This window comes from Saccostrea echinata, unplaced genomic scaffold (genome assembly GCF_033153115.1).
Source record: "Saccostrea echinata isolate AGI-Se365-2 ecotype Australia unplaced genomic scaffold, CSIRO_AGI_Sech_v1 ptg000054l, whole genome shotgun sequence".
NCBI lineage: Eukaryota > Metazoa > Mollusca > Bivalvia > Ostreida > Ostreidae > Saccostrea > Saccostrea echinata.
The window spans coordinates 46,275,839-46,402,198 of NW_026889803.1; the positions used below are offsets into that span (position 1 = coordinate 46,275,839).

The window sequence follows — 126,360 nt, forward strand, 5'->3', positions numbered from 1 at the left end:
TACATCTCACCTTGATGAAATTTGAAATTGTTAAATGCTACTTTTAATACTAAGTTAATAAACATCGGGCTCGAAGACATCGAAGTGGGTCTGAAATTTTGAGGGTAGAATACTAGTGGTCATTTACCACTTCTAGGGAAAAAAATGATGATGGTACATGTACCTCTCTAGTTTCCCCGACCCGCCCCCTCAAGTTTTTATGCTACTTTATAATACTTAATATAATACTTAAGTGAATAAACATCGGGCTAGAAAATATCGAAGTCCTCTATCATGGGGTCTGATTTCAGGGTGGGGCACATGTTGTCAGATACAACCCCTCAAGTTTTTATACCTTCTTATATTTAGTGAACATCGAAGTCCCCTGCCACAAGGTCTGTAATTTTGAGACTAGGATACTAGTGGTCATTTACCACTTCTGTGAAAAAAATATGATGGTACATGTATCTTTCTATGGAATTCCATATACGACAGCCAACTGCTTACTGCCTACTGCTTAGTGCCAACTGCTCACTGCTTACTGCCAACTGCCACTGCAACTGCCACTGCTTATAGATGATATTGTTATCTTATAGCTTTAATACGCATGCTTGAACAAATCATATCATAGCAAGAAAAGAACTGCAAATGATAGCAATTTAAAAAAAGGCGTATTAACGCTTGTTTTTCGCGTCGCATTGCAGGAAAAAAAATTAAAAGCTTTTTTGACGGGGGGGGGGGGGGTATTAAAACGTATATAGAATATAGAATAGAATAGAATATAGAATATTTATTCAACCAATTTGGGCACACAGTGGAGCATAAAGATGAACAATGTCCGAAATCATAGTCATAAATAACAATAAACAGAACAAAACAAACAATTGTATATTGAACAGAGAGTTAGCTGTCAACTTTTAGGATGCATAAAATGTATACCAATAGTACATGTATAATAACTTTAATATGCCTACATTGTACTATGTTGTTTTCTCATACTAATTTTTCATTTAAATGTTGGCATTATAAAACAACAAACTGAGAATCTTCATGGATTATATATATATATATATATATATATATATATATATATATATATATATATATATATATATATATATATATATATATATATATATATATAACGTCAGATAAAAGGGGTGGGGCAAACTTTGAGTAGAATCTTTGGGTAACATTTCTTATATATTTCTTTATACGAGAAATATTACTGAAAATCATAATAAAAGGCATTTTACTCTGTTCAAAAATAGTAGATCCTAGGCAAGGAAGCAATTTCAGTGCGGGGGTGGAGTGGGGAGGGGGGAGGGGGGAGGGGCAACCCAAAAAAATCCCTTGACAAGTAATTAAAATGGTCACAGGCGTCATTAGTGAGAGAACATAACAGTACAATATATGCTGGCGATTCATTGCGAATACCTTAGCGCCCCTCCCTCCACAACCATCACCACCAATGCTTCTACAGACCTGACGTTATCCATTAATTCGATTTAAATACGACCTAAATACATGTACTTTTCATATAGGGTAAAAAGAAACACTAAAAGATTTTACATGTACTAATTGTTTTACCCTAGGCAAAAATTATGTATTAATATTATGAATTTTATCAATAGTTCTAGTATAAATACATAAACCAACAAATGTTACCCAAGACCCTACTTAAAGTTTGTTCTTTTGTCGTATGTGAACCCCCCACCCCCATCCCCCACCCCCCGTCAAAAAAATCGAATCATCTGTCTACAAGAAAATGTGAGATTTAGATTTTTTTTATGAGGAAATACTCCTTCTTCCGATATACTCCATCATCGTCTTCACAATTTAAAAATTCCTGAATCTGCAGATTCTTGTTATTATTGTAAGAACTATGCACACTAACTTTCGATTCTCGCCTACAGTTTACACCCATTTAATTCAACAATATTAATGGCAGTTTGGCCATTAAAACTTGCTTGAATGCAAAGAAGAGTTTATTAGTAATGGATTAATAATTTTAAAACCAGTGTCAAAAAGTTACTTGCTCTTCTCATAAGGGGGGGGGGGGGTTAGAAAATTTTATCAATTGTAATCGGGTTTTAAAACATAGCCAGATTTTCAAATACTTATGGAAATAGGTAAATAACCTTCAAATCTCTCCGTATGTTAAACTTATGTAAAAGTCAACATATATAGATTGATAAAGTGCATTTTTTTTTAAATTTGTGAACTCGTTAAAAGTGGCAAGAAAATGTCTATTTTTGCTGCTTTTAGTCTGTAAACACATGTTATGTTCAACAACACCCCCCCCCCCTCAACACTCCACTCCCCTGAAACAAGAAAAGCATTGGTTTGGATTTGTGAAATAATTCATAATACCTGTAAAAAGGTTGTTTCACAGGGGGGGGGGGGGATAAAAAATATTTTCCGTTTTGCCTTGAAAAATCACAATTTTTACAAAATTTATGGACTTATCTCTCTTTTTTCAAATAAGGTATGTTTTATGATGAAAATTCACATAAATTTCTATATAAATATAAAAAAAATCATTCAAATACATTAACTTTTTAAATTTAGGCGGCAGAATCTAACTATCGCTTGCTATCATATGATTTATTCAAGCATGCGTATTAAAGCTATTAAGATAACAAAATAGGCAATAACATCTACAAGCAGTATCAGTTGGCAGTAAGCAGTTGGCTGTCGTATATGGAATTTCATATCTTTCTAGTTTTCGAGATCCACCCCTCAAGATTGTTATGCCTACTTTATAATACTAAGTGAATTAACATCGGGTTCGCAGACATCGAGGTCCCCTGTCCCGGAGTCTGAAAATTTGAGGGTAGGGTACTAGTGGCCAGTTACCACTTCTTTGAAAAAATGGTAATGGTACCATCTCTAGTTTCCGAGATCTCAAGTTTCCCTCATGTTTCTATGCCTACTTTATAATATTAAGTAAATAAACATCGGACTTCCTTGCCCCTGGGCCTGAAATTTTGAGGGTAGGGTACTAGTGGTCAGTTACCACTTCTGTGAAAAAATGGTGATGATTCCCTTTTAAGTTTCTTAGATCTGTGTCTTATTTTTGGTATAATTTGGTAATTATATCTTTATATCCCGTCAGTCCGTCTGTCTTTAAACTTTTCTCATTTTTGTCATCTTTACCACCAGAATTACAAAGGTATCGTGGGATACAATAAAATCTAATAGCAGAAATATGCAGTACTGAAGGAACGCTTATCGTTGCCCCTGGGGTAAGGTTTACATCAAAATATATGTATATCATAAAGGATTTTGCTTTGAATTCTTTTCAAGAATCAATGGACCAGAAGAGATGAAACTTATGTAAGCTTCCTAACATGGTGTAGGTTCTAAATTGGTCCAATCATGGCCACCAGGGGTTAAGTGGGTCATAATAGGGAATCAAAATTTTACATTGGAATGAGTTGAATTTTTAAAAATAATATTCTAACGAAATACAGGACAACAAGAAAAAGTAAACTTAGGCAAAAGCTTCTTGAAATAATGTAGATTCTGAATTCTTCAAATCATGGCCCCTGGGGATAGGGTGGGGCCACAATAGGATATCAAACTTTAACAAGGGAATATATAAGAAAAAGTCTTTTAAAAATCTACTTCTCTACGACCAGAACAGATGAATCATATATGAAAGCACAAAATATTTAAATCATGACCCCCGGAGTTAGGATGGGTTCACGATAGCGGATGAGTTTTACATTGAAATACATGTATATTGGAATAATGAAATCTTCCCAAGAACAATTCGACCAGAACAGATGAAACATAATATATAACACAGGCTCTTGTTTCATATAGGGTGCACCCCGTACTTATTTTTACCACAAGGTACCTAACTCAATTTAAGGCACCCCCGCTTCAAGCTCGTATTTTGTTAATATATCAATCATTAACCTACTTTAAAATGACATCGTTCGCTTTGAAAGACTTTTTTTCTTGTCAAATTAATCAATTCAGACGTCTCTGGTCGAGCATCTTTATTGTAAACCACTCATTTATTCCTCGAAAATTACCTCGATTCATAATAAGACTTTCAATGGGATACAAAAGCTTCCGGTTGGGGTTATTAATGTAGGATAAAATCAGAGACTTCCAAGTATTCCATTTCGAAGTCTCTGGTTTTATCATTCATTAATTTGCAGACATTCCCAAGTTGTATGGACTTCTTTTTTTATGGACCCTGGGTTAGAGTTGGCTGAAAATCAAATTTTAAATTTCCTTCACATACATGTAGGAAAAGAATTTTCTTCTCCATAACTTCGTTGTAGTCACATTGATATTTAAGCATGCCTATGTTGTGTAGATTCAGAGACCCCTCAGAGTTATGATGGGGCCATAATAATCATTGGATCATAATTTTTTCATAGAAATATAGGAAGAAAATTCTTTTTTAAAAAATTCTTCTGAGGACAACAGGGCTAAAGTTTCCCAGTTTGCTTTCTGGCCAAGGGCCTCTTTTTTATGTATTAGGAATTATATGGAGTTAATAAACTTAGGGCTTGATAACTTCGAAGACTTGTACAATGGAAATAAAATTTAAGTGTTGAATACTATGATATATATTCGTTATCTATTGGATATGGATATTATTGTCGAAAATTCCTTATGAAAACCATGGTGTTGACGTCGTATTTTGAGTCTTTAAACGATCTGCCACTCGATTGACTCGAATCTTGATCCTTTATAGCTATGATACGGATTTTTAAACATCAGGCCCAGAAATATTAAAGACCCCTAACCTTAGTAAGGGGACTGAAAGATTTAGTGGAGATCTAGCCGTCAAATAACAACAACCACTTTCGGAAAGATGTCTGGAAAAATGAACTGATTTCAACATGAAGTAAACGCGATAAATTGAACCCCCCTCCCGGAACAAATAAAAAGTACGATAAAAAAGTAAGTGTTAAAGCTGTTTTTAACACTAACTTTGTCTCATACTTTTTAGAATTGAGAATATTTGGAATGTCTCCCTCTCTGTAATACCAACTCAAAGCACAGGAAAAAAATACGATATACACGTCATATATTTATATTTAAGGTATTTTCAACCTCTTTTGACGTCATAGGTTTTGAGCTTCGTGCCCAATAAAAATAATTCTATTAGAAGAATTGTTTTCTTTAGGTGTAGTAAAAAAAAAAAACATTGTAAAGATATTTTGAAATAAAATTTTCTATACTTTATCAATTATTTATTGTAAAAACATAAATGGTGGCAAAGGCAATAACTATTACTTTTTAAAGTTTTTTTTATTCATGTTCTTAGTTAAACTTCTATTGGAAAATGGTTTTCCTAATATTTGATTTATACATGGTTTCCCTAATATTTAGTTTATACATATTCATAAAATAACACTATTCAGTTAGAATTAGATTTTGTAATTTGAAGCAGTTTTAAGCAATTTTAATAAGGTTGTATACCAAAAAAAGTTTGATATTTACATGTGCATATATATGCTTTTGTTTATTTTTTGTCTGACATCTTTAAAAAAAGTTACAACCTATACATAAATTTAAGTTGAAGTTAAAGCAGTTTTTCTACTTTGAACAGAAACGGTATATGAAGGCCAAGGTACAGAGTGATTCACCTGACATGTCCCGACTTTGCAGTTTCAAAAAAAAGTTAAATTTTGCAAGAGTGTAAAGAACATATGCATGATACATTTTGTTATATTACAATTTAAAAGCTGGATTATTAATCTTAAAACAGTCATTTTTGGACCTCAGAGGCAGTTTTCAATTGAACGTCATTTTATAATGTATTCCAAATGAATGCTGTGTTTCTCAATCATAAGCAGTCTAGTTTTGTTTGTGAAGTCCCATATTGCTCAAATTTCGTAACAAATCAAACATCTTTTTTCTAGGAAGATGCTTCTCATCTGGGAATTTCTTTTTCAAAATCCTATTCACTATAGTATTGGCGATTTTCCGTTTGCATAGTACAGTTTAACAATGTCAAGATATCTTTTTTTTACCATCCATTAGAAAAATGACTTGATATTATCAGAACTTAAAAAAAAACATATATTAACAATATTTATATTGTTTTTATATTATAATATATATTGTTGAAATAATACATCATAAATACAGTTGTTGTTTTGCAAAAGTATAGGCATTCAAAGTTGGGATATGTTTGTTGAAACACCCTATAGCGTTGTGTTGTCTCCCTTATAAGTAAATAAATACTAGAAATCTGACCAGTCAGCAAGGGCCCCGACGAGGGGTAGAAATACATGTACATGTATAAGGGTGCAGATTAGGGGATGAGAATTTTACTTGATTACAAAAATTTAAAAATATATAAAGAAAAATAAGCAACTACTAAATATCCAACAACCTGTAAATATTATCCTTGTATTTACAAAAGGCAGTAAAAAAAAAATAAATAAATCAATTAAATGTATATTTAAAGAAGAAAGAAGCACGTGTTTTCTAAAACGTTAGCCTTCAGTGAATGCAAATATCACCCAAGCTTGACCTTAACTTCAAAACAAACATCAGCTGCAGACAAAGATGTTAATTAATCTTAAAATGACAGAAAGATAACCCTCTAAAATGTTTTGGAAGCAGGAAGATAATCAATCCCAGGGGATTAGTTATACTGCTCTCTCAACCTTTTCTTCTACGTTTACAATAAGAACTTTTTCAACAATGATAGAATAAGGTTATTATCTGAATACCTGTTAAAAAAATAGAATTCTTGAATTTACATAAGGCAGAAAAAAAGAAAGAAAAAATAAAAAAATACAATAATAATAAAGAACATATCTTTATCTATATCTTATTTTTAGAATTCAATAAAATCATAACTCATTGTGTATTTTACCAAAATAAAGTATGAACATTATTTAAATCCACATTTCAGAGAATGTACACATCAATCAGAATTGACCTTCAAAACAAACTTCATTTGCAGACAGAGGTGTTATTTAATCTCAATGTGACAGATAAAGATAAATGCTTTGGATTTTCTTCAAGACGAAAGTTAATAATTAATCCAAGAGACTCATTGCAGCCTTTCATAGTTTACAATAGGAACATTCTCAGAAGTTATCTCTCTTTGCCCATTCACTCTTATATAAAGTTGAGGAGTCTACCCTACCACCCCAGCTCCAAACCGGATGACACAGACAACCAAATTTAGCATCAAAATATGTCTTACTTCCTATTCAGCCAACATACCAAATCTGAACTTAATTGGTCAACCCTAAAAAAAAGCAAACTTCAAACTTCACGGAAAAGTTTAATTCTATTATTCACCAATGCATACCTGAAAAAACTGTAACCATAAGGCCAAATGATAAACCATGGATGGATTCTCTTCTAAAGAAAACTTTGCGTATTCGCAATAGGCTAAGAAAAATAGCACAAAAAACAAAAAGAGAATCCGATATGGAAATTTTTCGGAAGGTAGGGAATAAGTTTAATAACATGAAAAAATATGCTATCAAAAACTATTATGACAATATAGATTCTCATCTCAAGGATGCTAGTCTGAACAATCAAAAACTATACTGGAAGTTACTGAAAGACACTTTTCACATTAAACCAACAAATGAAATTCCACCTATTCAGTTTACAGCCAACAATGGCACTGAAAATTTTGCATTTTCAGACATAGATAAAATTGAACTATTGAACAAATATTTCACATCAATTACAGTCTTAGATGACAGTAATCAGGAGCTCCCAAATATAGTGTCTAGATGTAAGGATAATTTTCCGGATATAAAAATACAAGAACAGGAAATTATTGATATAATTTCTATTATTCCTGTTAATAAAGCAGTAGGTCCTGATTGCATCAGCCATAAAATGTTAAAATCTTGCAAAGACACTATCTCAAAACCTTTGTGTATACTATTCAACAAATCCCTAACACTAAAAACTTTTCCAGACTGCTGGAAACTAGCACATGTTCTTCCACTATTTAAGAAAGATGACCCTTCCATCACTACAAATTATAGACCAGTTTCTCTGCTGAGTTGTATAAGCAAAATTTTTGAAAGAATCATTTTTAAACATGTATACAATTTCTTGTATTCACATAATATATTTTATAAATATCAAGCAGGTTTTTTACCAGGTCATTCCACAGTATATCAACTTTTAGAAACATACCACTCTATAGTAAAAAGTATTGATGAAGGTAAATTCTGTTGTATGGTGTTTTGTGATTTATCCAAGGCATTTGATAGAGTCTGGCATAAAGGCTTAATTTACAAACTAAAAATGTATGGAATCAATGGTGATATGCTAGATTGGTTTGATAGTTATTTAAGCAATAGAACACAACAAGTCATGTATAGAAATCAATTTTCCTCTGTAGGACATGTAAAAGCTGGAGTTCCTCAGGGCTCAGTACTTGGTCCTTTGTTATTTTTACTGTATGTAAATGATGTGGCTGAAAATATGATATCTGTTTGTAGATTATATGCTGATGATAATTCCTTACAACAATGTTCAGATAATATTAATCATATTGAACAAAATCTTAACCATGATCTTAGAATACTAGATGAATGGTCAAAGAAATGGTTATTGAAATTTAACCCACAGAAAACCAAAGCCGTATTTTTTAATTCAAAAAATATGCAGCAGTTTCCTAAATTATATTTTGACAATTGCCAATTGGAATATGTTACAGAACACAAACATCTTGGGATACTTCTGTCGTCCAACTTAGGATGGTCTGATCATATTGATATCATTATAAAGAAAGCATACAAAAAACTGGGGCTTCTTAAAAAACTAAAATTTACTGTGTTAAGAGATATTCTATCCCAGATGTATATATCTTTTATTAGACCACAACTTGAATATGCTGTTGAAGTTTGGTCTGGATGCACAAAAACAGACATTGAGAATCTTGAAAAAGTACAATTATTTGCTGCAAGAATAGTTACTGGGCTTACAATTATTGCTTCAAGAAATTCATTATATTTGGAAACAGGTTGGGAACCATTGGAATACAGAAGAAACAGAGCAAAATTAATAACAATGTATAAAATGCACAATAATTTAGTACCTAATTATTTACAAAATTTAGTACCTGATACAAGAGGCAATATTTCAGGATACACTACCAGGAACTTCTTAAATTATTCTTTGCCAAAATACAGATTAGAACTATATAATAAATCATTTATTCCTGATACAGTTAGAAAGTGGAATTCCCTTAGTCTTAAAACAAGGGAGGCAACTTCTATCAAAATTTTTAAAAACTATCTGCACAACAGTATTGCAAAACCTCAGAAATATTTTTCATATGGAAAAAGGTTTTTGAACATAATTCATACAAGATTAAGACATATTTGTATTTTAAAGTCTGACTTATATCGCTGTAACCTAATAACCAGTCCTAATTGTTCTTGTGGACTACTAGAAGATGCATATCATTTGTTTTTTGCTTGTAAATATTATGTAAAAGCAAGGAATTCCTTAATGAATAAGCTTTTATCATTTAATTATTTATATGTTATAGATGTACATTTAATGTTATGGGGAGATGATTCTCTTACTATTGAACAAAATGTTGAACTTTTCAAAACCATTCAAACTTTCTTAAATGAATGTGGTCGTTTTTCAAAATAAGCTTACTTTTTTAAAAAATTTTCTTCTTACCAATTCAAGTTATACTTGTACACTTAAAACTTTTTTTTTCTTTCTATAACTACGTATATGTAGTAGACCATATGTATATATGTTTTTTATTTTGGCAATTTTAACAAAATGTTGTATTAGGAGAAGACTATCTAAGTTTCTGAACTTGTGTCCGATCCTTTTGACTTTGTCAATAAAATATGTTCAATTCAAAAAAAAGTTATTAGAAAAAAACAGAAAATTTGTGGACGGAAGAATGACAGACGGACAGACAGACAGACAGAATGATTACTATAGGGCACCCGCAAATCCTTGCGGGGCCCTAATAAAGTAATTCTTATTTATTAAGCAAATGTTACTGGTACACATACAAAATTGTTAATCGATACAAAGGTTTCCTTAAATATTGCTCTCAAAAGGGAATGAGAATTCATTCATAATTCTCCTGAGGCAAGCTATTGACAAACAAGTTGATGAAACAAGGATATCAACAGTCTCGTTTAAAGTCATCATTTCGCAAGTTCTTTGCTTGATACAATGATCTTGATATCAAATACAATATAAATATTATCATTAAGTCGATTGCTGACTAACGTTTTTTCATACTAATTGTTAGGCCAATATTTAAACACTGAATTGTACGGATTTTTCCGTTTGCCCAATAATGACAATGTGCACATAGCAGGTGTGACCGGTCGACAGGGGATGCTTACTCCTCCACGGCACCTGATCCACATCTCTGATGTTTTAGGTCCGTGTTTGTTCTGCTCGAGATTTATATTGTTTCAATTAACTTTGGAGCTTGATTATTATTAGTTATGTTATATTTCACTTGAACTAAAATTTGCCAATCCTCTTTCTTGTGGTGTCATAAGTAAGAATGCTTTTTATTAATTGATGAAATTTTGAATTAAAAAATAAACACTATTTATTGCAAGTTGTAAGTTTCTGGTTAGATTTAGAAATTAGATACGTGCGTGTCGAGCCAAAAAAAAATTTCTATCCTATGAACATCATGACAAATAACTTGATAAACGTTATATTGGCGCTTTTAAATGCATGCACACATTCAACAGGTGTTACCTATAAACAATTACTGTTTCAAAGTGTGGGAAATATTATGACGTCATAGTAAACAATACCTGCAAAATTTCAGGATACTTTTATCGGATATTTTACCGGACAAGACACATATCGACAATTCATACAAGTAGGATTTCAAAACAAAATCATTCATAGGCTTTCAAATGGTCATGGCTATATGTCAACATTTGGCAAATCTTAAATTCTTTTCATTGGGTTTTGTTATCAAGAAACCAGTCTGTTGCCTTTCTGTAAAAGAAAATCCACATTCAGGGCCAACTGGCCAGCTTCAATGAAACTAAATTAAGCAGCCAGGGATTACAGGATATAGTATTGTCGAACTCCAAAAGGGACAGGCCAAGAGGGGAACAATAGAAGTCTAAACTGTACCAATATTGATACCCGGCCCCTCCGTCTGTCTGTCCCTCAGACTATATACGCAGTAGCCAAAATATGATTGGTGGTGTCCTGTCGATGTGCAATATTTTTCATTTCCATCTTTGGGCCAAAAATTGAAAACTCTCCTTTTTTATTACATAAAAACGTTCCTTCTAGGGCTCCCTTTAATCAGAAATTATGCTGAATCAAATTCTTTTAATTTCAGACTGATAAAAAATACTAATTTAGAGGCCTAGGCCTACATGTATGAACCACATGCTCCATTTATATTATAATCATCACTAAACCTAATGTAATAAGAATCCTACTAAATACAATTGAAATACACTGTATATTTGATAAAAATAATTTTATTGAAAAACATTTGGATCTTTCTGACAATCTATAATTTAACAATAAACAAGTAATACCAATCTTTACAGATTAATATATTGTATACAAGCACTTACTTTAAATAGTAATCCTCCATTTCAAGTAATAATCAATGGAGAAAATGACTTTGTCTTCATTAGTCATAAATACATTTATATCATTTAAACACTTGTATTTATGTATCAATACATAAATTATAGTGGCATAAATCTGCCCCCTACATGCATGATAATTATGTCAACATGCAAAAAAATATGTTCACATGCAAGTTACCAATCTTTTTGGAGAATCTAATTTCAATGTTGGTAAACTTCCTTACTAACGCCAGTATACGACATCATACAAGCAAGCTGCAACAGAATTATGTTGGTCAACATGTGACTTATTTATGTTAACATGCAAGATAATTATGTTAAAATGCAAGGTATTTATGCCAACATCCAACTTATATACTGTATGTGTACACCAGTTTATGTACACGTACAGTATGTTAACATGCATAATTATGTAGACATGCGACTTATTTATGTCAACATGCAAGATAATTATGTTAACATTCCACTTATTTATGTCATTATGCAACTTATTTAAGTCAACATACAACTTATTTACGTCAACATGCGACTTATTTATGTCAGTATGCAAGTTATAGTTTAACATGTAAGATATATTTATGTCAACATGCAAGAAAATAAGTTTCATGTTATCATACATTTCTCGCATGTTGACATAATTAACTCGCATGTCTACAAAATTATCTTGCATGTTAACATAAATTAGTCGCATGTCAACGTAATCCTGTTGAATCTTGCTTGTATGATGTCATATATGATGGCGTTAAACCATCATTTTGGATCCACTCCTCTCATTAGTTGAAAAAATCTTGACTATTGAAGATCCCTGCTTTTGAAACTAACCCTTAAAATTTCCAAAAAAAAACAAAAAAAAAAACACTGTCTTCATGGCCAGGTAAAGTACATGATCAAAGATATTTTACTACCCCCAGTCTATTAAAAACTTGCAACATAATGAATCTACAAAAGCACAAGCATCTGATAACATTGCTAAACAGAAACAACAGATCATCAAGTTTTAATTAAGAAAAAAAAAATGCTGTAAAGACAACAATCACACAACAGTCCTTTGAGATTTTCAAACAAAAATAGACCTACAAGAAAGCTATAAAAGATCTAACCAGAAACACAAATCTATGTCTCCGAGCTATGAATCAATCTAAAGTGAAAATGGGCTTTGGATAAGCTGAAAATGTAAAATGTTATTAAGCTATCTTTATTTTTCTTCTCCTGACTCTCAGTTTAATTCTTAAATACAATATAAAATGATGAATATTTATCCTGTAACTTATCTCCTTTAAACAGGAAACACTCTGGCATGACAAGTCATCATCTCAACAAACTTGAAAATATCCTTAACAAATTAAAAAGGTCAACTAACATTCCAAAGCATATAGCAATGAAAAAAGGTAAATATACATATATATATATATATATATATATATATATATATTTCAGTTGATCTATGGCACCTGCATCTCAAACATCCATATCTCATATACCTTGGATATATAGAAGTGAGTTTGGAAGTCCCGGTTATCATGAGCAATACTCTTTTTCTATATATGTATTTTGATCTCAATATCTTTAATCCTTGAATATCTCACACTTTTAATCTTGGTCCTATAGATTTCAAGATGACAAAGTTTGACTCTGTGTATGTGTGCATTGAACAATATTCCAGATTTTATGAGCAGAAAAAAAGAATATTTTTCCTGATTGACAACAATTCCTTGAGTATGCTGCAATAGACACTTCATATCTTATCCTAATCACATCAAATACACTCAAAAAACATGCCACAATGAAACATAATCCCTTCTATATCATCTTGAACTTAATGTTTCAAAAATTTGAAAGTTCCTGAATCTGTACATGTAAATACCTCATAATAACATATGCATAGTTTCTTTAAATTTGTATTGAATCATCTTTTCTCTCTCTCTTTTTATATATATGTACAATGTATATATTTGGAAATAAAGGTATGATGAATGATATACATTTAAACCTCAGTATCTTGAGCATCAATATCTCATTATTGTACACCATAAATATGTCAAAATGACACTTTTTCTTTGTGTATTTTAATTTCAATTTCTTGAAGCCTCATATATTTCAATTTTTATTTCTCTCTGCCCCATTAAGTTCAAGACAAGGGAGTTTGACTGGGAAATAAATATACAATAAATCTTAACAATTCTTAAAAAGTTAATAGAACAGAATGAACTTGATAAAATATCATACATGTATATTAATGGACATGTGTGTATATACACTGACTAGATGCTGATAAAATATAACATCAACAAGATATTCTCATTTTCTAATATAATAAACTGTCACAGCATATCAAATCTAATGTCTTAACAAATATATAAGCACCTTAATAAAATCTTAAGGTTAACACTGCAATGCAATGCATTTTTGTGTGCAAAACCTTTAAAACAACCAGCACATAATAGCAATATCTAATGAGCTAATGGCCCTGGACGAATTCAGTGTCATAATGCACTTTCTAGTATTTAGTACGACCTAATTTACACATGGATGTGATTACAGAAATTGCAATATGTTCTTCATAGTTCTCTAAGCCAAACATTATTTGTGACAATGTTTATTCGTGAGTGGTCATTTGAAATGAAATCCATCTACATCTACAAATTTTTATAACTATGGAACAATGCATAAGTTAATTAAAGTCATTTATGGCGTATTTTTGATAAGTTCAGACTAATTAAAATTACAAAAATCTTTCCATTTGTTTTATTACTTCAGGCACGGATCCAGGAATTGAAGTGTGTGTGTGGGGGTGGGGGGGGGGTGCAAGAAGTAGGCAGGGGATTTGGGGGCTGCCTTGAGGCCCCAAGTGGGTCCAGGGTGAAGCCCTGGGGGCTGGGGGGGGGCAAAGCCCCCGAAAGCTCCTGGATTCTAGAGATTTTGTAGGATAAAAATGAGGTCTACCGAGTAGACATTTTTACATTTTCTCGACGAAACTATGATTTACGCTAACTTTGACAATTTTAGGGGGAAGCGCGCACCGGGTGCACCCCCCTTAAACGCACCACTGCATTTCAAATAAAGATAGGACTTTCCTGTAAATTACACAATTTAAATCAATCGCATTTCATAGATATTAGAAATTTAAAACAATACCCAATTTATTTACTGACTCTTCATTTAAATATCAGACACAGTTTAAAATCAATTTAACTATAGAAACGTGGGATTATTCAAGTTCAAAATTGGTGAAAATTTTAATTTGAACGATAATAACAAATATCATGTTCATCTACACTCAATCTCGTATTTTTATTTTTTAAGCTCAGATACGCCATATATAGCTTTGAAAAGTTAAATTAATGGTTTAAGGTGAGAAATATTCAAGAGCATAAAAAAAGTCTTGAAAGTCACAGATATTTCTCACACACAAATAAAATCTGAGGCATCTTCAACAGAGTGAACGTTCGCAAGCGCTCGCCAAAATCCCTTATCCCTCCAACAGAAATGTTCCTGAGCACTTGATCTGTTGAACAGGCCTCTGGTTTACAGTAAATCTTTACAGGTACAGAGAGTACTCAATTATTACAACAAATGACAGTTACAGTTAATTAAAATCAATATTCTTTAAATTGATTAATATCACTTTTACACTGACCAATATTTACCATTTTTTCCAAGTCATATTAACTATTTTTCCTTAAAGTAATCAACTTTTACCATGAATATTTACTATTTTCTCTTGGGTCACATTAACTTTATAAATTCTTTTAAAAAATAATATCACTTTTACACTGAGCAATGTCTTATCACCAATATTTATTCCTACTGCTATACTGCACAATGCATCTAAGGACACATACACTCCACACACCTGACAAGTCAAATTGTTCCATTCTTTTGTTTTACGTCTCCGTCTTCTTCCATTTCTTTGGTTGCATCAGCTTCACTATCACTTCCTTTCTCAGTCACAGGCTGGTAAGACAACCCTTTCACCTCTGAATTTTCAGCATTTGCCACTTTATCTAAACCTCCCATTTTCTCACTGTTTGGAGGCTTCTTTGTGCAACACCTTTTCTTTATTTCATATGATATAATGGCAATTGCCATTGGGATAGGGGTGAAAACAGAACATATAATCGGAGCCACAATTCCTATATCAGAGTCTGGAAGAGGCAGTGATAACTGAAGCATGACGATGGAAATACCCGTATTTTGGATACCTGTCTCAATGGCAATAGTGAGAATTTTCTGTCTATCGTGTCGCGTAAGGAAAGCAACAACAGCACCAAAGAAAAACCCACAATATGGAACAAGGGCACCTGCCAGTAGTGTCACAGGCGTAAGTAGTTTAAACACATAAAGATTAGCATACACCCCTACAGTAAATACCAAAATTACAAAAATAACGGTGATTGGTCGAACTAACTTCTCAATGAACTTGGCCCACTTCGGTCTCTTTGTCTGTATCAGAATTCCAATGCCAACAGGAATGATCAGGCCTATCAGAGAGATGATGATGTTGGTGAATGGAATGGAGATTTCTATATCCTTGTAGATCACATTTACCCCTACACTGTAAATCCAGGCAGGAATCAGGGCTAAAATCAAAAGTACATTTACCTCATGAGCAAACATTTCAATTACAATGAACAAAGATGTTCGTATTATCTTGGTTTGTGCAGTCTTAAACTTTTCTGCAGATTATTATGTGTTAATATTTGTTTTTTAAGAGCATTTACCAATAGTAACTTAATTTACATGTAACTGTCTTTTCAAATCTAAGTTATAAATAGAATAAAATTTAGACATTATATCTTTATTAAATAAATGAATTTTTTCACAAAAAAAAAGATATTGTTCATGTCAAACATACTGACCTAAAGATGATAAAGTACTGATGAATGTCATGGTAACACTCAAAGACACATCCCCATCCAACAGATAACAGTATATGTTACTAGCAGCTCCACCTGGTGAGGAACCCATAGCAAAGAATCCAAACCACAAGGCTGCATTTAGTCCAAGCAAGTAACCAACTCCTAAAGATATCTACAATATTTTATGAACATAGGTTGATTTCATAAATATAATGATACATTATACCTGAAAGATATTTTTCCAGTCTCAGAAATGTTATTAGTAAAAGTGCTTCAATGCATTTTAAATACTTGCATGCCCACCTACATCATGGCTACATGACCAATGCAATATTACTGCCAATATACTGTATAGGATTTCAAATTTCCTAACATATAATTTTACATATTTTTCCATGTTTGAATAATGCTATTACAAACTTTGCCTTCATTTCAATAGTGTGTATAAATTTTACAAAATTTACATCATTAAAACATGTATTAGTATACATGTACATTGACGCTGATGATCATAAATTAACGTATAGCCAGTTAATTAATTTTTAGATTACATTAGATGTGCATTATTACAATTAATGTATCATGATTAATATTTTTTAGAAAGTACAAATTTCAATTTCTGTTGTGAAATAATGTTTAAATTATAATGTACTTTAAATGTGTTAAAATGTCTTCCAGGGCTCTTGATTGGTCAATAAAATATCTTGTATCCCCCCCCCCCCCCTGGAGAATATTCCCTTTCTTTTAATTTTTCCCCCAGCTTCCCCTCCCTCCAATTAATATTCAAAATTGATGCTACATGCCTGGCTTAATTTATACATGTTATTACAGGGTGCATCCAGCATACTTGTATTCTCAATGTTTTTATCCTTTCAAGTTTGCACAATGAGGATAAAAAGTTAGGAATATAATATATATATTTTTTAGCATCTAATATAACCCTACCAACAAGCTGGATAATACTTCAATACACTGTCTGAATATTAAGTGGCTCGATCGGGAATTAAAGCTACATGTAAGCTTACAAAATTAAACCCAGCTTTTGTTTGAATTACTAGGTCATTGACTATGTTGATTTGTTTCTAAACTCAGTTACGCTTGCACTCAATATGTTTTGTTTGATGTACTTTGACCAACCCTTCAAAGTCGACCCTACCCAATACTTTTTTTCAGTACATTAAATTTTAATTTTTTTTTTTTTTTTGGTTTCCAGGGAGATAGACATTGTTTCATTTTAAAGATTTATAATTTCTTGAAGAAGCTTTTTCAATTAATTTTATAGCGATAAATATTAAATCTGTCTTGTCCAGTGAATTATGAAAACATCAATAAATTTCTAAGTCTACAGGTTTTTTTGTGTGACAAATAATCAATCTGTCAGATACTGAAAAAAAAAAGCTTCAATCCAACCAACCCACCTTGAAAAATGTAGGTCGGAGTACATCAAACCAAAAAAATTTTAATGATGGCCTCAAAAATTGAGTTTTTATTTTGTTAAGTCCATGTGCTTATGTAAATACCACTGTGAATCGAAAGTAAATGAACAAAAGATTAATTAGTGCTTTAATGTATAGTCATAAAGAGTGGCATTTGAATATCCCCCAGTTACCCAGAAAACTGACATTCAGATGTAATGCATGTATATATCAATCATGAATACTATGTAACACAGCATTCAAATTTCAGAACCTTTTTGATTTTCCAAATGTCTTAAGAAATTCCAGATGTTAATTTAAGTACGGTATCTAAAGGAACATCTGTGTACATTATATCAGGCCTTTCAAAATCTGCTGGTACCCAGTACTAATACCCTGCTGAAATTATGAGTGTACCGACCAAAGTGTATTCTTTGGAGAAAAATTTGGTAACATATTCAATGAAAACGTACTTCCACAAGCTACATGTACCTCCTACTTTTGTAAAACTACCACCTAGCTGTTTATGGTCCAAAATGAAGTCTACAAGGTCTCAATTTCGACATATTCTTTCTTTTTTATATCTTTTTTTCTTGCGATCGAGATACAAAGTAGGCTTATCTTTGTAAACAAATCACACTATAGTAGACTTTTCATTGTATCACCTGTGTGTCGATCTCTCCTACATGTATGATGAACTCCTCCTATATAAAATTTGAATTTGTTATGATCAAAACTGTATGTTATCATGTCATGATAAATATATATACATACCAACAGGCAGAGTTATATGTCAATTTAACCCAAATTTATTAGGAATCTTTTGCTTATTGTCAAGTATTTCTGTACAAAATTTTAAAATGTTACAGACAAAACTGTTTGAATTATCGCTTACAACAAATTTGTACTGTTAAATGGACAGAAGGATGGATAGAAAATGCAATTACTATAGCTGTAATAGGGCTGTAATAGGGCTTCCATAAGTCATGCAGGGCACTAATAGTAAATGCATGTATCTAACTTTATAACTGGATCCAGGGTTAGAAACTCCCTAAAATTACAACTCGCAAATAATTGCGAGTACCAAGAAAGTGAACTCGCAATTTTACAAGACTACTCGCAATTTTCATATAAAGTTGAATTTATGTAAATTAAATACATGTAACTTAAGGAAAAAGTAACTACTGTACAATACACAAAATACAACTACAGTGTGGCTTTTATTTTTAAAAAAATCAACTCGCAAGTTTTTTGCAAGTTACCTAATTTTTAACTTGCAATTTGGGAATTTTAACTCGCATTTTGCGAGTTGTATATAGTGAATTTCAAACCCTGGGATCAGCTGGTTCAATGGTTTTAAGGATATCTGCTCCTCAGCTAAGAACCATAACTCTTAAAATTATTATTTAACAAGAGGCCCATGGGCCACATCGCTCACCTGAGCACATTGGCTGGGCAAAAGCACAAATCAGTTCAGTATTGAAAAGATTACCGGGAAGGGGGGGGGGGGGGGCTTGAATTTTAAACTACCTGATGATGCTTCCATGTCAATATAACAAATGGCTTTGTTGTACTTGAGAAGATTTTAAAAAAAATTCCCATATATTCCTTTGTAAAAATTTGATCCCCCATTGTGGCTCCTCCCTATCCCAGGGGTCATCATTTGAACTTGAATCTACACTACCTGAGGATGCTTCCATATCAGTATGACTAAACATAGCTTTCCTGTTCTTGGGAAGAAATATTTTTTCTATATGTTTCCATAACAAAATGACTAATCATGGTTTGCAGTTCTTCAGAAGATATTTTCCTTTACATTTCTATTTAAAACTTTGATCCTCCATTGTGGCCCAATCCTACCCATGGGGGCCATGATTTGAATAAAATAGAATCTACACTACCTGAGGATGCTTCCACATAATAATACATCAATCAGGGCTTTGCTGTTCCTGAGAAGAAGATTTTTAAAATTTTTCCTATATATTTCTATGTAAAACTTTGATCCTCCATTGTGGCCCTGCCCTACCCCCGGGGGTCATGATTTGAATAAACTTGAATCTACACTACCTGAGGATGCTTCCATATAAATATGACTCATCATGACTTTGCTGTTCTTGAGAAGAAGATTTTTAAAGATTTTTCCTATATATTTCTATGTAAAACTTTGATCCTCCATTGTGGCCCCGCCCTACCCCCGGGGGTCATGATTTGAACAAACTTGAATCTACACTACCTGAGGATGCTTCCATATAAATATGACTCATCATGACTTTGTTGTTCTTGAGAAGAAGATTTTTAAAGATTTTTCCTATATATTTTTATGTAAAACTTTGATCCTCCATTGTGGCCCTGCCCTACCCCCGGGGGTCATGATTTGAATAAACTTGAATCTACACTACCTGAGGATGCTTCCATATAAATATGACTCATCGTGACTTTGTTGTTCTTGAGAAGAAGATTTTTAAAGATTTTTCCTATATATTTCTATGTAAAACTTTGATCCTCCATTGTGGCCCCGCCCTACCCCCAGGGGTCATGGTTTGAACAAACTTGAATCTACACTACCTGAGGATGCTTCCATATAAATATGGCTCATCATGGCTTTGCTGTTCTTGAGAAGAAGATTTTTAAAGATTTTTCCTATATATTTCTATGTAAAACTTTGATCCTCCATTGTGGCCCCGCCCTACCCCCGGGGGTCATGATTTGAACAAACTTGAATCTACACTACCTGAGGATGCTTCCATATAAATATGACTCATCATGGCTTTGCTGTTCTTGACAAGAAGATTTTTAAAGATTTTTCCTATATATTTCTATGTAAAACTTTGATTCTCCATTGTGGCCCTGCCCTACCCCCGGGGGTCATGATTTGAACAAACTTGAATCTACACTACCTGAGGATGCTTCCACATGAGTTTCATCTTTCCTGGCCCTACGGTTCTTGAGAAGAAGATTTTTAAATGATGCCATTATTTTTTCACTAAACCCTAATTATCTCCCCTTGAAAGAGGGTGTGGCCCTTCATTTGAACAAACTTGAATCCCCTTTACCCAAGGATACTTTGTGGCAAGTTTGGTAGAAATTGGCCCAGTGGTTCTTGAGAAGAAGTCGAAAATGTGAAAAGTTTACAGACAGACAGACGGACAGACAGACAGACGGACAGACAGACGGACGCCGGACAAAATGTGATCAGAAAAGCTCACTTGAGCTTTCAGCTCAGGTGAGCTAAAAATGAAGCTTAATTGAAATCTTTTCATGCAGCAATTTTCATTTTATGCATCGATATAAATATGATTCGATCAATATATTAAATTATAAATATGATTCAAATTGAATATATGATTGTAGTATTTTATCATGACATCAACATGTCAGATCAAGATATTTCTCCTTACTAATCAATGAATTATGGAGAGCTGTAATACAAAAATTTAGAAGTACATGTAACTTACTGTTTTCTTTAAATTAACTTAAAACATAGGCATATGAGATGGAATGCGGGTGGTTTCACCCCGATCACCTGTTCGTTCCGAGTGGTTTCGTGCTGCTTCCCTGTTCGCCCCGAGTTCATGGTTTCGCCCCCCGAGTGGTTTTCTTCAAACATACTGTGTGCTTCAAGTTTATTTAAACAAAAGTCATTTGATTAATGAGTGTTTAGATTAATATAATTATTGAGCACTTTAATTAAATTCAGTTATCATGGATATGAGTTGCCGATCAATACTAATAATTATTTCCAGTCCGATTTTCACGACAGATCTATGATACAAACCTTTCTTTAAAAAATCACGAACACAGGGGAAAAAAAACTTAATTCATCTGTGTTAAAATATGTAAAATATATGTTTAGTTTAAACATTTCAATTTTATTCCAACAATGTCCATCTTTTTTACAAAGTTTGATCTATGTAGATTTACTTCATTAAAAACCTAATCAATTAGGTGTGCCTTGCAGATCAACTAGATCGCTTTAAATATATACAATAAAAACATTTTCCATAGCACATACACAAAAACCACAAACATAAACATTGAAGATTTGTCATAACAAACTGCCAAAATACACATGTGGAAAAATTTGACACCTTTTAATTACAGGTAACAGATATAATCGAGGCGAAACCACTCACTGCGAAACCACTCAGAGTGAACTTGTAATCGGGGCAAATGCACCCGTTACCATGAGATGCATTGCTTGTAAAAAGCTATGCATATTTTTAAGTTTCATATAAATTTAGGTAAAAATTGGGTGATACAGGAAATATGCCTTTTATTTACCAAATTTATATGAGGTTGAAACACAAATCCTATGTTGAAACATCTTCGCTAGCCAAGGGTTTCTGTTACGCTACTCTCCTCATAAGCCCTTGGCATACGGTGTTAAAAAATGTTGGGATTTTTTTCTCAAGTTGTGATTGGAATTGATCGACATCGTTCGACCAATCAGCAATTGTTTTTTGTAAATGACGATATTTGCGTTCGGGATATATCTTGACTCTTTAATATCGTGAATGAAAAACGCAAGCAAACAACGATCCGGAAGATAACATGCCATTCTATGAATTGCTATATGGTGTCATCCAATATCTTAAGCTACGTGCAAAATATGTGATTAAGAATCTATACTGAAGATGTAGATTTGCATTTTAACATGTTTAAATAACAAATTAACATAACTCAATACCTTCTTGTTAATTATTCTTCAAAAACATTATTCTTTTAAATACGCTTTTTATTTCTGTCGATGATGCAATCTGTGCATACCTGGTAAGAATCGTGATCACATGATGAAAACAATCCCGTCTTTTGTCATCACGATATGCCAAGGGTCTGTGAGGAGAGTAGCGTATCAGAAACCCTTGGCTAGCGAAGATGATGTTGAAAATGATAATGTGGATTATAAATGTTCTAGAATGATCTCATTGCTGTAGTACATCAGAAACCTAGGAAACTGTCGATGATTGAATGTAGTACATGTAGTTATGTACTGAGCTTCATATAAAGTCTCAGTCAGATAGTGTGCATTTACATGTAATTATAATAATTATAATAAAATTTAACACAGTGTATATCATGTATATTGCTGATAAATCTACAATAATAACATAATACTACCAGTGGCATGAGGATGAATTGTGAAAGTAGCCCTGTAACAGGTGCGACAGGTCTCCTCATGGTTTTCCTCACTTCCTTCAGCTCAGTCTTACAGCCCATGGCAATGTTTGCTAAGCATACCAATATGATCACAATGGAAGTGAAAACCGTGTTCAGTGGACTGTCAGCTCGCTTAACTACAATGTCGACAGAATCATCAACTTTGTACCAGGTTTCGTTTACAGCACGTTCGCTTATTGCTTCGCTCGGTTGCGTCCCTTGGAAATATTTGTTTACATACAAATGCAACTCGGCACGTCCTAAAAATTCACCGTGAATTTGAGTAGAAAAATTCCCATATTGTCCATCAGTAATATTATGATGAGTGCCTGCAATAACTGTGAAAATTTCAGTATTTGAACTCTGGATAAATACTTTGACAGGCCTATCCGTTTCGGTGAAATTGAAAGTCAAAAGCTTGACCTCATTTTCCGTCAACTCCATTCGTTGTCCATTTATCGACACGATTGGTGAAGTTTCCACAAGGCAGAATAAATACAAAAAATAAACTAATTCCGTACAAAAACTCATGTTGACTATTACTGGTTACTGTATCTCTGAACACTGAGTGCTGAAAGCAAATAAAATCATTTTAAAGTTGGGTACTTCCATGACTTCGCCATGCCATGCTGATGTATTGAAGTATGCTCGGAATCCCTCTAAGTATTTCATAGGTCAGTAAGTTAGTCGGGGACACGTAGGAGCGGATTTAAAAATTTGCGACAAATACAAAATTTTTGATCAGTTTTAGCAAAGGGTCATTTGACTTCACATTTAAGAGTCACTGTGTTTATCCGTGCTAGCTTGAAGTGCGTCGTGTCACCGCGTGTATCGTTGATTTTGGTATGAATTCGAACTTGGAGGATATATTTTTTATTTTATTTATAAAGACTTCTCCCGATAAATTATGACTATATATTTACATTTGCAAACGTTTTCTTTTATATAACACTATTAAAAGCAACGCGTATCTATATCCGTATAAACACGGGTTCCTCGCGTCATAAACGTTCGACGTAATTTCTCAGTGACGTCATAAAGGGTCTACGCGCAATCAATGGATCAAATACGTGCCGTTGAGTTTGAAAAATAAAACATTACACGCGTTAAAGATTATAATCAGGAAAACATAAAATATGAATAAGTCATAAATGTAAATATAAGTAATAATGTATCATTTTTAAACATCTATCATGATAAATACGGGTTGGTACGAGATCAAAATTAATTTACCATAAAGCCCTTCGGGCTTTATGGAATTTGATCTCGTGACCAACCCGTATTTATATCCCGATAGATGTTTAAAAATGATACATTATTTCTTAAATAAAACGTTTATTATATTATTATGCAATACTTCCCATCCTATATGATTTTTACAGTGTTATCTGCCTCCTATATCAATAATGGAAACCATTAATATTTCTATCACCTGTTAATCTGTATTTAAATTTATTTTTCTATGTCAGTAAAAATAAGAAATTAAAAATAAATATAAAACAATAAATAAAAAAAATCAGTATCAATTTAAATAAGGAGTAAACTTGCTCTAGACATAATGCACGTGATGGAGCTCTCTTCAAACATTTACACATACATGTGCATGCAAAAGAAGCCTGTCTATCATATGCTCTGATATTTACAGATAGCGATCAGAAAAATTCAAGACAGGGTACCGATAAAATGAGATCAAATGACCTGGCACCTGTCCCATTTTCTATATTATACTCTGCCATTATTTGAACAATGAAACCGTTTATGACTTTAAAATATTAATGTAGTCACCGAGTGTAACAGTCTCAGCTTTGTTTATAAACAATCTTTCGTCTCTGCAGAAATCAACCTGACTAAGATTTATAAATTTCGAGAGTTGCCTTACAGCGATAAATGTGTTGAAACGTACAGATGGGCGAACCAGGAGGGCCATAAAAGCCTTATGTTTCATTCAAAAACAGCTTTCTACCCGACAGTGAATACATATAGATGATGTAGAGGAAACACTGACTATAGTGAGTAAATTATTCTGTGAAATATGTTTCTTTCAAGTGAACATAATTTTGGACATTTTTTCTCAATACCAGGTAAAAGGAAATAACAATATTCTCGATTGGTTTATATAATTTTGAAATTGGAGAGAGAGGGGAGATTTCTGTTGTATTCCGAACGTACATTCCATTAATTTTATAGTTAAGTTTTTTTTTTTTTTTTTTTTTTTTTTTTTTTTTTTTGTAGAAGCTAGAATTTATCTTGCCAAATGAAATATATGGAGATAACGAACAGTATTTAAGCTCAAAAGTCCATTAATCAATACAAATTAGGAGCAGAGCAAACACGGACCTCCAAACATCAGAGGTGGGATCAGGTGCCATGGAGGAGTGAGCATCCCCTGCCGACCGGTCACACCCGCCGTGTCCTCCTTGTCATGATCGGGAAATAACGGAAAAATCCGCTGACAATTCACTGTGTAAATAATGGCCTAACAATTAGTGTGAAAAACGTCAGTCAGCATTTGACTCAAAACATCTTGTTAGCTTATTATTCATACTTGCAAATAAGTGCACTTTCAGGCGGTAAAAAGGAAAAAAGCTTGTGCTCCAATGTTTTAACCTAAGAACTATTCACTTATAAGGAATGTTTGAATAGAACCCTTTTTTGGAGTTAGGATGTCAGTCAGCCTATCTTGCCATGTATTTGCATATATTAGATATACGAGATATACAAGAGACAAGATTGTCAGAGAAAAATGAGCTTTATCATATGTGTTTTCACATTAAAAAAATACACATATCTTGGTTTTGCTGTAAGGAGGGGATCATTATTTGATTTAGGTATTGCTTAAGCTCGTTTTTTTTTTCATTTTCTAAATAAATTTATTTGATATTTTTTTAAAAAAAAATTATTAAAACAGAAAAAAAAATCAAGAAGCTCGAGGGCCTTACGATAACCTGAGTATAATGTAACACTGTAGAGGATCCATAGAATGAATTTAAAATTAAACAAAGTAAGCTGATAAATGAAGCTATGTTGCCCAAAAGAAGGGGAAATAAGATGATCAGGGATCAGCAAAATAATTAATTTAACGTTCAGTATCAAATTTTAAAGTTGATCTATGTACTTGCCTGCAGTTGCCCCCATTTGTCACTACCCAATGCAGACTAAACAAAACAATAGTTCTTAAGCACTATTAGTAAACCCATCTCAAACCCTCTCACACTGGCCACTCTTAGTCTTTGAATAACATTTAAAGTACAAAGATAAGGGGTTTTTTTTGTCCCACTTTTATTTGTATATTATTTACAAGTCTACCTGCATGACCAATAAAAAACTATGAAAGTACTTTTTGTACTAAATATTATAAAAAAATTTGTGTAATTTTGTTATTCAATTGATCTTTCAATTACATTTTTTACAGTGATGAATTATCATAGGTGAATAGCAAAGGGGAACAACTTCTTTCAGGGAATACAAATTAATAAATTAACCAAGTGTGCAGAATTTCAAAAATCTGGTAAAAATACCTTGTTTAGTACAACATTATATACCCTGTTTGCCTCCTAGATGCCCAGGAACAGAAAAGATTTTCAAAGAAATAATGCATTTTCACAATAGATTCAACATAACCCCACACTTACACATGAACCTCTTATCCGGGGCAAGAAATTCATAATTCTGGAAGAGGCACCCTTGCTCGTCATAACCATGTACTTAGTATGTTTGCTAAATACCCATGGGCAGAGAAGATTTTCAAAGAAATAATGCATTTTTAATATTTATTCAAAAAAGCCCCACCCTAACATCAAAATTCCTTACCCTGGGGCCACAAATTTCACAATTTTGGAAGAGAAACTCTTGCTCATCATGACCATGTACTTAGTTTATCTGCTACCTGTAAATGCCCAGAAGCAGAGAAGATTTCAAAGAAATAGTGCAATTTTACTATTTTATCAACAGAGCCCCATCCTAACACCAGAACACCTTACCCGGGGGCTATGAAATTTACAATTTTGGAAGAGGCACCCTTGCTCATCATAAATATGCACTTAGTCTGATTTGGTTAATACCCACTAGCAGAGAAGATTTTCAAAGAAATATGCACTTTCACTATATAATCAATAAAACCCCCTCCCGAACCTTTGACTTTGGGGCCACACTCTTCACAATTTTGGAGGAGGCATTCTTGATCACCGAAACCGTGCACTTAGTTTATCTGCTAAATACTCAGGGGCATAGAAGAAGCTTTTCAAAGAATTTAATGCATTTTTACTTTATAATCGATAGTCTCAGCCCTATCTTTACACCAATACCCAGAGGCCAAGAAATTCACAATTTTGGAAGAGGCACCGTTGCTTATCATAACTATGCACTTGGTTTGTTTGTTTAAAATCCAGAAGTAGAGAAGATTTTCATAGAAATATTGTACTTTTACTATATAATCATATAATCAATGGAGCCCCCCTCCCCCGAGAACCCTGACCCTGCGGTCTCAAATATCACAATTTTGGAAGAGGCAGTCTTGATCATCTTAACAATGCAACTAGTTTATCTGCTAAATACATTTCAAAGAATTAATGCATTTTCACCACATAATCAATAGAGACCTGCCCTAACAGAAGAATCACTGACCCAGGAGCCATAATTTTGGAAGAAGAATTTTTGCTCATCATTACTATATATTTGGTTTGTTTGATTAATATATAGGAGCAGAGAAGATTTTCGAAGAAATAATGTACTCTCACTATATAATCAATAGAGCCCCCCTCCTGCAGAACCCCTCACCCTGGGGCCACAAATTTCACAATTTTGGAATAGGCACCCTTGATCATCATAACCATGCACCTATAGTTTATCTGCTTTATACACACACCCTCTCTCTCCCTCTCTCTCTCACACACACACACCCTCACATACACACACACACACACACACACACACACAGAGAGAGAGAGAGAGAGAGAGAGAGATTAAAAATATGCATTTTCACTATATCATCATTAGAGCCTCACCCTAACTCCGGAACTCCTAATCCTGGGGTCATGAATTTCACAATTTTGTTAGAGGGCGAAATTGTTATTACAATCATGCCAACAGTTTGACTTCTTGATGTGCAGGAGTAAACAAGAAGATGTTTAAAAATGGCACTAATTTTAATGGTTTTAGCCCCAACCCTAAGGCCCCGGGGGAACAGCTAGGGAACATGAAATACGCAATTTTTGTTCCCCTTTACTCATAAATTTTCTATGCCAAAATTGATTGAAATTGAAATTGGTACAGCGGTTCCAGAGAAGAAGCTGAAAATGTTCAAATGTTAACGCACGACGCACGTACGTCGTATGACGAAGGACGAAAACAGATAGCAATAGGTCACCTGAGTAACTCAGGTGACATAAAACAAATATTTATTTTCTATAAACTAAACGAAAATGAATTCAATTCAACTTCCTTTGCTCGAATTTTAATTCTGTAAATAAAATTGAAAGGACATTGTTGTCTGCATTATATTTAAAAAAAAATCGTAAAAACATATTTTAAGCTTTCATGACATTTTGAAAGATGTTACATAGATACCTGAGATACTTTTAATTTCAATGGATTGTCGAATTAATTGTCGGCGGTAAGTGCTCTCCGAGTGCCCGTTAATGTACACGTATAACTTTCTTCTAAATGAAGAACAACAATCTTTTTTTCCATTGTTAAACAATATATGAAGTTGAAAAGTTCTACCCCATGGTAATTGACTGAAAATTTACTAAAAAGAAATAGACTTCTTTATCCAAATTAAGTATTTCTGCAGACTACATGTATACGCCATTACGTCAAAGGTAAATGTTACTCTTAAAAAAATGAAGATTTTGATTTCATTGAAGGTATGGGTTTTGACGTGGAACGCTTCTTGGGGATTGTGAACGAAGGCCTTCTTTGTTGTATTTGTCGTGACGTGTTGGAGGTCCCAGTACAAGCACCTTGTGAGCATGCGTACTGTCGCCAGTGCATTGAGGGATGGTTAGTGCACGAAAATCGATGTCCAGAGGACAGGAAACAGTTGTCGCAGTCAAACCTGAAGCCATTGTTTCGTTATATGAAGAACGATTTAGACAAGCTACAGCTTCGATGCATCAATGCAAACCTTGGCTGTAACCATATTAGTTCACTGGAATTTATCGAAGGTCATGAATCTGAATGTCCACTTAGCTCTGTTCCATGCTCCAATGACAACTGTAATGCTATAGTACTGAGAAAGGATCTAGCAAACCATATGGCTTCCTGTGAATTCCGTGCCCGAGAATGTCCGAACGGCTGTGGCCTGCTTATGGTGCTAAGACAAGACAAAGAGCATAATTGTATCCATGAGCTTAAAACAGCCATGGACGTGCTGCGTTCGGAAATGTCATGCAAGATCGACGAACAGAAAAGAGAAATGGAACTTAGACTGAACACACAGAGATGTCACATGGTCCAGAAGGAATCCTCCATGCAAACTCAGATGGATGAACTCAAGTCTGAAGTTTCAAGACTTTCACAAAAGATTAAGCTTCTAATGGAATTAGAAGTCAAGCGTAGACAGGACACTGAAAGACTAGAATTGGAAAAACGCGAGCTAATGGAACTCCTTCGCCGAAACCGAAACGAGACAGACCGCTCTCCCGGACAAAAAGTAAATAAACGTCCATTTACAGGAAGAGTCACAGCAATCTGATTGTATGGAGAGCTGAACCTTCATATTACAAATACTGTAAGAAACAAACACAAAATAAATTTTTAAACTATTGTAAAACTCAAGCCAGGGTCAAAACTTGGAGAAGAGGTGAAAGACAAACAGCATTTGCTACAAGAGCATATAATTGTACATACACATTTTTAAAAAAGTATGTCAACAACAATGTTTTGTAACAAAATTAAAAGTATAACACTTAACGTTTTGAAATTTTGTTTTTATTTGAAAGGTCAGTGGAAACAGAAATGGCATTGTTTAATTTGCTTTTTCAGGGTTTTAATGATTTTTTTCTCTATATATTGAAACGAAGCACGTACATGTAAAAGCTTGATTCCATGTTTTATATATTATGTTATATCGGAGATTCATTCATTTACTTCTATCAGTAATGTAAGTAGACATAATCCTTGTACTTTGTTTCACTCTTTAAATTCAGTAATTAAGGATTTGATTCTTACGTCGTGGTATCGAATCCCACTGCGGGACGTGGAAACCGGTCCTTCAGTATAAACAGAGGTCCCGTGTCGCAGATTTGAAGAACCCATGTAGACGTTGGCACGAAAAAGATCACTGTTCAATAGTCATAAGTGCTAAGCACATTTACAGTATATGCTGCCTTCGATCGGCAATTGGCGGCGTCCCAATATCAGTGAAATATTCAGAAAGAGACGTAATGCAAAAAATAAAAAAAATATAACAACGGACTCCAGCGTTTACGTGCCTTATAAGAAAGTTCTTTAGCATTATTGTTTTGATAAGTCTTTCTACAATGGTGTTTTCTAAACTGTAGGAGTATCAATAAGCATGCGCAATATCAGTATCAAGGTTGGCAATGACTATTTATTCCAGGGAGAGAACGTCTATACCGGAGGTTATAGGAGTTCTGAAATCAGGAAGGATTTGCCATTAGACATCTCAGGGTGAGAATCTCTCTAGTCCTCTTATTTCTTCCACCAAACGTCGTCACGGTAGCTCAGTCGGTAGAGCGCTCGCTCCGTGATCGGAAGGTCGTATGTTCGAATTACGGCCGCGACTGACCTAAGTCGATAAAAATAGGTAGCAGCTGTTCTTTCACCAAGCGCTCGGCTCTTTGAAGTGAAAATTGTGGGTCTTCTGATAAGACCTTAAAAACCGCGGCCCCCTGTCACGGTAGGCGTTGGCACGATAAAGACTGAAGCCAAATACGTAGGAGGATCAGAGCTATGCATGAGGGAGATAATCCTTAATTTGGAAATAAATTTTAGTAATTTTACCACAGCAATTAGATATATATTTGTATTTTTAAACTACATGTATTACCGAAGTACTTGTACTTAGCTACTGGGCTATAGAGACCCTCGGGGACTAACAGTCCACCAGCAGAGGCCTCGACCCAGGGGTCATAATGTAAATCTTATACGGTACCAATTTTGATGCACCAGCATTTCGACAAATTATGTCTCTTCAGTGATGCTCATGCCGAAACGTTGGAAATCCGAAATATTTAAACTATATACTTGTATTTTAATGTAAAACATTTATTTCATATTGTTGGAACAACTTACCTCCGAAGGCCATAATTTGAACAATGTAGAATCTTCATTACCTCAGGAAGCTTCCACATAAGTTTCAGATTTTCTGGTCCAGTTGTTCTTGAGAACAAGATTTTTAAAGATTTTTTCTATATATAACTATGTTAAACTGTTCATTCCCTCTTGTGGACCCACCATTACTCCAAGAGCCATGATTTGAACAACTTAGAAATCTACACTACCTCAGGAAGCTCCCATATACATTTTAGCTAGTACAGTGGTTCTTGAGAAAAGGATTTGTAAATATTTTTTCCTATACATTTCAAAGTAAAACTTTGATTCCGTATAGTGGCCCCACCCTACCCCGGGGGCTATTATTTGAAGAATTTAGAATCTACACTATCTCAGAAAGCTTCCACGTAAGTTTCAGCTTTTCTGGTAAAGTGGTTCTTGAGAAGATTTTTTAATGACCCCACCCTATTTTTGCCTGTTCTTGATTATCTCCCGTCGAAAAGGGGCTTGGCCTTTCATTTTAAAAATTTAAATTCCATTCACCCAGGAATATTTTGTACCAATTTTGGTTAAAATTGGCCCAGGGGTTCTTGAGAAGAAGTTGAAAATGTGAAAAGTTTACAGGCGGATGGACAGACAGACAGACAGACGGACGGACGCCGAACAACGGATGATCAGAAAAGCTCAATTGAGCTTTCAAACCTTGAAAATCTAATCCAATTTATAACATATATTTACATCTGGAAGTAATCAAGAATTCTTAATACTACTGATTTAGGAAAAAACGGAGTTTTTGATATTGTAAGAAAACTTGAATTTTCATAAGAAGTATCCATCAATCTGTTAAGGTCAATTAATTGATAATGCTGGGTTTTCTTAATTGACTATAACTTTTTTTTATGTTTAATAAAATATGGCAAATTTAGTATTGTTTTTGTTGTAATAGCATGTACTTTTTAAATCTAAAATGATACTAATGAGTAATGCCAAAAAATTGCATCACCTGTAATGGTAATGTAATATATTACTTTCTCAAATCCAGAGTAATGCTGGCATAACATAGCATTACAAAGCATTATTTTGTATATACCTATTTTAAAAAAATTAAAATGGACATGGAAATTATTATGTTAAATTTTTTTTTTCAAATTATACAAATGAATGAAAAACATTAGCCTATTTAATTAACTCTTTATATCTATTTAAATACACTTTATTCTGTTGAAAGTATTAGTACCACACATTAAAACTTCCGTGCTTATTTCAGATCAGTTTTAATTTCAAAGAATATTTTAAAGTTTCTTTTTTTTAAATATCCTTTAAAAATAATTCTGGTATGAGGTACAGTAATTAATGTACATTGAAAACTGATAATTGCCACCTTTTGAATAGAGTGTTATCGAAACACACAACGCCTGTTTTGAACAATTAAAACAATATATTGTTTTGAGAAGTGCTCCAAAAACTAATCCCTTTCCTCTGACTGTCTATATGAAACAATAATTGAGCTGGTCTAGTTTTAGCTGGGTACCCCTTTAACTCACCATAACAAAACCGTTGTACCAAAAGGAATAGAAGAAATGTACATACTGTCCAACCTTCTGACATGTTTTTTCAATGGATTTAGTTTTTGTCATAATTTAAGGCGCTAGATCCAAATAACCTTTATATATCTTATTAAGTTTAGTTTTACTATTTGGGAGGGAGTAAATTGCCCCAAAAGTTAAATTGCTTTATGGCATCAATAGTTACACAAAAAGTGCATATTATCTGAAGTTTGAATAATAAAAAAATATCTAAATTATTTACAGTGTAATAAATACAAGTACTTGAAATCAAATTTGAATTACCATTCACTATGTTTAGTTTTGAAGGGGTGGGATGCATGCTTATGAAAATAGTTGCAAGGTTTTGAATTTTTATTTTTGAAAACCTCCAAAAGTAATGGTAATGCATTACTTTGCTAAAGTAATGGTAATGTAATTCATTACTTTAAGAAAGTAGAGTAATGGTAATTTAATGCTCAAAGTTACAAGCCTGATACACATATAGTCAAAAACACGTGTAAGATGTAGTATGCTTTACATGATAATTTGCATTATTTGTAACGTCCCGATGAAAAACAATGAGGTCAATCTAGTTGACTGGGCCAAAATGGATTCATAGTTCCATATTTAGTCCAGGGAACGACTGAAATTACGCAAAAACGTGATATCCCTTTCCAAAATATATACTGAACTACATAAAGTTTATGGAGATATAAAAAAAAATACTTGCTTAAAGTTCAAAAAGTAAGTGGATGAAACGTTTTAGTGAGGGAAGGAAATGGTTAAAGGTGATGCTCGTTCTGGTGCACGGTGCAGGCGCGGATCCAGGAATTTTTTTCAGGGGGTGGGGGTCACTCCCAGTCAAAACATTTTCCAACCCGGAAATTTCTTGACAAGCAATTTTTCGTGGTGGTGGTTGTGGGGTTCACGATTTCTATGGGGGGGGGGGTATGGGGTCCAAAGTCATTTGTTATATACTTCAGTATATACTTTTAATAACTCTGCAAATTCCAAAGGGGGTTAGGACCCACCCAACCACCCCCAACACCGCCTCTAGATCCGCGCATGCAGTGAGCGTTAATACGGAAAGGAATGTGTCTCAAGTTGAGCATTTTGTAATGAAAGATTGCCGAGTCACAATGAAATAAACAGCTAATGAGCATAACGTGTCTTATGGAACTGTTCAAGAGATTTTGACCTGTTCTGCGTGAACAGTATGCTACGGAGCGTGTCACGTGACGGCGTCGACCATATGTTTTGGGCATGGGCAGATCAGTAGCAGAAGTGCATCAAAGCAGTAGGGGACTAGTTTGAAAAAAGAAAATTAAAATTGAAATATAAAACCCACTTTGATTTGTTTTATGTAAGCTCTTTAATTTAGGACTTCTGTTGAACATAAAATGGACACTGTGTGATAAAATATCATATAATATATCTATTAATATATTTGTTTGTCTCCTGTATGTCTAAGCGTATTTAACCTTCAGAGAAATATAAAGACTCAATCAGACAAAGGCAAGAGTGTGGAAATTTTCAATTTGGTCAGTTCTTGTACCTTGGACATCATACTCAGATGTGCTTTCTCATACGAGTCAGATTGTCAAAACATCAGGTTGGCAATTGAAACTTTACTAAATCCATTGTCATCAAAGTAAAAGTATAGAAATATTTTCTATTGGTTCATGTTTTTAAGAGATCTTGAAATTGATTGTTTTTAGTATTTGGACAATTAAAAAACTACATAGTATTTCAGTGAAGAATATTTTTTTTTATAAACCTTTTTCCTTAGTCGAGACAGCATTCCCTACATCCAAGCTGTGCACGATATTGCTGTAGAATGGACACGTAGAAATAGGTAAAGTTGAGAATTAGGCTAAGATTCCAGCGAAAAGTATATTTACAATATATCTACTACGTAATACTTGAAATATTGATAATTGTATCGTTCATTTGTAGTTCTCCATGGCTTTATACAGATTTTATATATTATTTGACGAAAGGGGGAAAGAAATTTCAAGAAAATTGTAATTTTGTGCACAGCGTAGCAGAGGACGTTATTGATAAACGTCGTCAAGGTCTGGTTAGTGACTTTTTTTCTTGATAAAAAATATTGTCAAAATTTAAAATGAAATAAAATATCAAAAATATATATCATTCTTCAGAAAAATGAAGAAGTTTCATCAAAGAGATACCTGGATTTTCTAGACATTTTACTGACTGCTAGAGACGAAGATGGTAATTGTATGTCAAAGGGAGATATACGTAGTGAGGTGGATACATTTCTGTTTGAAGGTTTGTTAATCATGAGTTTTTTTCCTGAAATAATTAAATATCAGGGAGTATCATTGTCTAAGAGAACCTTTACACACGTTTTGTACAAAATATATATGATTCACTCCTAATGATGACTACGTGACATTGTATTTCTATGAAATACTTTGAAAATAAACATCTAGAAAATCTTTTGACGTATGGAGTTTGCAAAATGCATATGTCAATAACTGAATCTGGCTGTAATTTGTGGTATCATATAGAAAATAGGCATTAAAATACAACTTAAATCTTAGGTAGTGAAAATGGCATATTCGTTTACATTTCAGAAAATATGATAGAAGCACGTGCACTCTAATTAGTATTTTCATTTAATTACTTTTTACTGTCTTTTTGTACAGTGTAGTATGCTGGAATTAATCTTCAACCAAACACTGTATAATGAAATATTAATTAGATTAGCAACATAAAAAAATATAATATAGGTCATGACACCACAGCTAGCGCCATTTCTTGGATCCTGTATTCTCTGGCTGAGCACCAATATCATCAGAAGAAATGCCAGGAAGAAATTGACAGGGTTATCAGTGAAACCAAATCTGGAGAACTTGAATGGTATTAATACAAATGACAGCTTCTTTCTTGGTCTTACTTGATCTAAACAAGAGAGAGAGAATGTTGAATATGCCGTATGCCAAGCTTATAATATATGTTTATCATAATTTTTCTTGATGTTCCACTGGAAGCAGATACAGGTAATTGATATGTAAATTTAAAATCAATGTATATTGTATGCCTTTGAATCTAAATATTTATCAATTTAGGAAAGATCTAGAGAGATTGGAGTACCTTACACAGTGCATCAAAGAAGGAATGCGGCTACACTCTCCTGTCCCAGCGATAATGAGAATCAACCAGTCTCCGATCACAGCTAATAATCATGTTATCCCAGCTGGAAGTGACGTTATCATTAGTATTTACAGTCTACACCACAATGTCGAAGTCTGGGGAGAAGACCATATGCAATTTAAACCAGACAGATTCACAAAAGAAAATATTGAAAAGAGAGACTCATTCGCATTTTGTCCATTTTCCGCTGGTCCAAGGTAAAATGAGTAAAAAGCGTTATTCTTTCTACATTCTGTTTTGTCATGAAAGGCCTGCATAGTACATGGGAGATTTGAATTTTTATTCTTATTACAGAAATTGTATAGGGCAAAATTTTGCCATGAACGAGGAAAAGATGGTTTTAGCAACTCTTCTTCAAAGGTAATTATTTAACCAAATTAGCTGAGGGAAATTTTGCGAGCTTATTTAGTTTTGTTAATAAATTTTTTGAGTGTTCGTGTTTTCTTTTCTTTTCTCTAAGGTAAATGCATTATTCAGTTATATATGCTAAAGTAAATATCATTTAAAGCATTATGTTGAAACTTAAAATTTGGAGTAATGTTTTATTTTTTCTATTCGTACACCATCACAAAGGTTTACCTTTACTTTGGACAAAACTCACATCGTAGAGAAACAGTTGGCGGCGGTAATGCGGGCTAAGAATGGCATTAAATTGTTTGTTGTCTCAAGGTGAATTCTTTATCTACTGTCAAGCTCCAAACTGAGGGACATTGGTCTGATGAATATTCAGAGAGTCTTTTATCACAGCATGATAGTCATGGTTTATATTTTCCGTGGATGAAACGTACGTCATTGAGAGGCAGTTTGCAGTTGTAATGCAGGCTAAGAATGACATTTAGCTATTGGTTGTCCCAAGGTGAACTATATGTTTACTGTCAATCTTCAATAAGGGGAATTAGCAAGATTCCTCTCACAAAATGATCATCTTTGAACTATCTGTGCTTAGGGAACCAGAATGTTATACAATTTAACTATATCTTGAAAACAATAATAAAATAAAACATGATCAAATCTTGTCCAAGTTGTTCTTTTATTTTTCAGGTATTCAAATGTAAAGGAAAATATTAATATTTCAAGAAGTAAAGGTCCTTAACGTACCATAACTTTTCCCATCATAATGTCAGTCATTCTAAAAAGTATGCTTGGCGATTCACCTTGCAACTTGCAGATATTTAAATGAAAAAATGAGCTTTAATAAGGAAATACAATGGTTAGTATTTCATGACTACTTCATATTTTCTATCAAGTGCATCCTTGAAGCAAAAATTTCTGGTTCTGAATAATTGATCAAACATTTTTAATAGGAAAATATCCCCATTATATATATAAAAAAAATAAAATATGGATATATTTCTATTCTGTATATGAATTAGAGTGTATTATTACATTTGTATATTACATGAATAACAAATAAATGCAAAGTTAGGCTTATCAATTTTCTTTTATTCCTTGAAATTGATTTATACATCTCACCAAAAATAAAGTAATACTAAAATAATTTCAATGAATCAAAATTTATTTGCCAAAATTATTATTAAGTGTCTCTGTTGGTTTGTATTTCTCTCAAACTAACAGGTGTTTAAAGTTCCCTGATGCTGTTCCGAGCTTCGACGAAAAAGATTTTTAAGATCCCAATATTTAATGTTACTGTGATCTATATTCAAGGCACGTGGTCATGGTTGGCCTATTCAAAGGTTACAGGGTAGATCCAGTTTTATAAATACAATTGGCAGTAAACAGGAAACAGGAAATTGCTTTAATCTGTTTCTTTTGTGTTTCGAGACCTTTTCACAGAATTTGAAGATTTAAAAAAGGTGTACTTGGCTTTAAAATGTCATAATACTTAATATTCGATTTTGGGATAATTTTCGGCAAAGGTTGGAGCTCAATAGTGAATACTTTTCCTCCGCAAGCCTTTGGGTTGTTAAAGAAATGCGTCTGATGACTTTTTTTGATTTTGTTTGGTAGTGCAACCCAAACTGGAAATGGTTGTGCCCATCCCACAACTGAAATTGCTTCCTAAATACTAGCAGTTAAACAGTTTGATTGATAAATTGTTCATTACACAATTCAGATTTTGCGTCTTATAGAACCTGATACCAAATTGGATTCGGCATGTAAACAAAGTTCTGTTCAAAATTTTTTTTGTATTCTAAATACCGTTCGGTCGGTATATGACCGTTGATAGGGAATGTTTACTCCTCCATGGCACCTGATCGCACCTATGCTGTTTTAGAGGTCAGTGTTTGCTCTGCTCCAAAGTATTGTTTCAATGGACTTTGGAGCTTGATTACTGTTCGTTATCTCCATATTTTATACATGTAACTAGAGCCGGTCGCATCGGCAAAAAGTACACTTTTCTCCCTTTAAACAGTGCAAAGTCACAGAAACTGTATCTGTAGTTCGTTATTTATTGATTGCTTATCTTGCATTTGCCAATCCATTTGCCAATAAAATTGTGAATAAATTATGCCAGATTAATTGTACAAATATTTCTTTAAAAAGTACAAGAACAGAAAGTCTTCAGTCTTTTTGTCTCCTACATTGCACAACATTCTCGAATTAAATCCCCTGATCCTATGACGTTAAAAACCAACCACGTTATACCATAACAAAAATACTTTTTTTGTAAATATCAAAATATATTTATTTTTCTGTCTATGTTTATAGCCATACTAATGTCTATACTTTTACACCAAAAAATTTATATTTCTATTACCTTAGTTTACAATGTAAAAAATATTTTAAAAAATTTATCTACATTGAACATAAAATTACAAATTGTAGATTTTTTATTTTAGTCGTAAGATTTTTTGTGAAAAGGTACACATTCTTATTCATGTAGGCTCTCGACAATTAACTTAAAATATTGTCAAGTTCTAATCCCTATGTAAAGTGAAAACAAAAATTAAAAATTTTGTATAAGCTGAAATATAAAATTTCTGTTCATGTATCGACATAAACATTGCATCATGCATAGCAAAGCTGAAAATCAATCCATAATCATTGTTATATCATTAAATCTTTTAATACACATACATCAATTAAAACTAGTTGGTCAACTATAGATCCGGGCACGTAGCATCAGCGGGGCAAATTTTTTCCAAACATAAAATTTACTATAGAAAATATTCATTGAAAGGCCGGTTTCCCCATCCCAGTTTTTGTTGCAGTATAGTCAAATAAGGGTAATTTAGGAGTGTTCATGAGTAAAATTTGGTACTGAAAGAAGTGCCCCCCCCCCCCCATCCCCAAGAAATAGGATTTTCGAGTTTGGAAAATTATCTGGTTTTTTTTTGCTTGTCAAGTTTTTTTCAGGTAAGTTTTTTTTTCTGGGTGCTTTCCCAACTATAAAAAACGACGCTAGGTCCCTGAGATCATGAAATTCATAGAACTATCTACAACTAGCTTTCTGAAATGCAGCACTATCTGAAATCTCGTATCCCTCTTATATAAAACAAAACAAAAAAACCGCTCTACCACTAGGCTAACGTGATCTTTAAATTTATTTAAAGAATTTCATGTAACTAGTGTTGTAACCAGTAAAAATTCGGATTTAGAATTAGTTAATTGATTTTAAATCTGTTTCTCTGTCCATTGACATATTGCGTTTTACTTTAGTAGGATTTTTCTTATCCATCTGAACCATGACTTTTAAGACATAAAAGACCTAGTAAACTTTAGGTCTTACGAAGTAATCTTAATGGTCCTTTGCCAGATGACTTCTATACTTTATTAACAGGAATTCAACTGTTGGGAATATCAAATACATGTAGTACATTTTTTTTCTTATTATTTACAGACAGTTTACATTTTTCTTTAAGAAGAACTTAAAGTCTATCCCTGATTTCTTACTATGAGAATAGGACGCTTTGTCATAGTTTTCTTTCTATCTTTAAGAATTTAAGCAGATTCATGTATAATAATGTAACTCTGTAACAGAACATTTCATCGAAGAATGGAAACGATGAAATACGTCTTCAGGAGCACAAATTCGACAAAAATGCAACTTTGTAGAATTTTTTAATGCTGACCAGTATATGTACTTTTTATTCCCAGAAAATACTTGATAAAACTGCATTAAGCATCTTGGCATTGAATGGAAGAGATGAAGACAACAAACAAGTGTTTTTTCACATAAATCGAATAAACAATACAAACGGAAAACGGTACAAAAACATGAGTCATGGAAAGCTGGACTCAGGTACACAGGACAAATAAACATTCACAGTCGCTAGTCATACATGCCGTAAAAGATGCGAATCAGAAAGTTAGCACGAAATGATATAAGTTACAGATAAATTAACAACCTTCTTAGACGATTTACCGATATTACAAATACTAGTATATCAACTCGTTCGCGAAATATTTGAAACGTTACTTTTAAAGCAAGAAATAATTTCAAACTCATAATGAACAATATGCAGAAGAACATTGCTCGTCTTGGAAGCCAGTCGACCTTGTTCCATCTAGTTCAAACATATCAAGAATCAAGTGAAATAACTATCCCAGCAGAATTTAAGTAATAGTTATTGTATATTTATTATGGTGTATCCTGATTTATTTGAACGAAGGGCGGTGACGAGTGCGAAGCACGAATCTCCGCCCCTTCGTCCAAATAAATCAGGATACACCATAATAAATATTCAATAACTTTCTTGTATCATGGCCAATCAAAACGTCAATAATTGTTATGTCCCAAATTTTTAAGCATGATTTTAAATTACACCAATAAAAAATATAGTTTTTGTCAGATGGCCGCATGGATATTCTCTCCTTCCCGCCAGCATTTTTTAATTCGCACATGTGTGTGTTCATGAGAAAGGACGTGGGATTGCAGCTCTCCAACTTAATATAAAAACGGATAGTTAATGAAATTCGTAAGAAAACCTTTGGATATCAAAGATGAAAAATTCAAAGTTGAAGAAGGGAAATTCAGGTGTTAATAGAAAATCAAGAAAAAAAGATACCCGTTGATCATTTGACATATTCGAGATCTGTGAATGGTATGAATAAAAACACTGTGTTAATAACTCTTCATCTAAGGATGCTGTACAGATGAACTTAATTCTAGTTGAGCAAAGAATACAGCAAAGATGGTATATCCTTCTAAAAGGCTCTATTACAATAGGTGTGATATTTTAAGATATTTATTTGTGGAATTCATGTCAAGAACTTGATTCCTCGATGCGGTGGATCGATTATTTGCAGAGTTCCGTAAAAACTTTTCGTATTTTGGGATACATGTGCACTGTAATTTATGTGAAATACCTTTATTTCATTGGCAGAAATTTTGTCTTTGTATATAACAAAGTCCATTTAATTCTGTAATTCTTCAATATACATGTAATTTAAAATGTTGAAATCGCCTTGGTGTTCAATAATTTATTTACACGGCACAGTTTTTGCTGACTCCGCCCATCGGTGTATCTCCTGTTATTGTACACCTGACTTCAAAGGAAAAACACCACAGCCATGATACAAAAAAAAAAAAAACTTCAAAATGACACCCACACTTAACTTTCCTTTGTGCATGATCGCCATTACTTCGGCTTTTTATTTTAAAACTTAGCAGTTAGAAGACTTTTGAACCTTTGGACTCGGGTTGCAGTAGTACTACTGTACAAAGATACAGAGGCGTTACTGCTGTTGTGTTCTAGTTTTTATTTTACCTTGATATTGTAAATGCAGACATAAAAAATAGCTGATACTAATCTTTGTATTTACATTCACAAGGCCTAAAATTAGAACAGCTTTGAAACCTGGTTGTGTGGAACGCTAAATAAACATGTATTCAAATATTTGAACATATCTTCAAATAATTTTAACTAGCTTTAATTTACTTAGAAATAGGTACCATTGATTTGAAGATAGGTATAAAAGAATCGAAGATAGGTACAAATCCCATGCATTTAATATAGGCATAATTGATTTAAAGATGGGTGCAATTGAATAAAACTAAATTTAGCTGTTTACCTGTCTGACTAAATAATTGTAGTGAAAGATTTTTACAATAACAATAAAATTCACTCAGTAAACAATATATTTATCTGAAGTTTTTAATTATAGACGGAGATTGAATAACAAATTAAAGAAAAAAATAACATATTGTTACATTCACCAACATTTACTTGTGAACATATCCTCTACTCGATTTATCGATAACTGATTCATGCAATTGCTTTTATCTCCACAAAACCATCTTGATTAGTTAAATGCAATGATAAAATATGTTGCTCAGTATTATCTCTATGTTCTTAATATTTCTAGGTGCAATGGCAACCTTAAAAAAATCAACCCATCACGTGTCCTATATTTATTAACGGTGGTTATATATGTACATATTAGTGTTTTGGAGGAATCAATCATGGCTGCGATCCTTGCGATAGCTCTCGTTACTTTTGTGGTCGTCATAACAACACAGATATTTATCAAGTTCATCAAGTTAAAGTATGCTTACAGAGGATTCCCCGAACCTGCTTACGACAAATATTGGCTACTGGGACATTTACCGCATGTATGTATAATTAAAATCCGCTTATGACGTTCTTCGTTTGTTTTAACGCTCCATTATTTTTCGGGATGGAGACATTTTTTTAATTATGATCAAATTCTTCCCCCCGTACCTCCTGATGCTAAGATTGTTATGGTTAAGAAAATGTTTTAAGCTACTTTATCATAAGAAAAAATGTAGCAATGCTGGGTGTCGAACACGGTACCCTCACCATGCAAGTCGGGTAAGCTATCAAGATCGTTGTCGAAATGATATATAAATTATTTCACAGCTGTTCCTTTGCCGTACTATTTAATACTACAAAATATTTAAATCTATATTTATCTAATTAGACATGTCTGTATCAAATATAAACAACAATAATTACGAGTATTTATGGTATTGGATTTTAAGTCAATCAATATCCTCTTCTTTCTCCTTCCCTAAAAAGGAGTGGGCTTCGCCCTAACAAAAAATACTACAGTAAACTATAGTTTACTATAGTTAACTATAGTAAATCAAGTTTTTACTATAGTAAATCAAAGTTCCAAAGTTTTCACTATAGTAAATCAAAGTTCCAAAGTTTTTACTTCAGTAAATCAAGGTTCCAAAGTTTTCACTGTAGTAAATCAAAGTTAGATAAGTTCCAAAGTTTTTACTATAGTAAATCAAAGTTCCAAAGTTTTTACTATAGTAAATCAAAGTTCCAAAGTTTTTACTATAGTAAATCAAAGTTCCAAAGTTTTTACTTTGGTACTATAGTTAACTATAGTTACTATAGTTAACTATAGTAAACAATAGTTAACTATAGTTTTCTATAGTATTTTTTGTTAGGGCGGCTCCATTTCTTATAAGGAATGGAGAGATACTCAAACATTAACCTATACGTAATGTTATTTTAGGGTACACAATTCCAAAATCTTATTAGCAAAAGTTTCAGACAGTTATATCTATGTCAAGATTTAAAATTTAGTTCATAAAGAGCCCAAGGTCGGAAAGTTTATCAGGTATTTATCTTCTAGAAGCTACTGTAGTTGTTTTCTTTACGTTCTTGCGAGAATTTTTTACTCATGTTGGGTTGCCACATTCGCCGATTTATACATTAAAAAGCGATTATTATAAAGCGACATGCAGTAAGGCATCTTTTTCGTGTCAGTATCTACTGCGACGCAGAACCTCTGTTTATATTGTTTTTTTTCCAAATGATACGTTCAGCAGTGGGATTTGAATTCGCGACGTATGAAGCTAGTATGGATGAACATAATAAAAACTACTAGCTAAGAGGTTAAATGAAAGTTTGTCAACTTATTCTTATTTATTATCTTCATAAATCGAAATCGAAATCCTACAAGGACCTGCAAAGCTTCGATATTTAAAATTCATGTCACATAAGTTCAAGTCGTCCTTGTGGCGCAGTAGTGTGAGTGTTCGCTTTTAAGTCGTGGAGAAAAGAGTTGATCCTTATGTTGCGGGTTCGAATCCAATGTATGACATGGAGACCGGTCCTGCGGACGAGACCATATAAAGTGAGGCCCCTTGTCGCAGTATATATTGGCACAAAAAGATCCCTTATTACTCAAAGGCCGTAAGTGCCGAGTAAAGGTTTAAATGCATCCTTCCATCGGCAAGTGGTGGCGTCTCAATATAAGTAAAAATTTTTGAGTTGAAGTTAAATAGCAAATAAACACTCAAGACAAAACCATTATACTCAGGTGACTGTCAAGGTCCTTTTGCTCTTTAAAACTTAGATTCGTTGTTATACTTTTAAACCTGTTTTATTTCTTTGATTTCTTTCAGTTTCAAGGAGGAGTTTTAGACCAGTATATATTGGATAAGCTGAGTGAATGGATGGGAAAACATCGCTCCCTATATATCCTGTGGGCGGGACCAACCGTTGTATGGGTGATGTTCCATCACCCTGAGTCTGTGAAAAAGATACTGATCACAGCAGGTATCGAAATGCTCTTCCCAATATCAGAATTCGATCATTGATCATTGATCAATTAACCTTCCAAAATGCAAATGGACGGAAACAGAATTTTAACATTTGAAATCGATCGACGTTTACTAGGTTTTGAATGTTGAAGGTAGAGTAAACACCGTTGAAATTTCGAAGACACCATGGACAAATTTAAACAAATGCTCTGAAATAACTGAAGTTGACAGAAATGTCGAGTCCGACTACAAAATATGTGTCTTTAATGATGCTCGATTAATTTCATCAAAATGATACAGAGTAGTTTTGTTAGATGTCAAAAGATTTTAAGGAAGTAAATTAAATGATAATTGAGTTTAATGGGGGTAATTACAAGCCGAAAATAACAACGATGAGCAAATCTGTTCTGGATGTTTGACGAGAGTTCATAGAGAGGTACCTTGTCCATGATGCATAAACCTCATAATGAATATCTTGGTCTATTATTTTTATTTTGTCTTTTATCGACGTTATAATTTTGGTGCATATATCAGCATCCTACAAAACTTTAAGTTTCAGGCTGAAAAAAAGAAGAGAAAATTAAGGAAAGATCCATTAATTTTAGGATTTTAGAGTAAAAAATATTTTAACAGAGCCCAAGGCAGTTGGATATGGTCAGGTATATAGACATGGTATTCCGTGGCTTGGAGAGGGACTTCTGATTGCAGGGGGTGCCAAATGGAAGCGTTCAAGACGTCTGCTCACCCCTGCCTTTCATTTTGATATCCTGAAACCATATCTCAAGATCTACAAGTCGTGTGCAAATCTCTTAGTGGTATGCAGTTTCATATATTAATTGTTTGATATTTCTAAGTAGATGCAAATGCAATCTTTTTTTTACTTTATAAAGTTACAAGTGTAGTACATGTATATGATTCTTACATAAGCTGCAAGAGTAAAAATGTTTTTGGTCATGCAACCTGCCACGACTTGAAAAGGTTAAGAGATATATAACCTTTAAGATTTTTGATCAGAATAATTAGTTGAAAACATCAGAGTGAGAAGCATTGTAGTGGGTAGTGATACAGTAGAAATTGTGGTGGATATTGATAATACATTGTAGTGAGTAATGATAATGCAGCATTGTTGTGTGTAGTAATAATACATTGTTGTGTGTAGTAATTATACATTACAGTGGGTAGTGATGATACATTATAGTAGGTAATCATAATACATTGTAGTGGGTAGTGATAATACATTGTAGTGAATAGTGATAACATATTGTAGTGGTTAGTGACAATACATTGTAGTGGTTAGTTACAATACATGGTAGTGGTTAGTGACAATACATTGTAGTGGGTAGTGATAACATATTGTAGTGGGTAGTGATAATACATTGTAGTGGATAGTGATAAAGCATTAATATTGTAGTGCGTAGTGATAACATATTGCAGTGGGGAGTGAGAATACATTAGTTGGTAATGATATTACAATGCAATGGGAAGTGAGAGCAAAAAAATCCTGACTGCCGTAGGAACCTAATGCAGTTGTAATTTAGAATATATCATTTTGAAAACTATTCATTGTATGCAATTATTCAAATATTTTTCATAAAATCGATTACATGTTTAACATTTTCTTATGTTTGTTTTAACTATACTACATATATTGCCTCTTGTGTATCTAAACAATCTAATATGTACACGCTTAAATATCAAACTTTATACACGTCGTTGTTTAAACTCTTGTGCTCTAATTCATAATTGCGCCAATCAGTTAAAGAAAAACTATTGCGCTAAATTCTGAGTGTGCTTATTCATGTATGTTTACATTATATACAAATTACCATTCAGAAAAATATAAAGACTCTGTCAAATAAAGGCAAGAGTGTGGAGATTTTCAGCTTGGTCAGTTCTTGTACCTTAGACATCATACTCAGATGTGCATTCTCATACGAGTCAGATTGTCAAAACATCAGGTTTGAAATTAAAACTTGACTTAATCAATTTCATAAAAATTCTAAGTGTTTCATATTTTTATATACATCTCGATATATAATGTTTTCAGTATAACAATCTAGACTAATTCGACAAAACAATTATTTTCTAATTAATGTTTTCCTTAAGTCAAGATAGGAATCCGTACATCCAAGCTGTGTATGATCTGACTTTGGAATGGACACGTAGAAGCAGGTAATGTTGAAAAACAAGCTTACATTGCGGCAAAAGATATATAATCTATCTTTACCATGTATACTTTCTTTAAATATTGGTAATTATATCGTTCATTTGTAGTTCTCCATGGCTTTATACAGATTTTATATATTATCTGACGAAAGGGGGAAAGAAATTTAGAGAAAATTGTGATTTTGTGCACAAAGTAGCGGATAACGTTATAGAAAAACGTCGCCGAGCTCTGGTAAGTGACATTTTTTTCTGATGGAAAAAAGTGTCGTCAAAATTTAAAATGAAATAAAATATTCAAAAATACATTTCGTTCTTCAGAAAAATGAGGAAGTTTCATCAAAGAGATACCTGGATTTTCTAGACATTTTACTGACTGCTAGAGACGAAGATGGTAATTGTATGTCAAAGGAGGATATACGTAGTGAGGTGGATACATTCCTGTTTGAAGGTTTGCTCTCAACGAGTCTATTCCTTGAATAAATTATAATCAGAGAGTGTCAACATCTAAGGGTGATTTTATGCATGCATTATACAAAAGAAAACCTAAAATATTTAATATGTCACGATTTCCTTCAGTTTTACATTGAAATACTTTAAAAGAAAAAAATCTAAAGTTGATGATTTTGTGCGATGTGAAATTTGCAAATGCGTTTTTTTAATGACTGAACCAAGACATAATATATGATACGATATGGGCAAAACAAATACATTTTTTATGGAAAAGATAAGTGACGTTCACGTTAGTACAATTCTCTTTTCTGCTTGAACTTTCAGTAAGGCGTGACATTCTCGGCTGTACATAATTAGCGTCTCTCAAATAGTGACCTAGATTCTCATTGGTTGCCGAATAGGTCATCATTACTAAAATTTACACAGCTTTTCATTCACGGGTGAAATACACATGGGATAAAAATGAGTCAGACGTCAACGAGTGACGCAAGGAACCAATTATATCGTTTCTTACAGTAAAGAGGTGTGGTTTATGTCATATCATCGTTTGTTAACAAAAATCTAAAGTTGCTTATGTTATGAATTTCTTAACCAATTAGAATCTAGGTCACCATTTGAGAGACGCTAATTATGTATCGCCGAGAATATCACGCCTTACTGAAAGTTTAAGCAGAAAAGAGAATTGTACTAACATTTCAATATTTTGAAATAATGAAAAAGGATACTATAAATAGTTTTTTTTAAAATCCCTTTACAATCTATTTTCCGTTTTGGATTTAGTATGCTTAAATTAACATTAAAGCATCATCCTTAAATTTATAAATTAGCAAAAATATTAAATAGAATTTTAATGTACCTATACAGGTCATGACACCACAGCAAGCGCCATCTCTTGGATCCTGTATTCATTAGCTGAGCACCCATATCATCAGAGAAAATGCCAGGAGGAAATTGACAGGGTTGCCAGTGAAACCAAATCTAAAGAATTCGAATGGTATGAATACGAATACAAACAACACCTTCTTTCCTGGCCTAGAGAGAGAGAGAGAGAGAGAGAGAGAATGAGAGAGAGAGAGAGAGAGTCTAGAATACATGTATACAATTGTGTTTTGTGCTTATCATAATCGTTCGTGATGGACGTTCCGTCGAATACGGATATAAGTAATTGATATATCAATTTAAAACAAATTCGATTCTTAACATTTATCGATTTCAGGAAAGATCTAGAGAGACTGGAGTACCTTACACAGTGCATCAAAGAAGGAATGCGGCTACATTCACCTGTTCCTGGGATTCTTAGAAATAACCAGTGTTCAATCACTGTTAATAATCACGTTATCCCAGTTGGAAGTATCATACTCATTAATATTTACAGTTTACACCATAATGCTGAAGTTTGGGGAGAAGACCATATGAAATTTAAACCAGAAAGATTCACGAAAGAAAATATTGAAAAGAGGGACTCGTTTGCATTCTGTCCATTTTCCGCTGGTCCAAGGTAAACTGAATATACCTAGTAATAGCTGTGTTCATTCCTCATTTTGTGTGGTCAAGAATGACAAATTAAAATGATACATGAAAGATTTCAAGTTTTATCAAAATTACAGAAACTGTATAGGACAAAATTTTGCCATGAGCGAGGAAAAGATTATTTTAGCAACTCTTCTTCAAAGGTAACCTTTTTAAACAACTATAAAAGCTGAAAGATAATTTTTCTTTTAATGCTTGCACAAATACAATTATTTGCATTTTGTGTGTTTACTGATTTTTTTTTCATGCAATGTTAATTTATAGTTCGATTTATAATGATGGAAGTTGAAACTAGAAATTGGAAGTAATCTTGTATTAATATTCATATACTGTCTAAAAGGTTTACGTTTACCGTGGATGAAACACACATCGTTGAGAAACAGGTGACAGTGGTAATGCGGGCTAAGAATGGCATTAAGCTGTTTGCTATCCCAAGATGAACTATATATTTACTTTCAAGCTCAAAGCTGGTCAATTGGTCAGATGGAATTTAGAGAATTTCTTGTTTTAAAATGAACCTCATCTTTCAGCAATAAATGTGCAAGAGAAACAAACACCAACCATAATGTCATACATATCTTGAAAACAATAAAAAGTATGATCAGAACTTGTCAAGATAAACTTGTTCTTATTTTTAAGATCTTCACAACAACACAAATAAGGGGTAATTAACAATCAAGCAAATTTATTGAAATGGTAGCGGAAGTTTTTCACAAATACGTGTATCTATACAAATTGTCATTAGTAAAATAGTCAGACAACATGAAATTGATTAATGCATTTTTATGAACACTAAACATTTAATCCATCATAGAGTCTATTCTTTTACCCTCACTTTTCATTGTATCAGTTGTTGGACGTTCTTATAATAGCACTTTTCAAAAGAATAAGTTTTACCGATTCAATTTCTACTCAATTTATTCTCACACTGCATAATAATAAACACAGAGAAAATATAAACGTAATGACAAACAAAATACAGAAAGGAAGTGTGTACAATAAGTTGTCTTAGATATGCCGATGCTATATCTGTATCCTCCTGGAGGGCCCCTTATTCATTCTGCATAATTACTTTGCATTGGCGAGTAGCTGTTAGGGGAAGAAGCCCTTACTCCAAACAGGAAGACTACAGTTATTTCAACTTCCCTTATTTATGAAGTAATATTCCAAAATCACCTGCCTATGGTATTTATGTTTCCCAGCTGATCCGATATGCAAGAGCATGCTTTGAGTAGGATCACTTTTTTAAACCAAGGCAAGCTGCTTACAAATAAGTTGATGTAACATGGATTTCAACAGCCTCGTCTTTTTTTTAAATTGTACTGTCGTCATAACGATCTTGTTTACAAAAAGATCCTTTTGTTGGTCCGTATTTTATCTGACATGTTTCATATCAATTATTAAGTCACTGTTTTTATACAAAATTAGACTACGGATTACCCCGTCTACTTGATCAATACATAGGGCTCACGGCAGGTGTGACCGATCTTCCGGGGATTTCCTTCTCCTAGGCACGTGATCCAGTATCTGGTGTTTCCAAAAGTCTGTGTTTTTGTCCTGATTACGATTCGTATTCTTAACTGGATTAATGAACTTGATCATCACTTTTTACATCCTCCTAGGGACCTGATCTTACCTTAAGTGTTCCCGGGGGGGGGGGGGGGGGTCCGTAATGTTTCCCTGTTCTGAATATTTTTCAAACAGAATTCACAATATCATTCATTGTTTGTATGGTACGTTTCGTAGCTTTTTACTTATGTGAAATAACGTGTGAGTCTCTTAGTTCTGTTTGTTGATCAGAGGAATAAAGAAAACGTGAGGAAGTGCAAATAATTTTATCATCAAATGAATAAAGTAAAGAAAACTCCTGTCCTGCTTTCCCAAACTGAATCAATAAAAAAAAAAAGCGGGAGAATATCTTCAATAGAATACCTTTCTAGGTCAAATGCTGGAGAATATCTTTCTATGTCAAATGCTGACTGACATTTTTCATACTAATTGTTAGGCCATTATTTACTCATTGAATTGTCTACGGATTTTTCCGTTTTTTCCCGATCATGACAAGGAGCACACGGTGGATGTGACAGGGGATGGTCACTCTTCCATGGAACCTAATCCCACCTCTAATGTTTTGTAGGTCCGTGTTTGCTCTGCTCCCGATTTGTATTGTCGAAATGGACTTTGAGCTTTTATACTTTTCGTTATCTCCATATTTCATTCTAAAACTAGTAACGATAATGAAATCATTAAAAAAGTATCAATTTATACTGAAAATGTATACTTTAAAATGCACACTTAATACAATAAAGATGAAAATAAATGTATACAAAATCATTTATTAATTAATAACTATTCCCAAATATGGGTCTGGCATCAGCTCCCATAAATTAAAGTTAAGAATTGACCACTAGTTAAGAGTGCAGTTTTTAATTGAAATGCTTCAAAGAGTGATTGCAGGTATTACATAAGAATTATACAAGACCCCAGATAGGATTTTTATTTCCCACAATGGGTCTCAATTACTTAATCGTTTTATAATAGTTCAATCTCGGTCGAGGAATTTCAGGTTTTAAACAAGAAATTGACGGATATTCCCATTTCAAAACACAATCTAATAATCATGAATCAAATACATGTATGTGTCTAATCCCTTTTATATTTTCAGGGATGCTTTTTCATGTGATAAAACGAAGCAGCAATTTAGCCCACAAGGCCTTGTCATGAAATTAAAATATTTACTATTCATAACTGTATTCCAAACAAATTACCTTTACCCTTGTTCTGAAAATACAGCTTTTATTATTATTATTCTATTAAAATAGAAGATTACAATTAAAAAAGAATTATTAAAACGGAAGTTCAGAAACATCCCAATTTGAAACATAACGGTTGTATTTTCACTGTTTCACCTCAGGTCACCGATGGGATACCTAATTCGTTGACGTCGCATATCACATTGGCTACCACAACGAACTTTTAATCTAGTGGATTACTCACTCTTACGTTTCACTGTATTTTTAGCCTTCAACAGGCAAGGACAAACAAAAATAAGTTGTAAAGAATTTGGATTTTATAACATGTCGGGTTTTCTTCTAACAGCAATTATTGCGTTTGTGATAATTATTATAACCCAACAGTTTACTAAGTTTATGAAGCTGAAATATGCTTTTCGTGGATTCCCTGAGCCCCTCGAAGATAAACATTGGCTGCTCGGTCATCTTCCACTAGTATGTATTATTCTTCCTTAAATCAATAATTACAGTACTTAGATTTAAATATATAGTAAAGTATATATCTTGACTTATATCTTTGTCACTTCTAATTCAAACCTGTAAGTGTAACAATGCATTTCTTCAGAGAGCCTCGTTTTACTTTCTAACCTTTTCACTCTGGTTTCTTAAAATAAATCGTAATACTTTCTGACCTTTAATCAACATTTGACATCTTGATATGGTGGGCAGAATGGACCTTGCAATAATTCAGTGGTCACTTTGCATTAAAACTGTATTATATCCCTTATATATGTATTACTCTTACATTTCTTATCTTTCTTGTCTTTGAAAAATAATCCTAACGTCTTTGTTAAATAATGAAAAAGGTAAAGATAATGAACAGTGATCAAACTCATCAATCCTGTAAAGAACAGGGCAAAACACAAGCCCACTGGAAATCCCTGTGTGGTCAGGTGCCTAGGAGGAGTAATTATTCCTTGTCGAACAGTTGCATCTGCCATGAGTCCTCTGTATTGATCAAGTAAACGGAGTAATCTGAAGTCAAAATGGCCTAACAATTGATGGGAAACATATCAGTCAAAATACAACCCAACGATAGGTTGTATGTGCAAACAAGGCCAACGATCGTAGAATTTGCCAAATGCTGGTTTAAAACAAGATGGTTTAAAACCTTGTAACATCAGCTTATTTGTCAGTAGCCTGACTCGGTTAAAAATAAATTGTACACAGAACATGTTTTTGCGTTTCAAATAACTATTGTTAATAATAATAAAACGTCGTTAATATGAATTGATAGCCCTGGTGGTATATTTGCTCCGAATGTATTCTATAATTTTGATAATTTATATGGTAGTCAGAACATGCTTTGACAAAAAAAAAACTTACTATGGGCAGTTTATTTATTTTTAAGTGCTTTTGTTTTTCGTTTTTCATCAGTAATAAGGTATTGACAAATTGCTATATACAAGTATTGGTTAATTAGTAATGCTAGTAATTTGTCAATTTACTTCACTCTATTTACTTTTTTTCATGTAAATTAAAGTTTACAGCAAAGACATTCAATAAGTCCATAATAGACAGGGTGTTGGAATGGACGGTCAAGTACCCAAGAATGTATGTCAACTGGATTGGTCCTTTCAATGCACGGGTTGTGCTGAATCACCCAGAAACTATCAAGAAGGTCTTAGTAACCGCAGGTAACACTTTACTTTAGAATGATGCTTTAATATAATCTAAAAATGACAGAACATGCATGATTGCAAAGTTTACGTTACTTAACTTATGACAGACTTACAAATAATGTATGTTTTATTTTCCATATAGATCCTAAACCTGTGGGTTATGGTCAGGGATACAGACATGGTATTCCATGGTTAGGGGAGGGTCTACTTATTGCTGGGGGCGCAAAATGGAAACGCTCTAGACGCCTCCTCACTCCTGCCTTCCATTTTGACATTCTGAAGCCTTACGTCAAGATCTACAAGTCATGCGCAGATGTTCTTGTGGTATTTTATTGAACTAGTTTAATGGTAGTTTTAAATATGGATTATCTGTAAATTAGAGAAAAACCCACAATTTTCCACCTCTTCTAATTTTTATGATTAGGTGTCAACATTGAATTATCGCACTCAATATTTTAGGCATATTCACAGATATTTTTACGCATTGAAACATCTCTTTTATATGTTTGTATTTGACTGTCCTTATCAATAAATCTAGATCCATCCCTTGCTGAATAAAGAAGTGGCATAGGTCCGTGTTTGCTCTGCTCCTGATTTGTATTGTTTGAATGGACCTTTGAGCTCGATCGAATATACTGTTCATTATCTCCATATTTCACAATCAACAAGAGAATGTTCCTTTATAGCGTTAAATATTTGAGTGAAGTGAGACTCTGTTACACCTTTAATTTTACTTTAGTAGAAAGATTAATAGTACATGTTTAATGATCATTCTATTTTTATGAATGATTAGTTCAAACATAACTGATAGATTAAATCAATTAATATCACCAAACTGTTCTTTAGGTAAAATGCCCGCCGAAGACATAAATTTCGCACATTAAAAAATATTTGCTTTTTTCATTCAATGATGTTAAATAAATTGGGTTTTGAATTATTAACAAACAGATACAGAAATTGTGGATAAATATATCCTTAAATATATTCCAGCTCCCAGTGTCTAAATAGCTTTTGACTCTGTTATATTTTGCTATATGATATCATGTTTTAAAAAAAAAAATGAAATGCTTGTTCTTTATTAACTTAGTATACCAGTATCACAAATATCAGGCCACCGACAATGTGACATTTATGTTTATTCTTTTGACAGAAAAATATGATGACATTAGCGGAGAAGAAAACAAGCATGGAGATTTTTGGCCTGGTCAGTTCCTGTACATTCGATATCATACTCAGATGTGCTTTCTCCTACGAAACAGATTGTCAAAATTCGAGGTCTGACAAAATACATCATATATCTCATATAAAATATATATCATTTGATAATATCAAAGATATTATTCCTATTGAATTTCTTATAATTTCAATATCAATTGCTTTTGTACTCTTGCGTATTGTACATGCTAACAGATTCATAAATAAAATTCTCTCTCTCTCTCTCTCTCTCTCTCTCAAAACTGACATAACAATCAAATTTTTATGCTACTTTTGCTGAATTTGATTAATAAATCTGCTTTAATGAACAATTTATACAATAGTGGAACTGTACATCCATACATCAAAGCTGTGAATGAAATATCGTCAGTATGGACCCGCAGAAATAGGTAAAACGCCCGTTATATTATTTCTTACAGCGCAATGTTTAGATATGCGGTCGCGAAAGATGCATTAGGGAAATATCAATCTTTCACTCGTGATATTTTTGTCCTATTGAAATGCACAATACGTTCTGGATGGATTGAGAGACGTTCCCAATAACAAATAATTATGGGGATTTGACTCTGCACATACATTATAAATACAGTGAACATATATACTATATATTTGTATGCTTTTTTTTTTTTGCAGGATGCCATGGCTTCATCCTGATTTTATATTTTATCGAACATTGGACGGTAAAAGGTTTAAAGAAAATTGTGATTATGTTCACAAGGTAGCAGAAGATGTTATTGACAAAAGAAGAGAGGATCTGGTTAGTTTTTAAATTATTACTGTGCGGTAAAATTTGAATTTGCTGGGTGGATTAAATGCAAAATTTACATTAAGTATTGTGAATAATCTAATTGTTTAATACATTTGTAAAAAGATGCTTGAGACTAGCTTTTATTTCTTCAACAGAAATCAATGGACCTTTCCTCAAAGAAATATTTGGATTTTCTGGATATACTTCTGACAGCCAAGGATGACGATGGCAACATAATGTCAAGAGAAGACATACGCAGTGAAGTAGACACATTTATGTTTGAAGGTTAGATTGTCTTAAAAATGTTGATACAGTGTATAAAATTTTAATATGGTCAATACCAAAGTCATTTTTGATACCAAAAAATTCAGTGAATGAAATTTCAAATGAATGAGATATTGTTAGATATTGAATGAGATATTAAAGCGAACAACGAATAAAACCAAATCTTCTTGAATTTCTTTAATCATGTTTCATTATACCGTGATTTAAATAACAAAAATAAATTATTTTAAAGATATGCATATATATTATTTTCATATGGAGACTAATGTCCTTCTTTGTTGATATTGATGTTAGGGGACAGCTCGTCATGAAAGTAAGTATATAAAAAGTGTTAGATGATTGCAGGTCATGATACTACAGCTAGTGCCATATCATGGATCCTGTTTTCATTAGCTGAACACCCTGATTGTCAGAAGAAATGCCAGGAAGAAATTGAAAGAGTCGTCAGTGAGACCAAATCAGGAGAACTTGAGTGGTATGTATTGTCTGATCCTGTATTGCTTACAGCAGTTTTTCTTCTCTAACTTATATATTTTATTTTTAAAGTAAGTAGATCGTAAACATTCTTGGTTAATAATATTTGAATTATGTAAGTCACTATGGAATCCTCTCTACATATTTAATTCGTTATGTTTCTATGTTTTAAGGAAAGACCTTAATAGACTGGAATATCTTGCAATGTGTATTAAAGAAGGAATGCGGCTTCATTCGCCAGTACCTGGAATCATTAGAGAAAACCAAGCTCCAATTAAAATTGATAACTTTGAAATTCCTGCAAAAACGTCCATTATAATCAGCATCAACAGCGTGCATCATAATCCTACAGTATGGGGAGACGACCACATGAAATTCAAACCCGAGAGGTTTACCCGCGAAAACATCGAAAAGAGAGACTCGTTTGCGTTTTGTCCATTTTCTGCTGGTCCTAGGTAGGAAATTAATGTGTCTGAAATATTTTTGAAAGCTTTATTGGACATTAATGAATTTTAAATCATAAACAGCACTAATTTTATTGTTACAGAAATTGTATTGGACAGAATTTTGCCATGAGCGAAGAGAAGATTGTTCTTTCAACACTCCTGCAAAAGTAAATATAAAATCCTGTGGTGTCAAATACATGGTTATATATGATAAATGTACATGTAAAATAATATCATATTTTAATTTTTAAAAAACCCTTTGATTTTATTACAGATTTCATTTTTCTGTGGACAAAACACACAATGTCGAAAAGCAAATAGCTGCTGTTATGCGAGCTAAAGAAGGCATAAAGCTGTTTGCACACCCCAGATGAAGAGTTGTACTTGAAGCTATTATTTTATTACATTTTCATGTGATGAATGATAATTGATTGGCTATGAGTCATTATTTGTCAAATAAAAACAATTTTAGCATATTGCTGTGATGTTTCAATGCAGTTCCAATAGGAAGAGAATAATCAATAAATATGGAATAAAAGCCACGTGACTTTTTCGTTTTTCTTATTCAATACTGATTTACTTCAAAATATTTCCTTCTGCAAAACCACGTGTCCATTTATGTCCATAAAGATCTAATGCCAAACTTATACAGTCAGGGTAATATAAAAAAGGAAATTGAGGCAGTCATATTCGTGAATACAATTATGCACATTGTATATTGAATTGGATTATTATTATAATATCATTTTATAAATGTTAGTATTTCATGTTTTCATGAAAAAATGAGGCAGATTTGCAGTTTGGGACGTAGCTCATTGCATGTCTGATGCTCTCAATTTTTTATTTAAAAAAATTATACATCATTAACAAAGAAATCGGTTTACAATGAAATTGTACTCTAACGACACGCCATACTTTATAATAGACAAGTTATTCTAGAGATGGAGCTGTTACAAGCACATGATTTAATAAGCGGAAAATGGACAAGTTTTCTACTTGTATTGGTATTAACCTATATAACCATTGTTATAACTAAATACATAAAAGGTCTTGTCTATCTCTGGAGTTCATTTAGGCGATTCCCAGAACCGGTGAAGGAAAGACATTGGTTATTTGGTCATATATTGATAGTAAGTTTTTTTAATCATTTTATTGTGTTTAATATTTGTCGTAATTTATCTAGGAAGCATGCAAACATTGATTTCCTTGTTATTTAAGCAATATTTCTGTGGACTTAAAATGTTTGATGCCATGCATTTTCATCACCCTTGGCCCTGAACTAATTTTTTCTTTATCTCGATTTAATTACATGTTGATTTTGGAAAATTTTAATCACATTGAGGTTGTTCAAATGTTTACTCGTACATGGAAATGTCAATCTAAAAATAATAAAATTTGTATCATAAAAAAGTCTTTTTACTTGAATGGAGGCAAAATAAAACACGTGTGTATTTTGAACCCTCTACCTGTCCCACTTAGCGACTTTATGATTGTGTCAACAATAGCTAGAGCTCTATATGCACTTTATCCACTGTTTTGTATTTCATCATACTTGTAAAAATAAGATTTTACCTGCTTGAAATCAAGATAGCATGATATTAAAATAAAGGTCTAATTTTTAATGCATGTTATTATGCACATAATTTAACATCCATATTGATTATGATGAAGTGACACTATAATTGAATGATTCATTCAGCAAGTATGCACCATTGTTGTTATAATTAAATCTTATTAAATTAATTTTCTATTTTAATTTAATTATCAGTGGCTTCAGGGACCTATATATTATAGTATACATGCTGGTATCTGGTGGTTTTCGTAGTTATATTGATATTTTTAAGCAAATTGGAATATAAATGAAGATGGTTGCTACAGAATTGTGTTTAGTTTGCAGGCAAAACCTCTAGATTGGACAAAATTTTGGAATGGACTGCACAGTTTCCCAAAATGTTCATCACCTGGATTGGGCCAACGAGGGTTCGAGTTATTCTACATCACCCAGAAACTGTCAAAAAAGTCCTCGTCACTTCAGGTACCTGAAACATACTACACAAATCGAATAAATCAGATTCATTCAGAATTCGTTTGCCTTAGACATCGAATACTTGAATAATGTACATTACAGATCCTAAACCTGTCGGGTTCGGTGAACCATACAGACACGGTCTACCCTGGCTTGGAGAAGGCCTTCTGATTTCCAGTGGCAGAAAATGGCGGCGATCAAGACGTATGCTAACGCCTGCCTTTCATTTTGACATTTTGAGACCTTACGTGAAAATCTATAAAATTTGTGCAGAGTTATTGATGGTAATGTACAAAAAAATGAAACTGAGAAATACATATCTGGGTTAAACATTGCTTTTTTTTCTTAAACGTCCATATAATTGCGTTGATGAAATATGTTGAAAAAAGATTATGTTTTAAGATCTAATAGCATCTAACAGTTTCTTACCCAAATACATGTACATGCTCTGGTATACTTAAACAAAAATATATGGCATGAATTTGAGCAGGATACTGTTTACAGAAATAAACCGGAAACAACTTCTTGAATTGTAACACGAAATTGGGGTCATTTAACAATTCTTACTTGTTCATAGATACGATGGATATTTCTAATACATATATTAGATAAAGTCAACAGACTTTTTCAATGTGATTCTTTAAAGCTCTCTATTTTGCATTTTAAAGAAACATGCCACAAACAAATTTTCTTATCTCCCACACAAAAGCGTTACATTGCTAATTTTCAATATTTCTTTGAATAGATACTTAATTAGGAAATTTCAGTTGTGTAAAATGGAAACATAGACATTTGAAAATGTTCCCAGAAACACAGCAAAACTTCATATTTTTCTTTTCATTAAACTCTCCGGTTTGGCTAAATATAAATTATTGTAACTAGACAGACTTCATTTCTTTACTGAGAGAGAAGAACCTATTTAAGCAAAAATTTTTGTTATTCATCCTTAAAAAGAAGCTTATGAGAACAGTCACTCTTATGATATTTAAGACACAAATTCAAACTAGCTTCGATAATTCGTTACCAGTATGAATTAAGCCTTAATTGCATGATTTTTTTCTTCATTAAGAAGTATTTTAGAATTTCATTTACATCCCGAATATATTTACTGAAGAATAACCCAAGTTACTTTATGATATCATTTTTATTTGATTATAAAATATATATTGTAGCACTTTCAAAATCTTTGCTAGAACAAATAAAATGATATTTTCTGTCCGATAGAGAAACCTCATGCTACATACTGATACCGGAAACAGTGTTGAAATTTACAACCATGTAAGTTCCTGTACATTGGACATCATACTCAGATGCGCCTTTTCTTACAAAACAGACTGTCAGGAAATAAGGTGTCTTGAAGATCTATCATTTATTGCATATTTTTCATAAAAATGATTTTCGAGATTAACAGTTTTGGCCTGAGATATTCACATTCTGAGATTTGTTTTGCGATTCTCATCGAAACCACGCTCTTTTCTATCATTATAAAATTAATATATGAAGCAGCAAAGATATATCGTTGAGGCAAGGTAACTGCTAAACTTATCTTTTAAAATGGTCTTAGCTCACAGCACGACTATCAAAAAATATAAGGAAGAGAACGTATTAAATTTTAATTTGCTAATAATAAGAAAGACTAATCATTCTTCAAGTTAAATTAAAAAACCACCGTACCTATATACATTTGTACAGAAGAAGTCTTTTTTGTAGAAGAAAATCCTAAATAGACGTGTCATATAATCTGGTTTTGTTTTCGCAGGGAAAGCACACATCCTTACGTAACTGCAGTTCAGGAGATAGCCATACAGTGGCTTCTAAGAAATAAGCAAGTTTTCTTTCATAATTACATTAAAGCATTCTTGACTACTTCTATTCATCAACTGTGTGTGTTATTCATTTGTACATATACTGCTTCTGTTCAGCTAACAGTCAGTGTATCTGAGGCCAGCTGCTTGTGTTTATCCATATGTATCACTCTGTACAGCTTCTAAACAACTTACAATGAATATCTTTTATTTCCAAACCAATCCTGATATTCCTGCTCTAAATGTTTTTCAGCCATGTTTTATTACATTAACACTTACACATTCATGTCTTTTAACATTGTATTTTTGCTAAAATATCATGAAATATTTGGATTGATAAAAGCTAAAACAATAATTGATCATTTTCAGGTCGCCATGGCTGCATCCAGATTTCATATTCTACAGAACAAAACAAGGACGAAAGTTCAAGGAAAACTGTGACTATGTTCATAAGGTGGCAGAGGATATAATAGATAAGCGACGTCGAGAAATAGTATGTCAGCATGAATGTTTTCAATTACATCTAGAACTGTAAAAAGTAATAGGTCCTTTGACTGCTTTGAGCCACTTGAATGAACTTTATTTAAGACTTTTTTCTAATGTTAGATCTTTCCATATAGTTTGGAATATTTATGACTTCAACAAAACTTTTCTCAAATCACCATTTGGTTAGAAGTCATATCTTAAGTCATATCCCTTTTGAACAGGAGCGGAGTTCAGTTTGATCTTTCTGACCTACAAGGACAGAAATGAAACCAAAATTTCCGATAAAGTTGTTTTTATTTAAAAATTTCAGTTTGGTAAAAAAGTTTAACGCTTTTGGATTTTGGATTGTTTACAAAGAGGATTGAAAATTTTACATAATGAAATCATGCGCTTGAAAACTTGCTCTGAATTTTCACCTACAAATATACAAGAATCTTCAAATTCGTCTGTGAATCTATTCATGGTCCATATGTCTACAGTAGGGAAAATGTTTAAAGAGAAATTCTCTATAAAGACAAGGTTATAAACGCCCATATTGGATATTTGAGGAGGGGTGAACTTCGATAACGTCGGCAACTGTTCATTTTTAGAATTTTGGGGCTTGGTTTAGTATTGAAGAAACTAAATAAACGGAATCAATCACATAGATAAGTAGGTATGATTTTGAAAAATCAATAGAACAATTCTGCATAATATTTATTCCTAATTATGAGATTTGCATTGCACCGGTCTAATCCAGTACTAAATTGATTATATTATACAACAAAAAATATCCATACTTTAATAAGCTTAAATAGCATTTGGTACTAGGGACGTTTACGTCATCACAAACGTCTGATATGCTGACAATACCGCTGTCTCATATACAGGTTTGAATTTAAGTATTGCGGATCATGATCATATAATTATATTGAATAGAGCAATGTAAAACTAAAGACAAAAGCAAGATATTGACTAACGGATCCTTCTAAACGATGACTCCCTAACCATAGGACCTTCTTTTAACTGTGATCCATTTTTGATTTTATGCTGATTATATATATATATATATATATATATATATATATATATATATATATATATATATATATATATATATATATATATATATATATATATATATATATAAGAGATCTGAAACGTTTCAAAAATACGTATATACTATCTAAAGAGTAAACATACTATATTGTAGTTAAAGTTTTTCTGTAAACTCTTTATTTTTTCATAAACATTGTCTATAAAGAATTTTAACTTCTTAATAGGAAAATGCGGACTTGTCCTCTAAAAAGTATCTGGACTTTCTTGATATACTTTTAACGGCAAAGGATGAAAATGTAGAGGGGTTAACAAAATCAGACATCCGTAACGAAGTGGACACGTTCTTATTTGAAGGTGATATTTATACATTTCTCTCAGTTGGGACTGTTCCTATACAGGTATATAATATTTGACACATTATATTAACAGGTCATGATACTACAGCTAGTGCTATATCATGGATTTTATATTCATTGGCTGAGCATCCCGAGCATCAAAAACGATGTCAGGAGGAAATTGACAGGGTCGTTAGTGAAACTAAGTCTGGAGAACTCGAATGGTAATAAAGTCGTTCGTTTAAATTTCGAGCTCTTTCTCTAAATGTTTGTAATTTCATTGCATTGATTAAAAAAAATTGATATACCTATTTACATGCATAGATTTATAATTTTGATCCTTTCTGTGAATTGCAGGAAAGGTGCTTGTGCAATAAAGCACACGAAAATAAAAGATTTTTCACTCATTTTATACAGAAATAAGATACAATCTTCAATTAGATTATATTTCATTACAAATTTTCCGAAAGTTAAAAGTACGTGTCCTCTTTATATTTATATATATATTTTTTATGTAATAAAATATACCAATCAAAAGAACATTATATCTTAGTGTAATCTGAGTGAATTAAAATCAGATCCCCAAAGTGTTGAAATTTATGAGAATTTTCTTGAGAAAGATAGATATAAGCCTTTTTAAAGGTACCCCACAATGTCAAATTTTGGTTCATATCAATTCAACAGGAAACATTTAGGACGGATGAGAGATAAAAATAGAGAAAATTTCAGAGATAGAACGGTGCTCATTTTGAAATAAGACACTCTGTGGTTTGAAATATAATTTTTATTGTCAGGAAAGACCTAGGGAAACTGGAATATCTGACACTATGTATAAAAGAAGGAATGAGGCTTCACTCCCCCGTTCCTGGAGTCTCGAGAGTTAACAGCCATCCAATCCAGGTAGACGGATGTGAAATTCCTACAGGTAGCATTATACTCCTTAACTTCTACTCACTGCATCACAACCCCACAGTTTGGGGTGAAGATCACATGGAATTCAAACCTAAGAGGTTCACTAAAGAACATTCTGAGAAGAGAGACCCGTTCGCATTCTGTCCATTTTCTGCAGGGCCCAGGTATGTATTTAATTGTATAAAATAAATTTAAATAGAATATAAACAGTAAATCTCACGTACTATCTGGAATTCATATTCCTTTGCTGTGTTCATATGGAATAGTATGGACAACTTGCCCTTAATTTCAACTTATATCTTAATTGCATTCAACAGAAACTGCATTGGCCAGAACTTTGCAATGAGCGAGGAAAAAGTAGTTTTAGCAACGCTTTTGCAAAAGTAAGTTTATTTTTTTCAGATCCCATTTTTCTAGTAGGATAACTGAGTGTATAAATTTATGTCAATTATGTCATACTGGATTTATAAATAGGAAACAAGTAAAAAGAATAATTTATGACAAAAGGTTGTGTTGTTAAGCTTAACCTGTGTAATTAACAATTACTAAACTAGTAATGGGGGACAGAAAAAACCCATAGAATAGCCATACAAAATAATTTTTAGTGGAACATCTATTAAAATAATACAAAAAATATTTCTTTTAAAAATTCACTTCCTCTTCCTATCATTTGAATTGATATACGTTCATTCTTAATTACTAACTCAGATAATAACCTATAAAAATGAGCTTTTCAACGACGATATACGTTTTAAACGTTTTATTATTAATTTCTCATCAAAATTATAGATACTTAAGCTTTTCAAATGAAATGGGTTACCAGATTCAGTTTCAAGAACGAATATGTCAGCATTTTTATTCTAGATGTTTAATTTTAGGTTATCTTTTACACTGGACAAAGAACATAATGTAGAAAAAGTTATAGCCGCTGTCATGAGGCCTACAGACGGGATCAAGTTATATGTTCATTCAAGATGAGTGACACAATCTTGCCAGACACTCATGTTACTTTTTTTAGTGAACTACTTAATATAATACCTCTCTATTAGAACTCGTTTTCATCAATGACCAAATGCAATATGAAGCACAATTTGGAGGCTTAAGAAGAAAATTATTGATGAATCCGTCATATCATTGAAAGGAAAGTTATGAAATAAGTTGTGAACAGTTTATTTGGAGATAAAAGACTAAAGCGAAAAGTGTGTTCTAATCGAAATAAAACGATTTCTACATTATCTTTGAACAAATACAAAAAAAATTCATCTAAATAATTAAAAGCCAATATCAATCTTTCAATACTGAAACCATAGTTCAAATGAGAAGTCTTAGAGATCCATTAAATAAAATTTTGGTGTAGCATTCCTCCTTAAATACTTGTCTATTTTTTACCCTTGACTGTCATTTGTGTTTTATATATTTCTATTTATGGACGTCTTGTGCCAGTGATCTGGTTTTGAGGGAATAAAGAATCGAATTGAATTGCAATTTGTGATAGCTTTGCAAATGTATGCTTTACTCATAAAGGGAAAATAGTTTGTAAAAACAGAACTCTGATTCTCTGGTTTCACATGCTTTCTGCATCAAATTTTGAAAATTAGCTAATTTGTACTTAAATTGATAACATAAAAATGATGAAAGAGTATGATTGTTTTTTACGTGGCCTGTTTGAAAATTATCGAGACATTGTGTTTATTCTCCTTTCTAATGAACGTATTTTGGTGAAAATTGGCATTTATGTTTAACAAATATTAAAAATAAACGAGAGCAAGAAAATATTTCCGAAATATTGTACTATTTCTTATGTTCTGTATATCATTTTGTCGATGGTAGGGTTACCCGATGCAAACACAAAATCAGATATGAAAATCAGTAACTGCTACGTACTAAGTTCCGGTGGACCCTTCAAATCTAGAAAAAAAATTAAAATAATTTATGATGTTTTTCAATTTTATTTTGACTTCATTATGTGCAAGTTTGATAGAATTTCATTTCCACCAGAAATTCAAAGAGCATAAACGCATAAGTCATTTTCATCACGAAATAGTTATCTAATTTTTTATGACGTCACGCTTAAGGCGGAGCAGCGAGAATGCCTAAAATTTTGTGCAGCGCTGTGGAGAACTTCTCTCCATAATAAATGACCGGCTAAAACAATAATAATACGACAAAACAAGTTTAGGGGTTTGTTCTTCCATTGGTATATTTTTTCTTACAAATTATGCAACCAGAGTGAAAACAAAGGCGCCGGTGTAAAGATGAATAGTGACCGCCAGCCGTAAAAAAAAATGTATTTTTTCGTAGAAAAAGAACCATAGGGTCAGTTATCTTCACGTTTAACCTACAGTATAAGAAATTGACTCAATTGAATAACCATCCCAAATGCAACAGAGTGATATAAAGTTTAAATGAGGCGATTAATGGCAATGTTTTTGTTTCAACGTTAAATTCTCTTGCGTTCGAACACTGATCGAACACGCAATTAAAAAATTCGTTCTAATATAACAGTATTACATGTGCTTTTAGCTGTCAGACCTATTATCTTCTTAACGCACAATAAAGATGCACAATAGAAAAGTTACAGTAACTATTGGTTAAAACCGTTTTCTAAATATTTCTTTATCACCTGTTTCATATTTGGATATTTTAATGGTTATGGACTTTTACGACCAACTAACAACTAACTACATGTATATCACTAACGGAATGACTTTCAAATCGGCTTGTTCATTGCCTGCATGCTTCTTACATGATTTATATAGTAATATTCCATCATCGCCTGCGAATGGTGTTAATTATGTCTCCCAGCTTATTTGGTTCGTTATAGAGAATGCTCTGTTTACATTGACTTTTAAAACAGAGGCCGTATACTTGCAAATAAGGTGATGTTGTAGGGCTTTTACACATTGGTCTTAATCAAAGTCAGCATTTTAAAAAATTCTGGGTCATTATAATTACCATATTAGCAAAAATAAAAACCATTAGGGCCATACGGATTATAATGCAATAGTACAGTGACGTTGAAGCCCAGAAAAAGAATAATTCGGAGTATTTAGATATATGTTCTGACGAAAACAAGGTAATAGTTCTGACTGACAAGTTTGTTTTTTTTTTCTTCACGAATAAGATATTTGTATGGACAAATAAGTTATTCCTTCATACGAATTAGATAGACTCGAACGTTAGAAGAAACAAGCATTCTGAGAGTATTGCATTAGCAATACTAGCCCCCTACCGGCAAGTGTAATCTGGTTAAAAATTGAAAATGCCATAATTCCGTCAAAAATCAATGAAGCGGAACGAAATGCAAACTTAATCTATTACTAATCAAGGTAAAGTCAAACCAAAAATCAGCTCTATATCTGCAAACGTTTAGAAGAAAATTGCAGAAAACCCTTAAAAACTGAAAAAGATCGTAATTCCGTCAAAAATCAATGAAGCGGAACGAAATGCAAACTTGATCTGTAAGTCATCAAGATACACTTACATACCAAAAATCAGCTCAATATATGCAAGCGTTTAGGGAAAAATTCGGAATACCAAGTGGGACAGACTGGCAGACAGAGGGACAGATAGATGGACGGAAAGCTAGACAGACGGACGGACAGAGCAGAGGAAATCTATAGTCCCCTTCGGTTTCACCTGTAGGGGACTAATAAAAGTAGATTAATTACTTTTGTTTCGGAATTGTTAGATGAACTGACTATTTGCTTGGACAACTTAGCGAATTAAATTTTTGTTCGCACAGATTTGAAGTTTCTTCATTAGACAAGATATTATATTATTCCTTTGATAAAGGAGATCATTCAGAAAATCAAAGATTGTACTTGTAGAAAGAACATGGATCAAGTGCACAATAGGACGAGATATTGATATCTGATCAACTTTTTATTGACTCCATTTCTTAGTAGTTTCTGTAGTTTTATGGAAGTTTTACTTGTAGATAAGGTTAATTTCTTGCATCATCACTTTTGTTTGCCATATACAAAGGATAGTTAATTAATGCTTGTTCTTTCGGTTTTAATGAAAATATGACAATCTAAAACAATACGTTATTTTCTTATTCAGATTTTAAGATAATTTTGCAATATATCCGAAATTCACGTGCAAATTGTTTATACTACACTTCTTTATATGTCAAATTGTTTTTTTTTTTTTTTTAATTTACTTTATTGTATTATTATTTATTAAATGGGATTTTGTCAGTTGAAAAAAAAAAACCACAAGTACTGAAACCAAATATGAACAAACTAAAAGCTTAACCAAACTGTTTTGATTGAAAAAATAAAATCATAAAATAAAACGCGACCCTAGCAATTTCTTTCAACAATTTATCTAACATCTGTTATTCGAAGTTGTACTGTGAGTTACAATTTCTGTAAATACTTTTAAGAAGTTTATTTACGTCTTATATCATTCCATATATCAACATTGGTAAGAAAACAAAAGTCACTGTTCGTTATCTTCACCTTTTAATGCCTCCTTAAAGTGGGTGGGGTATTTTTTGTTAAGTAAATATGTATGAAATGTGACTTTTTTATATCAAGTTCTGATTACATGTGAGTTGAATCATATTGATTTCTAAAAAAGTAATTTTGTAAATGATAAATTACACAATATTTAAATTTTCTAGTATCAATATTATGTGAAAAATGTAGTTATTGATGATGTCAGAAAGTTTGGTGTTGAAAATATTTTGAGGAATGGTCGTATAAAATGTTGAAAAATCACGCATTTTGATACTGCTAAAATTAGGGGAAATATTTTTAATTTTTCAAGATTTTTTCTTGAATTTTGTTTAGGTTTCTGATATTCCATACTTGATTTACACCATTTTTTAATATATCATAGCACTATTTTTATGAAGTTTCTCCTTCACTACAGTTAACATTTTTTTGAGGAGTAAAGATGGGGGCTTAGTTAAACATTTTCTGGATCCTATTATGTATCATTTTAAAGGATTATATCTGAAAATTTCAACCGTGCTGACTAATTATTGAAAGACATGTATGACATTGCATGGGAAATTGCAATGTATCGGTGCTATAGATACATACTGGAATTTGAGACATAAATTACAAACAAGCTGAAAGATTCATTATTACCGAAAAGTTTTCCCAGAGCGGTAAAAAAGGTTTGGTGTTTTAGCAAAGTGTCTTTCTTTTGCTTGTTTTGCTGTTGTTTTCTTTTTTTTATTTTATTTTACATCACCAAGATATCTTGGGCGGACGGGTGTTTTAAAGTACGAGATACACCAGTCCTTAATCTTACATGTATGTCCCTTTCAATAACCCATACAGACGAATTTCTCCAGATATGGCTGAGCTAAACTTTACTAAAATTGGTTGGAGCTATGCGTAAATCTAGTTGTCCGTATTACTCCAATTTTGTAAAAGTGGACGAAACCATAAGGTTTTGCATTGACCTGCGCAGAGTCTTGATCCAATTTCAATGAAACTGATTACACAAAAGGTCACCTCAATAGTTGACATGATCTATAATATTCCGTATGATATATGTATATTAAAAAAAATTATAATATAAGCAAGTTCTTTTAATCGTATTTCAATCCATCTTGTTCATATTCTTCCTTTTCTTTAAATAGTCTTCAGTTTGATTTCTGGATATATTTTATTTGCAATATTCTTTTCTGAATTATACAAATATGTAATAATACCAAATAATAAAAAAAATATACAAGTACTAGTATACATTTTCCGTTTGACTAGGGAGAAAAAAAACAAATGTGTGGAAAGTCTCTTTCTCTACCGAATTCACACAGAGTTACAGTAAAATATCACTTTGAAGACCACCTTCAGTATATCTAAGAGTTGCCGATCTAAATTCTGAGATAAGACCTTTCCTCATTTTGGACTGTGCATCTATTTGTCTTATCACAAATTCTTATGTTGAGAGTTATGAAGACAATATGTATACTGCTTTGTGTGCAGCATTTATTCCTTACAGGCATTAATTCAAACTGTGTGGAACATGAACAGAGAATTAAAAAACTGGAAAATCATATGTAAGCTTTAATTTCTATTCTTATATATATATATATATATATATATATATATATATATATATATATATATATATATATATATATATATATATATATATATATATATATATATATATATATATATTGTTAATCACAAATATAACATGAAAATTAGAATTTCTGAGTTGTTTTTTTTTTAATTTATTCTGTTTGTCCACCCTCATATATATACTATTTTAAGTTATTTTTGATGAAACATTGTAAATGACATTTTCATTTGATACATGTAAAAGATATGTTATTAAAAATACTTTTTATTTTATTCTATCAGAAAACAATTATGGAAATTGATTGGTAACTACCAAAAAAGTAGCAGCGAAAGCTTACAGTATATAGAAAGCTTTTCTGAGGTAATTTGTATAGATTAGAAGAAACTAGAATTAAATGTTACTCTAAAACATATGCTCCCCTTCCAAAACGTCAGAGATACAAATGGAACAGAGATTATAATGGCACACAAAAAATCCTTTATTATGTCATCTACATGCCAAACACCTTGCGTCTAAATCAAAAGTAAAAAAGAGTACATTCCTGTGAGGTTTTTCACGAAATCATCATTGACTTTGATGAAAAAAAAAGTGATGAAAATATGCAGGCCGTGCTATGTTACTCAAGAATAATACGCTCACAAGCCAATATCACAAGTCAAAGTTAAGGCAGAAAAGAGGACAAGTTTGTCTGGACTTGCCGTTCTTAAAAAAAAGTTTATTTGAATCAGCTGATGAAAGAGTCAGATCATAATGGTACACGACATTTCTTTTTATGGCGATACAGAAAAGATATGGCTTGGATATGATACGGGAGAAATTCAAAGTGAACAGTTTTTCTCTCTTTATCAAAGGAAAAAGAATTATTCAATGATTCACTTATCTTTTGACCTATGTTCATTATAGACACCAAGGAGCAAGCGACTTTTACTGACAGACCACGATATAGTTCAGAGTCTACAGACCAAGGACCAGGAACTGCTTACAAAGCTCCAAGAACTACAGACCAAAGTTCAGACGATTGAAAATTCAATATCCTTGAAAATAAATGGACTGGAGGCAAAAGTTCAAACAATTCGTAAATTATTTTTCGCTCTGTCTATCAATTATGCATGTAACTTCTCTCCAATTATTAACTTACCTAATCTTAAAGTTGACTTAAACTGAGATTGAATATTAAGTGTTATTTAGGTATTGAATGATAAAGAAAAATCATCGCAATTATTGGAAATGGCATTTTTGAAAATATCAAAATATTCTAGTTGTGTATAAGTATACTTAATCATAATGTACAAAATAGATTTGCATTTATAAAACAGAATTTTTAAATCATGACAACATGTAACAATGGGCTACTATCTGCTTCTTGCCTCACAGAATGTCAAGTAAAATTGAGAAGCAGAGCATTTACTTAAACAATAGAATGCTTTCTTTGGTTTTAATATGGGAATTAAAATACATAATTCCGGGATATGTAAATGCATCATTAATTCGCATACTAACAAACAGATAAAGACATTTTATTGTTTATTTTTATATCTGTATGAATAATAATAAGAAGTAGGATTAAGTAGGGGAGTTAACCATGCATCAGACACATACTTTGTTTTCGGATAAACTTGCATCAAACCTGAATGCCCCCATCTTTTGACTTGTTTCTGTCTTAAAACCGAAAATTTATAACTTTTTAATGATGCCTATTTTTATTATCATGTGGTGATAAAAATACCATGAGAATGGCCTTGAAGTGACGCCATTTTAACACCATCAAAGGGAAGTAAACAGAATTTTAAGATTTTGTAAATTTTAGAGTTGTCTTTCTTTCATTAAACTTTTAAAGAACTACTCTGTCTTCGGTGAATTTTAATAATTTTATAGAAAATTTCAAGAAATTTCTTTTCAAAGTTTGTATTATTTTTGTAAGAGTTCTTTGTTTACCAGTATGTTTATTTCACCTTGCATCGTACACAAATTAACAATACATTGGACACTTTCCGATGCATGGACAATCACTTCCCTTTCCGTATCTAGAAATACATGTACATGTAGAATACCCAAATGATAACTGTTTTTGCTGAAATAAAAAAAATAAAAATACAAGCTATCGATATATGACAACTAGAAGTGAGTTATTGAGTTATATATCTCTTCAAACGAAGAAGATAATAACCCCTAAGACCAAGTCGAAAGCGATATGCAACTAAAATCTATCTACATTTGTTAATCTTTATAGTCAGTCAAATCAAAATAGAGAATTAATTTTTAAAATGAAGTATAAAAATATTTTCTTGTTATGCTCTGTGTTTGTTATAATAATACGAGCGATGGTGTTTTGTTCCCGTGACATCACAACCCTTTACCCTTCATTCCCGTGGCGTCACAATACTCTACCAGATCAGGTGATGCGCGAACCTTTTTGATCCACGCAAACATGTTTGTCATTCACAGTATTTGTCGCAGCTTGGTTTTGGCTGCACACAACACTTTTTCACCACACACATTATTGTGCAGAGGCTTTATAACACTGCAAACGTTGTCATCTTGATCCAATGTGTCACTCACAAATACTTCATCCTTCAACATATTGGCTGGTTCCAACTGTCGTCGATTCCTGCGAATTGATCCGTTGGCTGTTTCAAATATATAAGAACGGTCGCTCTGTTGTGTCTTGGCTACAACCGTCCTAGTCGTTCATACTCCTTCTTACTTAACCCATATGGTTTCTCCGGCATTCAACTATTATAACGGTATTTCTCTCTTTGCATTGTTGAAGTTAGGTTTTTGATTCTGACAATATTGTTTTTCCAATTGACGTACTTTTTTCCAAGTCCGGCCATTTTGTGTAGTCTTTTCTCGGATTTTCCAGCTAGGTTGTCCAATGTTTTCTCCCCATTAGAAGTTCAACTGGGCCATTTCCATTACTTAACGGTGTTGCTCTATATCCCAGTAATGCGAGGTATGGATCAGTTGCATTTCTTATTAAACGTTTTACTGTCTGTACGGCACGTTCGGCTTCACTATTTCTTTGTGGATAGTGAGGGCTATGTTTTGCTGTCGAAATCCATAATTCACTGAGAAAGTGTGAAAGACTGAGCTAGAATACTGTGGTCCACTGTCAGACACCAGTGTATCTGGCATACCATGTCTAACGAAAATCGATTTGAAATGAATTCGATTGACTGTGAAGTAGTGCTTTTCAACTTTGCAACGTAGCGGGAGAAATGGTCAACGATAAGAAAATAGTTGTCATTTTTCAGGTGAAATAAGTCTGTTGCTAAAACCTCCCATGGCCTGTCTGGGAATTTTTTGTTCGTAGAGGTGCAGCCTGATGGTGTCTGATTTTCATACAGATAGAACAGCTTTTCACCAGGTCCTCTGTTACACGATTTTTACCTGACCACCAAATTCAATTCCTGACTCGTTCACGATATTTTAATATCCCTTGATGTCCTTCGTAGATTCTTTGCAACATGTCAGCTCTTAGAACTGTAGGAATGACCAGTCGGTTCCCTCTCATGAGTAAACCTTGACACACTGATAGTTCTTCTCTTATCTGCCAAAATGGACGAATGATAAGATCGATTGATGGATACTCATAACAAGGCCACTTCTTCTCAGAGCATTTCATAATAAGTATCAGAACACTATCCTCATGTAGTTTTCTCCGAATTTCTTCTTGGAGTGACTCACTCGCTGGAAAAGTTTCTATGATGCTGTCTTTATACGCTTATACCGTTGTCTGTGACTCCTTTTCTTTTTCAATTTCTCGCTGCGGTAATCTATCTAGAGAGTGCATCAGCCCTGTACAGTGTTTTACCAGGGACATGGTGTATTTCATACTAATATCTCATTACTCGCATGAGTAAAACGTTGAACTCTTAGTGGTAAATCACAGATAGCTCTTGACCATAGTAGTGACATAAGGGGTTTATGGTCTGTCTCTATGCTGAATTTCATAATAATCAAGAAATCTGAGCATTTTTCACAGGCCCACATCACTGCCAATGCTTCTTTTTCAATTTGAGCGTATCGTTATTCTGTTTGGCTTATTTTGAGGCATAGGCAATTGGCTTCAAATGGTCGGTACTGTTGTCTGTCGCTTGTAGAAGTACAGCTCCAAAACCGTACGACGACGCATTTGCAGACACCTTTATTGGTGCTTTAGGATCATACAGGGCTAAAACTGTCTCATTACTCAATTCTTTTTTTAATTAATAAAAGCTTGCTCCTTTGGAGGTCCCCATGTACATGTATAAACTCCTTGTCCTTGTGTAACAAGTCCCGTATTTGGATTGCTGTGCTCTACCATATCAGAAGTGAACCCATCTGTGACATGATGCACCTTTCTTACTGTGTCCGCCGGACAGTCTTACAAACTCTTTCTTGCCGGGTTTTCCAGATTAAGCGTGTTGAAAATGTTTCTTTCTTACTGCAGGTTTTTGGAATTACTTACAGCATGTACACTTGATGCTCCTCCAGAGAGAGAGAGAGAGAGAGAGAGAGAGAGAGAGAGAGAGCTAAGTTCATTTTTGCGCACAATAGTTTGTTGTTTCTGGACAGTTTCTTTTTGACGTGCTTGGTTAACAGCTTCTTCAAGTTGAAGTTGTGGATTTAGCTGAAGTTTTTCCGATAATTAGCTGTCTCTTATGCCCACAACTATTCTGTCTCGATGAATCTCGTCTCTTAGTTCTCCATACTCACAGTGTTCAACTAATGTATACAGCACTGTTACAAAACTGTCTGAGGACTCACCTTCTTGTTGTTTTCTTTGATTAAATTTGGTTCTTTCAAAGATGATACTTCTGCGAGACGACACGAAAAGTGTCCGAAATTTGTCACTAAAGATATCATATTTCTTTGCATCCTTTTCCCCCAACTAAAATGAGTGAAAAGTGTCCTCAGCCTCGTTACCCATGGTGTAAATAAGTGTGTTAACGTGAATTGTTTTATCTTTCCTACTTAAGCCTGAAACTATTCTAAACCTTTCAAACCGTTTTTATTCTTTTCAACCACTCCTCGGCTTTTGTGAAGGTAAAGTTTTCTGGCGATTGAACCATGTACGACGCCATCATAAACAAAAAATCTATACCGGCGCAAAATCACTAGGCGGATCTAGAGGTAATTGTGCACTCCAATTATGCAGAAATAAAGTTTGAAATTCAAATCTTTTCATGCAACAATTTTCATTCGAAGCAGCTCAATATGATTCAAGATTCTTTTTTTGTTTTTTTTTTTTGGTTTGTTTGTTTGTTTGTTTTTTTGTTTTTTTTTTTTGTTTTTTTTTTTGTTGTTGTTGTTGTTGTTGTTGTTCTTTTAGTTTTTCTTCTTGGTTCATAAATTTTCCCAGTAAATAGCATAAGATTGTGTCATAAATTCATATTTTAATCACGTAATCATGTCAAGCTTCATTTCGATAATAAATTCGATCGGTTGCGATGTCGCTAGTAAGTAGGAGGGTGTCCATGTATGGTTAACTCAACTCTGGACGTTAAATTATTGTATTATTAAAATGTACGTCATTGATCTAGGAGCCATTGCTCAAGAAATTTAAACACTTGGCTTGCTTAGCGGCGTTTAAGTATTAATAAATAACATCCGTTTTCTTAAGAAATAAAGGAGATAATAATCAGTAGATGTAAATTGATCTATTTTAAACTCGGCATCCTGAGTAAGTTAGAAGCAATGTTTTTCAGTTGGCGGTGCCATTTTTGTTCACTGGGGAAAGCAACGGTGCCCAGACAATGACACTGAATTAGTTTACTCAGGTATGTACATGACGCTTATGCAAGCACATGAATCAATACACGATTAAATATCTTTATTTTACCATGAATATATGAAGAAAAAATTAAACCAACAATATTTGATTTTATCTATGTTTTAATACTGTCGTGTAGGTGTTCCGATTGGGCCAAGCACATCCGCTCTTTGGGTGAACTTTCGCCTTTAGGTCGAAGATGCAAAAGCGAAAGGCGAAGATGCGATGGCGAAAGAGCGAAGTTGCAAAAATAGGAGGGTGAAGAAGTGAAAGTGCGAAGATGCAAAGGCGAAGATACGATAATATCACGCTCCTTCACATCTTCGCGTTTTTGCCTTTGCATATTCGCCCTTCACTTTTCCATCGTGTGCGTAACCCTATCGGAACACCTTAGTTGTGTGAAACTGTGTAGATGACAAGGAGAAACACTCTAACCTCAGCTCTATTAGCTTGTGTGACAAAAGCGGGCACGCTTAGTATAATTTTGTTTATGATTAGAATATGATCTATTCATAAGGATGGCTTAAGTTCAGGGCCGTCGCCAGGCCTCTGGAAAAGGGGGAGGGGTTCGGGGAAGGTATGGAATGGGTATTTACATGTACCTCTTTCTCTGACCCAGACATTTTTTAAATGAGTACCATTTTCATGGGTTTTGGTGAATTCTTGAAGCCATTTTTAAACAATAAATGGAAAATCTTGCAGCATTGCTTGAAACAAAGGAAAATGAAATTATTTTTGATTGAAATTTGGTATGTTTAAGTGTTATGTCCCCCTCTCCTTTTTAAGGAGAGACATTGTTTTTGTAAGGTAGCCCTCCACCGGCAAGTGGCGGCGTCTCCATATTAGACTATTAGTGAAAAATTCTCGAGAGGGACATTAAACAACAATCAATCAATCAATCAATTAATCTTCTTCTTCAAGCCGTCACGGTAGCTCAGTCGGTAGAAAGCTCGCTCCGTGATTGGAAGGTCGTGAGTTCGTATCTTGGCCGCGACCGACCTAAGTCGATAAAAAATAGGTAGCAACTGTTCCTTCGCCAGGCCCTTGGCACTTTGAAGTGAAAGTTGCGGGTCCTTCGGATGAGATCTTAAAAACCCAGGCCCCGTGTCACGGCAGGCGTTGGCACGATAAAGATCCCTCACTGCTCAATGGCCCTGAGTGCCGAGTAAAGGTCCAAATTTGAAACCCGTCACCGGTATACAGTGACGTCTCTATATGAGTGAAAAATTCTCGAATGGGATGTAATACAACATACAATCAATCAATCAGTCTTATTCTTCAACCGAATTTTGTCCAGGCCGTAACTTGAAATCCCTTCGACATTAAGATATCAAACTTAAAGAATGGGGAAGTGGTATAAGGGAGAGGTGCAAGTCCTTAAAATTCTTACCTTGACCCATTTATAAAGTCAAGGTCAATCTTTTACTTCAAAATATAGTCTAGAGCATAAGTTGAGAATCCTTTGATATCAGGATTTCAAACTTGGAACATGGAAAGATGACATTGATACAATATGCACCAAATTTTTCTCCTTGACCCGTTTCTTCACTTAAGTTCAAATTAAGAAAAACATGATAAGACCATAACTAAGACACATATGATATCAAGATGTCAAACGTGGAACATAGAGAGATATAGAGAAAGGGTGCATGCCATCCAAATTTTTGACCTTAAGTCATTTATAAAGTCCAGATCGATCTTTAATATAGGAATATAGCCCATACCATAAGATAAGAACTTTTTGACATTATGATTTGAAACTTGGAACATGGAAGGATACCATTGACACAAGATGCACTGCACCACCCCTTTCTTCATTCAAGGTCATATTACGAAAATCCTGACCGGACCATAACTTAAAAACATTTGACATTAACATTTTAAACATGTAAAATAAAGAGGTAGTATGGAGGAAGGGTGAGTGCCACCAAAAATTTTGATGTCAAAATGAAAAAAACGGGAACAGATCATAATTCGAAATCTGTTTGACATTCAGACTTCAATCTTCGTTCATGGAGAGGAGGTATTGTAGAGGGGTGCAAGCCATCAATATTTTTTAGCTGACCCATTTATATAGTCCAGCCCATAAGCTGAGAATCCTTTGAAATTAGGATTTCAAACTTGGAACAAGGAAAGATAATATTAAAACAAGCATTCTGAGAGTATTGCATTAGCAATACAAGTCCCCTACCGGCAAGTGTAATCTGGTTCCCGCTAAAAATTGAAAATGCCATAATCCCGTCAAAAATCAATGAAGCGGAATAAAATGCAAACTTGATCTATAACTCATCAATGTAAAGTCACATACCAAAAATCTGTTCAATATCTGCAAGCGTTTAGAAAAAAGTGCGGAAAATCAAGTGGGACAGTCAGACAGACGGACAGCTAGACAGACGGACGGACAGACTCAGAGGAAACCTATAGTCCCCTCCGGTTTCACCGGTAGGGGACTAATAATATTCGACTATCTATTCTGATTTCATGTGGTAATTGTGTGGTAACTGTGTTACGATGCCGACAGCAAGAGAAAATAAATGCTGCAGAAAAACATATATTGTGTACAGTAAAATTAAGGAACAATCACTTTGTATAATATCCGAGGAAAATGCCTTACGTACAGGCAAGAAGTTTTGGGGGAGGGGCGGCTCTCCTGACTTTTCCTAGAATTAATTTCTTGCTTTTAACCCTTACTTTTTTCTAGAAGTAATTTATTACTTTTAAATTTTCATGAAAGGATGGTAACAACCCCCTCCCCGTTTTGTTACAGTAAGGTCAATTTCCCACACCTCAATATTTCTATTTTTTCATTCAGAAAAAGACTACCCCCTCCCCCAACCCTTTTAAGATTTTTTTAGTTTGGATTTTATTAGTCCCCTACCGGTGAAATCAGAGGGGACTATAGGTTTCCTCTGAGTCTGTCCGTTCGTCTGTCTGTCTGTCTGTCCGTCTGTCCCTCTGTCTGTCTGTCTGTCAGTCTGTCCCACTTGGTTTTCCGCACTTTTCTTCTAAACGCTTTCAGATATTGAGCTGATTTTTGGTATGTGACTTTACCTTCATTAGTTATAGATTAAGTTTGCATTTCGTCCCGCTTCATTGATTTTTGACGGAATTATGGCATTTTCAATTTTTAACGGGAACCAGATTACACTTGCCGGTAGGGGACTAGTATTGCTAATGCAATACTCTCAGAATGCTTGTTCTTTTGGCTTTTCAAAATTTTTATCAATAATCCTTACAGCTTCTCAATTATTCCCCCTCTTATTGAGTCCCCCCCCCCCCTTGGCTATTGATTCTTTCACCATGCTAAGCAATTTTTTTTTTCTTTGAAGAATAACATTTATGTACACAATGAAAAAACAGCATGCAAATAGCATTTCCTTAATCATTTCCTACTCTACATACATCTCGTTTAAGAACAGATGAATTCTTGTGCGCAGGCACCTAATGGATTGTTAGTGTATATATCCCCATCCCCACGGAGTTTTTTTAGACACGATAACTTAGCAAATATACATTAATTTCTTGTCTATCATACCAGTACTTCGATATTTGATACCATTTTTCCTTTTTATCAAGCTGTAGAGATTGTCCCTTTACGGTATATCAGTCATTCTACGATAAAAGGACCAATTCAGGGAATGAAAAAATTTGTTGTTTCAAATAGCAAATTCAATGTCATAATTCTCTTGAAGGACATATCAGTGAACTTGAAAAAAAAGAATTGTCCACAAATCTGGTATTATTAGTTAACTTTTTACATCAATTTCATTTTACCATTGATTTTAAGGTAATGTTACGGAAGTTAATGCTTGAACTACTCTTTTTTTTTTAAATAAAGCTGAATTTGACCAATTTTTCGTTTTGTTTTTTTTTTTTTTTTTTTGTTGTTGTTGTTGTTGTTTTGTTTTTTTTTTAATGTTCAGTATAGAACGTTGAAGTATGATTCTTGAGGTCTGGCATGAATCCGATATCAAGTTAAAATTTCGGTAAAAATATCGTTACGGAAGCTAGTCGTTACGGAGGTTAATTTCCAGCAATAAAAGTTAAAATTCCAGGCAATAGTTAAAACTAAAGTTTGTGTTAAGATGTAAAATAAAAGTATGAAGCATTTCGCTCCCAAAATAATAAAAATCTTGTATTTTTAATGCAAAAACATTCCTGAATTTATGAAAGGCAAAGAATTTATGTATATTCTAAATTAAATTCTCAGTAGGAAGGACGGGGGGAGGGGTAGGGGGCAATGTATTCAAACTTTCGTCAAGTACCTGTGATCTTGTCTACTACTGAAGGCGCGGATCCAGGATTTTTTTTTTTCAAGGGGGGAGGGGTCCACCCTAGTGAAAAAAATTTCCAACCCAAAAATTACTTGACAAGCAAGCAAAAAAAAAAAACCAAACAAACAAACCTATACTCACTTCACATACGTATTATGCCCAGAAAAATTCTTGACAAGCAAAAACAAAACAAACAAAAAAAAAAAAACAAAAAAAAAACATAAAATCCATTTCCCAAACGTGAAAAACACCTATTTCGTGGTGGTTATGGTGGGGTCCACGATTTTTAGGGGGGTCCAAAGTCATATTTTATTTGCTTCACTATATACTTTTAAAAACTCTACAAATTCCAGGGGGGGGGAGGTCTGGACCCCCCTCTAGATCCGCGCATGTACTGTAACGAAAATCCTTAAAACCTTTCCCTCCAAACAGTATTGCGGCTAATACCCAAACTGACAAACAAATATACAAAATAAATTTGAAATAAAACCAAGAAATTCTTGAGTCATTTTATGTTTAATAAAACTATAAACTGGTCATGTAAAATGTCGCTCAGATAGCGTCGCATGTTGATTGGGTTCAACACCATCTCTTTTTAAATTTGATGTCCATATTTTCCTCAATTTCGGGTCCTTAATTAGGAAATAAATATATACTCATGTCTTGTCCCAGTTTATTGGTACATTAGTTAAAAGCGCAACATCTCGCCAACAATAATGTTCCAAACCCGGCAATATAAAGTTTGTATTAATTTCTATTTCTCGTTGTCTCTTATGACATCAAAGGCTGATAATCATAAATAATTATGAATTTTCAAAAAAATATTGACCCTTAAGATGATTGATTGATTGTATGTTGTTTAACGTCCCATTCGAAAATGTTTCACTCATATAGAGACGTCACCATATACCGGTGAAGGGCTTCAAATTTGGACCTTTACTCGGCACTCAGGGCCATTGAGCAGTGAGGGATCTTTATCGTGCCAACGCCTGCCGTGACACGGGGTCTGGGTTTTTAAGGTCTCATCCAAAGGACCCGCATCTTTCACTTCAAAGTGCCGAGCGCATGGCAAAATAACAGTTGCTACCCATTTTTTATCGACTTAGGTCAGTCGTGGCCGAGATTCGAACTCACGACCTTCCGATCACGTTGCATTTAAAATATGTACAATTTGAAGGGAATTTTTGAAGGAGAAATTGACTTATTTTATACACTTAATCAGTTAATGATGGAAAAATAATACATATAAGGAATGAATTTAATAGCTACCCAAGTTATATTTGTATAACTTGGGTTGGAACATTGTTACGCATTTTTATGAACCGCTTCGCGGTTTATAAAGCGTAAACTGCCCCAACCCAGGATATACAGTATATACAGGATATTAAAGGTTTGTAGATGAATATGGAATTTATTTCACGAGTGGGACAACAGGTGCTTGAGGACAGGACACCCCCCCCCCCCCCGATATAGACCCCCGGGCCTTTTCGATTTTTCTCATAAATCATCTTTCAATGACATATTTCTGATATAATCTATACCAACAATTCGAATAATTACCTAAAACAAACATTTTATAAAATCTACCCCCTCTAGATATATAAATCAACAAGGTTGCCAACTTCGCCAAAGCTAATTCAACGGAAGTAATGAGGAGAGAACTATTACCCATTTCCTCCATATAACCAAATATTAGTGCAAGGTATAAATACTGGACACATTGTTGTTTTTTGCACGAATTTTTAATAAAGGAAATATTTTTTCTAACATTTTTTAGATTTTATGCGAAATATCTAGAGAAAAGAAAGTATTTAAATAAATTGCATTTTTAAAAGGGGCATAACTCTCAAAACGAAATCTGCAAATCAGGTAGTTGAAAAATAATTAGAAACATTTCATTTACATAAGTGGTCTAGAACTTTATGCTTCCAATACATTTGAAATATATTTTTAAAGTGTATCTCAACCAAATTTCTTCAAATGCTTATTTCAAAATAGTGTTTCAGACTTTCTGCAGAAATGTGTATTTGGGTAGAAAGTCGTATCCTCATCACTTCCGTTGAAAACGCTAACATCCTTGTGTAAAATTGGGCGAAACGACTGTTGAAGTGCCTAAACCTTTATGAGAGTTGGTGGTTAATGAAAAGAATATTTAACCTACGACATGAGTTGATGATTTTAGGGCTATGTGTAGATTTATGAGACAATTCAACAAAAATTCCTCGGCAGTGCCTCTCGGTTTGCAGACGAAGTTGGCAACCTTGTTAATTTATATATATAGGGTAGGGTAGTAATTTTTATAAAATGTTTAAGTCAATTTTCCGAATTGATGATATGGATATTATATCACAAATGTGTCATCCATATATAATTTATGAGAAAAGAGTCGAACAGACATGGGGGTCTGTATTGGGGGGGGGGGGGGTCCTGTCCTCAAGCACCTGTGAGTGGGACAGGATTTTTTGATATTTTCACGAGTGCAAAGCACGAGTGAAAATATAAAAAAAAATCCTGTCTCACGAGTGAAAAAAATTCCATATTCATCACAAAACATTGAATTATCTATTTATTACATTTTCTTAGATTTTCCCTTTGCCTCTGTCTCTTCGTAACACAGTGTCATAGGCTTTGACGTCATAGTTAGGCGGTTGAGACGTCAAAGCTAAGTGATTGCGAGATTGAAAATACGTTGTACACATGGATTTTAAACGATATACTTGGAAAAACTTTGGCAATATAACTAGTAGTCTCTATCAGGATGGCTCATTAACTCTATCTCATAACAGGCCGGGTTTTTTAAAAAACACTCTTCGTTGAGTGAAGGAAAATCGTAAGTTTTGCCGCACTTCTGATATTTTCACACTGTGAGAATACCCTGATATTTTCACACTGTGAGAATACCATTTTGATATCCTTTCACACTGAATATCACTTTTATTCAGTAAATGAATTACAGTATTTCACTGTTGAAAATGTAATAAAACTTAGGTAGCTTTTAAATTCATTCCATAAATAATTTTGACATCGCATGTCGAAATGTTTTGACGTCATAATTACACTACTAATAACAATTACGTCATATGCTCGAGATTCCTTGAACGCTCCGCCCACTGAGCATTTTGATTTGTTTAAGGTATGTCACTCGTGAAATTAGTTACACCAAGGATTTTTTTGAGAAGTACATGTATACTACTCATATAGCATAATTCAAAATCGCAAAGGAAACGGGGTCCGTGTGCATCTTACTGAGCAACAGTACAATTAACTTGACCTTTTTGCACTTATATTGTAACTCTTAGGTAAATCACTTTAATCTCTATAATAGTTTGTCAGATGTTATCATGGCAATAAATCTTATTTACGTAAAATAGTTTGAATAATCTTTAATATTGAACAAATCATGGAAATTAATTAATGCGCATAAATAGTGAGACCTTTTTGTACTAAAAAAAAGTATCGTGTTTGTGATATTAGAATCTAAATAGGCAATTTTTTTTCTTGTATTAAACTTTTTATCATTTTAGTGCTGATCGGTTTGAAGTATATCGTGTTGTTTGAATTAATGAAAGGAAAAGTTGGGGTTAGTGATGTAAATTTTGCGATATTGGTCAAAAAATGCGATTTTCAGGAGAGGAAAAAACTGTAAATTTTATCATGACTTCTTAATATTATCTTCATTTCTTGGCAAAGTCTGCTGAGTGAATGTATAAAATTTGTTCTAAAAATATACATTTAAACCTATCTCTAATATTCCTAGCATATATTGACGGAAAATATTCTTTGAGTAAAAATATGTGGGCTAAAGTTCCAAGATCACTGTGTAGAAACGGACTAGGGTAAAGTGCGTTACCCTAGTCCAAGATGGCGATAGGCAAAAACGCTTCGAATTTTCTTGTACAAATATTGGTGATTTCTGGCTTAAAGTTTTATTTTATTTTGCACCAATTTGTCGGGCAGCTTCAGTTTTACATGCTTGCATGGAGATTGTATTCAACTTTAGCGTAATTAGGAAGAAAATGCACGTCAAAGTTTTGCTGCAGATTAGGGTAAAGTTTCTGAACTATTTATTTACGATTAGGGTAAAGTTTTTTCGAGACTAGGGTAAAGTTATTTATTCTACAACCTGATAGTGCACGAATTTGATTTTTTAAACTGCTTTATACAATAAGTATAGTTGGAAAAGGCTTTCTCGAAAGTGTTCAAGAACTGTTGCTTCCACGAAATCATACCGGTTGCTATTTTTTAATAACCACAATTTTCATACAAAATATTACTCTTATTATGATCGTTATATTTTCCGTTTCATGTACATGTATTATTTTATTGTTAAATAAATACACATGTATAAATGATGTAATTAATTTATTTGATTTAACTTTAATTCCTGTATGAATCTAAATCCGCGTTGCATGCATCCCTTAATCCCCACTTTGGGCGAAATCATCGAAATGACTCATCAACCTTTGTTTAATTTGCATTTGTTGGTACTCGACAGTACGGAATGTTGACCGAGTTAAATCTGCATTGCGGATAATTGAAATAAACTTTTATCAACTGAAATACGAAAATAACAAACAGTATTCATGCTCAAAGTCCAATTAAACAATACAAATTGTGAACTGAGCAAAGAAGGACCTCGGAAAACATCCGAGGTGAGATCTGGCCTGGAGGTTATAAAACTTTCTGAGTATGTACTCAGTGCTCAAACTCAAACTCTGTACTCCAAAACCATACTCATGCTTAAAATTCCTCTCTAATTTGTATATAAAATTTGAGTATGAGTAAGGTTTTAGAGAACGGAGTATGAGTTTGAGGACAGAGTATGTACTCAAAAAGTTTTATAACCTCCAGGCCAGGTGTCGTGGGGAGTAAGCATCATCTTTCGATTGGTCACCTCACCACGTATCCTTCGTTTTAATCTGATAAACGGAAAATGTGTCCACAATTCAGTAGGAAAATTATGAACTAACAATTTATATGAAAGACATCAGTCAACATTTGAGCTAACAATATAATATATTTGCTGACAAGATCATTGCATTGAACACTAAATTCGCGAAATGTTGGCTTTTAAACGAAATTGTTGATACCATTGTGTCATCAACTTATTTGTCAGCAGTCTGCCTCGTTTAGATATTGTTCGTACGAAAATATGCTCCTGATTATCGGTTATATTGACGTTATTTAATTACTTCGATTTATTTCAAAGTTAAGAAATGAAAGTAATGTTATTGTAATTTTTGGCGGAAAAAGAATGCCTACTTCACTAAGATGTGATTCTAGCTGGAGTTGTAACACCCCCCCCCTTCCCTCAAAAAGCATAAAAGAAAGAAAGGATAAAAGAAAATCGGGTAGTTACATTAATATTGCTCCTACGATCATGAGCTTTTGCCCCCGTTGAGATGACAAGAGACATAAATAACATATAATAAATGTGTCTTCGAGATGGCGAATGATTACCCACGTGGCCTCAATATCACATTTGTATGGATAAACTCAGAAAGATAATACAAATACGTGTAAATTTTCATTGGAAATTTGCTATATTTTCTGTTCATATATATATATATATGATTTCTTATTTTCTTATTAGAGAAATTATAAAATAACAAATATATATATATATACTTACTACTTCTTTTGTCTTCTCTGATTTGAACACCGTGATTTAGCGTGAATGTAATGCGCGCGCGCAAGATTGTAAAATCCAAAAAATCCAGATGATTTCCGGAATTTTTTGTGGAATTTTCGTTGATTATTAATTAGCGAAGGCTAATTGAGAAAAAATAAAAACAAATTGGTAATCTTCAAGTACCAATTATGTTTAAAATATATAAAACAAAAGACAGTACTCTTCCGATTTTTCGGTATTAAAGGCCAAAAATTCGAGTCTATTATTCTAATATAGTAGTATAGATATCTCTCTAAGTGAAAAAGATATCTCTATAACGCTAAAAATATTTCTCTTAGCAGAAGAGATATCTTCCTAAAGGAAAAAGATATCTTTCTAAGTAAAGAGATATTTCTTTATGTGAAAGAGATATCTTTCCTAGAGAGGTCTCTCTAAATTAAGAGATATTTCTTTTTTTTTTTAAAAAAGAGATGTCTCTTTAATAAGATATTTCTATTTTAAATACAGAGATATATTTTTTTCGAATAAATATTGAAAGGGCTCGCCATATCCCACGCTTAAATCGCTGAACTGCAAATATACAGTGTTATCTGCAAATCGCACTTTAAAGATATTTTTATGTAATTTGAATAAGGTATTGTCAATCGTGATGACTTATATCAAGGATTTTTCAAGAAGAATATTTTTGATAACTATCCACATAACATGACTCAAAATAAGAAAGCTTGGGGTCACTGTGCACCATACTGAGCAATGGTCTGATTAACTTGACCTTTTTGCACTTAAATTGTAACTTTTAGGTTAATCACTTTAACAAGTTGACAAAGTTAACAAATTGACTTTAAACTGTGTCTGTATTTAATTGCGGAGTCGGTATTGTTTTAAATTTCTAATATCTTTGAAATGTGATTGATTTAGATTGTGTAATTTACAGGAAAGTTCTATCTTTATATAAAGTTATAAACAAATAGAAAGATCTCTTTAATTTTAGTTAGTCTGAACTTATACAAAATACGCCATATATGACTTTAAATTACTCATAATTTGCAGGATATCTAGGCGGATCAGAGTATAAAACTCCCGGGGCTACCGTTACCACTGTTTGTCTCTCCCCAGACCCAATATTTGGTAGTAGGAATCCTGTTCATCTCTCTAATAATATGCATGGATCAGAAATAGACACCGACTTCTTTGGACCCGGGACTGGTACGCAAGACAATACTTGTGCAGTGTGCAAAAGTAGACTCCATACCACATCTGTCATGATACCAGGAAGAAATGAGTGTTATCAGGGATGGAAGAAACAATATAGTGGATATCTGATGTCAAGTCCCGTTGGTAATTACTCTCCCAAGGATAGTATTTGTTTGAACGAGCATCCGGAATTCGTTGTGGGGGGAGGTGTCAACAGCAATGGTAATCTCCTGTATCCAATCAAAGCAGTTTGTGGTTCTCTAGAGTGTCCACCATATGTAGATGGAAAGCTGATAACATGTGTCGTTTGTACACAATAATAAATAAACAGAAGTAAAAAATTTGCTGAAGGACCACTTTTTTGTCCATTTATCTTATGTTGCGTAATGGCTTATGTTAAACAAGAGGCCCAGGGGCCACATCGCTCACCTGAGCACTATGGCTAGGAAAAAGCAGAAATCACTTCAATCTTGAAAGGTTGAAAAGTTTAAATATAAAAGTGGGGGGGGGGGGGGGTGTCAGGAATTGAACAAATTTGAATCTACATTATCTGAGGATGCTTCCATTTAAATATGACCAATCATGGCTTTGCTGTTCTTGAGTAGAAGATTTTTAAAGATTTAACCTATGTATTCCTATGTAAAACTTTGATCACCCATTGTGGCCCCACCCGACCCCCAGGGGTCATGATTGAACAAACTTGAATGTACACTATCTAAGAATGCTTCCATATAAATATGACCAATCATGGCTTTGCTATTCTTAACAAATAGTTTTTTTAAAAAGATTTTTACTATGTGTTCCAATGTAAAACTTTGATCGCCCATTGTGGCCCCACCCGACCCCCGGGGTCATGATTCGAACAAATTTGTATGTACACTATCTGAGGATGCTACCATATAAATATGACCAATCATGGCTTTGCTATTCTTAACAAATTGTTTTTTTTATAGAATTTTTACTATGTGTTCCTATGTAAAACTTTGATCGCCCATTGTGGCCCCACCCGACCCCCGGGGGTCATGATTTGAACAAATTTGAATGTACACTATCTGAGTATGCTACCATATAAATATGACCAATCATGGCTTTGCTGTTCTTGAGAAGAAGATTTTTACTATGTGTTCCTATGTAAAACTTTGATCGCCCATTGTGGTCCCACCCGACCCCCGGGGGTCATGAGTTGAACAAACTTGAATCTACACTACCTGAGGATGCTACCATATAAATATGACCAATGATGGCTTTGTTGTTCTTGAGAAGAAGATTTCTAAAGATTTTTCCTATACATTCCTATGCAAAACTTTGATCGCCCATTGTGGCCCCACCCGACCCCCAGGGGTCATGATTTGAACAAATTTGAATCTACACTACCTGAGGATGCTTCCATGTAAATATGACCAATGATGGCTTTGCCGTTCTTGAGAAGAAGATTTTTAAATATTTTTCCTATATATTCCTATGTAAAACTTTGATCGCCCATTGTGGCCCCACCCTACCCCCGGGGGTCATGATTTGAACAAACTTGAATCTACACTACCTGAGGATGCTTCCAAGTAAATATGAACAATCATGGCTTTGCTGTTCTTGAGAAGAAGATTTTTGAAGATTTTTCCTATATATTCCTATATAAAAATTTGATCGCCCATTGTGGCCCCACCCGACCCCCTGGGGGTCATGATTTGAACAAACTGGAATGTACACTATCTGAGGATGCTACCATATAAATATGACCAAGTTTGGCTTTGCTGTTCTTGAGAAGAAGATTTTTAAAGATTTTTCTTGTATATTTCCTATGTAAAACTTTGATCGCCCATTGCGGCCCCACCCTACCCCCGGGGGTCATGATTTGAACAAACTTGAATCTACACTACCTGAGGATGCTTCCACATAAGTTTCATGTTTTCAAGCACAGTGGTTCTTGAGAAGAAGATTTTTTAATGTTGCCATTAATTTTTCACGAATTCTTAATTATCTCCCCTTGGAAGAGGGCGTGGCCCTTCATTTGAACAAACTTGAATCCCCTTTACCCAAGGATACTTTGTGGCAAGTTTGGTTGAAATTGGCCCAGTGGTTCTTGAGAAGAAGTCGAAAATGTGAAAAGTTTACAGACGGACAGACAGACAGACAGACGGACTACAGACAAAATGTGATCAGAAAAGCTCACTTGAGCCTTCGGCTCAGGTGAGCTAAAAAGTCTATCCTTGGTAGTATCAAATGACATGGAAAGCTTTTTAAGATCATAAATAGTAAACATATGTATAGTAAAATATAATGAGAGAATTATGATAATAGAAAGAATTGGATGGTGAGAATATTTTTAACATAAATTTTAAGATGTGGTATACGATGATAGTCCTCCTGTTTACAATTCATAATGACTTTCGCTTGCGAATGCTGCAAATCGCAATCCAGCTTCTCATGGTACAGAGTTCCATTTTGCTTAATTAAATAATCGGCTATACTATTTTAACCCAAAAAATCACTTTGGGAAGCGTTTATACTCTTTAACAACCTGTTCGAAAATATTTTTTTTCTCACTCAAAAACGCAAAAGACTATGTCTCTTTCAGCAAATCAACCTTGTAGTTTAGCCAGCATATACATGTATGCTCTAATTCGATCTTTCGTGTGCAAGAGTGGGTAGCTCGTTCGTGTTTAGACTGTTCGCTGATAAAATCAAGTTTGAAGAATTCATACTTTAATTATATATTGTTAGAACATTGATATATAAATTGATGAGGGTCAAACCATTCACTATCCCCTTTGAGATAACCGTTAACATACATGTACGGGCGCGTTGTTTTACGCTTCTATTTAAAAAGATATATATGTAAATATTACCTAAATTGACCACTGCAATAATTAACCTCAAATATCAACTGCAATGAAGAAGACAAAAACACCTTTTACATAAATTATATATATATAAATAAATATTTTTCATGTCATTACTTTGGCTTTGAATGGCTGCTTAATTTGGCCTTTCGGAGAAGTATCTTTGTTAATATAGCCTTCAAGCAATAATTCTGAATGTTCATTTAGTTGTCAGATACAGCGAATGATGACATTATTTAGCCTAATTCAGATCTAAAACTAGTTCTTATCGTTCGTTAAAAGAATTCGATTTCCCGCGATGACCGAAAGTAGAGATGCGAAAAAATGATTATAAATGAATTCTAGTTTATTGAACGATGTCAAAAGTTTTCATCCTCTTCTAGAATACCATATCTCCCTAGCTTTTTCTTGTCGGGGATGTCGACAAATCCAATGTAATCACGGAAATTTGTGCACCTGTCGTTCTCAGACACATGCTTGAAATCTGTGGAAACATTGGATAAATTTTTTTTTAAATGCCCCTAGTTCAAATCACTCGATATCTAATGAGATTTTATGACGAGTGGCCCCAAAAATGGGTACCTAAGCGAACCAAAAATGAATTTTGTAGAAAAGCGGTAGATTTACGAATAAAAGCGATAGGCGGAAGAGATGGAGTAAAAAAGCAGTAGACTTCCACCTAAAGCAGTTGAGTTAACATGTATGGTGTATATACAGCTCAAAAAACTTTTGAAACCTTATAATTTTGTGAACGATTTAAATGCACACTTCGGAAAGAAAAGTATGTAGTTTTTAACAAAGATACAAACATAAGCTATTGACTTTAAATTTGGCAATTTCATGATTAATTCGTTGTCCGGTGATTTTTCTCTAAAACTTTTTTCTCTCCTAGGTTATTTCTCTCTACTACCATTTCACGGTCGGTCATTTCACTCTCCTACCTAGGTTATTTCACTCCATTTTTATCTGGTCTAATAAAATTATTTACAACTCCATTCTTGTGTTATTAACTTTTATCTGGTCAAATAAATTAATTTAATCAATTTATAACACTTATAAAAACTGAACGAGAGGAATGCTGTCGGTATCTTATTTACAGGATAAAATAATTTAATTATTTAATAAAAACAATAAATTGATACCGTTGCCCAGCCCTTGCCACGTGGAGGCCTCCTCGATAAGGACCATAAATTTGAAAGAAAAATTTAAAGCCAAAGTTAATAAATTTATTAAAATGATCAATCCTTACCTTATCCGATAATGAAATTTTGTCTTTGAACAAAATATTATATAAATCAAACTCGAAACCAAAGAAAAAAATAATATCTGTGAAAATTTTACTTTTATCGATTGATTTCATAAGTGTAACATGTATTTACGAATCAAAAATAAAAAAGTTTCAAATAACATACTTAGCTCAAAATCATACGACAAAAAAGAAGGGGGAGAGGGGAACAAATCTGACGTAAAATATAATTTTTAGAAAAAATGACACTAGTATATTAAGAAACCAAAAATGTAAATATTAACAAGATTTTTAAGTAATCGTACATTTTTAAACTAAAAAAGATAGGAAAGCGATGAATACAGAAACGTAAAAAAGTGCTATTAATATAAAAAAAAAAAAACTAAAATACAATATTTACTTATTGACAATCTATACAATATGTACAAAGTAGCCAAATCTAACGAATAACAGTTAATTTAGCAAAAAAAAAAAAAAAAAAAATTTAAAAAAATTATAACGGATTATCAGATTTCGAAGATGAATTTACTCAGTGAGACAATAGACACCTCCACAAATTCGCAGGAAATGGCTTGTAGTGAAGATCTTATCGTCATATTCCCCCACGCTTGCCGAAGTTTCTTCTCCACCCTTTTGCTGGTCATTCTTGCATCGTGATACAGGTCCTGTGTGGAAACCTGGACGTGCACAATTTCAGCCATCTTCTGCAGCAGAGGAACCAAGAGGTAGAACCCGAAGTTTCCGTGCCCAGCTTTGCCATTGCGAGGATTGTGCCATCCTAGGTAATTGTTTTAAGAATAAGCAAGTCAATAAAATTAAGGGGGTTGGGAAGGAGGGAGGGGAGTTAATTATATAAGGTACATATGAAACAGTTAAATCTTCTACATGCCTTCGGTATCGTTTTTGGTACGAATCTCCTGTTTGTTTGTTTGTATGTTGTTTAACGTTCCTCTCGAGAATTTTTCACTCATATGGAGACGCCACCACTTGCCGGTGGAGAGCTGCAAATTTTGTCCTATACTCGGCACTTACGGCCATTGAGCAGTGAGGGATCTTTTTCGTGCCAGCACCTACTGCGACATGGGACCTCGGTTTATACGGTCTCATCCGAAAGACCGGTCTCCACGTCCCACAGTGGGATTGAGCCCGCGACGTAAGGATCAACTCCTTACTCCGCGACTCTAGAGCAGACGCTCTAACCACTGCGCCACGCGGGCGACCTCCTGCTCGTAGATGGACCAGGCGGGAATAGGGAATACTGCGTTGCTAATACACTGTCTCTCCATGTAGTGTGTGAGGGACAGAAGAGAAGAAGATGGTTGAACCTTTTCTTGCATTGCCCGGAATGTGGTTTTGATGTCATGTAAAGGCAGAAATGGAAGGATCATTAACTGTTTAATAACCAGTGAGTTGCCTTTTTCTCATGATAGGTGGCAGCAAGTCCAATGCCCTGCACATGTCTCCATAATGCCTGTGTGCTAGCAACCTAGCAATTACCCGATTTGAATGAAATGATACTAAAGTACGTATAGCTGTTGTTCAATGTCATCAGAGAAGAAGCAAACATTCCGAACTTTGGAATATTTTAATAAATAACAAAACCAATCACATCCCATTCGTACATCAAGACATCATTTTTTATCGACTGATGTCATAAATGTATATTTATAAACACCAAACCGTGATTTCTTGGGTTTGAAAGACAGAAAGCGCAAATTTTAGAATTCACTTTCGGTGGCGAGCGGAAGTGCTCTGGACGAAAAAATTTAAAGTAAATTGATGTAGATTTATCTGCCATGCTCTGTAGTTTCTGAAATCAGGTAATTGTTAGGTTGCTAGCACACAATTTAAAAAGGAAAAAGACTTTGATAATTCAAATTTTTAGATTTATGAATTTGGAGTAGCTGCAGATGTTAAGCTCGATGGTCTGAAAAATTGAGATAGACGAAGAGATTTTGTCAGTAATTTTTCGGAGAGCTTCAGTTTTGTAGCTATAATTTGAAGAAAAGGTCAACTAGTCGGATCAAAACAAAAAACTACACATATTAAACTTTACACAGGGCTCACGGCGGCTGTGACCGATCAACCTCGGATGCTTACTTAGTATCACCTCTGGAATTTCTAGATATTTTCTAGATACTTGTATTGTTAATAGATTTTTTAGAATAAAAATTAAGTCTTGCGAAAGGCCTTCCCCTAAGTTGACAACAAAGCACTTTTACACAGATCGAAACCTCATTATTGAAGATACATGTACACGCATCTCAGCACAATAAAAAACAAATAGTCATTTTTTCACAAATATTTTAAAAGCAGCCTTTTTCAATCATTTTAGGAAGAATATAACAATAAATCTTAAAATCAATTGGGATAATTTAGTTAATTTTGGTGGAAAACTAAACCGCACAAGGTAATTGCTATTGGATTTACAATATGACGTCAAACTAGTATGGCTTCACCTTAAATCGAATGTTGACTGACTGACGTTTTTCATACTAATTGTTAGGCCATTTTTTTTCACGCTTAACTGTCCACGGATTTTTCCATTTGTCCGATCACGACAAGGAGCCCACATTAAGTGTGACTAATGGATAGGGGATGCTTACTCCTCCATGGCACCTGATCCCACTTCTGATGTATTTAGAGGTCTGTTTTTGCTCTGCTCCCAAATTGTACTGTTCTAATGGATTTTGGGCTTGATTACTATTCGTTATCTACACATTTCACATGATATTATGTTTTCAGAACAGAATAAAAATCGCCCAATAGATACGTATTTTTAAAACTTTTTTGCGAAATCTTTCTTTATCATCCGATTCATATTTGTATATTTTACAGATCATAGACGTTTATAGTGAAATATATGGAAATAACGAACAGTATTCAAGCTCAAAAGTCCATTAAACAATAAAAATCAGGAGCAGAGCAAACACGGACCTCAAAAACATCAGAGGTGGGATCATGTGCCATGGAGGAGTAAGCATCCCATGCCGACCGGTCACACCCGTCGTGTTCTCCTTGTCGTAATCGGGAAATAACGGGAAAATCCGTGGACAATTCAGTGAGTAAGTAATGGCCTAACAATTAGTATGAAAAATGTCAGTAAGCACTTGACTTAATGATATATTGTATTTGCTGACAAGGTCATTGTATCGACCATAGAACTTAGAAATATGATTTTAAACGAGACTGCTGATATTCTTGTTTCATCAATTAGTTTGTCAATAAACTACCTCGTTTTAGAAATTTGTCATACGTAGTGCATGCTCTTGCGTATCGAATCAACAGAGATATATATATATATATATATAAACCCCGTATGCAGGTGATAAAGGTATATTGCTCAATAAGTAAGGGAAGTTGACGATTGAAAAGTAAGTCATCACGTTTATCATAAAGCTAACAACTAAACTATATGACAAACTAGATGACTTTCGGATCGGCTTTTCTATCGCAATCTTCGTACATGTATTTATGTAGTAATATTCTACTATCGCTTGCATATGGTGTTTAAACCAACCTCTTAACTTATTCGGTACTTTAGGGTATGCTCTGAGTACTATCAACTTTTATGCAGATCGAGACAGGATACTGAAAAATAAGATGTTACAGGGCTTTCAACAGTAATCATCAAAGTCAGCATTTCGAAAATTCCTGGGTCATAATGACCTGATTAGCAAATACATTTATTTTTCCATTTTATGATTGATTGATTGATTGTATATTGTTTTACGTCCCATTCGAGAATTTTTCACTCATATAGAGACGTCACCTTTTTACCTTGACCTTGTTTTACAAAATTTTACCCAACTTTAACCTTGGCCATAACTTTGAACAGTTGGTTCAAGGGCTTTCATACTTCACATGTGTAATCCTTGTGACAAGACCTTCCTGTAGATACCAACAATTATAGCCCATTGATCTTGTCCTCGGAGTTTGACCTACTTTAGGAAAACTTTAAGCTTGGTCATTACTTTTGAGCAGTAGGTGCTTGGGCTTTCATACTTCATATATGTAATCCTTGTGACAAGACCTTCCTTTGGATACCAACAACTTTGACCCTTTGACCTTGGAGTTTGTCCTACTTTTAAAAAACTTTAACCTTTGCCATAATCTTTTGAACGGTTGGTGGGCTTTCATTCTTCACATGTATAATTCTTGTGAGAAGGCCTTTCCTTAGGCACCATTAATTTTGACATTTGACTTCGACCTTGATGTTTGATTTACTTTTGAAAAACTTAAACCTTTTCCGTATCTTTTCAATGGTTGCTGCTAGGATGTTTATATTTCACAAGTATATTTTTGGAAGACTTTACTTCGGGTACCAACATATTTGATTTGCATTTGAGAAAGTTTAACCTTCGTTATAAGTTAAGGGGGCATCAGTGTTTCACAAACACATCTGTTTTTCTTAATTTTAAAGGTTATGCATTGTGTAATTTTAGATTCTTAATAACTTTAACAAATTTTCAAATATCCATAAGACCATATTGTTCATGATTTTTTTATTTTTTTTTTATTTTTTTTTTATTTTTTTGCATTATGACGAGTTACATGTACTTAATCTCATTATTGTTAAACTTTGAATGAAGAATCAAAATATTTGCAGTTAAAGATTTAGTTTATTTACATATGTAATAAAACAAAACTTAAGTTGTTTTTTCAAGATTTTTGAGAAAGAGTTTGAATCATCTGACTTAAAGCAAGATCTAGGATTCCTCTGATAAAGGAGAACATCCAGAAAATAAAAGATGGAACATGTATATAGCACATATGTAGATTAATTGCACATTTGGGACAAGATATGCATGATCATTTTTTGTTCACTCCATTCCTTTGCAGTTTCTGGGTTTTATGGAAGTTTTACGTGCAGTTAAGGTTAAAATTGCTTGCATCTCCACCTCCATTTGCCATATATATTGGATAGTTAATTAATGGGTTCTTTCGGTTTTAATGAAAATCGATGAAGGGCATCTAAAACATCACACAATTCTAATCATTCAAATTGTAGGATACCTTAGCTCTATGTCTGAAAATTTCATGTATGTTGTGTACTGTTGACTTAAAAATACATGCACTCACACGCAACTAGATTCGCCATGTCAAAGGACATATGCAAGTTTACAAATTCACCGGGGCTTATCTAATGATCCTATTAAATATAAATTTTACAATTTTGTTTTATTTGTTCTTGAATAGATGATGACGAATTTTCATTAATTTATATCTTTTCTTCATAGAGTAAAAATAAATGTCTCAATAATTTCCGAACGGCCCTCAAATTTGATTTAAAATTTCAAAGCAGAAAGCATCAGAAATTATTTCAACCTACCTTTCTAAATTAGATTTTAACTTGAGCATTTTATTTAAAAAATGCTATCAGTTTTGAAATATTTTCCTTACAAAAATTGCACTGTGTTTCTCTTATGCTTGTCAAATTCAGTTTTATCAAAATTAATCATCCCTCTTTTATTATTTAAATATTAAAAAAAAATATTGAACGACCTGTTACAAAACACTAAAAAATGTTGTATAAAAGGTGCATGTTGGCCATGTTTTAGTTCAGTGATAATGGGGCGGTTTGGTTTACTTGCTGTTTTGGGTTTGTGTTTAGTAGGGGATATTCATGGAGCAGGATACATTGGGAAGCGTCCATCATCGCAGGGACAGTGTCACTACCAAAATATCAATGCTGCTCACTTCAGTTACGAAATAAACCACTGTGAAGGTAGGTTGTCAGATTAATACTTTTTTTTAAAGTATTTCATATTCCCAAAATACCACTGTATATGTATTTAGATGGCAGAATATTGGAGTTTTATGAAGAGACTGACTTTTACAATCGACGACTGACTTTTACAGTTTAAAGGGACCAACTCCAAACATAAAAAAGGTGTAATAGGTGTCTATTCAATAACAAACTTCAGAACATATGATTAGAGTTTGATTTCGATAAATAAGAAATTTTAAGTTTCAGGGCTGGTAACACATTATTGACAAATATCTGGATAAATTGCATTTGTCTTTTTATAGCGATCGAGCGCTCTTGGTACATACATGGGAAAATGCGCATTAAAGTGGTAAAATTAATCGTTTGAATGGAACGTTTGGGTCTTTCTTATCGAACGTCATTTGTTAAATAATGACACGCCCATTTCGTTAGAATTGAGAATGTTTTAAGACATCCCACTCTCTGAGACTAGCAGCGCGAGTTTTGCTGAAATGAGGATATTATGAAGTTTGGAGAAAGATCGAGTGCGAGACTCCCCGCTTCTGTAAAACTCACGTTCTGCAAGGAATATGTTCGTATATGTCATGTCTATTGACGTTATCACAAATCGCATACCGATCGAACACGTTTTTACCTGGTGTTTATGTCAACTCCCAATCTGATTGACTTTTGTATTTATGGAATACCTGTTCTAAGGTATTCGAATGAGTCATATGAGAAATTAACGACAATCGAGGGCTGTCACTCAGTGCAGACTGTGTTTCCCCGCCGACTCTCCCCTACAATAAACTGCATTCTTCTTTCTGAAGAAATACCAGTATAAAATAACTTTCAAAAGAAAGCTTTATTCAAACGCTTCAACCACTGTAGGACAGGCACATAGTATAGTTAATAAAAGTGTGTTGGGGGGGGGGGGGAGCAGCCAGAAAAAAAATTCCCGATTTCCTGAAAAAACTTTGACAAGCCAAAAAATTTCCAAACTCCAAAATCATATTTCGGGGGGGGGGGGGGTGTTCCAACTTCTTTCAAGATCAAATTTTCTTCATATATTGCCACATAACCCTGATTTTCACTATGCTGCAACCAAAAGTTGGGGGCACCTGCTTTTCTATGAACATTTTCTAAATTAAAAGGTTATGTTTGGAAAAAAGAGGAGGGGGGGAGACCCCTCTGCACCCCCCCCCCGATACTATGTGCCTGCAGAATACACCGCTTTAAACAACTCTTTTTTTCATGAGAAGTTTCTAGGTCTGTTAACTTGTCATTCGCCTTAAAGGAGTTAACAAAATTACATTTGAAAAACCATTTGAATTATTAAATAAATTGATATTGATTTATTTTATTGAAGTTACTAATAAATTTTACTGAATGAAAAATGTGAAAGAATACTGCATTACATGTGCTAGGATTGATTTATTCAGACCCCGAGAATTCTCAGAAGCTTCGGGAACTATCCTTAATAAATTCACTGTATGCCTTTTGGTTGGACCTAAGCAAATCCAAAATCGGCATGTTCTTGCCTTCCTGTTATCTGTCTGGTCTAGCTTTCGGGTGAACTCAATAAAAGCGCAATTTACACTAATCACTTATCTTCCTGAAGAGCGCATCTCCACAACTTCAGGCGTCCTGAGTCCACTCGTGGCCATGAGACCCTGATAAACTTCATTCGATACCAAGAGCAATGCAAGACAAAGAATAACAGCAGTTTTGAGGGTTAAAATCTGAAGTTGTTCGGCTTTCTTCGTTAAAGCCTCGAGTCTAAACGAAAGTTAGAGAAGTGCTGATGGAAAAGATGTGAGCTTTTGCGACATGGCCGAAACCTTTGATCTTCTTTCACTTTCAGTTTATTAGGAACCTTCAAGTCTTCTGTGATCTTTTTATATTGTTCTTATTTTTTATTTATGAGCACATACATGCATGTATGATATGGAACCCCCCCCCCCCCGACACACACTTATTGCCTTGGAACACTCTTGGGGAACCAAGCAAGAGACGTACAGTAGAATCATTACCAAAAATTTTCCGAAACTCTGGAGAGTTCCCGGGGTCAGTGATTCCGAATAAACAAATGCTAACATATGCATATTTAATGCACTATTCGTTCAGACTTTTCAAAAATTAAATTTTATTGAATTGACAAATGCTATTTTGTTAACAAAAGCGAATTCAAACATAGAAATTCATAAACAGACCAATAAAATTTTCATTAGCAGGTTGTTTTGAGCTTTACTGTCAGTGTATCATGCGTACCACGCACTCGCTGTAAAAACACGAACTCAAGTTATCCTGATACATGTATTTGTAAATTATAATGTGTTATCAGCCCTGAAGTTTAAAAGTTCTCATTGTTATTGAATAGACATCTATTACATGTTTTTAATGTTTGGAGTTGATCCCTTTAAATTGTAAAAGTCAGTCGCCAATTGTAAAAGTCGGTCTCTTCATAAAACTCCATTAAGAACTTGTATACTCTGAGTACTTGCACTCTCGATCAGAATCCTTGCCTAGTGTTTTATATATTCATATTTATTATGCACAAAAAAGCAATCTGTTAAGAATACATATATTCATATTTCCATTAGTAAGTTTGGAAAGAAATCAAACGATAAAAATACAGATCACATATATCAAGTCCAGCCCTGGTCCCTAAGACTTAACAGGAACAGCATAAACAGCATGATATTTGGATGAATACGTTTACTAAAACCCCAGTCGAATTTCCAAAGAACGATCAACGACCAATGGATTAATCAGTCATTAAGTAGTCCGTTGACCAGCCCTCGATCATCGTCCGACCATCCGCAGACATTTTGTTAAGTCGGTCGTCGGTCGGTCGACATTTAGATATTGGGTTTTCGTAAATCTCGGCCGACGATGAAAATCAAACTGCGGCTCAGCGCTCGATGATCGGGCGACGATTGACCGACCTATAAATATTTAAACATTTAAAGTCATCGGTGTTCCTAGGGAATAAAGTGACTGCTCCGCGTCGCCCCGGCGATACTAGTGTCGATCATCTTTTTCATCCGAAGATACGAGAAAAAGATGGTCACCGGATCATCGGCTTAAATGTTACCTAGTTATAACACACTATGACTTTAAAACAGAGAACTATCATAGGCTAGTATTTATTCTTAATTAGATGAAAAGTCTGCTCATACAAACGGTCATAATGCAAAATATTCGTATTATGAATGATATAACATCAAGCAATGATATAATGCTTCTATGTATTTTTTCACACAAACATTTTCATAAAGTAAACATTTTACAGGTCCATCTAATTGGTGTGAGGTACACGAGTGTTGGTCGGCTTGTGGGTCAGAACAGAGACAATCTCCAATTAACATTGACACCCATCAAGCTCAGAGAGAAGATCTTGCAAACATTCAGTTGTGGAACAAACATAAAAGAATTCCTGCAGATATATCTAATAATGGTAGGTAATAAACAGACAAGCCTGCTCATTTTCAATGTCCATTTTAAATAAATGGACGAAAAAATATTTGTAATTAAATCCACTCACCGGTCACGTTGGCTTACTTGTAGGGCATTTGCTACGTGATTGGGAGATCCGGGTTCGATTCTCGTTCCCTGCGTCAAACCTAAGACGTAAACATAGGTAGTGATTGTTCTTTCGCCAAGAACTCGGCATAAGAAGTGAAAGTTACGGGTCTTTAGGACGATACCATAAAAACCAAGGTCCCTTGACCGGTAGGCGTTGGCACGATAAAGAACCCTCAATGTTCAATGGCCCTGTGTACCCAGTATAGGACTACATTTTAAGCCGTTCTTTGGTATACAGTGACATCTTTATATGAATAAAAAATGTTAAAATGGGACATAAAACAACATACAATCAATTAATTAAATCCATTCAGAGTGCCAGAACATATTCTTTTACACATCAGTCATTGAATTTCTCTAGTCTTCTGGTTTTCATGTCTATAAAATAGAATCAAATATGGAGATAACGAACAGTAATCAAGTTCAGAAGTCCATAGCAAAACTACATTTAAGGGGCAGAGTAAACACGGACTTCTAAAACATCAGAGGTGGGATCAGGTGCCATGGAGGAGTAAGCATCCCATGCCGTGTGCTCCTTGTCATGATCGAGAAAACGGAAAAATCCATATACAATTCAGTGTGTAAATAATGACCTATAACAATTAGTTTGAAAAACGTCAGTCAGCATTCGACTAAATGATAGATTGTATTTGCTGACAAGGTCATTGTATCGACTTAAAAAGAACATGCGAAATGATGGCTTTAAACGAAACTGTTGATTTTCTTGTTTCATCAATTTGCTTGTCAATAGCTTTAGAAATTGTTCGTACGTAGAGCATACTTTTGCATATCGAATCAACTGGGAGAGATAAACCCAATATGCAGTTTATAATGGTATATTGCTACTTAAGTAAGGGAAGTTGATGATAGAAAAGTTGAAGTCATCATTGACCACAAGTCTGCACACATTAAGTTTTGCCAGTGGTCGGTTGATTAGAAGTTTACTTTCAGGTTACTCGTGTATTATATGATTTTACAGATTTTAGGCTCTTGCATTTTGATCGATTCCTGATTCGCTCTAAGGCGCATAATATTTTTGCTAAATCTACGCACTATTCAATGTTTTATTATGCATGTAAAATGAAAAAATTAGACACAAAAAGTATTTCAATGCTACCTTTATTTTTTCAAAAATGTGGCAAAATTGTTTAAATAAGATTTTTTTTTAATTTGAAGCTGTTTGAAATTTATAAATTATGAGGGATCCTGGAGTTATGTAAATCTTGTTTGATTTAATTAATGGCATATTTTCAGATTTTTTTTTCATTTTACTCTACTGATTTAAACATTGCAATTTAAAGATTGTGTCACTCAGATTAACACAACATGTCAGCTGTTGGAAGAAACATGACATTTATATTAAATTAACATGGCACGTTCCCTACATTGTCAATCAAAAGAAAAATTCAAGGAAACCAGGATTTTACATACAAAATATTTAATGGAGAATTCAGTTTACAAATATATTACTGAAACTCAATACATCAAAATCTTATTTATTTGTTCTATAAATTATCTCTTTCTAAAAATGATTTGAATTAATGAAAGTTTTGCGTGTTAAGTATCCTTTTAAAAATATATTTACATTGCTTGTGTGAGAAACATAACAATTTTTTAATGTTGGCGTATTCCTGTATTTAAGATTTTGATATTAAGTAAAAATAGTTGTCCAAAAAGAAAAAAAAAAGACTAGAAAGAAAAAAAGAAATTACGCTCCACTTTGGATAATATACATTTGTGGTATTTCTCAGCTTTATAAACATGCTGAGAACAAATAACTTCATATCTGTATGATGTTTTCCAAATGTCATAGGTCATTACGTGGCTTAATATCACACGGAGTATTTATTAAAATATCCACATGCAATAATACTACTTTCTTTAGTTTTAAATAATGTGCAACTCAGAACAACTATTTGCTTTATTAAATCAAATTTAATTTTAAAAATTAAACCAAAAAAAAAAAAAACCATGTATGTGTTGATCCAATCCTTTGTTTATTCCATATATAAACAACTACGTTATCGTCACATTGGTGAAGTTGATGTTTTATTTCAGCTGCATATATGCGGCACAGTTTTTTTTTCCTTTTTTAGCTCACCTGAGCTGAAAGCTCAAGTGAGCTTTTCTGATCACCCGTTGTCCGTCCGTCTGTCCATCTGTCCGTCCGTCTGTAAACTTTTCACATTTTCAACTTCTTCTCAAGAACCACTGGGCCAATTTAAACCAAACTTGGTACAAAGCATCCTTGGGGGAAGGGAAGTTTAAATTGTTAAAATGAAGGGCCAAATCCCCTTCAAAAGGGAGATAATCAATAACATACAAAAATAGGGTGGGGTCATTGAAAAATCTTCTCAAGAACCACTGGGCCAGAAAAGTTGAAACTTATGTGGAAGCATCTTTGAGTAGTGTAGATTCTAAATTGTTCAAATCATGACCCCCGGGGGTAGGGCGGGGTCACAATAGGGAATCCAAGTTTTACATTAAAATATGTAGTAAAAATCTTTAAAAATCTTCTTCTCAAGAACCAGTGGGCCAGAAAAGTTGAAACTTATGTGGAAGCATCCTTGAGTAGTGTAGATTCTAAATTGTTCAAATCATGACCCCCGGGGGTAGGGCGGGGTCACAATAGGGAATCCAAGTTTTACATTGAAATATGTAGTAAAAATCTTTAAAAAATCTTCTTCTCAAGAACCAGTGGGCCAGAAAGGCTGAAGCTTATGTGGAAACATCCTGGGGTTGTGTAGATTTTAAATTGTTCAAATCATGACCCCCGGGGGTAGGGCGGGGCCACAATAGGGAATCCAAGTTTTACATTGAAATATATAGTAAAAATCTTCTTCTCAAGAACCAGTGGGCCAGAAAGGCTGAAACTTATGTGGAAGGATACTAGGGTAGAGTAGATTCTAAATTGTTCAAATCATGACCCCAGGGGATAGGGCGGGGCCACAATAGGGAATCCAAGTTTTACATTGAAATATGTAGTAAAAAAATCTTCTTCTCAAGAACCAGTGGGCTAGAAAAGCTGAAACTTATGTGGAAGCATCCTGGGGTAGTGTAGATTTTAATTATTCAAATCATGACCCCTGGGGGAAGGGTGGGGCCACAATAAGTACTACAAGGGGGGAGAAATCAGGTGAAAAACAGCAAGGCCAAAGTTACTCAGGTGAGCGTTGTGGCCCATGGGTCTCTTGTTTCTTTTGCAAGGCTGGCTAACATTCTTCATCATAAACTCTGAGTGGTATTCGATAATTCTTTTTTCGTACCTTTTCTCACATTTTTGCAAGACTTGCGGAATATGTGGCACATGCCACAAAAATTCCGGTAGCACATATGACCTAGCCTATCGACGAGAACATTGGCTTGACTAGATAAGCTTGACTAGATAAACAGTCTTCGAAACAGTGTCTCAGTACCCAAATCATAAGGAGTATGCCAAACTTAAAATCATAAATATGAACATTTTTCACTTAAATTTGATGAAGTTTAGGTTGAATTTTAATCATACTAAATTAAGTGATTCCATTCCTTTTTCGACCTATATATCTCAAACTTTCTACAATAAAAAGCATCCTGTTTCTTATGCCTTTTCATCCATCAAGTAACAGTATTCAGAGAAACAAAAATATCCATCAGAAAGCAATCTTCTCATCAGTGATCACAATTTAGTTATTGAATCTCGAATTTTGAATGAGTCTTCTGGGCTTTCGTACAAGTATTAGATATAATAACAAGTTTGAAAATTTCACTGGGAAATGAAGTAGGTTGGTAGGTGATCAATCTTACAATTTTTTGATCACGTGACCAAACACTTCATTTCCCGTGAAGTTTTTAAACTTGTTATGTATTTAATGAACTTGATGATTATCATTTCATATATACAGGGCACTCACCCCACTTTGATGTTCACGTTGACAAAATCAGTTGGTTCAAAAATATTATCTTGACCAATGTCCCCTTCAAAGAAGACAAGCAGTTTATCTTCGCAGAGCTTCATATCCATGTAGGGATCGAGAGCGAGACAGACCGCAGTACCAAAAATCATGAATACTCAAAATCAAAAGTGAACGACCATGAAGGATCGGAACACAGCATCGATAACAAATTCTTTCCCATGGAGGTACAATCCTATGATTTGAATTATAACAAATTGGTACTATTTAGGAAAAAGGCTTTACAATTCTTTTTAAATACAATGGCTGAAATTTTTTCTCCTTCAGGGTCACATGGTTTTCTATGATAGGACATATAGTAACTTTTCTATGGCGAAACCAGTCCCCGACAGTCTTGTGGTAATAGGTGTGATGATAAAAGTAAGAAAAAAATCAAATCGTGCATGATTTACATTCATTTGAAACTTTTTAAAATATATATAAATGATTCAACGATGGCTTGCCAAGAGATTGTTTTAAAATCAACACTGAGTAGAAAGTGAAGAGTATATAAAACATATCATATACCAAAAAAGTCATCATCATGATGTTTTAAAATTTGATTTTTCCATTTTGCACAATTAAACTCATAATCTGTAATTTTGACAATTCGATGAAATTTTGAAAAATGGTTTTAAGTTATTAAAGAAAATAAATGGAAATATTTTGCAATTGTCAAAATCATCACAGGTTGTATATATATATATATATATATATATATATATATATATATATATATATATATATATATATATATATATATATATATATATATATATATATATACTGATTTTTTTTTCAAACCATAGCATGTGGTTAATGTATTCGTTTTTCCTTTACAAAGGTGAAAGATGATGATGATGATGATTATGAAGATGATGAGAACAATAAAGAAGAAGAGGAAACAGAAGAAGAATATGTTGATGAAGAGGAGGAGAGTCATCAGGCATTCGAATTGCTATATAAAGAAATTAAAGAGATTCTTTTTGAGTCGTAGAAATATGTTAAGAATTTTGAATTCAGACGTTGATTTCAAATTTTAAATCTCATGGAACTTGCTACTATTAGGCTGGTAACTTTTATAAAATCAAGTTAATTATTTTTAGTGCATGATAACAAATATTGGCAGAAAATCATGTCCTTTGCATTAATTAGTTTTTGACCCGTTTAGATGTAATGCAAGAAAAATCTTTTGTAGGATCACAGGTATACGTACAGCCGCGTTTGTTCAGTAAACAATGAATATGAAGATAATTACAGTAAAAAGTGTTACAATGGGGTGAGATGAAACCTTTTTAAAAAGTTGATCATGAATCATTTTTTTTAACCAATGTTACTGTTTGTTCAGTGTACGCATGTTAGATATTTAATTAAAGAAACAAATTTTCAAATACATGTACATTAGATGATTACATCAAAAAGTATAATAATGGCTTTTTGGTCAAGTATTTTATGATGCATGTTGTTAGAGTTGAAGAAAGATAGAACAAAGTTAGGAATATATATAAAAAGAACTGACACATTAAAACACTATCACGGTTTTTTAATCTTAAATGAAATTTAGAAAATTTCTCTATATTTTCCTTCTTTAATAGTTATTTTCATAAATCAAAACAGCACTCAAAGTGCAAGGTGAGATTTGCTAAAACCTTAAGTTATCTCATGGAGAGATACTACGAGGAAATTCGGGAGCATAAACCCAGTGCACCAGAGGATTTCCTAAAAGAGGACCCTGATTATCGTAAGTTGCCATCTTTTCAGTGTATCTTTAATGTACAGTATTCTTATCAAAGGAATTAGCATATCGCCAAATGGAAAGATGTTTAATATTCAGTAAATTATGCGGAACAATTCGGATAGCAGTACACAATATGCAAATTTACGTTCAGTGTTATAAAAAGCAATGTTAAGTAATAGAACCATTATCTATATAAAGAAGATGACATGTATCCACTGTTTAAAAGAAAATTGCTCATTTTAGTCAATTTAATAGATGTTAATGTGCCAGTTTACACAAACACAGGTGTAATTTTGAAACAGAAAGTTTACACTTTAAGATTTCTAAATTCTAAAATCTGCTAAACTAGCCTTAGTGTATTTTTTTTTTTTTTTTTTTTTTTATTTAATGAAAAAAAGCACAATATTTTAGCCTTCTATCAGTGTGGAGACACGCCAGATTTAGAATTCATCTATAGTAATTGCATGAAGAAAAACACTGACCATGATGAACATGTGCAGGTGGATTGCGGGATATCACCAACAGATGTTCTTCCATATGATCAGAGATTCTACACGTACGCCGGATCTTTGACTACGCCGCCTTGTTACGAAACTGTTCAATGGATTGTGTTTAAGTGTCCAATTAAAGTGTCAAAAAGGGTTTGTGTCGTTGTCACAATTCTTTTTTAAAATATTTTTTTATTCTTATCTAGAAAAAGAATTCAGAAATAAGAAGTACATTTTCAAACTATATGAATTGATTTGTAGGCATTTGAGAACTTAAAGTTGGTCCAAGATTCCCACAAAGATCCTCTTAAAAAGTTTGGTGTACGGAGACCACTTCAGGTATAATTTTTCTTGATCATGGTGGAAAAAAACGTTCTATCTCAAATTATCCGTTGACTATCAATTACCATCTAAATTCTTAATATACTGGGAAATCACTAATTCTCGAAGAGTCAAATCATCGAGAATACAGGAAAAAACCCATTGGTTAGTGGTGATTTGATTTCAAGGTTAAAAGGAAATATGATACAGTAGTTTTAAATTTTAACATGTGGAGGAAATGAATTTACGAGGTCTCTTCATGTAAAGAAAACAATGAAAATTAAAGTCAATGAAAACATAATAGTGATTTCATAATGTGATATATTGATTTAAAAATACGTTCAAAGAAATTTTTTCGAATTTTTTATCCATTTGTGTGCATTATAAAGTGAAGAATAAAATTAAACAATTAACGACTAAATGCACTCATAATCACTTTACAGCAAAAAAAATAATTTGAAATTGAACGTTTCTTTAAGTGAAAATATGCGTGTGGAACGTTTTATAATGGTGCATTAACTTTCAGAAATGTGTATATACGTTGTATATGTTTTTTTTTTAATTTATTTATTTTTTAATATCATTTTTGGATAAATTGTATCAAAAGGATCGCTAAAATTTCTTTCCTAGCACATGCATTATTCCGTAAATTTGATTTATTGTTGTAGTTTTGCACTACATCATAAATTCTTATCATTAATTATGTCTAATTATTGCTCATTACTGAAGATTCTATCGTCAATATTCTTTTTTTTTTCCAGAGAAATCATATAAATGTCATCAGAAACTTCTGAGATTTGTTTCATTCTGAAGCTTATATTTGATACACAATTATATCTGTATCTGGTATTATAAATAAAATGATAATGGAAAATAAAATGGACCCAATGACATTCTTTTTTTTTATTAGTTACAATGCTTTTACGCATGAAAAAGGCGATACTACATGTAGATGTGCAAAGGTTTGTAAAAAATAAATAAAGAACCAAAAATCTACAAAACTTTTACATATCAATTTATGCTACTTAGGATCATTTTGATATTAGGTAAACACAAGAAAAGGGGGCTGTGTTTTTTATTGGCATGGAATATTTCTGCTTATTGAAATTTCTTCTTTGTGTAATTAACTCACATGCAATAGGGTCCGCCAACAGCTTATCTCCCCCTCGCGCCGCTAGAGGCGCTGTTGTAATATGAGGTATTCGAGATAAACAACATGGCGTACGCTTCGTACACCGTACAGAAATTGAAAAAAGAATTGATGTTGCGCGGCGCTGTAACTACGGGAAGAAAAACAGATCTCATAGAAAGGTAAGAAAAACACTAATACTGTTAAAAATAAACGATTTTCATTGAAGTAATCGTAATATGATTAAAATAATTAGGGTTATCAGAGTCAAGTCACACGAGTGCTACATTGTCAGTGATTGTACTGACATTATGCCTACAAAAACTGTTAAACAAATTTCATATTACTGTGTAGGTTGGAAGCATACGAACGAAATTTTAACTTTAGCGGTCCCGTAATAGAGCTGCCAGCGGAAAGGAAGGTAGACTGGCCCACCACTGGGTATAAACAAATTACATCAGAGCATTATGACTTATTGCCACATATATCAGAAGCCCATATCGAAGGTACAGTAATATGGGGGAAAATCGCTTAAGTATGTTAAAAAATTTGGTGTATGCCACACATGAAATTTAACAGTTTTGAGGATATCAAATATAAATATGTCACTGTGATGGTGTAAAACTTGTATATATTTTCTTTTGGAATTTTTAGGATATTTTCAATACAGACAAGCAGTTGACAGGCAAATGATGGGCAATACAAAGGCGATTGTGAAAGGAAAATTGCTCTTGGAGTCAGAGAGAGTTGAAGCACTGAGTATTAACTGTCAACATGAGGACTTTTTTCTTACAGGATTTGTCAGAGCAGCAATGAAGAAAAAGGTAGTGTTTCAAAATAAATGAACAACAACTAATTAAAAACAGATTTAAAAAAAATCAATGTACATGTGTGTGTAGTATGAATGTAGAGTGAATCAAGATTGTCTGAGTAATGAGTATTATGTTGTTGACTGTATTTAACAGGTGTCTTACAATTATCGTGTAAGAATTCACAGAAAAACGGGTGAAATTAAAAATTCAGATTGTGAATGCCCTGCTGGGAAGGGCCCTAATGGAACTTGTAAACATGTAGCCGCTGTTGTTTTGCTCTTGGTGAAATTTCGGGAAACACGCATTATAGCCATTCCTAGGGGATGTACAGATAATCTCCAGACTTTTCATAAGCCAAAGAAGTCTTTCCAAGTTGAGCTGCCTGTGTTTAAAAATGTTTCCTATTCATGTTTTTCTTTTTAATTTGACTATTTAAATTTTGAATATTTGTTGTTGTTTATATACACAAGTGTCAAAAGTTGCAAACGACTTTTCAGTATATATTAAATTTTGATGATGATGATGCCCCATCTTCACTAGCTAAGGGTTTCTGGTCTGCTACTCAACTTACAAACCCTTGGCCTATGGTGATATCAAAAGTCGGGATTTTTTTTTTCTCGAGTTGTGATTGGAGTTTCTTGATATTGTTCAATCAATAAGCAAATGCTTTTGTACATATGACGATATCTCAATTTGGGATACATCTTGACTCAAAAGTCTCAGGAATGAAAAAAATGGGTAAACAATGATCCCTAACATGCCTAAGATAATGTGGCATTATATAAATGGCTATAGTGTCATCCATGCACATAATGTGATCAGGAATCTGTATTGGAGATACAGACTTGCACCCTTAAGAACAAATAAACATCGCTCGATAGCTACTTCTTAATTATTATTTTTTTTTTTAAAAAAACGCTCTTTAGTTGTGGGTACATGTATGTGGTAAGACTCGAAATCAGGTGACATAAACAATCCCAACTTTTGATAGCACCATTGGCTAAGGGTGGCTAGCTAAGATAATAATGCCCTGTAACATATAACAACTTTAATTCTGTGACCCGTGTCACAATATTTTTAAAATGTAAAAGTTGCATGATCTACAGACAGGTATACAAAACTACAGTTTGAGAAGTTGTTTTAGGTAGTTCTTCTCATGCATGCAAAATTTAGTTTTTATGTTCAGTCTTTGTTGAATATACACTAAAGATGAATACATATGATCCACAAATTTACAAGTCATGTACATGTATATTATAAGTAAACCATGAAATAAGAAAGCTTTAAATTAATGCAGATATTGATTACAAATACTGATATATTCAATATATTACTTAATTAAAAGTGATGGAAATGTGATTTCTTTGTACAGGAATACAATACTGAAATATATATTTGGCAAATTGTAATAGAAGTTAAATTACACATAAACTAATGTGTTTTTTTTTTTTTTTTTTGGTTAATGTCCAACTTATTTTAAACCTTTGAATTTTACAGGCTCCCCCATAAAAGCAGAAGACATGCCCTGTCGGTACAACCCAGATCTTAGTGACCCAAGACCTCAGAAATACAGAGGAATTGCTGGATACAACGATTATGTGAGCAACATTGTAACCAATTACTGTGCTTTAACGTCAGCAGATTTATCTTTCAAGTACATGAAACCCAAGGCATTTATCAACTTTGCAGTACTGGACCATGATTACTTGGACCTGCCATTCACTGAATATTGGATAGATGCAGCTCAGAATGTATGATATTAATGAAATATTTTGTTAATTGCAATCTTTTGTAAAAGTAATGATTTATATGTCCTTTGGAAAAGAAAAAAAAACATGATGTGTTTGTAATACACTGATGCCTCCATATGGCAGTTTCTGGGAATGGTGAAAGTTGAAGATACATGTATTGATAATTTAAAGTGCTACTGAACTATTCTTATAAGGTTACATTATAAATTCTTGAAATATAAGAACTGGTTTATAATGAATTTTGATATACTTGAAGTGTTTCTTTGGTATGAACAAATTTTAATTTTTCGTATCTAGGTTTCAGATAGGGACATTGCCCGCATCGAACACAGAACTAGGAAACAGAATCTGTCGAAAGTTTGGCACCAAGAGAGAGAATGGCGTTTGACAGCTTCCAGGTTTGGGGATATTTGCAAAGCTACTGATCGACGTAACAGACTGAAGCTGTGTTCTAGCATCTTTAAACCTCTTAAACTGAAAACACCAGCTGTCTTACATGGCCAACAGTATGAAGCTGTAGCAAGACAAACATTTCAAGAAAAAATGGGTTTCAAAGTAAAGACTTGTGGTCTTTTCATAGACTCGGAGAACAATTATTTGGCTGCTTCGCCCGATGGCATTATTGGAGAAAATGCTATTGTTGAAATTAAATGTCCGTATAAGGGTAGAGATCGTAAGATTGCTGCAGACAAGTTTTTCCCATTCTTGCTAGAGGATGATGATGGTGTATTGCATTTAAAACAGAATCATAATTATTATATGCAGGTGCAAGGGCAGCTTAATGTTTGTAAAAAAGAGAAGTGTTTCTTTGTTGTTTACACATTTGTAGATATTTTTGTGGAAGAAATCAATGTTGATAGAGACTACTTCTGTGGTTGCATGCTACCAAAGTTAGAGTTGTTTTATAAAAAACACTACAGAAAATTTCTTGCTGAAAAATTGTAAATTGATGTCATAAATCTGCAGTTTAAGCTTTTTCTGTGAAGACTTGTACATAAATTGTTCATTTCTATATGGATAATATGATGATATTTGCAGGTTTTCTTTTTAGAAAAGCCTTTTACATCTGTTAAGATCAGCACAGTATTTTGATTGTTTATCTAAACTTAACATGGTCATTATAGTGCACTGTTGTAATGGATAACATTTTTTTACCATTGAAACTATGGTTCTATATTACAAAATGTAGATTTTCAGTAGTCATCCTGGAATTTAGAATAATTCAAGAGAAATGTTTATGAAGTTATTAATGGTTTGTGAAGAGGTGAAGAGGTGTATAGAGATAATTATAAAGATGTATCCACTTGCTGCTTTAAGACAAAATTATGTAAGAAACAACAGTTAATTGAGTACAATGTGAAAATGTTAGATTGAATAATGCAAGTGTAACTTAAATCATTGTTTTTATTCTACAACATGTATTAAATAATATTCATTTGAATGGTAGTACATTATTATGAATATTTGTCAACGATGCAAGGTCTAAAATTCAGTATTGAAAAACAAATAAAAATGATTCTAGAGCCTAAAATGGCTTTGCCCTGTGGTAGCTCTTTCTTGAGAATTTTGAAAGTCTTGGCCAGTCCAATGATTCTTTCAACATGAATTCGCTTTGATGCGATTCTTCGGTCTTTAACAACATCTTGTGCCTCAAGTTGGCTTTTTCCTTTCAACATTGTTGGAGTGTTGACCTGAATGTTACGAGGGGCAAACAAATCCTGGACCATGATACCCCTGTCAGCCATTATACTGTCATGGTCTTGGAATTTGTCAAGGTCTCTAAGTAAGTCAGAACGTTCAATAATTTGTCTGTCACTTGTAGCACCACAGTATGCATCGGAAATATAACTGACAGTTCCATGTGGTGTACAACCAATCATCACCTTTAGTGTATTTTTATTCTTGTAATTCGAAAATGTAGCACTCTGGGCATTTACATTCTGGGGCTTATTTATTGGTACCTCAGTGGCATCAATTATCACTCTAGTTTTGCAGAAATTTGCAAAGAAGTCATCAGGCATATATTCATCAATTACAGATCTCGAGGGCCAAATGTTAATCTCTTTAAGTTGGAAGTACATAAAATTGATCCATGTAACAATAATATTTGAAACAGTACTTTCACTGACTTGAAACAAATAACTCAACTCAATGTCTTCTTTAGCTTGTCTTAGTTTTATCATAACTAAAAAGAACTGGTCTTGAGGGGAAAGTAAGTTGCTTTTTAGATTCAAATCATGTGCTGCAGGACCAAGTACTTGAAAAAACATCATGAAATGGTCATAATTTTCAAAACCAGTGTAATATTTCACCATTTTATCATTACTTTGCAATTTTTCAATGGAAAACCTGTTGCTTTTTCCAATATCACATTGGATTGACTGATCATGCAGCTTCTTTTCATCACTTTCATAACATTCACAATCAACATTAACTTCTTGTACAGACTCCACCACCACTTCATTCACAACACATTCACTACTAGACCCATTTTCACTATGATCTCTAATACATTCACTACTAGACACATTTTCACTATGATCTCTATCACACTTGACTCTTTTACTGTATCTTTGTTCTCTTGCGCTGGATGACTCATTTTTACATGCAAAGGAAAAGACAGAAGGAACAGCCTCTGGTTTTAGTCTCTTTCTCTCCCCTTAAAATAAATCAAACTCTATTGTAACTTACTTTCACTTTCATGTGTTTTCTCTTTATTTCGAAAAATAAGGAAACATTTGGGTGTGATTATAATTAAATACACGCTAATTAAATAATTGATAATTCGAGTATGATGAATCGCCAGAGTATGAAAACAGTAGGGTAACGTTAGCCGTGTTAACTTCGCATCGCATGTATACAGTAGATTTAATTCACGTTACGATGATTTTGAGCTAAGAACCAATTATTTAAAAACGTAGTTAATTAGATCAACAACTAGTTTACCATAACGAACTAACCAAGTAGTGTTGATTGAATGTAATCATCGGGTGTGAAGTGATCTCCACACACCCGGTCGTGAGCAGCCGGCTCCCATAACTTTCTTGATTTTACATCCAATCTTCGAATCGCGACTCGCCATTTCAATTTTAGATCGGGATTCGAAGGGAACAGATGTCCACCTTTCTTACTTTTACACGTAGGTACACAACAATACACTGGCATATCGACGATTTATCCTTAACGCGGTTTCTAACTATTATAAAGTAGACAAATATGGCGACGTATCTATACCTCATAGTACACGAGCGCCACCTGGGGGAGATAACTCTTCTTGGCGGACCTTATTCGAACTTACCAAAGCTATCACTATCCCCCCCCCCCCCCCTTGATGGCGATCCATAATAAGGAGTGGTGAAGATTATAGCGGATAGCAAGTTAATGATAAAGTTATAGAACAGTTTCCCACTACTAGTCGTATCAATTTTGGATATATTTATATTTAACTCAACTATCTCGTAAATGAATGATATTTACAAAAGTGAATGCTGTATTATGACAATTTAAAATTCTGTTTCAGCGGTAAATCAAAAAATAACAGTAGATGTTGAAGAGATAACAAAAGCGTAAAGAAAGCTTAAACCATATGACTTCAACTATAAAGAATTCTAATAGACTAAAATATGTATTTATAAATTAACCTGTATCATATATTACCAACTGTTACCCCCACCCCCACCCCCTCCTCACCGTCACGGTAGCTCAGTAGAGCGCTCGCTCCGTGATCGGAAGGTCGTGTGTTCGAATCACGGCCGCGATTTACCTGAGTCGATAAAAAAATAGGTAGCAACTGTTCCTTCGCCAAGCGCTCGGCACTTTGAAGTGAAAGTTGCGGGTCCTTCGGATGAGACCTTAAAAACCGAGGCCCCGTGTCACGGTAGGCGTTGGCATGAAAAAGAACCCTCACTGCTCAATGGCCCTGAGTGTCGAGTAAAGGTCAAAATTTGAAGCCCTTCACCGATATATGGTTACCTCTTTATATGAGTGAATAATTCTCGAACGGGACGTAAAAGCATATACAATCAATCCCCACTCCCTCGAATTTTGTTGACCTGTGAGTCACTTTATTGCAGTTTAGTGGCCTGAGGATTGAACTTATATCGGTATTTATTCCTTTGGAATCTGTGGGTACATTTGGACACATGCATTTTCTTTTCTACGAACTTAAAAACTTCAATGACGTCACCAATTTTTATTAGTCTGCTTATATTTTAACGTTTCAATTAATCAGCACTATTTGGGTATATGAAGACCCAACTGTCCACCAGTTGGATATTGAAATATCCAACTCACCATCGGTTTGTTATTCAAATATTCAACTGTGCATGAAATAAAAATTATAAACATTGAATAAAAGAGACGACTTGTAAAAAAATGTATTTCCAGTGCATATTAAAAATAATTACATGTGATTACTCGTATTTTGTCGTGCTATTAGAATTTATTTTTGTGAAAAACTTATTTCCAATGCATACAAAAAATAATTCGCAATTTTTCACAATATTAGAATTGTGCTAAAAATACACTTTCAATTTTTAATCTGTTTAAGCACCATTAGAAATCTTGTCCAAATAGAACACATTTCCAAGAAATCATTATCTGATTTGTCATGAAAATGTGTTCATAGAAATACTTTCTTCCCTCCTTTGAGCTTCTTGAACAAGAGAAGTTCAAGAGATCGAATTCCAATCCGGTTTAAAATGGCACGATAATAAAAATATGAACTAGTTTACGCCCTAACCCTAGGAACATAGATAACAGTGGAAAGCTCCTCTAGTAGTATCATCATTTCTGTCAAATGTCTGATGTTGATAATTTAGTGAAAAGTTCTGGTTGATATTAAAGACATGGTTAAGTCTTACTGTATAAACTCGATCGGATACCCAGAGTGTCTTTATCGAATCTAGACTAGATTTAAAATGAATCTTACTGTTTTGTTTTGAAGAACTTATAACTTTTTCAATTATTTAGACAACGTTCATACCCTGTAGAGTAGCAATAATCAAAGTAACACCGAATAAGTGTAGAAACTAATGTTAAAATTGAACTTTTTCAACCAATTTCCATTTCTATAAAGAGACTTAAGTCTGGAGCTGACCTTAGCTACAATCTAATCCACTATGGGATTAATTTTAAAAATTTGTCAATTGTTATTCCTAGATATTTAACGTATTCGCTAGATTTGATAAAATGAGTGTGACAGTTGACCTAAATTGACCTTCATTGCTTATAGCTTGCGTCTAGGGCCGAATATAAAACAAGACGACTATTTTTCTAAGATGGGGGATAACTTGTATTCTGTGAGCCATTCAGAGTTTTCCAAATTTATCTGATATCACATTTAGGTCTCTATTTGAGTACAGGATGGCACTGTCATCTTACAGTCTGTGTCTGTACTAATTGACATATCATTTATTTTGTTATCTTCACAGTCATTCTGTACCTTCTTGATCGCTAAAATTTTACTTAATATGATATAACTATTACTGAACATTTCTCAGGCATTTAATCAGTTTTTTTTTTCTTTATATGTCCACAACTTCAAGGTAACACAAAGCAAAAATTTTCTAATAATGTTACTGATATTACAGAATTTTAAAAAAATGCTTCTTGTTATACATGTACCTCAACTACAAAATAAAGTTTTCTCCAAACTTATCAACAGAACATGCATATTTATTAACAAGTTTCTATGCAATTATGATCAATATTTGGGAGAAAAAATAATACATGAAGAAATGCCACTCTTGCTAACGGGTTCACATCCTAGCTAATTGTAAATATATATTACATGCATGACTAGGATACATTGTTAATGTCTATGACACTCAAATCCGTACACAACTCTAAAATTAACTTTAGCAAGCATGTGAAGTGCACATAGAATTCTATAAAAGAAAACATTTTAACTGAAAATTGTAACATATTGTAACCATGACGGCCTTCGTTTTATTAGTTGTTGTCGGTGGGTTTTTGCCGACTGTGCTCGGTGTAGGGTACCATGGTAAAAGACCCCCTACTCAAGGCGTATGTTATTATGACAACATCTATGCTGCTCATTTCAGCTACAGGAGAGGGATTTGTGAAGGTAGGAAAGTGAATTAAAAATAACATGAACCAAGAGAAAGAAATGTCCCTTATTTTGTCTTCTTTGATTTCTTTGATGCATTTTAAACTTTTTATCAAGGACTGCATTTCAAGAAAGCATAACAAAAAAATTACATAATTGAATGACAAAATGAAAACAAAAAATGAATTGCTTACTTAAGAACTTTTTTAGGCTTAATAGATGTTAGAAAAGACTACTTAAAACAACTCAATCAATATTATTAGATAATTGATATATTATTTCTGTTTTACTTGCAATTAGGCCCGTGGGATTGGTGCAGAATTCACAAATGTTGGACAACATGTGGATCAGACAGAAGACAATCCCCAATCAACATAGACCCATATAGGGCAAAATGGAGATCCTATGGACACCTAGAGCTGATAAATTTCAACAGAAGAGTTCCAGCACATATATATAACAATGGTATATTCTTTAAAGGGTGACATTTAAATGAAATGTAATTTTTTCAAATTATTTTTTAAAGATTTATTAAAGGTCAAAGTATTGTCGAAGTAAGAAAACAATTCTAAGAGGTTTTTATTTTTACCTTTAGATACATGTTTAACTTATAACTTATATTTTCCATCAAGTCGTCTGTCCTAATATATACATGTATTACAATCGATAACAGAAGAAATGACTGTAAAATCACTAACTTTAGTGAGGGGTTAATTTTCGTTTTCTTGGTATGGAGAGACCAGTGAATTCATGTCCTCCTCGAAATATATCACAAGGAAACGCTTTTTCAGCAACAAAATTCAATCCTCATACGATTTCTTCAAACCACGAAAATTTGACTCCAAGAAATATATGATTTTTAAGTATATATGAATGGTGCTCGCTAGAACAATTATTTTTGAGTAACATTATCCTAGCGTTCATTCAACAAACATAATAGCCACATGTATATCAAATTATTATCACTACAATTTATCATAGCGCTCAGTCAAGCAACAAATAGCGATATAGTAATTTTATTCCGATGTGGAAACTTAAAACTCCAAGGAACTCTTATAAAACTTATACAAAAATCAATAGCATCAAACCGTTCGACGTTTACCAATCCCCGCGATAAATTAAAGACAAGATTCTCTCTGACATCGTTGACAACTGCTTCTTCAATACAAATTGAACTCGTAAATTTGCTTACCTTGTCACTGGTTATCTGCAGACTTATTTTGTTAAAAACATTCTGATTGTACACACAAGTACTCTGAGGTTGATAATAAAAAGATTCTAGAGTTTCTCGTTGACAATATTTATGTGGTTTTCGGAAACCAGGTATTCTGTTGGAAATGCCATGGGTTTTAATCGTGTCCAGTTATTAGCAGATCTGTCTTTGTATTCATATGAAGTAGAACTTATTCAAAAAATTTCTATGTGGAAAGAAGTCTCTTGCTGTGAGTTAGCAGAAAGTTATAATTCATTTCAATTACCAGACAGTATGAGCTTAGTTTGCTTTTGTGTTTTTGAAAATATATATCTGAACAAATGCATCTCCTTCAAGGAGCGCAATATGTTGTCAAAGATTCTGTTCATCCTATGTCATTATATATTATTCATTGCAGGACACTCTCCGCACTTTGAAGTTAAGGTAGACTACTTCAAGAGGGGCAATAACATAATTTTGAAAAATGTTCCTGGAAGGCCGAGATATAGAGAATATATCTTTGCTCAGCTTGAGGTGCATATCGGCCATGAGGATGGCAGAGGGTCAGAACACTCAATTAACCACAGATTCTACCCAATGGAGGTAAGAAAAATCCATTTGAATTTCATAGAAGGTTGTATTTTTCATAATGTTAGTCAGCAGATTTGCTTTGCGTAGACCTATCTTTACAGATCAAGTGCACATTATGAAATGGATAATAAAATTATTCAGCACATTCACTTCATTTAGCATTGTACTTGTACAATGTACGTGCATTTTTTGCTTTTTTCAGGCCCAACTAGTATTTTACGACAGTAGATATTCAGATTTATCCCACGCAATCTCACATCCCGACAGTTTGGTAGTCATGGCCGTTATGCTCGAGGTATTCAATGTTTTATATGGGTACTCACTTTTTAGCTCTACTGGTCGAAAACCAGAAAAGTTTCTGCGTTGGTAAGGTGTCCGTCTATTTTATATCTGCTTGTCAGTAAACTTTCTGTCTAATGCGACCTTATGTCTGTCTGCAATATATTTTAGAATGGGTGAAAGGATTTTCATTCGGATAAAGATATACAAATACAAGATTTTTTTCTGCCTTCAATGCTATCCCAATAATAACTATAATACTTTAGGGGAAATGTTCCTATCGAGTTTAATTGTAATGTAGGTAAGAAACCAAAACAAGCAGAAGTCTTTGATGATGCAGTAGCTATGTTGATTTGAAGAAAAGAAACACTTTACATGTAACTTTAAACAGTTTTTCATGTTTGCATTTACAGAATCGTATTTTCTGACATTTTCGAAACTTATACCACCTAAAACTTAAAACTTAAACAAACATCTAAGGAGTAGCATTTACAAAATATTCAATTATAGAAGAAACAGCTGGTTAATTCTATTTGTATAACAGTTTTGTTTAAAAACAGGCCAAACCTGTAGGTATAATAGTATTTTAAAGATTTTATTTTTAAGTTACCATTGCAACAATGTTCTTTAAAATTAAACATCGATATTTGTTGTATTGATTACCTTGATGTAGTGAACCGAAGTTCCATGTTTTATTGAAGTCAGTACATAGTAGGAGTTACAATTTGAAAAAAAATTCCTAGAAATATCCATTTTTATTTACTAATACACGGTACTTGATTAGTTAGTTACCTTCACATTCTATTTAAATCAGTAGAGCTATTATAATCCATTCAAATACTTTTGATTTGAATCTGTGGCAACCGAATACATTAACCAAGCACCAATGAGGTATGTTTATGTTGACTGTGTTGATTCAATGATATATTTCACTGGCAACTACTATATGTTCTTTGATTCTGTTATCAAATTATATATTGATACCCTTAATCTATTCTACCAGGTAGACAGAGGGTATTATAAACCTTTAAATGACGATGATGATGATGACGATGATGATGACGACGATGACGACGATGACCGTGGTAAATGGAACAAATGAAAACTGCATTCTCATATAAAATACTGTAGAAGCACAACTTTTCGTGGGGATGAAATTTCGTTGATTTGCCATCAAAAAAGTTTTCGTGGGCATTAAATTTCTTTGTTTCGAAAGTAACCCTATTCAGATTATAGTCAAGAAAAAATTCGTGGGGGATTTAATTTTGCAGAAAATTGTTAACAACGAAATAAACGAAATAAAATCCCAAAGAATATTTCTGCTTTTACAGTACAAACTATACATTTATCTCACTTAGTCATGTTATTTCTCACAGGGGAAACATGCTTAATTAATGGGTTTTTCATTGTCCAAAGATAATTTAAGTGTCACTGATCTATGTATTCCATGATTGTTTAAGGAAGGGTATATAGTTTCTCAGTAGATTGTTTTGGACGTAGAGCCAAGTAAATCTCAAAAGTTTAATGCATTTTTTACAATGAATCTAGCTAGAAAAATGACATAAACATGGATTTTTTGTGTTGTCGAAATCGGTTTGTTTTACTACAGAATTCCATAGCTGGTCAAAATATGTACAGTGATATTGAAAAGATGAATTTACGATGCCAGACCCATTGGATCGTATTTTAAATACAACTATATTTGTAGAGTTCTCTTTGTAGAGTTCAACTGAATTTAATCAACCCAAATGATATTTATATTTTTTTGTTGATTCTTGTAGGGAGAAAAAGAAGAATAAAAGATGGCTACCTCGGATGGAGGTACTACAAAGGGGTATGTTTCACTAAGTTTACAAAATATAAAATACATATACACGGCTCATTGATACTTGTGGACAGGACATCCCTTACAATATAAGAAGAGTTTAAGAGCATTTAACAGATGGGTTTTTCAAGAATTGATAAAAATATAAAATTGTCCTTAAATGATTTGTGTAAGCAATTCCCAACAGTTACAGTCCCTCGGTATGTTTTGCAGTGGTCAAACAAAACCTAGTATCTATCTATTTAAGGATAACTTCTGTTGAAAGTAGTAATAACAACAAAACTAGTAACAATACATTGTTTGCTCAGTGTTTTCCAAATATCCGTCGCAAGGCCTATATAAATATGTTATCCTGATTAATGAAAATCACCTACATGTGTCATCATAGCAATCCAAATGAGAATCAAATTGCCAGTCATTAATTTTTACATACCCCTCCCTTGTTAATGACATAAAAAGAAAACTATTCAAATAAATACTTATTACAATGAGAGTACCAAGTTCTTACAATTTTATTTTATTTTATAGCAAGGAAAGTGCAGAGTTCAGTATGCACACACTTTAAGTTATCTTATGGAGAAATACTTTCGAAAGATTAGGAGGCACTGGCCTGTGGTACACAAGCATTATTCTGACTACCGACCGAAAGGTAAGAGTTCCTTTTGGATTTTGGTAATTTTGTGATTCTAGAAAATAAGAACATTAAACAATATTGAAAGCAAGACTTTCAATAAAAGTATAAGAATTAAAGGACGTTTCTATGTCAGTTTCAGCTTTTAAGTGATTTATTTAGTCCAAAGTGTATGTATGCTTTTTTATTTATTTAGATTTTCGATGTGGCAGAAAACCAAGTTATGACTTCATTGATCGCCATTGTTTCAAAAGAAAGACATACTATGATGACTACGTTCATGTGAATTATGGAATTTCCCCAGCAGATGTCCTTCCATATGATCAAAGATTCTACACGTACGCCGGATCTTTGACTTCGCCACCTTGCTACGAAACTGTTCAATGGATTGTCTTTAAGTGCCCAGTTAGAGTCTCAAGACGGGTCAGTAGAACTTGACATAATTATTACTGTCGTGTTATGTCTTTTTCTACTTTTTTGAGTTATATAATCAAAATTAAGAATGATCGCAAAAAGAACAACATTGAGTAGATGTGAATTTCTGACCTCTTTCGGTGGCTTATGTTCAAATAATCAATTTAATTAATCCTGTACTCATTTTAAAAGAAACATTACTTTCTAGGCTTTCCAAAACCTCCAGGAAGTAGAAGATTCACAGAGAGAACCTCTCAGAAAGCTGGGTGTTCGGAGACCAATCCAGGTTTTTTTTTCTTCCCTATTTCTTCTATTATTGTGTATCGCTCTTCTCGTAAATGGATTATATTCACATACATCTGCAAGTATGCACAAATGTAATTTACAAAAAAAAATCAAAAAGAGTCTTTCAGCTAATGTTGTTGAACATGATTTAATGATCACATTTTTTTCTTTACAGAGAAACAGAGGATACATTCACGTATATAGAAATTTTTGAAGAATTCAATTCCATCTTTACAAAAGCTGAAACCTGGAATTTTCCCCAAGTGTATTTTTTTTAATCAAATGCTTTGGTTTTGATGTGATTTTACCCTTTTTGTATTTTAAAAGTAGAAGTTTATAAATGTTAATTTTTAACGTGTATAAAATGTTCTTAAATAAATAATCCAAAACTTTTCTTTGATTTCCTCTTCTACTGTATGTGTGGGGGGGGGGGGGGGGAGGGGGGCATGCCTACCAACTCTGAATCTGAGGGAATATTTGGATAATATACATTCCCGAAGAGCTGATCACCCCTTTGATGGGTAGATTGAGCCAAATGTATTAAATGAAGACGCTGGCGCCTGACTCGCTGCATCTGTCGAAGGGTAGGCGCTTATGAATTAAAAGAAAGCATGAGACGAGAGGTTAATAAAGTGAAACCACTCTTAAAAAGAAAAAAAATATATGCCATAGAGCAAAGGTTGCAAGTAAAGCATTTGTTTAAAGAGAGTAATCTAGAGGAATTGCAATTGATGGTGAGGTACTAGGACAAACTAATCCTGAATAAGGGTGAAATAAACTTGTGCTTCATACAACAATAAGAACTCTGACTGTTCCAGGAACACAGTACTGGTTACATGTATAAGATACAGTATCTTTACAGCTCTGCAGTCTTGAAATTATTTTTGATCGTTTTTTCTCATATCGAGGACTTTGAAAATTCTGGGGAAAAAACTCATTTTTAATTATTCAGCAATATTATACACTATGAAATTGTTGCTTCTTTTTTATGTTGTTTTCTTTGCCCTAGGCCTCATCATTTAAATATATTGTATCAAAGAATGCACAAATTCAAAGTAATAAAATGATAATATATGTAATCATGGCAGGTTGAAGTGCATCGAGCCGAACACTGAAAAACAAAGTTGTACTTGATATTTATAAACCAAGTAAACGGAGCAGGTCAAATAGCTACTTTATTAAAGTATTTTACGGCAGTGCATATTTACATGTACTTTTGTGGCATAAACCTGTATTAAAAGGGATATTTTAAGTGAAAGGAGTGCTAGGATAATTGACCAACACCTCATTTCAACAAAGTTTTTACGTTCTTAACTTTTAAAAACTGCACAAAAGTTTAAATAACTAACTTTTAAAAGAAGTTAAAGATTGCACAAATTCAAAGTAACAAAATGACAATACTGGTATGTAATTATGGCAGGTTGTTGTACATGCACTCGTACATCGGACCGAGCACTGAAAAACAAAGTTTGATTTTGATATCTGTGGACCAAGAAAACATCAAATTTAGTTTCACCAAAATTTTAATTTCTATTTTTTTTTTATTATGTTACGATATCGGCATGATATCTTCTTAACGGGAATTTCAACTTGTAAACTGTTTTAATTTTAGTACTTCAAAATATTTATTAGGAAAAAAATATTCAGGGTGGAAATAAGCAATGCCCATCGATTTTCGCCTGCACCAGAGTTGTTTCCCTTGTAGTAGTATACATGTAGATGTGTGTACAGCGTCTGGCTCTCGCGAAAAATATGCAACATTAGTTTTCCTGCACTGCTTCAAATTGATATTGAAACGTTCTGAGAATGGTTTGTTAAATATTAACCGTTTAACGGAAATTAATGATTTTGATGTCATTGTACTCTGTAGAGGAAGAAAACTTGAAACTTGAAACTTTTATTTTCACTAAAGCCCCCACATGGGGTATGTTAGTGCAATAAGAGTTTAACAATTGAACAAATCAACATGTGAACAGTTAAAACATAATGAACCACAAAAAGATCTTTGATATGGACAGTACTGACGGTTGTATAAAAAATCGTTTAATGTTTACATATAGTTTTCGATAGACACGATTTTAGCAAAAGTTATTTCCCTTTGGTCGCTATATTAGAGGTCTACAAGCCCGAATTCCTTCACTATTCAACCAATTTAAACTTGCCACACTGGGCAATTGGGTGAAGAAAACACAATTTTTCTTACGAATTTATGTGAATACAAGCTTCCTTTAATGCGTAATTTTAGTATTTTAAAGATTTTTGCCCTTATAGTTTCAAAATTGGTTGCTCAAGAAGAAAATTCGCTCGTTGGACCTCCAATATGACGGCTAACGGGAAACAACTCTTGCTAAATTCAAGCCTATCGAAAAATATCTATTACTCCGAAACAAATTTGATGGTTTTATAATAATTTCCATGATTAATTTTACTCAAGAGTTGCAACCTCACATCATTCTATTGTTTTCAGTGTTCAAAAATTCTACCTGTAGGAATGTAATAATAACACAAAACAGTCCAATAATATATAGAGGATGTTAAATGTTTTGTTGTTGGATATGGAATTTATTTAACGAGTGGGACAGCAATTTTTTTTTATATTTTCACGAGTGCGAAGCACGAGTGAAAATATCAAAAAATCCTGTTTCACGAGTGAAACAAAATCCATATCCAACTACAAAACATTGAATTTTCTGTTTATTACATTTCTTTGATTTTTCTTACGAGTGCGAAGGAAGCACGAGTGAAAATATAAAAAAAAATCCTGTCTCACGAGTGAAATAAATTCTATATTCATCTACAAAACATTGAATTTTCTGTTTATTACATTTTCTTTGATTTTCCCTTTGCCTCTGTCTTTTCTTAACCCAGTGTCATAGATAGGCTGTGACGTCATAGTTGAGCGGTTGAGACGTCATAGCTTAGCAGTTGTGAGATTGAAAACATTACCTAGCATGGATTTTAGCAACATATTTGGGAAGAAAATTGCAGTTCTAGCTCTATCAAGATGTTTAGTTACTATCTCTATCTTATGACAGGTCAGAAATTATTTTTTACTTACTTTGATATCCTTTCACACTGTGAGAGAATATCATTTTGGTATCCTTTCACACTGTGAGAGAATATCACTTTTATTCAATAAATAAATCACAGTATTTCACTGTTGAAAATGTAATAAATCAAAGTATTTCATTGTTGAAAATGTAATAAATGATCATACTGTGCTGATTTTTCTTTTATTGAAATATTGGAATAATCCAGATGGATTTTTAGCAAAATAAAAAATAACATTTTTTAAGAAAATAAGAAACGGCGGCTTTGATAAAGTAAAACTCCTTGTAAAGGAAGGGGGAATAATTCCTTCATTAGAGTGTTTCACAGGTGTTATTGTTCCTGAAAATATTTAGGATCTGAATCCTTGTTGTACATTAGAATACTGAAGCGGGAATATCAGTCCAAGATAATGATTTACGGCTCAGCAAACTAAGAGGAGTATACCTGCTACATCCAACCTGTACAAATTGAATCTTTAAATATTTTCTCTATAATTATATTAATTCTAAAGGAACACACACACAAATAAAAAAGGTGAAAATAACGAACAGTGATCGATCTAAAAAAAAAAAAAAAAAATACACAAACAATACAAAACTGTGAACAGGGCATAAAAGACGGACCCCCGGAAAATCCAGAGGTGGGATCAGGTGTTTAACTGATTTTTATCTTCTGCATAAGTTTTGTTGGGTTTTTTTCTGAAATACATTTTTATTTTATTTACTAATTTGCTCTTTGGTAACTTACACCGGTGCGTTCTATTGTATATCAATTAAACTTCAGCAGCTATCACCATACTAGCAATTATCATTTATATACAACTCCAATTAATTCACCGCAGTGAAAAGTTCATGTGCATGCTTTTCCTGGCATTCGTTTATTTCTATCTTTTCTTGCCACTGTATCTTTAGTTTTATTTTTAATTTTTTGCTACTTATTTATGGTCTTTGTCACAATTTTTGGGCTATATTTTACAAACAAAACGTGGAATGATGTATAGTGTACATATTCACAATCTGTCTTAGTTGTCTTTGTGGGTCAACACTTTACAAACAAAGCAAGGGTCTAGGGTGACATAGAAAACTGAACACCGTGGTGGTCAACGTTGGCCCTAGTGGCCATAGATTTATCAACTTATCTCTACACTACATACAGAAACTTCTGCATTAATTTCAATTTACTGGCACCGCCCCTTTGTTTCTAAAATGGAAATTAACTAACCCTTGCTATTTTCGCTATTGTTCTAAATCTTTCCAAAGGAAATGGCACGGCTCTATACTTAAACAGAATTGATATCAATTTTTAAAGAATGAACTGTGGGTCTGCTAGAGGTTGTAATTATGTTTTATGTTATACCAAAAGTGAAAAAGAAGAGTTGGATTATCGTTATATCTATTTTAGATCATGGTAAAATATAAAGTAAGTTTGTACATGTCATCACATGCTTAAGACTTTTGTAAGTTAGAACTTTCTCCTTTTTTATGGTAAACAATGCAATATTGAAGACCAATCGCCGTTTAGGATTACAGTAAAAAATCTTACACATGTATATTTCCTGGACATTCAACACTAAGGGTCTAACCTTTGGATGAGAAAATTGTTGTGTCATTTGATGTCCTTTCACATTCATTGAATGTCACTAGGCTGTCTCCTTTATTTCCTTTGAATAAATAATTGAGGTCAGCTATGCAATTAGAATTCCCCAAGTTTTGAACCCATGTGTTGCCTTATGACCAGCAGGTTACTAGTTCACTTTACTTCTTTAATCCGTGGGATCCAAAGATTTTACAATTTATACATGTACATACTTCATTATACAAGTATTACATAATATTTTTTGACATTTTGAACGTTATTAGTTTGCCAAGATCATAATTTACCCAAATAACATTTCTTTTGTATTTATTTACTAGTCTAAAAAATAATTCTTTCTGCTTTTAAGATACTTAGTCTTCAGGAGTAGTAATGTGTTTAGTATACTTGTACCTTAAATTACAAAAAAACTGTACAGAAACGAAAAAAATGAAATCTGTTTTTAATATCATCTAAATGCATTAATAACATTACCTACTTCTCTTATTTAGTTTTCACACATGTACATTCCGATCATTATTTGACGATTTAAAACGTGACGTAATTGCTTTTTTACGCATATTTTACGTGTATATAATTGATTTCCGCATTAACATAATTGAAAATAATAACAATTCATTTATTAAATAATTGTCCTCTTCATTAGAATTATTGCCATTCATTTGCTGATATCTTTTAATCATCTGAAGAGAGCGATAATTCAATATTTTTTGCGCACATTGAGTCAGCAAATTGATTATTGCTATTGAATTGATGCGTGTAATTATTCAGAATTGAAGATATCATTATTTGAAGAGACCTTGAATTGAATTGATGCAAGTATCAAATAAATTGATCATAACACTCAAATAATTAAAGATATCTTTAATTATTCGAGTGTTTGTTAATTTGGCGCTCCGTATTCAAAGCTTATCGGAAATTCGGGATTCGTTCGAATTAACAGGAAGTTATTTTGTGAAATGTTATATACATCATGTATACTTCATGGCATCAAAAAGTCATTGTTTCTTTTATAACCTTCTGAAAACACATTTGCCATCGCCATTTTTAATAGTCTAAGTACTTTGGGAAAATATAAATATATTGAATGATGTGTCGATCATCGCAAAGTGTTCTTAAACTTCACATGAAAATTACAGGATTCTCTTTTTTTAACTCCTTTTGAATTCCATAACCAGTCCTCTCATTGTTAGTCAGTTTAATGAGTTAAACAGTGAATATTCACTTGAAGACTGCCCATGTTAGGTCTTTACAGC

At 33.3% G+C, this 126,360-nt stretch overlaps 11 protein-coding genes across 14 annotated transcripts; 9 read left to right on the forward strand and 2 right to left on the reverse strand.

The window, feature by feature from the left end:
• Positions 1-14,731: 14,731 nt before the first annotated feature.
• On the reverse strand, positions 14,732-23,602 carry LOC133205555 (ileal sodium/bile acid cotransporter-like). Its single transcript, XM_061341393.1, has 3 exons — positions 22,957-23,602; positions 16,424-16,595; positions 14,732-16,144 (listed from the first exon to the last, which is right to left on the reverse strand). Exons 1-3 carry the CDS (start codon positions 23,524-23,526, stop codon positions 15,426-15,428), a joined length of 1,461 nt encoding a protein of 486 aa, XP_061197377.1. The 5' UTR covers positions 23,527-23,602; the 3' UTR covers positions 14,732-15,425.
• A 1,267-nt stretch (positions 23,603-24,869) lies between these two features.
• On the forward strand, positions 24,870-29,834 carry LOC133206235 (RING finger protein 151-like). The gene is made up of 2 exons (XM_061342185.1): positions 24,870-25,004; positions 28,860-29,834. The coding sequence occupies exon 2, from the start codon at positions 28,862-28,864 to the stop codon at positions 29,687-29,689; it is 828 nt and encodes a 275-aa protein (XP_061198169.1). The 5' UTR covers positions 24,870-25,004; positions 28,860-28,861; the 3' UTR covers positions 29,690-29,834.
• A 677-nt stretch (positions 29,835-30,511) lies between these two features.
• Positions 30,512-36,973, forward strand: LOC133204944 (cytochrome P450 4F3-like). Its single transcript, XM_061340686.1, has 9 exons — positions 30,512-30,627; positions 34,225-34,389; positions 34,567-34,632; positions 34,734-34,857; positions 34,940-35,069; positions 35,534-35,663; positions 35,873-36,154; positions 36,252-36,317; positions 36,531-36,973. Exons 1-9 carry the CDS (start codon positions 30,512-30,514, stop codon positions 36,628-36,630), a joined length of 1,179 nt encoding a protein of 392 aa, XP_061196670.1. The 3' UTR covers positions 36,631-36,973.
• Positions 36,974-44,250: 7,277 nt separating this feature from the next.
• LOC133204945 (prostaglandin E2 omega-hydroxylase CYP4F21-like) lies at positions 44,251-56,284 on the forward strand. Its single transcript, XM_061340687.1, has 20 exons — positions 44,251-44,401; positions 45,019-45,200; positions 46,219-46,343; positions 46,492-46,557; positions 46,660-46,783; positions 46,870-46,999; positions 47,866-47,995; positions 48,218-48,499; positions 48,609-48,674; positions 48,872-48,969; positions 51,553-51,758; positions 52,807-52,960; positions 53,088-53,269; positions 54,096-54,220; positions 54,484-54,549; positions 54,794-54,917; positions 55,064-55,193; positions 55,539-55,668; positions 55,841-56,122; positions 56,215-56,284. Exons 1-20 carry the CDS (start codon positions 44,299-44,301, stop codon positions 56,282-56,284), a joined length of 2,775 nt encoding a protein of 924 aa, XP_061196671.1. The 5' UTR covers positions 44,251-44,298.
• An 808-nt stretch (positions 56,285-57,092) lies between these two features.
• LOC133172628 (cytochrome P450 4F6-like) lies at positions 57,093-64,167 on the forward strand. Of its 3 annotated transcripts, XM_061307561.1 has the most exons (11): positions 57,093-57,243; positions 58,004-58,148; positions 58,242-58,423; positions 59,364-59,488; positions 59,899-59,964; positions 60,314-60,437; positions 61,693-61,822; positions 61,898-62,027; positions 62,598-62,879; positions 63,033-63,098; positions 63,594-64,167. In XM_061307561.1, exons 2-11 carry the CDS (start codon positions 58,064-58,066, stop codon positions 63,691-63,693), a joined length of 1,290 nt encoding a protein of 429 aa, XP_061163545.1. In that variant the 5' UTR covers positions 57,093-57,243; positions 58,004-58,063; the 3' UTR covers positions 63,694-64,167. The 3 variants fall into 3 exon arrangements, with proteins under 3 accessions (XP_061163545.1, XP_061163544.1, XP_061163543.1); XM_061307560.1 differs by lacking the exons at positions 57,093-57,243; positions 59,364-59,488 and having other exon boundaries at positions 58,012-58,148; positions 58,242-58,343; XM_061307559.1 differs by lacking the exons at positions 57,093-57,243; positions 58,004-58,148 and having other exon boundaries at positions 58,259-58,343.
• Positions 64,168-72,233: 8,066 nt separating this feature from the next.
• LOC133204946 (uncharacterized) lies at positions 72,234-85,941 on the forward strand. The gene is made up of 4 exons (XM_061340688.1): positions 72,234-72,282; positions 74,457-74,528; positions 75,039-75,098; positions 85,478-85,941. Exons 1-4 carry the CDS (start codon positions 72,234-72,236, stop codon positions 85,939-85,941), a joined length of 645 nt encoding a protein of 214 aa, XP_061196672.1.
• Positions 85,942-95,275: 9,334 nt separating this feature from the next.
• LOC133204947 (nacrein-like protein) lies at positions 95,276-103,931 on the forward strand. Its single transcript, XM_061340690.1, has 5 exons — positions 95,276-95,432; positions 98,710-98,874; positions 102,887-103,122; positions 103,223-103,315; positions 103,779-103,931. The coding sequence occupies exons 1-5, from the start codon at positions 95,276-95,278 to the stop codon at positions 103,929-103,931; spliced, it is 804 nt and encodes a 267-aa protein (XP_061196674.1).
• Positions 103,932-104,579: 648 nt separating this feature from the next.
• LOC133204948 (nacrein-like protein) lies at positions 104,580-105,505 on the forward strand. The gene is made up of 3 exons (XM_061340691.1): positions 104,580-104,675; positions 105,084-105,313; positions 105,422-105,505. The coding sequence occupies exons 1-3, from the start codon at positions 104,597-104,599 to the stop codon at positions 105,503-105,505; spliced, it is 393 nt and encodes a 130-aa protein (XP_061196675.1). The 5' UTR covers positions 104,580-104,596.
• Positions 105,506-106,671: 1,166 nt separating this feature from the next.
• LOC133205732 (uncharacterized) lies at positions 106,672-110,614 on the forward strand. Of its 2 annotated transcripts, none has more exons than XM_061341597.1 (5): positions 106,672-106,792; positions 106,965-107,116; positions 107,265-107,434; positions 108,920-109,173; positions 109,471-110,614. In XM_061341597.1, exons 4-5 carry the CDS (start codon positions 108,943-108,945, stop codon positions 110,116-110,118), a joined length of 879 nt encoding a protein of 292 aa, XP_061197581.1. In that variant the 5' UTR covers positions 106,672-106,792; positions 106,965-107,116; positions 107,265-107,434; positions 108,920-108,942; the 3' UTR covers positions 110,119-110,614. Both variants share the same exon structure in this region, with proteins under 2 accessions (XP_061197581.1, XP_061197582.1).
• A 13-nt stretch (positions 110,615-110,627) lies between these two features.
• On the reverse strand, positions 110,628-112,255 carry LOC133204949 (uncharacterized). The gene is made up of 2 exons (XM_061340692.1): positions 112,186-112,255; positions 110,628-111,832 (listed from the first exon to the last, which is right to left on the reverse strand). Exons 1-2 carry the CDS (start codon positions 112,253-112,255, stop codon positions 110,628-110,630), a joined length of 1,275 nt encoding a protein of 424 aa, XP_061196676.1.
• A 2,852-nt stretch (positions 112,256-115,107) lies between these two features.
• Positions 115,108-120,199, forward strand: LOC133204950 (nacrein-like protein). Its single transcript, XM_061340693.1, has 8 exons — positions 115,108-115,261; positions 115,544-115,708; positions 116,854-117,038; positions 117,229-117,321; positions 118,309-118,390; positions 119,087-119,139; positions 119,659-119,779; positions 119,958-120,199. Exons 1-8 carry the CDS (start codon positions 115,108-115,110, stop codon positions 120,197-120,199), a joined length of 1,095 nt encoding a protein of 364 aa, XP_061196677.1.
• Positions 120,200-126,360: the final 6,161 nt, after the last annotated feature.

Coding starts and splice junctions, on each gene's coding strand:
- LOC133204950 (XM_061340693.1), top strand. CDS start 115,108: ATGACGGCCTTCGTTTTATTAGTTGTTGTCGGTGGGTTTTTGCCGACT. Junction 115,262..115,543: donor CAGGAGAGGGATTTGTGAAG/GTAGGAAAGTGA, acceptor ACTTGCAATTAG/GCCCGTGGGATTGGTGCAGA. Junction 119,140..119,658: donor GATGGAGGTACTACAAAGGG/GTATGTTTCACT, acceptor TTTATTTTATAG/CAAGGAAAGTGCAGAGTTCA.
- LOC133204948 (XM_061340691.1), top strand. CDS start 104,597: ATGGAGAGATACTACGAGGAAATTCGGGAGCATAAACCCAGTGCACCA. Junction 104,676..105,083: donor AAAAGAGGACCCTGATTATC/GTAAGTTGCCAT, acceptor ACAATATTTTAG/CCTTCTATCAGTGTGGAGAC. Junction 105,314..105,421: donor CAATTAAAGTGTCAAAAAGG/GTTTGTGTCGTT, acceptor ATTGATTTGTAG/GCATTTGAGAACTTAAAGTT.
- LOC133205555 (XM_061341393.1), bottom strand. CDS start 23,526: ATGAGTTTTTGTACGGAATTAGTTTATTTTTTGTATTTATTCTGCCTT. Junction 16,596..22,956: donor AATTCATCCTCATGCCACTG/GTAGTATTATGT, acceptor AAAATATTGTAG/ATATCTTTAGGAGTTGGTTA. Junction 16,145..16,423: donor CAGTACTTTATCATCTTTAG/GTCAGTATGTTT, acceptor TTTTGATTTTAG/CCCTGATTCCTGCCTGGATT.
- LOC133204946 (XM_061340688.1), top strand. CDS start 72,234: ATGTCAGCTCTTAGAACTGTAGGAATGACCAGTCGGTTCCCTCTCATG. Junction 72,283..74,456: donor CAGTCGGTTCCCTCTCATGA/GTAAACCTTGAC, acceptor AATGTTTTTCAG/TTGGCGGTGCCATTTTTGTT. Junction 74,529..75,038: donor CACTGAATTAGTTTACTCAG/GTATGTACATGA, acceptor TCTATTCATAAG/GATGGCTTAAGTTCAGGGCC.
- LOC133205732 (XM_061341597.1), top strand. CDS start 108,943: ATGCCCTGTCGGTACAACCCAGATCTTAGTGACCCAAGACCTCAGAAA. Junction 109,174..109,470: donor GGATAGATGCAGCTCAGAAT/GTATGATATTAA, acceptor TTTCGTATCTAG/GTTTCAGATAGGGACATTGC.
- LOC133204949 (XM_061340692.1), bottom strand. CDS start 112,255: ATGGCGAGTCGCGATTCGAAGATTGGATGTAAAATCAAGAAAGTTATG. Junction 111,833..112,185: donor AGCCGGCTGCTCACGACCGG/GTGTGTGGAGAT, acceptor ATTTATTTTAAG/GGGAGAGAAAGAGACTAAAA.
- LOC133204947 (XM_061340690.1), top strand. CDS start 95,276: ATGGGGCGGTTTGGTTTACTTGCTGTTTTGGGTTTGTGTTTAGTAGGG. Junction 98,875..102,886: donor TGCAGATATATCTAATAATG/GTAGGTAATAAA, acceptor TCATATATACAG/GGCACTCACCCCACTTTGAT. Junction 103,123..103,222: donor ACAAATTCTTTCCCATGGAG/GTACAATCCTAT, acceptor TTTCTCCTTCAG/GGTCACATGGTTTTCTATGA.
- LOC133204945 (XM_061340687.1), top strand. CDS start 44,299: ATGGGAAAACATCGCTCCCTATATATCCTGTGGGCGGGACCAACCGTT. Junction 46,558..46,659: donor GAATGGACACGTAGAAGCAG/GTAATGTTGAAA, acceptor GTTCATTTGTAG/TTCTCCATGGCTTTATACAG. Junction 54,550..54,793: donor GTATGGACCCGCAGAAATAG/GTAAAACGCCCG, acceptor TTTTTTTTGCAG/GATGCCATGGCTTCATCCTG.
- LOC133204944 (XM_061340686.1), top strand. CDS start 30,512: ATGCGCAATATCAGTATCAAGGTTGGCAATGACTATTTATTCCAGGGA. Junction 30,628..34,224: donor TTGCCATTAGACATCTCAGG/GTGAGAATCTCT, acceptor CTATTAATATAT/TTGTTTGTCTCCTGTATGTC. Junction 34,390..34,566: donor TCAGATTGTCAAAACATCAG/GTTGGCAATTGA, acceptor CTTTTTCCTTAG/TCGAGACAGCATTCCCTACA.
- LOC133172628 (XM_061307561.1), top strand. CDS start 58,064: ATGTTCATCACCTGGATTGGGCCAACGAGGGTTCGAGTTATTCTACAT. Junction 58,149..58,241: donor AAAAGTCCTCGTCACTTCAG/GTACCTGAAACA, acceptor TGTACATTACAG/ATCCTAAACCTGTCGGGTTC. Junction 61,823..61,897: donor GGACACGTTCTTATTTGAAG/GTGATATTTATA, acceptor TTATATTAACAG/GTCATGATACTACAGCTAGT.
- LOC133206235 (XM_061342185.1), top strand. CDS start 28,862: ATGGGTTTTGACGTGGAACGCTTCTTGGGGATTGTGAACGAAGGCCTT.